The sequence below is a fragment of the Scomber japonicus genome, chromosome 22, assembly GCF_027409825.1.
Source record: "Scomber japonicus isolate fScoJap1 chromosome 22, fScoJap1.pri, whole genome shotgun sequence".
NCBI lineage: Eukaryota > Metazoa > Chordata > Actinopteri > Scombriformes > Scombridae > Scomber > Scomber japonicus.
Genome location: NC_070599.1, coordinates 2,939,390 through 3,074,528, shown reverse-complemented (window position 1 = coordinate 3,074,528; position 135,139 = coordinate 2,939,390). Strand labels below are relative to the sequence as shown.

The following is a 135,139-nucleotide window of genomic DNA, read 5'->3' as shown; positions in this document are numbered from 1 at the left end:
CCTCTATTGGAATCTTCTCCAGTTGTAAACTCTGCATTTTGTCATATTGCTGACGTCCATCGCTTCTGACACCATGTTGTGTTCTTACTACACCAGAGATGTGAGGTGCTTATTTACCAAACTTTACTGAAGAACTACCCACCAACCAATCACTGTCAGCCCTGTACATTTGGTGGAGTGATACTATTCTGTGGAGTGTTACGTTAACATGACAGTAAATTCTTGGGAAGACACCTGGGGAAAGGCCCTCTCTTCACCAACTAAGCACCAGCAGAGAGCGCCAGACACACAGCCAGTGTTTATGGAATGAAAGCATTGGAACAGTTACACAAAAAATGTCTTTTTATGATAATTATAAGTCATAAGTGAGGGACTTTTTTCTCTAGGCTTCTGTTTAGGTGTTTAAACATAGAGGCAGATGTAACCCTACCTAATAAAGGGGTGAAAAATGTTTATATGGAGCCCATTTCCATAATTTATTACAGATACGTGCATAATGCATTACACCATATGTCCAGTTCATTATTATAGTTGCTCTAAACCTCATTATGCTTTTGTGCTATGTGTTATTGAGGCGTTCATGTTGTGGATGGTGCATGGAATGACATAAAAACATAAATAACTACAATCTTAACTAGAAACTAAACTGGAGCTCAGGCCATACTCTAACTTTTGAATATATTTATGATAGTGCTTGGTAATATACGCCATATTGTTATTGGTCCCAACACTCTCTGGTGATTGTAAAGTGACAGCAGCTGGTTGACTTCCTGAAGTGTTCCTTGTGGCAGCAGAGCCAAAGTCCTGTTCGACCTGTAGGTTATGGAGGAGATGCAGGACATTCCCCATAAGAGATAAAAGTTGATAGAGCATCGCCCTTTCCACCAGCAGTAGCCTGTAAAAGTCTCCAGAATAAATCCCAGCACAGAGCCAAATGCTCTTGAATGTGCGCATTTCTGTTCAAATCAACACATGGTATGAAGTCTTCTTTAATTCTTTAACCTCTACCAGACCACCTATCTGCCCACCCAAGTAGACAATGACCTGTATTATTTCAAACCATTATCACCCTTTAACTCAGATGGAAAGCATCATGTTATTCATTACACTTAATAACTATTTATGCAATCATTTTCTTTATTATTATAGGTAATTTTTTAGTACTAGAAAATGTTGAGCCCTTTATTTACATAGAGCACAGTTTTAAGCATAGATTTATTTAATTACTTTTTTTTTCTTGATTGGAGTCATATAATCAGAAGATTGGCAGTTCGATTCCTGGCTCCTCCAGTCCACATGTCAATGTATCCTTGGGCAAGATACTTACGTAGATGCATCCTATTATACAACTATATATTCTCTTTGCTGATTGGAGTTTGAACCACCCCTTTTTTGCATATAAATTGCCAATTCTGCTGTTTTGATGAAGCTGATGCCTGCACCAAATAAGAAGACTATTGATCTGTGAGTGCACTTGTTCTGTTTGTATTGATTCTTACCACAACTGTACACGCGATACACTGTTCAAGATTTGGAGCTGTGCTTGCTCCTCCTTTTCACTATTACTTTTCATGCCAAACGTTCAGAATGTTCCCAGTTCGGCTGTTTACACCTTTTAAAAATGAAATTCTTACATTGGAATGTTGTTGGGTCTGCTTTGTTGTCCGTCATATAGTTCAGAAAATGTCTCACACAATTCATATTTCTGTACCTAGATCTACACTTGCACTTGTACATGCATAAAGTGTTACTATTATTGCACAGAGCAATACTGTTCCATTTATCTCATAACTCAGGTGAACTTGATCAATACTAAGGAAATTAGATGATGATGTAATCTTCAGGAGCACATATTGAGACTTAATATTTACAACTGGCACTATCATATCATTAAGAGCTCATAATACTTAGTATATTACCCTGCTGGAACACTGCACTCCCAGCAGGCTTGACTTGTGGTTTCTTGTATCTCCAAAAGTAAAAGGAGAATGGGAGGCAGAACCTTCAGCTATCAGGCTCTTGTGGAAGCATCTTCCAAATTCAGTCCAGGGGGCAGACATTTAAGAGTAGGCTTAAAACTTTCCTTTTTGATAAAGCTTATAGTTAGGGCCGGGCAGGCTTGTCTGGGGCCAGTCCCTAGTTATGTTTCTATAGGCTTAGACTGCAATGATGCAGTGAGGTTCTCTCTCCTCCTCCCCATACATGATGTTATTATTATTATGATTATTGTTACTGTACCTCTCTTTATTCCTGGTAAAGAAGAGTTTTTTTGTTGCCACTGTGCTGGCTCATGAGGCAATGTTGGGTCACTTTTAATTTAATTAAAGGGTTCTCAATGTGAAAAGTGCCTTGAGATAAATTTTGTTGTGATTTGGCACCATAACATTGAATTGAAAATTTAACCTGTTTCATTGTGCTTGAGGGTTTGTAGATAGACCAATAAACATGACCAGAATACTGAGCCATTTAGAAGCACAATTTTGTATGGTCATATTTTACTGGCAGACTAGCAGCAATCACAAAGTTGTGTGAAATATTGTATCACCTGGTCTTTGTTCACAGCAGAGCAAACCAAACCCAGGTGACTCTGAGAAGAACATTTTACTGTACAGTGTACAGTAATGCAAAACAAACAATATTCTATTATAACAATCTGTACTTATTAATGTTTAATATGTGAGAAAATAATAAAATACTAACAATTTAGAGAATAAAATGATAAGACAATGACAACAATGTTGATTAAAATGGTAAAGTACAGTATCTGTGTCACAGATGTGTAGGCTTAAACAGCCAAATAGGACGCAGTACACATATGAGTTTTAAGTCTAGCCTTGAAGGTTCACAAAAAAGGAGCTTCTCTATTGTAGGTGGGAAGACTTTTTACAAAAGTAAGGACCATGAAAGAAATATGCTCTGAAACCTGATGACTTTTTATGTTAATAACCATATTCAAGAGAAAACTGACTGTGTGCAGATGAGGGTGAGAATTTTCCAATTTGCTCACTGGCAGTGGAGATAGTGGTGTGAAGTGAACAAATGTCCTGGTTAGTGTGTGCATACTAGCAGCAGTTTTGTGAACAATGTAAAGGATTTTGACAGATGACTGGGGAAGGCTGGATATCAAGTCAAGGAAATGAATGAGTGAATTTAATTATGTGATTAAAAAAAAGATGGATTCTGGCTAAGCTGCAGAGGAGGTGAAAAACTCTTGGCAGTATGCTTTCAACAAATTAATATGTACTAAGTGTTGTCTGAATATGTAGAAAGGCAAAAATGTTCAGAATAGTCACATTTGAAGGTGGGACAAAAGCCTGCCATCATAAATAGGGAAAAGGTGTGATTAATTGTACAAATGGGGTAAATGGCATATATGTTTAGACAGCTTGAAGTTTCAAATCCTGGTCTTCAAACCCTTTCACATCCCTGGACACCTGGCCAATCACAAAGTCAAGTGGCCATGATTATCAGCAGATTATTAGCAGAGGTGAAGGTATTCAGATCCTGGTCTACAATTTAACAAGCACTTCCTGTGAAAGTGAAAGACAAATACATCTGATTGACAAGAGCAGTGACACTGTTAACACAGTAGTTGGTAAACACTTCAAGTAAAGGCGTGGACTGCCTCAAGGTGTAATTATCAGTCTTTACAGCTTGAGCACTTGGTGTGGAAGTTAGTATGCACATAGACTATTTCAGTGGGCTTTTCAGTGTAGCACACTTTAAATTGATTATCACATTTATCAATTATCCCAGTGTAGAACTTTTGCTCTCTAACACATTATAAATATACACCATCCACAAAAAGTGAGGTGGCTTATTTGAATACATATGGGAACTTCTTGGGTAACTTTTATAATATGACTTGCAATTAGACATAAAGAAATAATTAGAAATAAAGGACATGTAATTGGGCTTTTTGTATAGGCCTTCTTTAATCATTGTTTTTGCTACAGTGCTCATATTATATATTATATAATAGTTTGTTTTCCAATAAAATACATCTACAGTGCATCTAAAATTCATTCTTTAATACAGCATGAAACATCTATTCAACTAAATATCTGACTTTTGCTCTGTTCATGTATGATGGACTGTTGTGAAATGGTTTATCCTCCTTATTGTCCATCACATCTTCAATCTTCCCCTCCTCTGCATTCTCTGCTTTTCCCATCATCCTCAGTGGCAACAGAAGCCCACCGTATTGTTGAGTGGTGGTGTTTACCGCCTGACAACAGTGAGCTCCCCCCTTGTCTTTAGTCAGGAAGTAAAGGAGGGCATTGAGCCATGCGTTGAATGATGCCAAAGGTCTTGTGATCTTGTAGCACATGGAGACCATGGTCATGGTGTGACAGGGAACTCCCTTGGTTACTTTCAACAGGAGAAAGATAGTTCTGGTTACATGGAAGGGGAAGAAACACAGAGCAAAGAGGAGGGTAATGGTGACGATGGTCTTGATGGATTTTCGTCTGCGATTGGCATACGGGGAGTGAGCGCCAAGGAAAATGGAAATTCCTTCTTCTCTTCCCAGTGTCTTTGACAGCCCATTGCCTCCTCTTCTTCCTCGTCCAACTATTCTAGGGCCACTCCTTTCTTGTCTGTCCATGCCCTCATGTCCTCCCTCTTTTGGGCCTTGGCGGGACGAGGGTTGAGAATGCAGAGTCCTAAATATGGTCAGAACTACGTGGGAGTAACACCAAGCAATTATGGAAAAAGGCAAAAAGAAGCCTAACAAATGGAGGATGATGCCATAGGGCACATAATCAGAAAACTCTTTATCTATAGCATCATCCCAACAGTTCTGGTACTCCTCAACCATTCCTCCCCAGTTACCCTGGTTGGTATTACTGTTTATTGGTAATTGCTCATGGTTTGGGTTGTCAGCACCACTTGCATTGCTACCAATGCCTGCCAATCTTGTCACATGACCGGTTTGAGCAAACCGGAAGATAGGACAAGTCAAAGCAAACACTACAATCCAAACCAGGACACAAGTGCACTTAACAGCCTTCTTGGTCTCTAGTGTAATGACTTTCATTGGGTGACAGATACCAAGGTACCTGTGGACAGAAATGCAAGTGAGGAAGAAGATGGAGCAGTAGAGGTTAAAGTAGAAAAGAAAACGGACCAGGCGGCACATGAAGTCCCCAAAGACCCAGCGGTCACGCATGACATAACTGGCTACAAGGAATGGCAGTGACATGCCGTACATGAAGTCTGTGGAGGCTAGGTTGACCATGTAGATCAGCGAAGCATTCCAGCGCTTGGTTCGACGAAAGGAACGGTAGAGGACGACAGAGTTGAGGGAGATGCTAAAGATGAAGGTGAAAGAGTAACAGATGGGGAGAAAGATGTACTTGTAGGACTCGTCAATACTGCAAGACGGAGGTGGAGGGGTAGTGGAGGGATTGGAAGAAGGAGAGGAGGAGCTTAGGAAGTTATTGAGTATGGAGACACTCATGTTTTGAGAAACACCACTACTGGATGGCATTGTGAGGGATTCAGTGATTTTCATGTGAAGGAGAAGTTGAACAAGGCTGTGGACTGTATGTCTGGCATCCTGTCAGGCTTCCTCTTGGTCATCCTTGTAAAATGTTTTGTATCATCCTTTACAGTATACTCTAGATGACTTTAGATGGTCAGGTCCAGGCATGGGTGTTCACCTATAGATGAAGAGACAAATGGTCATTAAATCTGTTAAACTCTATCTTTGCAAGAGTTATCACGATATTTTACTGGCTCTATGCACAAAACAACTGTATCAGTGCAGGTTTGTACGTATCACTGATCATTGCCAGTCACACAGTTATTTGAATGGCTACTTAGATTGTAAGCACTAATTCCATCAGCGCAACAGCAGAGTGATGTCATACTTTGCTGCTGTGTGTTGCGTTCACTTTTTTTTTCTAATTCTACCTTTATTTTCCAAATTTGAAATTTGCTGAAACCTCCTTTCAGTGATTCTCAACACTCCTGGAAGATGTTTAACATTAAATATTGTAAAAATATGCAACCTGAAGTATTCTTTCTGCGATTCCTTTTTATTCACTTATTGCGCTTTGGCCAATCAAATATGTGTGTGCACATTACAGGTAACATGAAAAGTTCTACAGTTTGCTTGGCAATTGTCATTCCTGAAGGTAAAATAATTGCTGCAGTGATGACACTGCAGTTATAAGAGCCTTTCAATTAATTATAAATTACTGTGAATTGTTTTTGTGTCTAAAAGTCAAACGCCTTACTTTGTTGATCCACGATCTTTCATCTAGTGCCACCACCAGGTCAAAATTTACAGTTTTCCAGTGATATATCTCAACATCTACTGAACGGGTTGGTACAGTACACACACACACACACACACACACACACACACACACTCATACACACACACACACACACACACACACACTCATACTCACACTCATATACACACACACTTACTAGCAGTTGCCTGTTTTACACCAAAATGCCTTTGTGCAGATAAATGTGAGAAGATGACACCTGAAAACATCTTTTTGGTAGTTGGATAATGCTGGAAGTACAATTATTGTTGATCTTCATTTTTGACGAGAGGCTGCATTCATGTTGGTTACCACTAAACAGCCAAGCTGCAAAGTAAACAATCACTATATCTATAAAGTAGTATATATATCAACAATCAACACATTTCCTTTTCAACTGTCTATTAGATTAGGGAGGGATGTGAGGTCTCCACTGAGGTTAAGATTAACTTTAGGTTTATAACAACTTCTTCACAGATTTTGGCGTAACACCGGTTAAAACAAGGGAAAATATATATTTTCAGACAATACTTGCATACAATATTACATTTTTCTAAGGTAATGAGTATTCACATTTCCCTCTATCATCACCCATCCTTACCAAGATATAGAAATGATTACTTAGATTTTTGTTTTTAAGATATGACTGTGTTCATAACTTCACAATGTGATGATGCATGTAAAGCCTAACCTTTTCATGCATTGTGTTCACTATATTACAATTTACTCTATGTGTCATAGCCTATATAAACATTTTTCAGAAATCCCATTATCAATATATATTGACTTTGTTAACCAGTGGTGTGTCATCATGCATTATCTTATTTTAAAAAACTTTTCAGTAGTGCTGTGAGGACAATTGCTACAGAATGAGACAGCAGAGTTCTTTGGAGCCGCCTGAGGCTACAGGTACTCATACCTTCTGATTAACCATTTCATGCCTATATATGCATGTATTTAAATGAATGTACAAATAAACATAAACATATTGCTGCTTCACTTTCTTACCTACCTGCTAGCATTACCATGCTAATAAAATACCTAGCTATCTAACTATTTCATCCCACAGCAACAACATTAACAATTCTCATTTACATACAGCAGTTCAATCACACATATCCTAACATGTTCTTGGTTATGTGGATCTAATTTCAAAAAAACTATCTGATACAACTACACTCATGGATTATAATTTACTCAACAGCATAAAAAAAACTCTTTTGAAATATTTACTTTTCAGCTGAGCGCAGTGAAAACCATCGCCAGCAAAAGAGACTGAAGAAGTCATTGGAGTCACCTCAGGTTACAGGTACTCATACTTTCTGATTAGCCCAGATGATTCATCCCACAGTAACAACATTAACGATGATCATTTACATACACAATCTTATTCACAAATGGTCTGTCATTGGTTATGTGGATCTAATTTCAAACAACTATCTGATGAAACTACACAGATTATCATTTAGTCAACTACATAAAAGCCACATTTGAAATAATTACTTTTCAGCTGAACACAGTGAAGACAGTCAGCAGCAAATGAGACTGAAGAGATCATTGGAGACACCTGCAGCTACAGGTACTCATACTTTCTAATGAACCCTTTCAGACATTTGCCCGTAACCAACATGTGGCTCCTGGTTATGTATAACTAATACCAGACAACATTCTGACTTTTAAGGTCAACGACGAATGGCAGCTCAACAGACAAAACCAGAAAGAGGAACTTCAGAAGAGCATGGACAGTTCCACACCAAGTCACACATGGAAGTCAAAGTCAGATGGAACTGCCATTTGATACACCTTACATGGATATAGTCTGTATTTCCTGCACTGCTGTTATGTTCCCTTTGGAGACATATAATTTCATGTATTATATACATTCTATATAGAAATGTACATATCTTCTGTCAACAATCCCTAAACCTTTGTATGGCAAGTTCATTTTGGTTTCTTTTTTACTCTTTACCTTATATGTAGTCACATACATTTCTGTCCTTCACTTTATTTATGTGCCTCATCAGTGGGGGGCTTTAATCTATGCGCGTGTCCCTTGTTTTCAAGTAAACATGCAGCAGCGCCCAATTGTTCTAGTTCTTTGAATCTTTGAATGTTGACTAGGCCCTTTGCGCAATATGTTGACCTCCTGTTGTATGCTGCTGATTTTTAGTGCTTGTTTGCCTTCCTGTGCACAAGGGTATGCTGCTGATTCAGTCTCTTCTCACCCCATTAATTCAGCAATAAGTAACCACGCTTCCTGTAGGTGTCTTCGTGCGTCCATCTGTACATTGGTCTTACTCGCACTCTACTACTACTACTACTATTTCAGTGATGGTCTCACAATCCTCAAATTTAATCAAATTCTATGTCATATATACAGGAGCTGCACCAACATCTAAGCCAACATTTTCCAAATAAACAACATTCACTCAGGCGACACTTCATCATCAGCTGTACCCCTGCATATTAGGATCAGCACACAGGCAGGTGCAACTCTGTGTGTTTGTGCAAGTGTTAAGTGAGCCATTGGCAGGTTTTACCACCACTTCACTATGGAGTTCAAGTAAATAGGGGTAATATGTCAACTAGTAACATAAAATATTAGCATGTACAACACAAATAAGACAAAAGGTCCTATAACCTATAACCTACATTCTATAACCTAAACATGATCTTACAACCTGTTGGGGTGTCATTGATATGCTGAACATTAATTATTCTGTCTTACAACTCAAAACAAGCCTAGAGCATGACATTGTAGAACTGATTTCTGCTGTTAATAGTTTATGAAATAACCCACATTAATGTAGTAAACCATTAATACAAGGATTTGCATCATGTGATTTCCCTATTCCCAAAAGTGTTTTTGCAAAGTCTTTAACTACAAATCATATATACTTTTGAACAAATAATGATGAAATAATTTGCAGTAATTCACAGTACTGCATTACCTCAAAATTAAAACATTAAACAGAAGCAAATTCTGAATTGCTCACTGTGATATACTACTCAAATGAACTGATACATGATTAAAAAAAACCCAATGAGTTTAAAAGAGTAGGAAAAAGCAGACTTTAAATCACATGTATTCATTTTGCAAACCTGATGCAATGTTTTGCTTTTCTACTATTCCATTGGTTTCCACTCATTTTTGTACAATCTGTAAGTACATTAGTTGTTTCTTGAAACTTGCAGGATGTTTAGACTTGATGTTCACTGCAATTGATTACACGTCTTACCCAAGAAAATTATAATAAAAAATGTAGAGCATACACGATTTGTATTTATGGTGCTTAAACCAAATTAATGCAAATTCCTTTATGACAAGTTAACTACCGATTTTACATATAAACATCATATATTTCTGTTTAAGCGCATTCAGCTCTATCATTAAGTTAGTATAGCATATTTTGTAAGAGGCTTTGTTAAAGGTAGGTACCACGTTTTTCTTAGGTCAGTCAGTTTATCTTAAGAAAAGACAGGAAGGAGTGTTAAGTATATTAATTTCAATTTTATGGTTGATTAAAATGTTACTGCTGCTGAAATGCATTAATGTTGATTAAAATATTCTTTAAAATAAATAGTCTTTTAATTAGCCTGTCACTAAGACTGCATATTTTCTTTCCAAAACAAATAATAATAATATAATAATAAAAGAAAGGTCAAATCAAAGTTGCCTTCGGGGAGTGGCTACTAGCTTCTGAGAAAACCCAGCATAAACAAAGACCAGACTGATGTATCATCTCCTCATGAATTCATTTTCACTCTCATTTCACTCTCATTAAGAAATGTTAGTTATTAAAATAAATGATGAACTAATGTTTTAAAATTGACTTTTACTGCTTTGGCAAATGTTCCAGACCAAAAATAAAAGCTAAAAAGTCTGTATGTGTAAATGGAACTGCATCTAACCCATAAATACCTGCATCACTGTAATCTGCTGTTCGACAAAGAGCTTACCTGTGCCAGCGCCAATCTATGCTCCATATGGCTCCTGTTCTATCTGTCCCCCATTAGAATAATCACAAGAAAATGCAAAAACATCCAAAAGGCTTTGCCTGCAGACCAACTACATATGAGCAGCTTCAAAAACACAATTAAAAAAACTCAGTAAACATGAGTTGTAATCAGTGACAGTCTTGCTGACCTTGACTGTTTGACTACTTCAGCTTTCACCTTTTGCTGGTGCTTCTCTGAATAGTCCAAAGCAGTTTCTATGGTAATTCAGTCCCTCCCTCTGTCTCTCTGTGTGTCCAGTTCTTCTTCCCCATTTCACCTTTTTTTGTGTGTGCTAGTGTGTGTGTGCGTGTGTGTGTGCGTGTGTGAAACAGACAGAGAGGGAGAGAGAGAGAGAGAGAGAGAGAGAGAGAGAGAGAGAGAGAGAGAGAGAGAGAGAGAGAGAGAGAGAGAGAGAGAGAACTCAGACTGCCTCTTTGCTCACCTGTTGATCTGATCATGCAGCTAGATTAGTTTATTATTAATTGCACAAACACATTCATATACTTGTGTGGCAATTCATTGATTACATTTATTTCCTGTTAACTAACAACACTGATACACAGTATCCTCAGTGTTGTTTCTGGGAATTTGCAGACTTTAAAAACCTTCAACAATTCACATTGAACAATGACACAGGGCAATACATAACAACATCTTAGGCACCAAGCAGAAGCTAAATTCAGGTTAAAACAAATAAATGTATGAACCAGACAGGACTGGCAGCTCACTGAGTCTCTACTTGAGATAAATACCTGAAAACATGCTCTAGTATTAATGCTACATCTTAGTTAAATGTTTAATGTTTTATCATGGTAATGTGGTGGGGAATGCTCACCTTGTGTGTGAGCAGAATGTGGTGTGTATTGCTGGTGAACAACCTCAGGCTTGAATCCTCCTCTAACCAGTCCTCCATTCAGGACTAGATTATATAAGACACCTGTTTGCTTTGTTCTCCTGCTTGCTCCTATCATGTGTTCTGGTCAGAGGTATGCAGGCTTGCTAGAAAGAAGCTTCATTCTCAGATGGCTAACTTTGACTAATATTTTAGCTTCCAATAAAGTGATGGTTGTGTATGTGGACTATCTTAATGATATGTCTCCTTTGTAGGTCACAGCCTGCTGCTGTTTTTCCTGTCTTTCAGAGTAACCACTGTGAACGTTTTTTCTGTACATTGTGCAACTGATGTTCTTATTGTGTTTAATCTGGGTGAGGTCTCTCCACTGTTTGCTGTGACAGCACCCTGAGACACACCTCTGCATAATCTGCCCCCCCATCCACTAGCCTCAGTCCACTCAAATTTGAAATATCTGTAGCACATTTATACATAATGGTAAACTATTTTAATCATTTAAATAGTTTTATAATAAAGTAATATTTTACAACTTAACTTGAGATTTCAACAAAGGACGCTCAATTGTGTTTAAGCAGGTAAGAAATTATTTGTCTTGGAGTGAGGAGCTATTGAAGTACCACCATCAATTAGTAAGGTTATGGAAATAGCTGCATGATCAGAAATACTGATATTATGGATAGTGGAGTCAAATACTTTGTGTAATTGAGTTACTATAATAAGGAAACAAGTCAAAATTATTTATGGTAGGCAGAGTAATATGAGTTGTCTTTACTCCTTATTTATTCACCACATATGTATCAGACCATAATCTGACATGCACTGCTTGAGTAAGGATGAAGAACAACTGGATCTGATGGTTGTGGGTGATGATGAGTGGTCTTTCAGAAGGGTCCAAAACTATGTTGACATCACCACCCAGAAGTCAGAGCAGCATAATTTGGACAAAACAATTAAAGAAAGAATGAAAGGGGATCTTTTGGGTGTAGATATTGGTGTTATATTGTTTTAACCAATTCCTCTTATGTTCCATGATGTTGTTTCTGTGGTTCATACATCTGTACCATATGATTGACAGTATAGCCAGAACTGGGTTACACCATGTGCATTGATACAGCATAACATAAAACAAGTGACATGGTGAAGCAGCAACCTAGCCAAAAGAGATTGATTTTAAGTGTTCAGAATGAGTCACCACAACAGAAACTACAAAGAAAACAACTAAATACTTCATCAGGAAAAACAAAGACACACAGCTAGCCCTGAGCCCAAAGAGGAGGACAGTGTAAATGCAGCAATACTGTCTAAGCTCACAACCTTCAGATGGGAGAACAACGAGAAGTTGATGGAAGTGACAATATCAGTGGCAGTTCTAGACCAGTTTTAATGGAGGTGCCAGGTTGGGGCCAGCTTTTTTGTTAGAGGGGCACATACAACCTCAGTACAAAATCATCACAAGAAATCTGCCATTTTATTATTAATGCAAACTCTTTGTTCAGGGGGCCACAGGGGGGTCCAGACTCAGAGGTACGGGGACACTGGCCCCTGAGTGACATTAGCTATGACATCCCTGTAACAATCTGACACACACAGAGAGCCACATAAAACAGGGGAAGGAAGCCTTACTCGCCTGCTACACTACTTGCTGCAACATGACAAGAAACTTGAGGAAAAATGTGAAAAGTTAGAGAATTTCACAAGAGGGAACAACTTGCCAATTTATGGCGTTAGTTAAGGCTCAGAGTTGGGGGACATGGTGCAGTGGACTGAGACATTTCTGAGGGAGCTAATGGATATCCCATCTGATTTCTCTCTTCAGCTGGAGCAAGCCCATAGGTCCCTCTCCTAAGGTCGCTTATTGTGAGATTTGTCAACTATCAACATAAGCAACAGGTGTTGGCCAAAATATGCAGCAACATCCACATGGATCATGACTACTCACAAGCCCTACAAAAGGGCAAAAATACAAAAAATATGAGGACATTGAGGGAGCAAAATATTCAGTTCCAAACTCTATCCAGCTAAACTGAAGGCTCATCTAAGGGAAGGTATCAAAACATGCAATTCTGCATGGGGAGCAGCAGACTGCTTATTGCCACTGAGAATTAAAACTGGATAAAGAACTAAATTGAATAGGCTGGCAGACAGTCAGCCTGATTGATGACTTTCACTCTCATCCAAGGCGTGGAGGCTTTACAAGATGAAATATCAGTTGATAGAGAGTAGGTGAGTGACTGACATGTGGCATCCCTGAAGTATCTGTGGTGACGCCATCGGATTAGTTGTGGTCGCTTCAGTTCACTTTTGTGACAGAATGTATATTGTTGCCAACCAATCTGGGGAGAGGAGAAGATAAAAAAGGAAGCAAGGTTGAGGGAGTGGGAGGTTAATACATGCAAAGAACTGCAATCCATAACTGCCAACAACATCAGCATAAGCCCTTTGCTTTAGATAAAGGTGTTTCCTCAGAGCTAGACTTTAGCTGGCTTCATCAAGATCATTGTTCAGACGCGTCTCTTTTGGAGGGATGGTCAACAGTTTCAATGCATACAACTAAGAAAGAGGAAAAATAGGAAAAATGCAGAATATGTAAGGGTTGAAAATGTGTTCTTTTAATGTGAACGCGGAGCATAATCCAGTAAAAAAGGGGTGACATAAAATGCAAAACTCCATATTGCACACAACCTATGAAGATTGGGGTTTAAACATGTCTAATTCTCACTGCATAAATCTGTCAACAAACAAGGGATAGCAATGCTAATAAATAATGCTCTTACTGATGATCATATACACTGGGAAAAAGAGAAGGGACATATAGTGCTGCTAAAAAGTTTGTGAACCCTTCGGGGATGTTGGTGGGCCGCTTGGCATGAACTCCAGGTCCTTCCACAGTATTTCTATAGCATTAAAGTCAGGACTTTGACTTTGCCATTCAGAAACACTAACTTTCTTTTGCTCTAACTACTCTTTGATAGAGTGACTTGTATCTTTACAAGATACCTTGACATTGTCCTGAACAATTTACTGGTACAAATCAGAATTCATAGTCCCGTCAATGATTTTAAGCTGTCCTGGTTCAGAGGCAACAAAGAAGGCCCAAACCATGATACAACCACTATCATGTTTCACAGATGGCATGTGGTTCTTATGTTTGAATGCAGTGTTTGCTCATTGCCAAAGAAAACGCTTCTCATTCAAGTTGAAAAGTTTGATTATGGTCTCATCTGTCCACAGAACATTTTTCCAATTGCCTTCTGGCTTATCAACGTGGTCTTGAGCAAATCATAGACGGCAGCAATGTTCTTTTTGAAGAGTGTTTTGAAGTGCTTTTTTTCTTTGCAAGTCTGCCATGCACACTATTGATGTTCAGTGTTCTCCTGATGGTGGACTCATGAACATTGACTGTATCCACTGCAAGAAAGGCCTTTAGTTTCGTAGGTGTCACCATTGGGTCCCTTATGGCCTCCCAAATTATTACACGCCTGCTCTTGGTGTGATCTTTGTTGTTTGACCACTCATGGTATTGGATGTCTCCCATTTCTACACAATCTGCCGGATAGCCGATTGGTGGAGTCTGGACTCTTTAGAAATGGTTTTGGAATCCTTTCCAACCTGGTGAGTATCAGCAACTCTTTTTCTAAGGTCCTCCTTTGTTCACACCATGACACATTTCCACAAAGTCCTTGATAGTGAAGACCCATATTTCTCTTTAAATAAATCAGGGCTTCCCAGACTCACACTTAATCGCCATCACATTGATTGAATAACTCTATTTTCCTCTCCAAATGAACTGATAATCCTAGGGGTTCACATATTTTGCCACGTACAAATATGTAACATTGGATCATTTCCCTCAATAAATAAACATGTGTACGGTTTTTGTCCTATTTGTATGAAAGTATGTCTCTTTATCTAGTTTTAGGATTTGCATGGAAATCTGATCATATTATCTGGTTATATCTGGTTATATAGCTGGTAATATTTATGCAGAAATAGAGCAAATTCTAAAGGGTTCATAAACTTTCAAGCAGCACTGTATGTGCTGAATAAAGGAGAGTTGGAATTCACTATGATTACCTTGTTAAATGTACCCCTAAATAGCAAATGGGACTTCTATAGACACATTTTTGACATTATAGCCTCAGAAGCTGAAGGAATTTTAATATGTGGTGGGTATTTTAATATTACACTTAATGATAAAAACTTGACTCATCATCACCAAGTACCAGACAAACTATGACAAATAAGAACATAAATAGGGTTTTGCAGGAGCTGGGAATTTTTGCAGTATGAACGGACTTCTATCTGGCAGGCCAAGACTACACTTATTTCCATTAAATGGTTGCCAAATATATGATAACATGAGACCTAGTAGAGTAAGAGTAAGAGTACTCAATGTAGATTATCAAGTGTTTACATCTACTATGGCATGGGGGCTTGAAAAATACCTGCCAGATCCATCTTGGTCAATCTGTTTTTTTTAAAGTAGATACAAATACATGACATTAGAGAATAAGAATCAGCCCTCATTAGTCTAGATGCCTTAAATGTGTTCAATGCTAGCTGGAAATGTCCATATGAAGTTCTGTATACATTTGGACGTATTCATGAATTTCATAAAGATGATCCAGAATAAGCCATATTCCATGCTTAAAAGAGTATAATTATACAGGCCAGCTAAGGCCTCTCATATGTTGGTGCAACCCTTGTTATTGTGCTTGGTGGATAGGATCCCACTTCAAGCAGTTGGAGGGAAACTGAAAAATTGTGCAGTATACAGAAAATAGCAAAACTGTTATAGTGGTGTGCCTTTGATAGTGAATTTTCCCCCACTAGAGTGACAAAAGATTATATGTTTGGGAAAGGAAAGGTGTGAGGGGGCACTAAAGAGTAGCATTGCTAAACTAGCTAGCTACTGTTGTACTAGAATAACTTCTGGTAGTGTGCTGTGTATGAGCTAGCTGTGGCGAGCCAACTGTATGACTGACCAGTGTGCATATTCATGTTCCTATCAAGACAATAAATGGCAGCACAGAAATAGAAGCCATCCTCCTGTCCACCATTTATACACATAAATCAACACAATGCAGAGACAAGAGCTTGCTGAACAGTTACAGTGACTGTCCTCAGTTACACTGTCAATATTCCAAATACAACATAAACCACATATAACCTTTTTTTCACAGCAAATAATCAGCACTCATCCACTGGACCATAAATATAAAAACGTAATTTCATAGCTATCTGGCCAGTAGGTGTGAGTATATCTTCATCAGTCTTAAGTGTGTATGTGTGGGCCTAAATTAAGAAGCAGCAGCAATTATTTTGATAATTTTTTCCCCAAATGTAAACAGAAACATCTCACTCACATGCATACAAAGAGTGAAAGGTGTAACTGAGTTATAGGCATGTGACAATTTATTAATTCACTGATCAATACATGGTGCATCAACCTGCCATTGATCACACATTGTAAACAAAAGTGTCACCACCACCAAAAATCAAAACAGGACTGGAACCTGTAAGCACCCCCCAAAAACAAAATAGTGTGTATGTATATATATATATATATATATACACACACACACATAATCATATACTAGACAATTAATCATCATTAATGTTGTTTGCTGTTAAAAACATGCTTACATTAGTTTGCAATTATATGTAAACAAGGAACATAAAGGGTCCTCTTATACAATGCTTAATTCATCAATGACAACTCAATATAAGGCAGACGAAATGATCCTGCTGATTCTCCTCAAACAAACCTGGTTGGACAAATGCAGGTTTGTTTAATCACTCATTATCTTGGATTATCTCAACGCTGTGCTACTTTTTAAATAAAAAGGCAACATGAGTGGAAACACAATCAAACCATGATCAGAACTTGTATGACTAGCTGAGTGCTGGTAATATAGGTTTATTTGTATAGGCAAGGAGAGACTGTGGTTACTGTTAAGTATGAAAATTTCAATGCTGACTTTGTGAAGTATGAGAGAGACGTTTGATTATTGGACTTCAATGTCCAAACTACTTTTGGTGAGTGAGTGAGTGAGTCTGGAAAAATTCCCTCCTCTTGGTCCACAGCATTGGTACCATGTACATGCTGAATGTAAATACTTGAACAGGAATTGTTAGGCAACATAAAGGCAACTTAGTTAATTAACATCAGGTAAAATCGGGTAAAAACATTAAGGTTGGGTGGACAACAACAGTCCAAAACCTAAAGGCATAGTTTACCATCACATAATACAAAGAAACATAACAAAAAAAACATTAAATCCTCAAAATCAAGAAGTAGGAAATGGAGAAAGTCTTGCATTTCTGTATAAAAAGGACTTAAACAATTAATCAGTTAATTAAGTATAATTCTTCTGTTGATCAACTGATCATTTAATCGACTTAAACATTTCAGGTTCAATGTACATTACCACAGCATTAATTCCATCAGTCCAACAACAGAGTCATGTCCTACTCACCACTAGCTCTGAGTTTTATTTTTTATTAATTATTATTTATTGTCATTTCTCCTTTAAAGTTTTACTGATGGCTTGAACAGTATTTGTGTTAACAATAACAACTGAGAGCAGCAGAGAGGTGAGTTTGAGGTTACTATTGTTGTACTGATGGAATCAATGCTGTGGAAATTAACATCATGTTGAATTATCAAGATAGTAGGTAAACATAGAAAGGGTTGAGTTTACATTAACAGTCAACGCAAATACTTTAAGACCAGAAAACAGTAAAACATTAACCTGAAATATGCAACAAATATTAATAAAAAAATTAGTTGACAACTATTTCAGAATTTGTTGGTCACCAGCTGTGCAGGTAAACATAAACGCATTATCATATTGGCATATGGTTTTACAGATATGGTGTTTGGAAAATGAAAAATATCAAAAACTGTCCCATAACTGTCACAAAAGAAGTAAGAAATAAAAAGATGAATTAAATGCTATCCCTTTTGTATGACAAAACGTGAGAATGTCTTCAGTACACAAACACATTCATGCATGAATTCAACAATCAAATATTTTGGGACATCAGAGAACAGAACTACACTTAAGCAAAGCAGAAAACAATGATAGATTGTTCAGTTGGCAGAAGTAGCAGGTTCTTGATGGGAGTCCCTTTTATATTGCAGTTCAAAGCATTATTAAAGCATTACGACAAAGAAATGTGTTTTTTTTTCTATTTAAAGGTGCAGTGTTTCAGATTTAATGGCATCTAGTAGTGGGGTTGCAAACCTCTCCTTCTAACTGTAGGAGAAGCTACAGTGGCTATGAAAGGTCCTCTCTGGAGCCATTGTCTGATTAGTCTGTTTTAGGCTACTGCAGAAACATGGCAGGCTCCACTCTCCATGTAGATAGAAAGTTAAAACATATTTATGAATATTATATTCCATTTCTGCCAAGTCCATTCTGCTAGATGCCACTAAATTCTACACACTTTTAAACAGGCTGAATATGCCCTAGCTCCATGTTGAGATGTGTAATTATATTTGGTTTACTTTTTTCCCACCTGAAAAGTAAAAAAAGGCTTCTTTAAGCTATCTGTATATGATCTTAATATACCCACAGTAATTTCCTAAGAGCGTGGCCAATCTGGAAAGTTAAACCAAACTGGATGAAACCTTTAAATGAACATTCTGGTTTTTATAGGGAACTATGCTTGCTTACCAGCAAACTGTTATCAGTGTCATCACTATGCTTGCAGAACAGATCAATGGTTTGATTGGTCCAGGAACTACAAATTACACAAACAGGAACAAACAGCTGATATAGCTCTGTCAGTCATTCAAAGTGTATTTCTCAACAACTCAAACTGTACCTTCTTAAGCAGCAAGTGTTTGCAACACAGGATTTTCCCTTTGCTTCCAGTCTTTGTGCTAAACTAGATTTTACATGACCCAGTTCACTTCTGCTCTGGAAACAGTTTAGGATGAAACTGACAGTGGGTCACAAGTCAAAACTGAATGTTTCCAGAACGTCAGTGCGTTCCTTTAAGGCAGCTGTCCATGGCCTGCAGCCTGTGTGCTCCAGCACCACCTGCTGGACAAAGCACTCAATGACATTACACTGCTGCCATGTGTGTGTTTAAAAGCTGTCTAAAACTAAATTTCCCTTATAAACATACAACACAAACAACAGCATTAAAAATACTGTGCAACTGAATGTCCAAGTCCTTTCAGGAGTGACCCTCCTCCAGTGAGCCTGGCAGACTAGGAGCAGCATCCTAACTGAGATGTTTGTTGAAGCCACTTTGATGCTGTCTCACAACAACGGTAACAGACTTTAACAAAAGTTTGTGTGATGTAACCGATACTGAGCTGGTCAGCAGGTTCACAGTGATGTCAGATCCTGGACCTCCAGCAGCATGGCGTCCTGCTCTGTCCTCAGCTGGTCTCGGACCTGGAGGCGGCCCACCAACTCTGAGCTTAGGTCTGCAGAGGACAGAAGCAAAGAGGTCAGAGGGCATTCAGGTGATATCATGTATTATTTCCACCAGCAGCAACAGCAGCAGCTGACAGTGTTGAAGGTTTCAAAGAGCTGAGCTGCAGCATCATTCTCTGCAGATCTGCCACCATCTGGTTGTGAAGCACTATGTAACTATGTTTTGAAAGGTACTATACAAATAGAATGTACAATAACAATAACAATATTATTATTATTACTAAATGGTAAATGGTGATGGACTGTACTTCTACAGTCTTTCTGACCACTCAAAGCACTTTTACACTACATGTTACATTCACTCATTCACACACATTCATACACTGTTGGTGCAGCCATCAGAAGTCATTTAGAGTTGAGTATCTTGCCCAATAACACATCAGCATGTGGACTGAAGGAGCCGGGAATTGAGTCACCAATCTTTCAACGTGGACGACCGCTCTACCTCTTGAGCCACAGCTATCACTAAATTATTGCGGCACTACTTAGTTTCATGCTGGTAATGAGATGCGTGATTCAAATACTGGGTGTTTTTTAAAATCACTGATATGATATACATCAAAGCTGTGAAAAACTGGCTTCTGAAATAGTTGAGATGCAATTAGCTGATTGTTTGACAGAAAACACACTTCTCTGTTCTTAATGAAGCACAAAAATACAACATCCATTTGTAAAGTGATGTTCTGGGTTATGTTTCTCTCTCTAACAACATTTTTTGACCAGTACATTAATACGACAACAGCAAGTCATTAACTGAATTAATATTAATTCTGTGAGGCTGATATAACCTGAAGCTGACTACACTTGCCATTTAACCAGTGAAAGTTACAGTCAGCACTTGTGACTCTATCCATCCAGAATCAACATTTTTTATAGGAGATATATTAGTATTTTGGGAATGTAAGTGGAAACAGAAATACAAGCCTAAACTAGTAGCAGTGCAGTTACTTTGTGTGTGAGTACCTTGTATGGTTTGGCTGAGGGAGATACAAAGAGCATTTAGCTCCTTGATACTGAAGCTTTGTAAATCACTGTGCTCCAAATGTTTCCTCTGGACTGCAGGAGCAGAGCGAGCTGGAGCCTGGGGAGGGGAGGGAGAGGAGAGGAGAGAGAGGGAGCGAGGAGAAGATGATCAAATCTGTATTCATAGCTTAACAAGGTGACATAGAGTATTTGGGAGAAGGCATAACTAGAGTAGATTTTTCTCACCAGTGGTTTATGGTCAGTTCTCAGCCTGTCTCGCAGGTTTCTCAGAGTGTTCCTGAAGCCTCTGGATTTTGGCTTCTCTGGCTTGGCAGGAGGCTGAGGATTCTTATGAACCTGAACAGTTCCTCTCTTTAGCAGCAGTGATGGAAAATAAGAAGAGGGGGGTGAGTATGGAGGTCCTGAAGGGACTATAATTAAATTCATACATATGATGTTGTGAATAAATGCTGATATGAACACATGTAGAGAAAAAGACAGAAAAATGAAGGGGAATAGTGAAATGTTTCGGATTATTGGATTACTTAACAATTTTACAGTTGCATTTGACTGCATTTTTCTCTTATGATTATTTATTTCATGTAGCTCAGGTCTGTAAGGCAGATGTTTAGTGAGTTTAGTGTATTAAAGGCCCTGAAAATGTTTTCCCTATGAGCCATGGGGTCTGACTTGAGAACTATATTTTCTGCTGAAGGTAGAAATAGTTTTAGTTGTATCAACAGATTTCTGTATTTGGGTTTTTTGTCTTTGCACTTCTCACTACTCTGAAGTGAGCAAGGCTAACAGTCAGAGTTTAGCAACATTTGAATGAAAATGAGACAAAAGTTGTTGGGTTGTTTGCTTAGGCATAATTTGATTAAATGTGATCAAACCCATACAAGCTTGTTGAAGCAGACCTTGTGGTAAACTCTTAATCAGCAAGAATTTTGAATGTTTTCCGAACTTGACCTTGCTGTCAGTTTCCTGAATGCTTCAGAGGCTTGCTGACATTAAACTTTAAAACGTCTTTTGTAGATTTGTATTATGCAAATGATTGCATGTTCAACAGAACAGAACATAATAGAATAAAATAAAATAGAACAGAACATAATAGAATAAAATAGAACAGAACATAATAGAATAAAATAGAACAGAACATAATAGAATAAAATAGAACAGAACATAATAGAATAAAATAGAACAGAACATAATAGAATAAAATAGAACAGAACATAATAGAATAAAATAAAATAGAACAGAACATAATAGAATAAAATAAAATAGAACAGAACATAATAGAATAAAATAAAATAGAACAGAACATAATAGAATAAAATAGAACAGAACATAATAGAATAAAATAGAACAGAACATAATAGAATAAAATAGAATAGAACAGAACATAATAGAATAATAGAATAGAACAGAACATAATAGAATAGGTGTAGGTGATCGTACCAGGCAGGAAGGTGAAAAGTTAAAAAGCTCTCAAAAATGGTTTTATACACCAGTTCTAAAATCTGCTGACTGACTCCAAGGTTAGATAAAGAAATAAAGTCGCTGTGAGCATCTGTTGGGAATCTCATGCGCAGGGTCAAACCAACAATGAATTGATCTACTAATAGGTTTCAAAAAATATCAGAGGAGTGCCCTGGTGGTGTAGTGGTTAGAGTGCATGCCACATAATTGCAGCATCCCTGGTTCGGATCTGGCCAGGGACCTATGCTGTCCCCCCTCTCTCTCACTGTTTCCTGTTGACCTCTACGCCATCTACTGTATAAATTAAGGCAAAAAAACCCCAAAATAAATTACAAAAATGTCAATGAGCCACAACACTATACTGGCTGGGTGAAATGTTCCTCTGTTCATGAAACAGTGGTTACCTTAGTCTGAAATGGCTTCAAAGAGTAAAAACTGTGAAAAAAAGTTAGCACCCCTCAGCAGTGAGGCTTCAGGTAGCAGAGTGAGGTTCACCACTGTACTGGGCATGTGCAAAACCTTTTACACAGCTTTGCTATCTTGTTGTGCCTCATGACTTTGTACTACACTACACATTTCTCTAAGAACTTCAGTAAAATGTCAAGAGGTTGTATTATGGTCACTCTTGAGAGTTACCTGAGGGTTACCTTATTACCATTATCACTCTATAGAGCTGTTTCTGAACAAACTAGGCTAACCGCTGTTTTCATGGATAAAGGAACATATCAGTACAGAGATGTTACTGACAATGTTTTAATAGTCATACGATATAGTAGATATTAGTCTTTGGATACCCACAGTACTTGTGTAGATCAGTTCATTATTGGTTTGGATACAAACATGACATCTGTTGTCAATTAGAAAAGTATAGAACATTGCCTACCATTGTGTAATGTTAATATAATATTATTTATTGTGCCCTGCATTAGCACAGTTACACCATAGGAATAATTCAGTTTTAGCTATAAGCTAGTTAATGAAACTAGTATAAACTAGTGTATTGTGGTTAAGGGGTTATATTAGCAGCAGTTACCCGTGTGTTGTTGCTTTCCTTCTTGCTGATGTCTCCCTCCTTCTCCTCCTCTTCCTCACTTTCACTGTTGTTGATGAAGCAGAGCTGAAGATTCATCTGTGTCTGCAGTCTGGAGGTACACACAGTGTTAGTCTGGATAAACACAAATCGCACAGTCTTCATAGACTGGATTGACACTGGCTGGAGACCACTTGGATCATCTCTGAATGACATGTGACTTGAAAACAAAACTTAACATACATTGGGAACCTTGCTGCCAGTTTGTGCCAGTGGACGACCCCTGTATTGTTAACTAGGTTAATAAGTACTCTTTGTATTAAGAAACACCAGTGCATGAAGGATCTTTAGTCCAGTTTCAACCAGGTTCAGGTTATTCTAGAACAGACTGCTAGTGACACATGTTCAAACTTTGCTTACTTTCTCACCTGCACAACCAACCAATCATAGCTTGGAGTGAGTGTGAATATTGAAATGTTGCTTTCAGAAAGTAACTGTTATGAAAGGTCTTTCTCAATACAAAGAAGGCAAAGTTGCAGCTGTTTGTCTTAGCAGGTTTAACTGATGGGGCCAAACTCGTGCAGACAGGAGGATGTGGTGTGATCATTGTTGCTCAGGCTGGCTCTGGTTATTACACTTCAACACAACTACCTTACTGTAAATGATCTGAAGTTAAAGCTCCACTAAAGACAGTGACATGTAGTGAATTATCTTACTGAATCTGTAATGTAGCTATGATGAAAATACAAACTGTAGATTAATGAAACAAAATCTGATATAGACTGATCTAATCACCTTAACATGGCAGGCAGGCAGGACTGGTGTTGTGTCCAATAAAACATGAGGATGGAATTAAAATCTCTGCTATATTACTGCAGGTTGGTGCAAAATACAATCTGGCATACTTGACTATCCCAAGTCCTCAGAAGTCAGCTCCTGATGGATTCTCAGTCAAACAGGCAGTGCAAAGTAGAGCTTGACAGATACATCGGTCAGCTGATATTTTTATTTTGTAACTTTATGTAAGGAGCATTTTCTGTTAACTCAAATGATAAGCTTATATCTACATACATTGATACATACATACAGATGTTTTTGCTTGTTTTTTATTCATATTTATTTATAATTATTAAATTCTCAGTGAAATGTACTGTTTCAGTGAACTGATGTCATTTTTTACAGTAAAGTTTAATGTTAAACAGTAAAATATTACAGCCTCCATTAGTAACTACATTTGAGGGATCATTACAAAAAAGTGTGTGTTTATGTACATATTCTCTATATGTAACATATACACAATGACATGACACTTCCTTGACATTTGTACTGGACTAGGTGAAATGTGGACTTTGAATTGGAACAGGACTTGAGCTGTGACCGATGGCAACCCTAACTCTTACAAGTCCACAAGAACACAAATACATACATGAATGCAGACTGAGAAAGGCCCACCTGATGTCAGAGAGGTGTGAGAAGAGGCAAAAGCTGTTCAACCAACCTGACATGCACTTCTGATGACATACACTAGCACTTTTACACTCAGTCTCACCTGGAAGCTGCCCAGTGCAACCACAGTCTGATCTGTTTCTGTGGACTGATAACAACTATGATGGCAGGCTTTGAGCTTGACCATCTGGAACAACTATACACACCGTTGTCTTCAGATGTGTTCTTATCTACATAACCTGACCCCCAGCACACAACACGTACTGAATTATGTAAAAGCCCACCTACACAACAATGTGGTTCATCTTTTCATCAACGTAATCTGGTGAAAGAATCAGATCTGGTTGCATTGATTTATATCCAGTCTGCAGCTACACATATAAGGTATACAAGTTGCCTAATACTTGCCTGTAATGTGCTATGTGTTCTGGGAAAGTAAACTTCCTGGTCAGAGCAAAGCCCTTTCAGGCTGAACTACTTCACATTGTTTTCATTCCATTTAACAATTTCATATTGTGGACTTGAAAATAAACTTCAGCTTAAAAACGGTGTTTGCTTTTTGTGTCAAAATTAGATTTGTTTTTTTTCTCAGTTTCCTTCTCCCATTACACTGATGAAACGTCTAAAATCATGTTTGGGCGTGTTGGGCCGAGGATGAGTCACACCAAATACAAATGACATAAAGCACATGAGTAATAGCGGTTTTATAAGAAATAAGATGGCTGTGTGTGAATGTGTGTGTGTGTGTGTGTGTGTGTGTGTGTACGTACCGGGAGGTAAGTGCCAGCACATGGCTGTTGCAGGCATCATCTCCATCATCCCAGCTCTCTGCTCTCCTCCCTCTCTCATCCATCCAGCTCACTGGAGCTCTGCCTCGCTCCAGAGAAGCTCCACTCTGATGACCACAGCAGGCACAAGACAATGTGTCACTGTCTCATTCACTGAACCTACTGTTATGTGCATACTATGAAACTGTTACCAATTATGAACTGAACCTGTGGTTCAGTTCAATTCAGACAGGTGATGGATTGGTTTGATGAAGATGAAAATGATTTGATTCATATAATCTTCACATCTCAACCCAACTGAACACCTATGACAGATTTATGGTGTGCTCTCCACCACCATCAATGAGAGAGTATGTTTTAGAGGAATGCTGGTCATCCCTACAGTAAAGTTTGTGTTCCACACATTTGGAGAGTGTGGAACGAGGAGCACTGGTCTGGAGGCTCATGGTGGAACAAAAGCTTACTTACATCACTAAATGTTGGGTTTTACTGTCCTTTGCTACTCATCTGTAGGTCTGTGTGGTTTGACTGAGTCACATTGTAAGTGATCATTTGGTAATGAGTCATAAGTAGGTTTGGCCTGTAATTACAAAGGACTCAAGCTAAATTGATTTAACTCTTTAAGAAATACTTTATGGTGACAAATGCAACTGCTAAAGACAATATGTATCCAAAAAGGTTATATTTATGTTTGATTTCAAATAAACTAGCCAACATCACAGACTGTACACTGCAGAGATTTCATCCTTTCCTTTCGAGCACGAGAAGCAGCACATAAGACAGTGAGTGAGCTCTGCTAATTAAAAACGCAGTGATGTTATAATTGTTATGGAGTTGTATTAGTTTAGTTTTTTTTTCACCTGTTTTCTCTACACTGCTATAAAAGCATATTTTCAGTGGTGTAAAGTAACTAAATACATTTAAGTACTGTACATAAGTAACATTTTGATGTACTTTGTACTGTAGTACTTCCATGTGATGCTACTTTCTACATCTCAGAGGGAAATATTGTACTTTCTACTCCACTACATTTATTTCAGATGAAGATTTGACACAATGGATAATATAACAAGCTTTTAAAAAAGTTTCAATAAATGTTCAAATGATCCAATATTTCAGCAAAAATCAAAGATTAGAGAAAAAAGTCCAAAAACTGAAAACACATTTGTGTATCAGAACTTTGTTTTTTCTTCTTTCCACTCCCATGAATCATCTCAGCAGCCCTCACATTTATCTGCTGACCCTGTGGAAGGGCCCCACCCCTAGGTTGGGAACCACTGGACTAAACTAGCTAACTGTATATAAAGTAGTGTAAACTAGCTAACTGTATATAAAGTAGCGTAAACTAGCTAACTGTATATAAAGTAGTATAAACTAGCTAACTGTGTATAAAGTAGTGTAAACTAGCTAACTGTATATACAGTAGTGTAAACTAGCTAACTGTATATAAAGTAGTGTAAACTAGCTAACTGTGTATAAAGTAGTTTAAACTAGCTAACTGTATATAAAGTAGTGTAAACTAGCTAACTGTGTATAAAGTAGTATAAACTAGCTAACTGTATATAAAGTAGTGTAAACTAGCTAACTGTATATAAAGTAGTATAAACTAGCTAACTGTATATAAAGTAGTATAAACTAGCTAACTGTATATACAGTAGTATAAACTAGCTAACTGTATATAAAGTAGTATAAACTAGCTAACTGTATATGAAGTAGTGTAAACTAGCTAACTGTATATAAAGTAGTATAAACTAGCTAACTGTATATAAAGTAGTATAAACTAGCTCCACCTCCAGCAGCTACAACAGTAACATGCTGCTCTAACACTGATGCTTCACTACTAATAATCTAATGATGTCATTTTTCTTTTCTTTGCACATATATGATAATAATTAAATGTTACATTCATTACAGAGCTCTTAAAAATGCAACACAAGACTTGGTATTTAATGTGTGTTTCTTGTGTTACTGCAGCCTTATTATCTGACAGTGTTCCGTTCAGATTTTGATTACTGAGTGGATCATCTTACTGTCAATCCTCGCCTTCTTTTTCATTTTCCTTCACATTTACTGAGACTTTCAAATTAACCCTTTCACAGCCCAGGATTAAATATCTCACCTTTGCTCTCTTCTCCTTCTTTTCCTCTTCCTGTTTCTCCAGCTCAGCGATGCGCAAGCTCAGCGCCTCCCAGTGCATGATGGGAAGGCCGAGATTATCCTCGCCGTAGCCTTCCTGCCAGACCAGCGCTGCACCTTCAGAATCTTCATCCTCCTCTTCCTCATTGTCAGCATCCTCATCGCTCCTCGTCTCGTCCTCTGCCTCATTGCTCTCCTTCTCCTCCCCCTGCTCCCTCTGCCTCTCCTTCTCTCCCTCCATCTCTATCTGCGCTCACTCATTCTGTAGGGGTGGAAGCAGCAGGAAACAGGTTCTGTGTCAATCACTCAGACATTATTATCAATAACAACTGGACTGTGGTTGTAAATACATTATGATATGTGAATTTTAGTAACCTGTGATGGGGTTTACATTTAGCTTGTCATGTATTTTAAAGGCTGAATGTTGTATAATACATTAATAATAATACATATTATTTGAAGGCGCGGGTGATGTGGTGGATGGAGGGGTGATGTGATGGGAGGATGGGGTGATGTGGTGGATGGATGGGGTGATGTGGTGGATGGATGGGGTGATGTGGTGGATAGAGGGGGTGATGTGGTGGATAGAGGGGTGATGTGGTGGAGGAGGGGTGATGTGGTGGAGGAGGGGTGATGTGATGGATGGAGGGGTGATGTGATGGATGGAGGGGTGATGTGATGGATGGACGGGGTGATGTGGTGGATGGATGGGGTGGATGGACGGGGTGAGGTGGTGGATGGATGGGGTGATGTGATGGATGGATGTGGTGGATGGAAGGGTGATGTGGTGGGTGGATGGGGTGATGTGGTGTATGGAGGGGTGATGTAATGGATGGAGGGGTGATGTAATGGATGGAGGGGTGATGTAATGGATGGAGGGGTGATGTGGTGGATGGAGGGGGTGATGTGGTGGACGGATGGGGTGATGTGGTGGATGGAGGGGTGATGTGGTGGAGGAGGGGTGATGTGGTGGATGGATGGGGTGATGTGATGGATGGAGGGCTGATGTGATGGATGGAGGGGGTGATGTGGTGGATGGAGGGGTAATGTGGTGGAGGAGGGGTGATGTGGTGGACGGATGGGGTGATGTGGTGGACGGATGGGGTGATGTGGTGGACGGATGGGGTGATGTGATGGATGGAGGGGTGATGTGATGGATGGAGCGGTGATGTGATGGATGGAGGGGGTGATGTGGTGGATGGAGCGGTGATGTGATGGATGGAGGGGTGATGTGATGGATGGAGCGGTGATGTGATGGATGGAGGGGGTGATGTGGTGGATGGAGGGATGACAAGGCTGTGTACAAGAATAGCAGTGGACTGGAGAGAGAGGGACAGAGGGAGGGGTTGAGGCGACTGATATTACGTAGATGGGAATATGCAGACCAGGTGATGTTATTGATGTGTGATTGGAAAGATAATGTGCTGTTGAGGATGACACCCATCAGAGGAGTGGTCGATGGTGAGGAAGTAAGTGTCGGCTTTGGCAAGGGTTGATTTAGTGCCAATGAGGAGGACTTCAGTTTTATCACTGTTAAGTTTGAGAAAGTTGGCGGAGAACCAGGATTTGAGTTCACTGAGGTAATCAGTCCGTGAGGAAGGAAGGTGGGAGAATGGAATTGGGTTTGCTGGAAGTACCAAAAATACTGACATATAAACATAATATTGACTCCTTTAAGTCTAATCGGAAAATAAAGACTAGCTCTTAACAGCATTAAGATTTCAATGCTGGGTAATAAAACATGCAGAAAATAGACCTCACAGTATTTTTGGAACCTATCAAAATGTGTCTCCTCTGCTTTCTGATGTTCTTAATGGATCATTTTAATTAATTATTTGATCAGAGAGTTCCTGCCAGGGTTAGACATGAGAGGATGCTTGATTGATTTTGTGAATGAAAAACAAGACTCAATCGATTAGTTGTCAACTATTAAATGAATCGATTTTTTAGAATTGATTAACCATCTTGGATCATTTTTAAGAAGAAAAAGTAAAGAAAAATTTGATTCCACCTTCTTGAATGTGAATGTGGTTACTTCAGTCTTCCATGACAGTGAGCTGAATATCTTAGGGGGGGGGGGGGGGGGGGGGGGCGCATGTCTGTAAAACCTTGCTACGGCCCTGCTGATACAAAGGTAGTGGCGTGTTTTAGAAACTTTCAAACAAAGTATGTGGCGCAACAAACAAAAAGCATAAACAATGTATCACACCAAACTCTTAGTTACTCTTAAGTTTTCAAAATGAAACTCACCACTTTCTCCAGATACAAACAGCTCTCGTTGTCAGAGACGTAGTTGAGAGTTTTGCCACATAGCTCAGCTCTGTCCTCAGCTCCTCCTAGTTATCTTCCTCCTTCCCTTCCTTCCATCAGGAGTTTCCTTCTCTGTCTTCTGCTCACAAGTTTCACTTGAAATATTTCCACAGGAGCCGTTCAAGTATCTCAGTCACACTCCTTACGTTGTGTTTGAGCTGCTTTAGCTGTTTGGCTACAATAATGCCAGAAGTCCACTCATTCCTGCTCCAACAATCCGAACAAAAGATTCAACTTTAGGAATTTCACGCACATGAACAAGTCAGCAATTTTTAAATTTAACTAACGTCCTCTCGTAGCTTTCAAAATAAAACCCTAAACGTTGCTAGCTAAACGCCAACTAAATTCTTTATGTTTGCCCCGCACTAATAAATGTATTTAACGGAACCTTGTATTAACATGTAAATAATATTTACTTTAGTTGCATTTTCATGTGTACACAATAATGACTTTTACTGCTGCTAAAGTTAACACTTACAGAATGTTAATAAAAAATGAGAAACACTGATACACAGATATTTGAATCTGCACCTAAAACTCCAATCTTATTTATTTTATTTTTTTATGTGGATGTATCCAGTCTTTCTAAATAAAATGTTAAAATATCTTATTTCCGGTGTAACTCAACTGTGTGAACTTAACGCAGTTAGCAGACGAGGTGGAGGTGTCCGGTTTCACCCCTTCCTACTATTCTGTCCAAATTCAAACGCCTGGAAGAAACCAGTACACTGACTGTTAGGAAATGACAAGACAGCTCAGATGATTTTCATGTTGTTTAACAGATTAAACTGAGAACATTTAGAAAGTTATTATGATGTTTCTCCTCATTAAGAAGTCATTTGGCATGTGACCAACATGTTCAGACAGGTAAATGTAACCAAGAAGGAGAGGGGGAAAAACAACAGCAAAATGACCAGAATAAGTCCTGCATTCAGCACCTAAGTAAACTAACTATTGGCTGCAAAATGATGAAAATGAAGTAAAAGTCAGAAGTAAAAGCACTTATTGTGCATAATCGTCCAATTTAGAGTGTTATAGTTATCATACATATATACAGTGCCTATAATAAATACCCCCCCCCCCCCCCCCCCCGATATTTTCCCCTTTTATTGCTTTATTTTTTAAAGAAGAATTGACAAAAAAAACCCTCTTTAATGTCAAAGTGAAAATATTTTTTTTTTGTTTCCTGTTTATGTAGATTTATTTTGGGCTTTTCCCCCTTTATTCAGATAGTAACTGGCAGAGATACCAACAGGAAACAGGGAGAGAGAGCTGGTAGTCTCACAAATAGTGGAATGGAGATCACCTGAGTGCAGTGAATGTGTCATAAGTGATTGTAGTATAAAGACATCTGTGTCTGGAAGGTCCAGTCACTGTTTCATCTGTATTCCTGCTACAATTACACCATGAAGACAAAATAACACTCCAAGAAATGAAAAGAAAAGGTTATTGAAAAGTAGAAGTCAGAGGACGGATACAAAAAAAATTCCAAGTCACTGAACAAAGAGAAAGCCACTGTTGAAGAAAACGCATATTCAATCTTGACTAGAGTTCATCCAAGGGCATGTTGGAGACTCTAAGGTCAACTAGTAGAAGGTTATTTGGTCTGATGATACCAAAATGGAGCTTTTAGGCCATCAGACTAGACGCTATGTTTGGCAGACACCAAACATTACACATCACCACAAACACACAATCCCCACCGTGAAGCATGGTGGTGGCAGCATCATGTTGTGGGGAAGCTTCACAGCAGCAGACCCTGGAAGCCTTGTAAAGGTAGAGGGTAAAATGAATACAGTAAAATATAAAGAAATCCTGGAGGACAATCTGATTCAGTCTGCAAGAGAACTGTGGCATGGGAGAAGATTTATTTTCCAGAAAGACAATGACCTGAAGCATACAGTGAAAGCTACACAGAAATGGTTTAAAGAGTGGCCAAGTCAAAGCCCAGACCTCAATCCAATAGAGAATTTGTTGCTGGACTTGAAAAAGGCTGTTCGTGTCTGTTCTCGAGCAACCTGACAGTTTGAGCAGTTTTGCAAAGATAAAATTGCAGTGTCCACATGTGTAAGCCTGATTGAGACCTGTCCACACAGACTCAGTGCTGTGATTGCAGCTGAAGAAGAAATGCATGTATGGTCAGAGATGTGATGTAATCAAGTGAAGTCTGAGAACAACACCTTGAGCTAATGATGTCACAGCCCTTGATCATTACTGCCCCCTGATGATTTAATCGATGGCTTTTGTCTGAATGTAGACCCTTCTTCTGTTGTGACTCCTTGCAGTTAACATTGTCAACTGTCCACCTAAGAACCACTTCCCCCCACCAAGTTATCATTTGATCTTGCCTCAGTGTCACACTGTAAGGCCTGCTCTCCCTTCCTGCTTTTTGTTTCTTTGCTGATCACTGCCTTGGTCTTACTGTATAAAATGCCTCCATTTCATTTGCTCTGGGTCAGTCCACTGTCTCAGAGCCACTCTGTGTCAGAGTGCTCATTGATATCCTGGGGTATCAATAAACATCCAACACCACAGCAAACTTTGAATAAGGACTTGAGTGAATTTCTTCAACACAGCCAAAGGTGCATTTGCTAGATACTGACTTAAAGGGGGTGAATATTTAGCGCTGAGATCCAACAGGAGATCCAACAGGACCAGAACTGACACCTTGCTTGAGTCAGTGTTCAACCTTATGTCATTTAACACTCTAATAAGAGCTGTTTCTGTACTGTGGTTAGGTCGGAAGCTCAAGTTCAAGAAATTGCTGAGTTGATTAAAAACCACTTTCTCAATGATCTTGGCTATAAAAGGAAGATTTGAGATAGGTCTGTAGTTGATTAACATGGAAGCATCCAGCGTTCTCTTTTTTAAGAGTGGCTTAAAGAGTGGCAGCTACTTTTAGGGGTTTAGGAAACGTGCCTGATTGAAGTGAGCTATTTATTATTTATCTCAAATCTGTTTGGACAGAGTTCACAATAGTTTTAAAGAAATCTGATGGCATTGTGTCCAGACAGCATGTTGATGGTTTTAGATGCTGCACTGTTTCCTCTATGGTTTTTTGGTCAACTGTTTTAAATTCTGACATTGCAGTTGAGTTATTCCTGGGAGGTCTGAGGGACTGCATCATTTTATTGTTTTGTCGATTTGTGTTGATATTTAACCTTATGGACTGGATTTATTCACTGAAAAAGCTAATTCATTGCATTTTTCTGTGGAAAGGAGTTCTGGAGCTATCTGTTTAGGGGGGTTTGTAAGCTTATCAACCGTAGCAAACAGAGTACGAGTGTTGTTCTTATTAATAATTTCAGAAAAGTGTTGCTGTCTTGCTTTGAGTAACTCATATTTAAAATTACAAAGACTTTGTTTGTAGAGGTCAAGGTGAATTTGAAGTTTAGTTTTTCTCCACTTACGCTCTGCTTTCCTCCAGTTTTTAAAGCCTTTACCATCCTAGTGTTCCTCCATGGTGTTTTCTTTCTGCTCAAGGTTGTCTTAGTTTTAATAGGTGCAACAGCATCCATGACATTTGAGATTTTCCAGTTAAATTTATCCAGGAGTTCATCAACTGACTCTGCACTCACAGTTGGTGACATAGCTATAGCCTCCATAAACTTCCATCCATCCATCTTCTTGCCGCTTATCCGGGGTCGGGTCGCGGGGGCAGCAGCCTAAGCAGGGAAGCCCAGACTTCCCTCTCCCCAGCCACTTCGTCCAGCTCTTCCAGGGGGACCCCGAGGCGTTCCCAGGCCAGCCGAGAGACATAATCTCTCCAGCGTGTCCTGGGTCTTCCCCGGGGTCTCCTACCGGTGGGACGTGCCCTGAACACCTCACCAGGGAGGCATCCTGATTAGATGCCCGAATCACCTCATCTGGCTCCTCTCGACGTGGAGGAGCAGCGGGTCTACTCCGAGCTCCCTCCGGATAACTGAGCTTCTCACCCTATCTCTAAGGGAGAGCCCAGCCACCCTACGGAGGAAGCTCATTTCGGCCGCTTGTACCCGCGATCTTGTTCTTTCGGTCACTACCGAGGAACGAAGGAACGAAGATCGACTGGTAAATCGAGAGATTCGCCTTTCGGCTCAGCTCTCTCTTCACCACGACGGATCTGTGCAGAGTCCGCATTACTGCAGACGCCGCACCGATCCGCCTGTCGATCTCCCGTTCCATCCTTCCCTCACTCGTGAACAAGACCCCGAGGTACTTGAACTCCTCCACTTGAGGCAGAATCTCATCCCCGACCCGAAGAGTGCACTCCACCCTTTTCCGGTTGAGGACCATGGCCTCGGATTTGGAGGTGCTGATTTTCATCCCGGCCGCTTCACACTCGGCTGCGAACCGATCCAGTGAGAGTTGGAGGTCACGGTCTGATGAAGCCAACAGGACCACATCATCTGCAAAAAGCAGTGACCCAATCCTGAGGTCACCAAACCGGACCCCCTCTACACCCTGGCTGCGCCTAGAAATCCTGTCCATAAAAATTATGAACAGGATCGGTGACAAAGGGCAGCCCTGGCGGAGTCCAACTCTCACTGGAAACAAGTCCGACTTATTGCCGGAAATGCGGACCAAGCTCTGACACCGGTCATACAGGGAACGGACGGCCCTTATCAGGGAGTCCGATACCCCATACTCCCGGAGAACCCCCCACAGGATCCCCCGAGGGACACGGTCGAATGCCTTCTCCAAGTCCACAAAACACATGTGGACTGGTTGGGCAAACTCCCATGCACCCTCAAAGATCCTGCAGAGGGTGTAGAGCTGGTCCACTGTTCCACGGCCCGGACGAAAACCACACTGCTCCTCCTGAATCCGAGATTCGACTATCCGACGGACCCTCCTCTCCAGCACCCCCGAATAGACCTTACCAGGGAGGCTGAGGAGTGTGATTCCCCTGTAATTGGAACACACCCTCCGGTCCCCCTTCTTAAAAAGAGGGACCACCACCCCAGTCTGCCAATCCAGAGGCACTGCCCCCGATGTCCACGCGATGCTGCAGAGTCGTGTCAACCATGACAGCCCTACAGCATCCAGGGCCTTAAGGAACTCGGGGCGGATCTCATCCACCCCCGGGGCCCTGCCACCGAGGAGCTTTTTAACCACCTCGGCGACCTCCACCCCAGAGATAGGAGAGCCCACACCCAGGCCCCCAGGCCCTGCTTCCTTACCAGAAGGCGTGTTGGTGGGATTGAGGAGGTCTTCGAAGTATTCCTTCCACCGATCCACAACGTCCCGAGTCGAGGTCAGCAGCACACCGTCCCCACCGTACACAGTGTTTACGGTGCACTGCTTCCCCCTCCTGAGACGCCGGATGGTGGTCCAGAATCTCTTCGAAGCCGTCCGGAAGTCTTTTTCCATGGCCTCACCGAACTCCTCCCATGTCCGGGTTTTTGCCTCAGAGACCACCCTAGCTGCGCTCCGCTTGGTCTGCCGGTACCTGTCTGCTGCCTCCGGAGTCCTACAGGCCAAAAAGGCCCTATAGGACTCCTTCTTCAGCTTGACGGCATCCCTCACCGCCGGTGTCCACCAGCGGGTTCGGGGATTGCCGCCCCGACAGGCACCGACCACCTTGCAGCCACAGCTCCGGTCAGCCGCCTTGACAATGGAGGCACGGAACATGGCCCACTCGGACTCAATGTCCCCCGCCTCCCCCGGTACATGGTCGAAGCTCTCCCGGAGGTGTGAGTTGAAACTCTCTCTGACAGGAGACTCTGCCAGACGTTCCCAGCAGACCCTCACAATGCGCTTGGGCCTGCCAGGTCTGCCCGGCATCCTCCCCCACCATCGGAGCCAACTCACCACCAGGTGGTGATCAGTTGACAGCTCCGCCCCTCTCTTCACCCGAGTGTCCAAGACATGCGGCCGCAAGTCCGACGACACAACTACAAAGTCAATCATCGAACTGCGGCCGAGGGTGTCCTGGTGCCAAGTGCACATATGGACACCCTTATGCTTGAACATGGTGTTCGTTATGGACAATCCATGACGAGCACAGAAGTCCAATAACAGAACACCACTCGGGTTCAGATCAGGGGGGCCGTTCCTCCCAATCACACCCTTCCAGGTCTCACTGTCGCTACCAACATGGGCGTTGAAGTCCCCCAGCAGAACGAGGGAATCCCCAGGGGGAGTGTTTTCCAGCACCCCCTCCAAGGAGTCCAAAAAGGCTGGATACTCTGAAGTGCTGTTTGGACCATAGGCACAAACAACAGACAGGATCCGTCCCCCCACCCGAAGGCGGAGGGAGGCCACCCTCTCGTCTACCGGGGTAAACTCCAACATACAGGCACCAAGCCGGGGGGCAATAAGTATTGCCACCCCTGCCCGGCGCCTGACACCAGTGGCAACTCCAGAGTGGACGAGAGTCCAACCCCTCTCAAGGAGACTGGTTCCAGAGCCCTTGCTGTGCGTCGAGGTGAGGCCGACTATATCTAGCCGGAACTTCTCAACCTCACGCACTAGCTCAGGCTCCTTCCCCACCAGAGAAGTGACGTTCCACGTCCCTAGAGCTAGCTTCTGCAGCCGAGGATCGGACCGCCAAGGTCCCCGCCTTCGGCTGCTGCCCAGCTCACACTGCACCCGACCCCTTTGGCCCCTCTCACTGGCGGTGGGTCTGTGGGAGCGGGGTCCCATGTCCCTTTTTCGGGCTATGCCCGGCCGGGCCCCATGGGGGAAGGCCCGGCCACCAAGCGCTCGCCTCCGAGCCCCACCCCCAGGCCTGGCTCCAGGGGGGGCCCCGGTGACCCGCGTCCGGGCAAGGGACACGAAAATCCAATTATCTTGCTCGTCATCGGGGTTTTCTGAGCTACCTTTTGTCTGGCCCCTCCCCCCGGACCTGTTTGCCATGGGAGACCCTACCAGGGGCATAAAGCCCCCGACAACTGAGCTCCTGGGGTCATTGGGACACGCAAACCCCTCCACCACGGTAAGGTAGTAGCTCAGGGAGGGGCCTCCATAAACTTTGCACTGGTATTCTCATTTATGTACCTTCTCCTAACAGACACAGAGGTTAACTGAACATTTGGAATGATCTGTAAGTCAAAGAACACACAGAAATGATCAGAAAGAGCCAAGTCCTTAACATCAACAGAACAAATATCAACACCTTTAGAGATAACCAGATCCAGAGTGTGGCCTCGAGTGTGTGTGGGCCCTTTCACATGTTGCAAAAGGCCAAAAGTGTCAAGTAGAGCAGAGAGTTATTTGGCATTACTGTGCATGTTATTGTCTACATGAATGTTAAAATCCCGTTATGATAAAAAAAGTTGTAGTCAGTGCAGATAACTGACAGCAGTTCAGCAAACTCATCAATGGTCTATACATGATTAAAAAGATTTTAAGACTCACCTTTTAATAAAAAACATATTCAAAAGAGCTAAAATCACCTAATGTAATTTCCTTGCACTGAAATACAGATTTTAAGATGGCACCCGACACTTGTTCGACACTTGTTCATAAAACCAAATTTGTTGGTGCTGCCTTGTTGAGAATAGCACAACAGCTACATTCAGACAGCCGTGTTTCACTAAGAAGTAAAAAAAATCTAGATCATAGGTCATACTGATGTCATTAACTAACAGTGATTTGTTGACTAGTGATCTGATATTGAGTATAGAGAATTGGTAAGGGCTTTATGGTGTGCTTTCTATTGTTACATGGGACTGAGACACCCTGAGCCATCCTACCACTGGCCTCTATACCTTTGTCTCCAACTGTAGTCCATCTAAGCTTCTGATACATACCTTTGTTTAACATGGATGCCTCCTCTAATGTCATTGTCAGATTATCAGATTCATGATCGTCAGCCACAACAAGCACAGATGACCTTTAGACCTCCACAACAGAGTTCTGAAGATGGCCCACTAAAGAGGAATTCATAGGACTGAAGATGAGAATAAATGATTCAATGTTGAACCTAAATGTTTAGTCTATTGTGTAGTAAAACTTTCTTACTTACTTGGAGGTCCACTCTGCTTTTGATTTAAAAAATCAATAAATAAATCAACTAAAAAAGAAATTCTTCATGGTCTTATCGACTTGTTGATCATTTACTATCTGCTGTGTTATTCCTCCTTCCAGTCAGTACAGTCAAGATTCTCATCAGAAATGTGAAGATATCCTTCAAGAATTTGTCTAGCAAATTTAAAGTATAACATTTCATAATCCTTCAGTGTGAACTTTGACTTTAACTCAAGTGTCATCTTTACATAAGGGTAACACTAGAACAGTAGAACTCACATCCTGCCACTGACACCTGAAGCACTGTTAAATCCTTTAGACCAAATGTTTATGCAGTATTTGATAGAAACATGATACACATGTACAGTATAATTTTCATCAGTTATTCATAAAAACAACACTAGGTGGCAGCATGAAACTGTTACAAGTCTGTGACTGAACATTGTGTCCTGCCCAAACTACAAGATGTTACACTATATATGTCTTGATTTAAAACAATATATTTATTTGTTCCATGTTTATTTGGCTAACATATTAACCAGTCATATTCCATGATTTAGTTAAATTACTCAGGTGGTGTTTGTACCTCTAAACACAAAACACTGTTGATGAAAAAAATGCAAAACAGTTTTCAGATACAGACAATTCTTATAAACACATGTTCATGGTCAAATCATTTTTGCTTTTCAGTTTCATTCTAGTTTACTGTATTTTCAATGATCTCATTTCTTTGCGCTTTATGGAAGTAAGAATTACTGTGACATAAAGTGATTCTGAAGACTGTATCTACAGGAACTGTATTCAATAGATTTCTTTCTCTCAAAAAGTTTCCAAAAGAAGTCGACATTTCATACACTGACTCGTTTGTGAAAGTTGTTTTCTCCTCATTATTTGGATCATTTTGATGAAATGACCACCGCAGTCTGTTCTGAGTTCACAGCATCATTTGATTATGACATTATATACACAATGTGGTGATACTATAATCAACCTGATGAATTATCACATATTTTCTATGCTACACAAGATGTGACAATTTAGCATCAGCAGTCGTAAACATCAGTGTATGTGCTGTCCTGTTATGTCTCTGAGAAAGATTAACCTTCATTCATATGATTCAAATCTTGGGGGTGCTGATCATGCATGCAGAGACTCAATAAAAGCTCAAGGTGGACAGAAGCAGCAGGGTGTTTTTATTTCTGTTGCTATAGCTTAACCAAGTCAGCATTCATGATACACATAGACCTACTGGGAAGCTACAGAAGCCTTCAACACTTACAGTACTAGTGACTGGAACAAACAACGATGAGGCAGAGGACTGGAAACAAAGTCAAACTAACAGAAAAATACAAGAAAAATGATTTATGGCACTCATTTTTAGTTAATACTCAGAATAATATTGCTTTTAAAATACAACCTCTATACATCATCATTGCTGTTTTATCACGTTATATTTTCACTGCATTTAAATATCAAATATATTCTTTTACTGACGTATTTACGTTATTGCTAACATCAAACATACCTAACATTAGAGATATATTACTTAGTTTGATAATAGTTTTGTTCAAAAGTACAAATTTTACAGAAAATAACAGTCCGAGTTTGGTAAGGGGCACTGGGGACGGGTGGACTTCAGGACATGCACAAGGATTTGATAGGAGGGCAAAGGAAGGAGTAGGGCTTAAGCAGGGTCTTCCATTGGATGAGAGGAGCTGGAGGAGCTGTCACTCACACAGCCATTCACACATGCATTCCTCACTGCTATTTTAAACATTAGGTACAATAATTTATTCATATTTATGTTTTCTTTTGAAAGCTAGACTACACTACTCTAGTCCATAAACAAGATCTTCACATGCCAACACAGATGCTTCCCTGGGACTGCATCAGCCAATCACAGTGCTGATGCAGCTCTCTCCCAGTGTTCAATAAAAATGAAAATGGCAGAGGTTCACAGATGGGTACAGTGAATACACACACACACACACACACACACACACACACACGCACACACGCACACACACGTGGAAAGTTCCATTTAGCAAGTAAAAGTGTTTAATGTTTAAGTGTGAAATGTTTCCTAGAGAAGCCGTAAAGTCCTGACAGATTAACTTGAACACACTACAGGTCATGAGGTTTTGTTGTTATTACTTCTCAGTAAACCACACTCCTTAAGTCATTATTGTCAGTGTCAATCCTGATAACATTAAACAACACTGTGCAGCTACTGTATATTTTGGGGAGGGCTTGAGGCCAATTGAATTGCCCTGCATGTTAAAAAACAAATATCAGCCGGATATTCATTATTAAATGAACTCATAATGTGTGTCAGTGTCAGTTCAAATGTTTATTACATTTTAAAGGTTTATGAGGTCAACAGTGTGACATGTGTGATGTATGTGAGCTGCAGTTAGACATAATGACAAAACATCCAGAAAAGAGTTATGTAATGATGTATTTCTCTGACTGTCTTTTCATCTTTCCATCAGATCTCCACCTCTTCTTCTGCCTCCTCTGTCCCTCTCTCTCCCAGCCTCATCGCTCTACCTCTACCTCCATTTTCCTTCCATCCATCCATCCATCGTGTCCTGTTGGCTGGCAGGCCAGAGGCTGAGCCAGCGCTCTGTCACATTACCCTGCTGCTGAGTGAATTACTCTGCCTCCATTAGACTAACGAGAATGCAGGAGGACGGAGAGAGATGGGAGAGGGGGTAGGGACAGAGAGCAGGAGGGTGAGGGGAAGTGATGGGGGGGGAGTAATGCAACTGAGAGATGAATCAGAGAAGGAGACGAGGAAGATGATGAAGGGCAGAAAAGTTAGATGAGGTGGAAGGAGATGGGTAAGGGGCAGATAAAGGAGTGGTCTGACACAAAAGTGAGAGGAGGAAAGGAGAGGAGGGAGCAAAGGATGAAAGGAAGAGAGTAGGAAAGACAGGAGGGTGGGTGGAGGTTGATTAGAGATGAAGATGACAGCCAGAGTATAGAGGAAGATTAAAGAGGAGGAAGACGGAGAGGCGGAAAGCAGGGCAACAGGGAGGAGATGGAGGGAGTGGAACAGATGCAGGAGGACAAGGACAGAGGAGATGGAAGATGGGAGATGGTAGGAAACAAAGAGGAAAAATATCACTGACAGGACAGACAGAGCATACACACACACACACACACACACACACACACGTTAATGAAATACATTACAGCTGTACACGACACTGAGTGGAAGCACACACACACATCATTAAGTGCAGTTGTTCAGTAGACTAATGGCTCCCACACAGAGCCAGGACTGAGGTCATGAGTCCTTGATTCTTACATCTCAGTAAAGGTTTCGGAGTGAAAGACACACACACGCAGACACACAAACCTGCACAGACATGTAGACATGATATATTTAAAGGGTTACTTTGATTATGTTGTCATGAAAAATGAAGAGAAAGTTGATAGAATTCAACATATCCCTTCAATCAGAAGTTGGCAGAGATATTTTATGACATTGATGTTTTTACATTTACACTTCTTCCTCTGCTCACCGCCTGCATGCTGTTCTCTCTATCTGGGCTGAAATGGAAAAGCATGTGACAGATACAAACTGCAGACAGAGGCACACCTGAGGAGTGCCATAAACATACACATTGTTTCTGTTTCTATTTAACTGTCAAGCTGATTTAACATGAACTTCTGAAACATAATAAAAATGAGTGGGTGTGAACGTCACATACCATCTACAGTAGAAATGAAAGGATCTAATTTTTATCAGCAATCATGCCAAACCTACATGTAACATCAAGCTAGCATTAAGTGGTTTTCCAATACAGAAGAAAAGCTGAGGGAGTCTTTTTTTCACCACACAAAAACCCGGTTTATGGCTTTACCACATGAGAAATAAACAAGACAAAGTGAGGCAGATTATGATAAGTAACAGGAATAGTGGTCATAATAGTAGTTAATGAATAAGAACACGACTAAAAGGCTTCAACAGGAACGTGAGACACAATTAAACAGTACTGTTGAGTCAAAATAACAAACAAACAAAACAAAACCCTGATATGAAAAGAAGGAATCCTCAGAGAACAAAAAATTTGACGGTATGAGATTAACACAAAGACAAGTGAGTCAGCGGTAAACCAGCAGTGTCATGGGCCTGTTGAGATCTGAGTTCAACTGCGGGCTTCTAAGCCACACACACACACACACACGCACACGCACACGCACACACACACACACACACACACACACACACACACATACGAGGTAATGACACGTCTTTGACATTTCTAATATTCCTCCATATTGATGACAAGTTCCCTCTATAGCCCTTAATTTCCACAGAGACACACACGTCAGAAAGAACAAAAACACATAAATAAATAGTATAAATATATATAAATAATGATCATCAGTGCTTGTGTTTGTGTGTGTATAGAAAAACAAAACAAAACAAAACAAAAAAAAGGTTTGAAATGAAGTCAGAATTCATCAAGGGGCTATAGAGGGAAATGGCCATAGCTTGTTCTTTCTGCCTCCCCCCTCCCCGCCATTCTCTCATCTCTCAGCTGAGGCTCTCAGAGGTCAGTGCAGCGCTCCTGCTTGCTGTAATGGTCAAACTGGCTCTTCCAGTGCATCATGTAGGAGGACCAGCGGTGGAACTCCACCTTCCACTGACGCTCTGCCTCATCTATGTTGTCTGGTGAAGAGAAACACAGTGACACACAGAGTTTAACCAGCTTCACACTTAGACTGTCCTGTTACCAGTAACATTAATACAAACATTAACTAAGCTTGATGTAGTATGCAGTATTACAGTAAAAGTAGTGCAGTATTATGAGTGATGTAGTATGCAGTATTACAGTAAAAGTACTGCAGTATTATGAGTGATGTAGTATGCAGTATTACAGTAAAAGTAGTGCAGTATTATGAGTGATGTAGTATGCAGTATTACAGTAAAAGTAGTGCAGTATTATGAGTGATGTAGTATGCAGTATTACAGTAAAAGTACTGCAGTATTATGAGTGATGTAGTATGCAGTATTACAGTAAAAGTAGTGCAGTATTATGAGTGATGTAGTATGCAGTATTACAGTAAAAGTACTGCAGTATTATAGTGATGTAGTATGCAGTATTACAGTAAAAGTAGTGCAGTATTATGAGTGATGTAGTATGCAGTATTACAGTAAAAGTAGTGCAGTATTATGAGTGATGTAGTATGCAGTATTACAGTAAAAGTACTGCAGTATTATGAGTGATGTAGTATGCAGTATTACAGTAAAAGTACTGCAGTATTATGAGTGATGTAGTATGCAGTATTACAGTAAAAGTACTGCAGTATTATGAGTGATGTAGTATGCAGTATTACAGTAAAAGTACTGCAGTATTATAGTGATGTAGTATGCAGTATTACAGTAAAAGTACTGCAGTATTATGAGTGATGTAGTATGCAGTATTACAGTAAAAGTACTGCAGTATTATAGTGATGTAGTATGCAGTATTACAGTAAAAGTAGTGCAGTATTATGAGTGATGTAGTATGCAGTATTACAGTAAAAGTACTGCAGTATTATAGTGATGTAGTATGCAGTATTACAGTAAAAGTACTGCAGTATTATAGTGATGTAGTATGCAGTATTACAGTAAAAGTACTGCAGTATTATGAGTGATGTAGTATGCAGTATTACAGTAAAAGTACTGCAGTATTATAGTGATGTAGTATGCAGTATTACAGTAAAAGTAGTGCAGTATTATGAGTGATGTAGTATGCAGTATTACAGTAAAAGTACTGCAGTATTATAGTGATGTAGTATGCAGTATTACAGTAAAAGTACTGCAGTATTATGAGTGATGTAGTATGCAGTATTACAGTAAAAGTACTGCAGTATTATAGTGATGTAGTATGCAGTATTACAGTAAAAGTACTGCAGTATTATGAGTGATGTAGTATGCAATATTACAGTAAAAGTATTGCAGTATTAGAGTGATGTAGTATGCAATATTACAGTAAAAGTATTGCAGTATTATAGTGATGTAGTATGCAGTATTACAGTAAAAGTACTGCAGTATTATGAGTGATGTAGTATGCAATATTACAGTAAAAGTATTGCAGTATTAGAGTGATGTAGTATGCAGTATTACAGTAAAAGTACTGCAGTATTATGAGTGATGTAGTATGCAGTATTACAGTAAAAGTACTGCAGTATTATGAGTGATGTAGTATGCAGTATTACAGTAAAAGTAGTGCAGTATTATAAGAGATGTAGTATGCAGTATTACAGTAAAAGTATTGCAGTATTACAGTGATGTAGTATGCAGTATTACAGTAAAAGTACTGCAGTATTATAAGAGATGTAGTATGCAGTATTACAGTAAAAGTATTGCAGTATTACAGTGATGTAGTATGCAGTATTACAGTAAAAGTAGTAATATATTATTATATATGACATCATTAGATTATTAATAGTGAAGCATCAGTGTTAGAGCAGCATGTTCTGATACACAAATGTGTTTTCAGTTTTTGGACTTTTTCTCTAATAGAAGTTTAGGCCAATTAAAGCCAATTAAATTATGCTGAATTTACCATAAAATATCCTTTCAAATAGATATTTTGAAGGGATGAAAATATCCCTTCAAAATTATATTCATCAGATATTTAAACTCTATAATTGATATTAATTGGGCTGTACATTATAATTATAATTCTTTACTACTTTATCTGGCCCTTTTAGGGACTGGCCTTTATTGGACTGTGTCACGGCTATTGATTGAATAGCAGCTTTTATGAGGGAATTTACAGTAAGACCTTTTAGGGACACTTTCAGATCTATAATGTTGCATTGCCTCCTGATAACTGGAATGAAGATAATTAGTGAAGAATAGTTTCCAGTACATATGTGCTGTATAGGAGTGAGTAGAGTTGTACCAGTAATGTTGAGGAGTCGTGGCAGGAAGCGGTTCCAGAAAGCACACATCTGGTTCCTGAGACCCCTGTAGATCTTCAGTGGTTCAGTGTTGAGTCCAACATGTTTCTGCTCGCTGACAGTGAACAGAGGCCAGCGCCTCTTGTTTTCAGTCACAACCTCATGGTTCGTATTTGGATTTCTGACAAGGAGGAGGGAAGGGGGTTGGAAGAAGGAAGGTTATTATAATTTCCTATTTTTTTCTGAATGTTTGTGCATATATTTTCCTCTATAATAAAACTCAATTTTAGATGTTATTGTTCTTTTTTGGTGAGATGTCTTAACTCTTAATATGTCTTGCTATTTGTACAAATAAATAAACAATAAAAAAGCCAACTTAAACTGAAAAAGAAGACAATATAGTATAAAAACTTTGAATATGATCTCTACAATAATTTGCGCGTTTCAGTGTTCAAGGTTCAAGATTATCTTTATCGTCCCACTTGGGGAAATTTTTTTTTTGCAGCTATGGTTCACATTAAGACAGAAAACAAAAAGACAACGACAATGACACATCAATACAATAAAACACAGAACTAGGGCAGGGAAATGGAAATTCATACAAATGTGCCAGACTACAGATGTGCAAGTGTGCAGATGTGCAAGAGAAGTGCAAGCAATGTGTCATTAAGCATATCAATAGCACTCAGGATGATACATGGAATATTTTAGTCGTCCAGATAGGTGCCCTTAAAACAATGTCCTGAAGGCAATAGCTTAAAGTTGCAATAAACAACATTACTTGTCACAAACTTTCTCAAATTACAGCTAAACAGTAACTAAAATATGTATTTGAATATCAGCACAGCCTTGTATGACAATTTAATCTGATCTGAGTTATCAGTTCAGGGACCAATTTCTTTTGTGTAACCCAACTTTACTGAGTAAACAATGTGCACATTTGTCTTGGTCTGAGATGCTGGTGCTAGTACAACATCTAGAGAGACTGAATGTCATATTGAACTTTGAAACTCCCTCTGGACTGGCAGTCCAATGTGGCATTATCCCTCCTATGTACCTGCCTGTTAAAAATGAGCAAGAGCTTGCTTTGACTGCTTGCTGAAATCTTACTGGCCATTTTAACAAGACTTCCAAGTCTGTTCTTATCGGACAGCTTCAGGTTTTCAAATCAAGCATTAATACAAAAGGTTTAAACAAATTCAATGCTAAAACCTAGCTAAACACCCTGGACTGTGTTGGCAAAACAACCCACGTGTTTGCATATTTCACATTAGATAGCAGCCTGTGTTAATATAATGATATTAAACCTGAAAATGTTTATAGAGCAGATTTCTAGCTGATAAATCTGTTGGGCTGAAAGTAATAGAACATGTCAGAAATATCAACATATATTGAAGGACATTTCACGTTGTGTCACTTTAGAAGCTAAATGATCACTTGTCACTTTTAGGTCAGACAAGTAGGGTAGCCAAAAGTAGTTCAGTAGCCTGATCATGTATGTGTTGTAAAAACACTTATGAATAGTGTTTCTGTTCTTGACTGGAATGAACACAGTTCAGCATATATCTGGTGTTTTATTGCTGGCATCAGCTTTCTGCTGGAACTGCAGCAGGGTCATTACTCACTTTGTGAGACAGAAGACACTACTACTGTCAAGATACAATTAGATTAAAATGTTTTGTTTTAGCGACACTGAGCTAATCTCATTGGACTAACATTTGAAATTGAAAAGGATGAAAGAATTTATGCCTCAATATGCACAAAATACTTGGAAAAACTAGCTGTCTAATCTAAAAGATGAGATACCGTACACACTGGAAGAATTGCATATTCCATCATGATGCCAGCTGATTATCTGAGAGTCCAATGCTTTAAACAGAGGAAAAATCATCTGGACAACTTTACTTGTATTGCTGAGATAAGCTGTGGAAATGTTTGGATGGATAGAGATTTGCTCTTACAGTAACCAGACTCTGTATATTCTGATTTGGTCTGATCTGGAACTGCCATCAACTCTGTATTGAAACAAACTTATCAAGATGTGACTGGCCTCTCTGATGAAATCTTCACTCTTTGCTGATTATTATAGCTAATAAGTATATAGCATATTCATTCTTTGCAGTCTGTGATGTCTCACCCAGTCCGCGCAAAGTTGGCCCAGTATCTCATCATGCGTCGGCTCAGTTTCTCCTCATCTAAGGTGTAGTTCAGTCCCTTCTCCAGTGGTAGGCCAAAGACAAACTCGATCTCATAGCCGTGGATCACACCCATCCACTCTGGCCACACCAGGTTAGATGCTCGGTGGTCAAACAGGTAAAGGTACACCCCTTCTTGAGGAGCGGGTAGATGAGAGGGTGAGAAGTTATTTTTTGTCTACAGTAATGCTGTGAAATCACTAGGGTTGGGTATCATTAAAAAAACCCAACTGAGTACTTCATTCTATACGCAGTCCACATTTAGTGTACTGTCTTTTATCCAGTGTAACAGACGTGTAGTGTAGACACACTTTAAAGCATTTAGGTTAGCTCTGGGTGCAAAAAGTATGGATTGCAGGTATCGTTTGATGGGAGATGTCTTGATACTATTTGGTATCTATTTATTTCAGTTGATACCTTAAAGCCGATGCCCAGCCCTAGAAATCACAAAAACTTTTTTAATGGATAATGCACTGTTACTATCTGCAGTAGGTTACTTCCTGATCCTTTTCTTAACTGACTGAACATGTTTTAAACTATAATGTCTCATATGATTGTCCACACAATATAGTTATTCCAAATGGTTATTATATGTCTAGCAAAAATCTGTAATGAGTAAAGTCACAAAGAAAATTATTTTGACTGACTAGGGTTGTTATTGCACATTGTACAATTTAAAGTCAGCCTTTATAATGTGATATATAATAAATCACAGTTTAAATATAATTCCAACTTTCAGTAAGTATTAGGAGTGTCACAATTTTGGTTCTTAACTGAAAATCAATTGAAATAAGTGTTTGATTTCAAACTTCAAAATCAAAAGTAGGATTTGCAGTTCTACAATTTTTTTTTCACCCTCCACCGGAGTCAGAGATATTGGAAAAACAATAGAAGTCATCAGTGTAGCAACATTTTGCCTTCCCAATGTGTTGTGTAAACAATGAACATGTCATTGACAGGTAAACTACAGTTTGTAGGCTAAAACACTCACTAAAATTGGAAATAGATTCAAACTTCCCAGATCAATAACTCAGGAAAGAAACACTGTTAAAACACAAATGACGCCTCTTTCCTACAGTTGTAAGGTACAACAAGCTACAAGCTAATTTTCATTAAAACAAACTGTCCTCCAAGCTGGGCAAATAACATTGGCCTCTATGTACAGCTGGCTGCGAGATGAGTGTGCAGGGACTAAAAAGTATAGAAACACACCTGACATCACAGCAATATGGCAGTGGTGCACACGGTGAACATAAGCAGAGTTTCCTTTTAATCCATTTTAATGTATGTAGTTTGTGTTGTGAAATATGCTGCACCAACTCTGTAGTTGCCATTTCCATTTTCATTCAGTAGATTTGGTTGATTCAGTTGATTTGGTCCGGGGGGCAGACACCCTCTCTACGTTTATGAGTAGGCTTAAAACTTTCCTTTTTAATAAGGTTTATAGTTAGGGATTGTCCTGGACCAGCTCCTAGTTCATGCTGCTATATGCTTAGACTGCTAGGGGACTCCCATGATGCACTGAGCTCCTCTCTCCTCCTCCCTCTCTCTATCCATCTATATCCATATACATTTATGTGCTATAAATGCTTTCACTAACTTAAGCTTCTCCCCCGGAGTTCTCTTACAATGTGCCTCTCTCTCTTCTCCTTTCTCTCCCCTCACTTTATCCCCTCCTCCTCTCTCCCTCTCAACCCCAACCGGTGTAGGCAGATGGTCGCCTACTTAGAGCTTGGTTTTGCTTGAGGTTTCTTCCTGTTAAAAGCAAGTTTTTTCTTGCCACTGTCGCCAAGTGCTGCTCATTTGGGAATGTTGGGTCTCTTTAAATTAAATTAAAGAGTATGGTCTAGACCTGCTCTATGTGTAAAGTGCCTTGAGATTACTTTTGTTGTGATTTGGCGCTACATAAAAAAAGATTGATTGATTGATTGATTTGTGCTTTATAGAGGTCTTTGCCAGCACTAGTACTAGTAGGGCTCGGCAATAAATCAATATTATATCTATATCATGATATTTTACAGATATTGTCTTACATTTTGAATATAGTAATATTGTGATATGGAGTAAGTGTTGTCTTTTCCTGCTTTTATAGGCTGCATTACAGTGAAAATGTAATTTTCTGAGCTTAACACTGACTCATTATATGACCCAATGATTATTTATCAAGAATCTCATTGCGTAAATATTTTGTGAAAGCACCGTTAGTCATCCCGACAATACTGTCAAAATATCGATATTGAGGAATTTGGTCAAAAATATTGTGATATTTCATTCTCAGAATATCGCAAACCCTACGTACTAGCCCATCCCTTTTAATGTGTGCTAATCTGTTATATCAACTGTGGTAACTGACGCAGGTCCTCAGTAGTTGCTTGTGAGGTTCAGAGACTTGCCATACAAACATAAGATTGCTTACAAAACAAGACTTGAAAGTCTTAACAATTACATAATCACCAAAGTTGAAATCGAAACAACTTGCTACCTTACCTTAAAATCAAAGGTCAAATCGAATCAGTTTGGAAAATCGTGACACCCCTAGAATATATAACTTCCATCACAGTTCTTCTGTTCATTAGTGTAGTTCATGTCACCAGTACAAACATCTACAACCACTGGTTAAGGTCATCTATCTATCCTACACACTGTATCGTACCATACCATACACTACATTTTTATTATATTTGGAAACATAATAAAGCTGTCTGAAACATCAAGAGAATGGTCTAGACCATATTCTTTAATTAATTTAATTAATTAATGTATTGATTAATTTAGGCTTGACAAGACATTCTCATTTAACTGGTCCTAAGTCTGAAATTTGTCGCCAAAAGTAGCCTATGACAGATCACACGTTACCTTGTGAGTTTCCTCCGCTGTTCATCACCCCGGAGCCGGCTCCTCCCATGTTAGCTTTGAGGGCATTGTGCTGGGCGTAGGAGCGGGCAAAGTGGACCAGAGGGCAGATGACGTTGTGGTCGCCCACGATATCGTCCATGGCATCCCTGTTCTTCGCCCCGTTATTCTCATCCATCCAATCAGTGTACTGCAGCACCACTGCCTCTTGGCCAATATCATTGGCATGTGGTACACCCAGCTTTACACCTGGCAGGGTGATATTTAAAGCTTTTAGGTGCATATTTAATTGTTTTAGAGGCCTACCTGTAGCTGTGATGAACAAGTTGTGGTAAAGTTCAATGGTCATAACTGAATTTGAATTTGATTTCTGCATTATTCTCACTGGTTAGTCCCATTATCAGAATAGTTGCACAGAAGTGGTGACAATAATATTTCATGTAACACTAGCCACGTCTATATAAACTCTATTCATTATATACAATAGGTAACTGTACAGATTTCATGGATCATTCAACCATGCATCATTACTTGACAAATGTAATGTGAGGGTATTTGACAAATTCTACTTCAATCTAACTCAGATTTGAGCAGGATTTGGTATTCTTCCTGCCTCTGTACATTCTTGTCAGCCGAGTGAGCTTCACCTTCCAGGAAGTCCTCTCTGGAGATAAGGCTGTCGTTGTCCTTGCTGAAGCCTGGTGCGCCATACAGCAGGAAGTAGGAGCCCTCGTCCTGGTTGACCCCAAGGAGGATCTGAGTGTCTTTAAAGTTGCCTGAGTTGATCATGGCCTCAGGGGTGTCGGGCAGAACCTCCCCATCCACAACGGGGACAAATGAAAATCGGAAGAGGGCCGACCATGGCAGGACCTGCTCAGAACAGAATGACACCCCCGAGTTTATCTCAGTGACAGATACATACAGATATGTAAAATATAAAAATAAATGTCACTGAACCTACTTTGACTTAGTGCAAGAACAATGTTTTCCCTTTCATAATAAGCACAGTGTTTTTGTATGGTGCCTAAGCCAAATGAATCAAGCAGCAACTACCATGCTAACCAAGCTAGCACTTAGTGGCTAGCAGCTAGTGTTAGAGTCAGCTCCACCCTCTTTTTTTGCGATCAAATTTTTATTTTCATTTCCATTAAGTCCAACAGAAATATTTCAGGGCATACAATATTATTACAATGGATTCTCAAAGAAAGACAGTTGGCCCAAGACATAAGAATGTGTCATGGGAAAGAACACAGTGAAAGTACTGGTGATAATAATAACAACAATTAAAGTACTAAAAAATAAAAATAAAAATAAAAATAAAAATAAAAATAAAAATAAAATAAAATAAAATAAAATAAAATAAAATAAAATAAAAATAATAATAAATGCTAATAATAATAATAAAATAAATAAATAATAATAAATATAAGAGTAAAAATAAAATTATATACATAACCTACAAAAATACATACATCCACACAGGTCTGACAATACAGAAGGGACCTGACAACTAGAAGCACTAGATGAGAGGAGAGAGAGCCAGTGGGAAAATCACCTAACAGCATGATTTTTAAAGAGTCAGCGGTGCTACGCCAGGTGTTAAGGGTGCTTTCATTAGCACCGTTAATCTGAGCTGTTGAAAGCTCCATGTATATGACGTCCAAAAGAGAGAGAATACAAGACTGAGTAGTCAGAGAATGAGGCGGCTTCCAGCGAGTTGCAATCATTTTCTTGGCTGCTGTCAGTCCAGCAAAAATGACTCGCTTTTTGAGTTTAGAAATATTGAGGATTGACAGATTACTTAGAATCAACACACATATAGTTACAGGTACTGTATTATGTATCAAATCAGATAATTTGGATGCAACATTGCCCCAAAATTGTCTGACAGGGGGGCAGTCCCAGAACATGTGAATATGCCCTGGGTTTTCAATGAGCACAGATTACAACATGGCTCATTAATAATTTTCATGTGATGGAGTTTAACAGGGGTGAGGTATGTTCTGTGTAAGAAATTAAAGTGAATTTGCTGATGATCTGGATTACGAGATGCTTCATGAATGCTGGACCACATCGTGTCCCAATCAAAATCCTGAGCTAGGTCTGGGAAATCTCTCCTCCAGATCCTCTCTACAGGGAGTGAAATAAGGTCTGTTACCTGCAAAAAATGGTAGTTTGGATACCATACCCTTAGCTCTGTTTTGTTTAGTGAGTAAATCTCAGAGTGGGTGGGTAGGTAAAAGACACTGCCAGGGCACGCCATGTGCTCTAAGCGCTGACCTTAGCTGTAAATAAAAGAAAAAAATGGAACCTGGCAGATTGAATGCAAGCTCCACCCTCTTGTCCAAACATGGTCACTTGTGGCTCCAAAAAATCCAAGATGGTGATGGTCAAAATGCTTCGAAAAAGGCTTCACAGAAGTCCACAAACCAATAGATGACATCACAGTGGCTACATTCATTATTTTTTTTACAGTCTATGGAATTAATAGAAGAAAAACTTCTATACTGCTCTGGGTTCTGTACTGCTCTGGGGAGAACACGTTTTAATATCAAACAGCACAGTGAGAAAACAAAATATTTTGCTATTGTTGTTTAATGTTAGTTACCCTATGGTAGATAGAGAATTGTTGTGTAAGTGACATACTCAGTTTATGGAATTTTTCACTATTTTTGATATTATCCCATAATTGGTATTTGTGGGCACAGTGACATAATTAACCACTTAACACACGCCCCTGTTTTTTATGCTGTTAGCCTAAACGACATGCCCAAGTTGTGAGCAGCACAGATCCCACATAGTTTGAGACTCAGATATGTGTCTGGTATCATTGGAAAGGAAACACTCTCAGGATTCTTGTAAAAGTGTCTGTGTGATTCTGTGACTTACTGACAAAGAGTGGCAGAGGTTACAATGATGGGGTTGTTTACTCGCCCATAGGTTTGCCTTTACAATGACATGTGTACAGACATTCAGGGACCTCTCAGCAGGATATAGACACAACGAGGCCACAGCCACAGGTATTGGCTTCATGCAGTCCAAATTTGGAGTCAAAATACCAAAAGATGAATTTTTCAGAATTATTTTTCAACAGGTATGTCCATGCGTTTTCCTCAGGTCCTTTTTGGAGACTCCAAATGGACACTTGGTTACCAAAGCTGTATAACCGCAATCAAACACCTATAACTTCACATCCCCTTTGCCTACAATCAAAATCTTGGTCTCTAATGAAAGCTGACGCCATATTATTATTATTAATATTATTATTATTATTACATATAACCATATTTTTTTGTTTGGCCATATCTATCTATCTATCTATCTGTTTATTTTGGTATAATTCATATGTCAAGTCGAAGAAGAACCAACCGTGTACCAAAATGCTGAGTGTGTAATGATATATGGTTCAACTCTTTTACGCACCGGGCGCACGCCGGTTACGCTTGGAGTTTGTTTATGGACAGCCAAACTTAATAGCTTAGTGTCATACACCGTTGGAAACCTCTGCCTATTGGCTAAAAGGTTATCAACTTCATTTCACCGAATATTTCCATAGGCTAGAACAGCAGTCAATCAAAGCCATGTCGTCATTGTTGTCGGTCACATGTCCTCATTGGCTTTGGAGACATGTACTGCCTAATCCTAAACACCGATTGGCTTGTGTGTGGTGTCGTCAGAAGCAAAAGAGGCTCACGGTCGTAAACATCTAGTCACGTGTACTCTGAGATGGACGTGCAGGTCAGGAAATGACGTAAACGGACCGTATATGGTTTGTTATTTGTGTTATTACGTTACGTGTTGGACTAAATACATGTTGACATATTGAGGAAAGTATTTCGGTTTTATGGAAACGGATTTCATATTTCACAAGAATGGATACTTGGCGAGCTGTACAGAAAGTCCTGAGTCATAAGATGATCGTTGTGATTAAGGGAAGACTTTGAAGGTATGTAGGCATTATAGCTTTTCTTACTTAGCTCAGGGGCTAGCCGAGCTAATCGCTAATACTATTACGGCTGTGAGCAACCATATAAGTCGTGAGTAGTCTTGAATGAATCAGGACAATCTAAGCTTTCCAACGATGTACGGCATGAATATATATGTTTAAGGGTTGGTGTTTAAAACATCCAGAAGAACTTGTGGCTACCTCCTAACATCCGTCCCGTTCCGTAGACGGAACAGTGTGCGTTAAGAGGTTAACATAACATCGGTGTACCTGGGACTGCCTGTATTAACTAGATACAAAAAATTGTAGCTGATAACTTATTGATATGTGTAGCCTCATAGATATTATTTGAGTTGATTTTGGCTGCTAATAATTAGTCAGACTGAAGCAACATGGGTAAATGTGTCTTCTGCAAGTATATGGATGGGCAAACAATATAAAACAATTGACTATGGAAATGTAAAAGAAACTAAGCAAAAATTACAAATTTCCATATGAAATGGCCAATTGAACTTCTCTGAGTGTTCAGTGATGGAGTCGTTAATACCTGCCACTCCTGGTCGATAAGCTCCTGTGCAGTTTTACTGCGCAGACAGTCGATCAGCTCTGTGTCATTCCCCCCATTGCAGCCCACCAGTTTGCCCAGCAGCGTGGCTCGTCTTCGGGCCTCAGTAGGGCTGACTGAAGCCCAGGGGGAGTTGGGGACCCCGCTCTGAAGAATGGCCCTGGTGAAGGTAGGCCGACTGTCGGGAGACAAGAGGTGGAATCCTACTGAAGCACCACCAGCACTCTCTCCAAAGATAGTCACCTGTTAAAAGACAGAAAGTAGAGTAAACTTGTTTCCAAGTGTAGGAACAAAAGGACAGATGAATAAAAATGGTGAGAAACTAACCTGTTTGGGGTTTCCACCAAAGAAATGGATATTGTCTTGTACCCACTGCAGCGCCATCCTCTGGTCAAGTAAACCCATATTGCCAGGAGCCTCAGATGAGCCATGAAGAGCAAGGAAACCAAAGGCACCAATCCGGTAGTTCATGGAAACCACAATGACTGTCTCACTGTGAGCTAGGTAACGGCCATCATACACGTCCAGTGAAGAAGAACCACTGTAGAACCCTTGAAATGTTAGATATTACAGTATAGTATTAAGTCATTATAATCACATTCTTCCAAAACAGTCACAATAACCGCCAGCCCAGAGTGACTATCATTTAAGTATACACTGTTTGAAGGACACAGTTTGAGTTTAGTGTCTAATCAGTAGATTAGCCGGGATGATACAGGTTCCAATAAACAGCATAAAAAAATCATGTTGTCTGCATAAAATAAAACGTAGTGCTTGCACCACCTCTTATAATTCCTTTTATATTAAAGTCTCTGCTAATTGCTGTGGCCAATAATAGAGGTAGGTGATAAAATCCAAAGATTTCAATCTAAACAGGTACTGTGAGTCCATGCAATCCAATTCCTTCTCTGTATCGTAAAAACAATTTTATTGTCTATTTACAGGGAGACTTGGTAGTCTGCAAGCTAATCCACTAGCGTGTTCACTACTGACTGCCCACCATGTGAGCCAATTTGGTCATGTTACAGTGGACACATTCCAGTAGAAATTTATTCCTCAAAAATTTGTTTCAGTTGTATTTTTACCACATTTTCATTGTGCCAATTTTATTAGCTAATATACTATATATCTGATGAGACATTCTGAACAGAGTTGGTTTTGCTGGATTTCAGAGTTAAATTCAGTTAACAGGCCTGTGATACCTATGATACTAAGCCATGATACAGAAATTGGAAAGTAATATAATACTTAATAATAATAAATGTGGTTTATTTGAAGTGAGGTCAGCGGTTACAAGTGTTTAGTTTGTTTCTCTCATGGTTAACATTTTTAGATTTCAAATGTTTTATATTGTTACAATCTAAATGTATTAAAACTAAATCAATGAGAAAATAAAGGCAGAGAGTTGAACAGTTTTCATGATTATCATTTTTATTTATTTTCCAAAGACTTTTATGTTTTGTCCTTCTTCAGTGTACCTTATTTTACACAACAATAAGCTAGCAAGGCTATCTAAAATGTTCCTACTGACTGCCAATCACATAACCCTTGCCTTTGCCTGTCATACCGGTCTGCAATTTACAAAGAGTGGAGGAGTGGATGTTATACTAAACTAGCCATGCTAGTTTCTGTAATATATGCTTACAACCCTACCCAGGTTTTATTTCCTGAACAAGCTTTTATACGTTTGAAGTTTTGAATTTGGACGGATGATTACAGACCAAAAACATATTTTTCCCACCTTCAAAAGGTAGTTTGAACTTCAATTAAGATTGACAGCCTAACCTACAGTGTGAACTGGATATAGAAGAATGCTGAAAAGCAATATTAGTAAGACAATATCATCTGCTGTAATTTTGGTCAAGATAGTTGGAGGTACATGTCTACTACATAACATTACTGCTGACCATTTCCACACAATGTGATAGTGTTCATTTGTGTATTTTATCCTGCTTACTTTGATTATTGGCTGGCTTATTGAGCCATTGTATGTGTTCTGTTGTATGCTATCCACTGCTGACCCACTGGAAGAATGACACATCATGTCTAACTTTATATTTTGACTCATTCTGAAGAAGTCATGATCAAGTACCTCCACCGTATATCCACACCATGACAGTTAGATTGTGAGGTCTGGGTGAGGGGGGCACCCAGACATTGAGGTACAGGCAATCCTCGTTCATATCTCTGTTGGGATTCCACATCTCTATGCCAGGGAAGCCAGGGTATGTCGTGTCAACAAACTGGTAGCAGGCATTGGGGTAGGTGACGGCCGGAAACACCCCATTCCATTGACCTTTGGGCTCAGGATGACGGAAACGCCGCTTCCCTACTGGCGGCTCAGCGAAGGGGATTCCCAGAAAAGCAGTGACATAGCTCCGTTCTGGCACAGGCAGGCGCACACCACGAACCCGGCCTGCACGTGTCTGAACAATAAGGTCTGCCTCACTCTGGGAAGAGCAGTCAGGGATGAGAAAAGACAAGAGGAGGACTGGGGAGAGAAGGAGAAGGACAGAGGTCTGCATGATGGAAACAATGATCTGTGTGGCTGGAGCTGTGGTCGTGATTTTCTCTTCAATCAGGGAGGGTTGGGTCTGCTCTGCTTCCCCTCAGATCTACAGACAGAGAGAGAGAGAGACAGATAGAGAGAGAGTAATGTGATTACAGTAAAGGAGAGTGATAGAGAACAGATTGAATGAGGGAAGGATAAATCAGATGAGGAAAGGGATGAGAGGACAGAGGAAGAAGGAAATCTAGATGTGTCATCAACATAGATTCAAAGATTTGCTCAAACAGGCAGACAACTCAAATTTAATTCTTATTTTTAGTTTTACATGTGCAGTATTGCTCACACATAACATTTTTGCATTGACATTTTCTCATCATGTTGAGCTGCTTTGCTTTAACAAGGAATGTTTATTCATGACAAGTTTGTGCAGGTTATCAGTGGACAGAACAGTGAGCACAGAAGTATAGGTGGGCTGTGGTTTCCCAGAAAAGACTTATTAAATATTCAACAGAAAACCAAGACAACATCAGAGTCCTGCTGCTCTACAGCACAGATGAATATGTCAGTTCTACAACAGAATCAAACAGCTTGCACTGCTTCTGCTTGTGGTCAGGACTAGCTGCTCTTTGGTGGCTGTCAACATGCTTAATAGCACTTGGAATTGGGTTTTTATACCGATACAGATACTGATAAAATGTGATTAGAATCTGCTGATCTGATACCAATCACAAAGTAGTCACTGTTCTTAAATATCTGTATAGAGTCAACAGCTCTTGCATAAGTGGCTGTAAAAGCCATTGCACTGCCCAAGCTCAGGAGATGCTGAATCCTCCTTAGTCTCTACAGTTCCATTTGTAAGAAACAAATACTAGGTGAATTTCAACAAATTCTGCAAAGCAAATAGAAATGAATAAATGGAAATGTGTGCTTGTTTTCATCAGCTAGATCTGTGCTAAGCTGTAGAGTTAGTAACAAGGTTACATAACAGTACCCACATGTACCAACCTACCTATCTAAGACCTAGGACCTTAAGGGAACCACTCAGGTTCACTGTGTTGTAGTTAGCTTGTGGTAGCTTATAAATTGTGAGTTTGTTTGTGGAAAGGGTATGCACCACTAAAGCACATTATACACTGAAACAGTGGTTACTCATTATTTCCTATTATGGACTTGTGTGGATTTGCAGTTAGAATTAGTTTTAAGGCATTTATAATTTGAATTGAAATAGTGTTATTTCGTGATGCAGTTTACCAAATAGAATTGTGATTTAAAGGACCCCTAGAGTTTGAATCAAGTGGTTCCTTGTTAGGACACACATACGCACTGCCCAATAAAATAATAAACCACCTCTGGGTATTACAGCCTGACCAAGTGTCAAGACTTATATGTTGGCTGATATTAGCCCATTGCCTATAAGTTAGTGTTACAGTGAAACACTGTCAGCATTCTATAGTCTGTCCTAGGGCTGGACGATTAATTGAATTTTAATTGCGATATCGATTTTGGCCTCCCGTGATTATAAAAACGTAATCATCGACATAAAACGATTATTGTTCCGCCTGGTGCGGCGCACCAGTGACATAAATCCAACGCCCCTGTCTTTTCCAGCAAGTTCTGTGTCCCGCCCCTTATGTTAGACCCGCTGGAGGAACGGTGTGTCTCTGTGCAGATCTGGGAGATTTAAAATGACAGAAACGCCTTTGGTTGACAAGAAGAAAGGTAGGACTGGGACATCTTCAGTGACATCACACAGCTATCAGGACGCTGCGCTCTCACATGCGCTGCATTGATAGTCACACACACACACACACACAAGCGCCTGCAGTCACTCTCTAGTGCACGCTCTTGCTCGTTCGCTACAGACTCTCATTTTTGTGTCTCATTTGCGGGGTCAGGGAACCGCTATCAATATGCAGAGAGTTGGGATGTATGGATTACATAATAAATTAATTTCTGTGCGGTGAGATCACTTCTCAGCGTGAGAAATGACAGGTGTGGCGTGAGAGCATGTGAACTGCTTGACACAGTGCACCCCATCATGGTGTCACCATGGCAACACGACCAGCCAGGGGATTTTTGTTTTGGTAGGTTTTGGCTATTTATTTTTATTTATTGTTTTTACATATTGCTATTATTATTTCCAATTATCATGATATATATTTTTCTTGATTTTAATTTATTTCTGGTTGTGGTGTTCAAATATATTTCAAGTTGAGTTCTGGTGGTTCAATAAATGCTTATGTTTACACATCTATGAATAATCATGTTTTATAATCGCGATTTCAATATCGATCAAATTAATTGTGATTATGATTTTTGCCATAATCGTCCAGCCCTAGTCTGTCCTAATGTTTATATCAGTTAAAATTTAAAAACCGTGAGAAGTGAATTCAGACATTGTCTTCTAAACACATTAAATAGGTCATAAATGTATTTCTAAAAAAGGTGTAAAAAGCATTCCAACCATTTAGATTTGAATTGTGGAGCTAGGCTTCACAAACTGTGTTTCAACATTTCTGTGTTCAGGATTTAGTGGGTGGGTCTGAAAATCACCGCTGTGTTATGTAACGTGGCATTGATTAGCATAAACCCGCCCCTGCTGCTGTAGAGGTATAAATACATTCAGCACACACTACTACTACTATAGTCTACAGTTAGCCAGTTAGCTGAGTTAGCCGCCGAGCTAGCAGCTGAGTTAGCAGCAGAAAGCTCTCAGACGTAGCGTCCATGTTTCTGGTGGAGGTGGTGACTTTGATTGACAGGTGACACTTGGTAGGGGGCGCGGTTTCAGCGAACTCACCAGGCACTCCCACAGCGTTTGGTAGCAGAGAAAGAGGCTGAGTTTTACACAACTTTGAAGCCTAATTTCATATATTTGGCGATTTTTTTAATCATTCAAATTTGGCAGGGTGGTTAACAACACACTTTTCTGTGGTATGTCAAACTCAGAACACATATTTATTCTTACTTTACACAGACTTTAACTAAAATTGTCTGATATATCATTATCAGAGTTACTTTCAAATATCAATATTGGTATCTGCCTCAAAAATACTCTGGCAGTTGGGCTCTACTAAGTATAATTCACATGGCTGAAGTTTCCACTACGAAGGAGGGACAGCTATTTTCTTTCAGCATGCAGACATGTTTAAAGCCCCTTGCACAGGTGTGTGGTCATACGGGGCACTATAAAAAGGCATCAGAGTAAAATCCTAATAAATGCCAAATCGTTTGATGGATTAAAATGGCACTTGGCACATAACACATGTATCTCCTCAGAGTATGAAACTCAATAACTATAAGAGACTGTATGGACACTGTAGCTTGTGGGTGCTGTAGGAAGAATGGGGGAAGGGATATTTTTTATTTTGGTCTATAGGTGGGTGTAGTCAGAGGAACAGTGACTCTCATTGGGTGAGAGTCCAGAACGCTGTCTCAAATAAAATGTTTCCCTATCTCCAAAGAAAAGTTGAACCTGCTCCACTGGCTTTATTGTTGTTTCATATAGCATAAAATATACATTGTTGATTGGGTGGATGCCAGAGTAATCATTATATCTGGTGCTTTATCTCAGTTTCCAAAGCCCAAAGTGATGTCTTCATTTTTTTTTCAAACCACAATCCAAAAAAATATTCAATTTATCGTGTTAGTAAACAGAAAAGTATCAAATCCAAAGAATGGAGAATATTTGTATTTGATAAATGACTCAAACAAATAAACTGATTATAAGCATAGTTGGTGATTTTTGGAGGCCGTTGACTAGTGAGCAAATAAACCAGTTGTTTTGGCACAACCCTCTAGAGAAGGACAAATGATCATAGATCTCAGTCCATGGGCTTAACTCAGCTCAGGAAGAAACTGGAGCTCTCTGCTGTCCTTGCACCTAATAAAAAGTAATTAAAGAAACAGCAGTGGACTCCAGTTCCTGCCAGCACTCAACTCTGACCTGTTGAGTCTCACACTTTCATCTAATCATAAATTAGGTTTCTATAGGTCCTCTTTAATTACTCAAGAGGATACAATTCAAATAACCATAAGTCTGAACTTCAAACTGATACTCTTGGCAGATGCATATTCTTACTTAAAGGGACCCTACAACTGATTTAGAGTTGTGTTTCTATATAGTTAGAAGATTTACGAGAGACACATTTTTAAAAGAAGGGACCAATCGAAGTATCCTTAGAATGGGAGAATTGATTAGACTCTGGGAGCTGATGGAGGTGGAGGTCTGAAATGGCTCCAATTTATTATAGGGTCTTATCCCCATACATTTCCTCTTTGCTCAATGAAAATAATACATTAGATGTCACCTGCAGTTTGTTTGTGGTTTGTTCAATAATAGAATTGACACACAAAAATATACTGACCTTAAACGGACACACACAAACAGTTTGATGCTGAAGGGCATATCAGCTGGACAATGTTTGCTGTGTATCTACACTTGTGTTAATGTTGTATGACAGTTGTTTAGATAAGACAATATGATGGAGTGGCCAAGCCAAAACTTTTTATACAAGCATTTGGAAGTATTCTGTGGAACTCAGCGAACACAAGTCGAAAAAAGATCAGTCTCCTCTTTGGCTCCATTAACACTGTCCATGTTGAACAACATGTTGTAGTATTTAAAGTCCAATTACAATCACCAAAATAGATTCTCTATACAACTGAGACGGAGCATGTTCAAAAATAGTATCCACACACACACACACACACACACACACACACACACACAGTTGCCCCTTATCCTTTACTGCTCCTCCGAGCTAATCCTGTCACTATGACAACCATACATTGCAAAACATAAACAGCAGCCTGTAACTTGACAGGTGGGAGACAACTGTCTCCGGGCATTGTTGCACATTTATAAGCAAACACAAAATGGGGTACGACACAGTGTTTGTGAAGCTCATTGGCTCATTGCAGTAGGGTGGTGTGCAGAGGACACACTCAAACCCTGACTTTGGTGAAGCCCATTAAATATATAATACAATTTTACAGGTGATCATTCACAAGGGTCTGCACAGTCTGTCAGAGTGCAAACTAGAATTGATGTCTTTATGCCTCTTAATGAACATGTGAACACTGTCACCTAAGCAGACACACAGTGCAGTACTAACATAAAGATGTATAAATGTGAGTGGTTGAATTTACACAACTTTACACACCTATATAAGTTTCTGGTGTTCTGTCAACAAATGAGATGTAATATGATTCATATAGAGCTATCTGATTATGTTTTAGGAGTTCATAAGTTCACACCAGTTTGACATCATCTTTAGAGATATGATATGGGAACCTCAACACTTCAGAGAAACGTGAGAGGAACTGGCTCTGGAATAGACTTGTGAACAGTGTCTCACTACCAGGATCATATTTTGCATGGACATGCCTATTAATGAGATAAAATCTTCACTTCCATTTTCCAGTGTGTGCTTCAACTGGACAGGTATTCACCAGTACACAGGACACCAGCACTTCTCACAGGCTGTCAATACTCAATACTCTGCTACCTGTCTGTCTCTGTTATGTGTGTCTCAGTAACAGTGAAAATCATTTTCTCCATGGTGTCTCATACTTGGAATCAGTCATTCACCATATAAATAACAATACAATAACATCAAACAGTTGAACATACACAAGCATATAGTTTTTTGACTCATACTTCTATTTTACATTTTTGAATTCATTTTAAACAAGCGGTAATGGGCGATTTGATGCTCAAAAATGCTTGTGTGCCCGTGTGTACTTCTGTATTTTACACAGCACTTAAAATGCGCAGTGGACTACAAACACAACAGCGGGTTTCAGCAGTGAAAATCGAAAGAAGCAGCCGAGACGGAAAAATCAATGCTTCCAAAAATAGGCAGTTTCTTAAAAAAAGAAAGATGAGAAAGCAAGCACTAGTTGTTCGACTGAGCGAGAGCTGAATGAGACAACTGCTAATGCACTGGAGCACTGGAGCACGCCATCCACACTGACAAACCTGAAGAGTCAGCCAATGATGTAAGTGAAACTTATTTATTATTTATCTGACTAATAATCAATCTGCACACGTGTGTTTTGTGTTTATATGACCTATGTGCAGGCATGAGTAATGCCTGTGTGGGGGTGCACTGTCACCATGTACGTTTTCATTTGTTGAGTGCTCTGGCACCAGATTTTGTCAAGTAGGCTTGTCTATCACAATCTTGGCCTTGTTATTATGACTCCTATAGCATGGGAGTCTGTTTTCCTAGTAATCATTTTACTAGTTACTGTAACTAGCACTGCATTTTGCTGTTGCTGGATGTTTTAAAGCTGTGTGTTTTCACTTCTTTAATTTTGTCTGATTGTGACAGGCTTCGTCACAATCGTGCCGCTTGTGTAGTGGGAAGAATGATCTCTAAAGCTTACAATGCAGTGCGAGATATGTTAAGATTCAATAAAATTTAGAGACAAATTAACCTTATGTGCCAGATGGTTTGTTACACAGAACAATCTGAGATGTCATCTTTGGCAACTGGTTGGAACAGGGCACACACTTAAAAAAAACAATATTGGTGATTGGATAAACAAGCTCTCTATCAACATCTGTCACTGTCTTACCTTGTAAGGCAGCTGTATTGGTGATGATGAGATTGCGCAAGAATCCTTAGGACCCTCAACCACCACAAGTTTAAACACAAGGACATAACCTGAAGCCTGACAAGATGGATTCTTATGCAATCTTGTTAATTGAGCTGCCTTGCAAGGTAAGTGGCAAACAGAGAAGTCTTGGTTTTAGTTTGGTTTAAGTACTGACTTGTTCTAGATACTTCATAATGTAGCAGAAGATCATAAATGTATTGTGTAAACTATTCAGTGCTTTATAAATCAACATCAATATTTTAAAATATATTTTAAATAAATAAATAAAAATAAATATATTTTGTTTTGTTTGACAGGAAGCCAGTGTATAGGTCATCTACTTTCCTGGTCTTAGTGAGAACTTAAACAGCAGTATTCTGAATCAGCTGTAGGTGTCTGATCTTTTGAAAATGACATTAAAGCAGTTGAGTCTACTAAAAATAACAGCTTCCGCTACCTCCAAGGCGCGAGGGCCCATTCATCACTGCTGGCAGCTTTAATTATTATTGTTGCTGTGCTTCTTTGTGCGTCTTTCTGTCCCCACCCTCTTTTTCTTTCAACCCAACTGGACAAACCAGATTGCTGCCCCTCTATAACCCAGTTCTGCTTGACGTTTCTTCCCATTAAAAGGGGGAGTGTTTCCTTACCGCTTTCGTCAAGTCTTTACTCATGGGGGAATGTTGTGTCACAGTGTAAATGGACTGTACTTATATAGCACTTTTCTAGTCTCTTGACCACTCAAAGCACTTTAACACTACATGTTACATTCAGTCATTCACACACATTCATACAGTAATGACAGGAGCTACCACACAGGGTACCAACCTGGTCATCAGGAGGAAACTAACCATCACACACATTCATACACTGTTGGTGCAGCCATCAGAAGTCATTTAGAGTTGAGTATCTTGCCCAATAACACATCAGCATGTGGACTGAAGGAGCCGGCAATTGAACTGCCAATCTTCTGATTAGTGAACGACTACTTCCAGTAGCCACAGCTGCCTCAAGAGTATGGTCTAGACCTGCTCTTGGAGAATAGTGCCCTGAGATAACTTCTGTTGTGTTTTGGTGCAATACAAATAAAAGTGACTTGACATCACAGCAGGGGCGATTTTAGACCCTTTTTGTGGGTGCCCAAGCACCCCCCAAAATTTGATCTCAGCACAGCTAAAAATAAATAAATAATTATTGCATTTTTACCCCTAAAAAATATTTTATACAACTTTCTGTCTGTTAGAGATGGGACAAACACTTATGCTAAGTGTTTAATGTTTAATGGTTTGATGCACTTTGGATAGTCATTAATATTGTCTTTCTCTCAGGGTTCATTAACTATCTTAGAATCCTCTCTGTAGAAATCTGTGATTGTTTATTCTCAATCATTATTATCATACATTATAGTAGAGCACTCTACTATGTATTAATATTTCTTGTTGTAATTTACTTTATTCAGTGAATGATTAATTTAGGAGGGGGTTTGAACACTTGCAAGTCACTTGTATGTTAAATTCTCATTAGGAGCTGAGGAGCCTAAAGGTCTGATCCTAGAATGTTTATGTAGAGTTTATGGAATGCACTGAATTATGCTGAGAGCTGAACTTTAGTGGAAGACTTCATACAGTGTAACATGGAAGAGAGAAGGAAGGAGAGAGAATGCAGGAATGGCGGTAGGAACGATGTTTTTTTATGGGGGCGGGTGCATCGCAATTATTAATAGCAGAGACAGCTGCATGGCAGAAACAACAAGGAGGAGGGAGAAGAGAAGAGGGGGAGTGAGGCTGCAGGAAAGTAGGGTATAAGGATGCTGGAGAAGGAGAGGAGAGGGAAAGGTGGAATGGGTGATTACCAGAGGGCACCAAATATTAGGTGAAGGCCTAAAAGTGCAGTTCTCAAGGCCTTGGCAGACTTTAAGAAAAGTGCTTATCCGCTCATCTAACAGTGTGTCCAATAATTTTTGCTATTTGCCAAAAAAGATCTCAATTATTGTTTACATAACTACTTCCTTCACTTTTCATGTGAACGGCTGAGTACAGAACCACGTAGCCTTCCGAAAGCACAACAGCAGAACAGAATTTGTGAAGAGAGATCGGAGGCAGTAGGGGTCCCATCCCATCATATGACCAATTCAACAGAGTGACAACGAGTCAGCTAGACTGAAGCTAGATACTGATATTGATAAAGATAAGTTTAAAGAATCTGATAACGATATATCAGCTATGATACGTACTAAGCAGGGCATGGTACAGTTAAAAAATAAACATCATCTTGTGGACAAACTGCCTGACACCCTTTTTAAAAACCAGCAATAAAATCTTAAAATAAATTCTAAAACTGGCAGGTAACCTGTGAAGGGCAGCAAGCATTAGTGTGATGTGGATGACTATCTTAGAACATGTGAACAACCTGGTAGCAGCTTTTCATATTAGTTACAGTCTTTTGGAGGTTTCACCTATATACACTAGAATAAAATGCATCATAATAGTCAAGTCTGGAGGATATAAAAGCTTCTCTAGATCTGCAAATGAGAGGAATGTCCTAATCTTGGTTAAATGGACAAAGCAGGACTACACCACTTAAGTCACCTGAGCATCAAAAAACAACTGCGAACAGAAGACTGTCAAAATGATCCATCACTGTCTTAACCTTTCACCTCCTACAGCTTGTTAAGACCCTGGTTAATATTAACCAATTCAAATCACAGCAAATTGCTATTTCAATATTCAAATGATTAATAGTTCAACTTCCATGATGTATCTTCCTGAATGTTGATCATCAGCACTGCAGTCACAGATTCCTGCACTTTCACACTACTTCATGATGCTATTTTGACAGAGGAAAAGCACTAAACTGAAAACACTAATGATGTTGAGTACATGTACAATGAACTTCAAACCCCAGTACTTTCACTGAAAGCCTCAATCAGCTGCATTGACCATAACTGTCCAGTGTTCATTTTGTCAACAAAAAGTAAGACATCTTTTGTTGATGTTTCTTTTACAATGAAAATTAGACTAAAAATGAATAAAAATAACCTTCCAAAATTAGAATTATGGTGAAATGGTTGAAATTTTTCCATCAACAAATAAAAACTAAATAGACATATTAATACATATATTTTTCAATTAGCTACAGCATCTGTTCGTCATCAGTCTCCTCCAGCAGCCAATCTTATCTGTTGTTCAAAAGTTGATTTAGGTGTTTTGAGCTGTTGCTCTAATGTTAAGAGATCTTACATTCAGTGACATTCTGTGTGTCAGTAATGTCATCTGACAAAGAAACAGATTTATGGACTAAATACAGTATACACTCGTCTACACTTAAGAGAGAATGAGAAAAGAAAGAGTAGCAGCACAGCTACATTTATAAAAGGTAAGATAATGTAACATGATCAAGTATTGTGGATGTGGATTTAATGAAATGCGTATATTTTATGAATAATGCAGTGTCCCTATTTATTGTATCTACATTTCTAATGCCCACTAAAGAAATATCACTATGTTATCCCACGTTTGAGCTTCTCCTCCCAAAAAATCTGACAGTGAACAGGATTTTAGACTATGGGCCCCATTTTAATGATCTATAGCGCATGGAGCAAATCATGTGGCAAAAGTGCCTTTGGGGCGTGTCCAAATCCACTTTTACTATTTCAATGGTGGAAAAATGGTCACTGCGCCAGGCGCATGGTCTAAAAGAGTTTGACTTAAGTCCCCTCATTAATCATAGGCGTGTTTTGGGCGTAACACGCGGTAAACCAATCAGAGTGTCATCTCCCATTCCCTTTAATATCCATGAGCGCTGCAACTTTGGTGGATTGCTATTATAACGGCACATTTATCCAGCAATGCGTTTCAATAATAAAGTAAAGATGTGTGTGGTTATACTGCAGCAGCCTGGTGTCATCAGCTGATTTAATAAACAGTGAGCGGCTGTCAGTCCTACAGTATAAACAGCTGTGGATAACAGACTGTAAGAATCACCCACAATCAACTCAGCAGGATTTTAATTGTTGAAAGTATGTAAATCTGATCCATGTCACCTCTATAATATGTGTTAAATATTGTTCATAAACTCTTTTAATCATGTTAATCCTTCATACTGTTGTGTGATCCCCCCCCTCCTCCTCCAAAATAATATATAAATATTATGACTAACTAATATGACATGTATTTTTAATATGTTGATGTACATCATAATATGAATTCACATTGTAATCCTTTTATTTGTAATGTTTTGCATGTTTATGTGCTGCTGCATGCCTGTTTTTGTTTGGTCAGTAGCTCAATCGCTTCCCTCTGCCTCAAAATAGCAACGTGCCACCAATGAACCTGACCACACCTCATTTAGAGACCAACACACCCATAGGAGCACAGACTGGTGCAAGTGTATTTGCTATTTAGACAACTGTGTTGAGGTTAAACTAATAAAGACACATGCACCACGCCCGCCATCCACTGTGCACCGACCGCAAGTTGGGGCTCTATGTCTACATTAAGCTGCAAAGAAGAAACATTACTTCTGTTTTCCCAGCAGATTCCTGACATTTAGTTTACTGTGAGCAGAGTCCAACCATTTCAACAGTGAAGTGTGGAAAAGCTCTGTTTTTGCAGTTTTAGTCTGAAAATGAAGAGGAAAAAAATTAGCTGTGCTAATGCTAATGCTAATGGTAGGTGAGCAGAAACATTCCATTCAAACCATAGATGTATAAAGAGCACCACAGTTATGCTAACCTGTAACCATGGTAACTCAACAAAGATGGTGACTGTGGTGCCTAATGATCTTAAAAAGAAAAAAAGGCATTATGAAAACTCAACTTAAATATTTTTAGTTTCTCTTGACTAAAACTAACAAAAATCAAAAGACTAAAATGTGAGTAAAACTTTGATTACCTCTGATGGTGATCTGTGAGAACAGAGGAGGTAAAAGAGGAACAGGTGAATACAAAACAGACAAGAGGGGGCTGACAAGAGGAGGAGTTTTAGAGGGTGAGGAAATAAGAGAGGGGGGTACAGGGAGACATTCAGTAGAGGGGCCTGGGACTGGGTGGGGGGGAGACTGTGTCACTTCTCAAATTAGACTAAGGAATTTGTGTATGAAGTTCACAGGAGGATTGGTTTCAGTGGGGGCGGGGCATGTCATGTGTCTCTTAGGATAAAACATTGGACAGAGTATAGAAGCAGTCTATCTGTATATTAGTTACTGATTTACAAAACAAAAAAATATCCTGAAAAGACAAATTAATAGAAAACAGATCTTTGCTCAACCAGGTGAATCTTCATTATAGAGTCACTGAAGAACTGCATGTGGTTAAATAATAGCTATATATAGGAAGAAAGCTCACATAGAAGCTCACATAGAAAAGATAAAAGGAGCCCCAAGACAAAACTGCAATAACAGAACAGAAGAGGTTTTCTTTTCAAAAACACCTCAGTGATCAAACTGACAGTACAATGATGCTGCAACTGTCGAGCAGTTTGGATCATACTGGTCGTCATCATGCAGTGCAATCCTTTTCATAACACAGAACATTCCCTTGTGGTAGATTTAGATTTAGATGTTAAAAAATAACCAATGATTGTCTGGCCTTAAATAAATAAATGATCAATCTTGTCAGAAAAGATCACTGTTGCTATCTAAACATAGAAGTAGCAAAGTGTGTGATTGTAGTCCAAAGTTGCAGCTTACAGACAGCGCCATCTTTTCCATTTGTGCCAGGACCTTCCAGATAGGGAGTGCTGGGTGTTGCCTTTCACCCTCTGGAAACACACCCCACTACCTTGGACCCAAACAAATGCTGTCTTACTAGGAACACTGAGTGCTGCAGACTTGGACCAGCATTAGCTACTTAAGTTAAATTGTGTAGATATTGTAATCAAGTAACATTCAACTTAGAGAGACTCAGAGACAACAATCCATCTCAGTGTGAGTCTCAGAGCAGGAGAGAGCAGCAAGTGAGCCAACTGTCAATCACAGCTGTCAATCAACAGCCATACAGCAGACATCAAAGTCTTCAAATCTTAGTAATGGAGCAATCATTTACAAATGACCACCAGTATACGTATTAGAGGGCCTGAATTTTCAAGATTATACAATCAGTATTAGTGTCAAATATGTAAAAAAACAAAAAAAACAACACACACACACACACACACACACAACAAACCCGATGGAGGAGGTGGGGGTAATATTTTGAGAAAAAAGGGTTAGGGTTATGGGTTAGGGAATTTCTGAGATTAAAGTCGTAAATTTACGAGAAAAAAATAGTTTAGGATGATGTGGTGATTCTGGACTAAGATAACAAGTATCTACTTATTGTTAAACCCTACTGAGAAGTACTATTTGATCAGTTCTTCCACGGCAGGTATCATGCACGACAAGCCACGTCTCTGCAGTGTTGCAAAGTGAGGCTACATGATTTTTTGGCAAACACCTTTTTTTGAGTTTTTTTCTTGCAAATGTGCAACTTTATAATGCCAGAGAATATCTGAGTACATAAATGTACGGCTTTAATCTCAGAAATTCTGAGTTTTTTCTTAAAATATTACCCTGCCCCCTCCTCCAGGTGAGAATTTTTTTCTTTAAGTATATAGACCTAATACCCAGTTGTAAGAATGAGACCATAATGACTGAAACAATGATCGCCTTAGTATTTCAAGAAAAGTTGGGACTTCATGGTACTTTCACATTGCTATAGTAGCTGCAGCTCAGTATAGATGTTTACAGCCAAGATTCATCAGTTAATTTCCCCCTATTCAAAAAGCAGCAGATCATAATGCTGCAGTTAGTTGTAGGCTGCTGTTCCAGGGGAAGGGTTTAATGGCTACTGTTACAGAATGCAAATGCTTGTCTACTGTGTGCTTTACTGGATGCGGATTACAATACACCACCAATTTCTCCCTTTATTTCTCTCTCATTACCATGCAGAGTATTCATGTTTTTCTCAGTTCCATTTACAGAAATTGTACTAGGTCACAATACTGATCAATATTTGAATACACTGAGATAGAAAGCTCCAAACATACGATGATGAATTGAAATTCATGACATTCCCACCATTGAAGGAGCTGTTTTAACAGAGTGTAACACCCACAGAAGCCAGCATCACTGAAGCGTCTCAGCCTTGTGACAGTTTGACTGGCAGCAGGGGAATCACTGGAATTTTCCATTTTGCAGTTTGGCTGTCTAATGTTTCACACAACACCACGATTACAGGACATAACACACACACACACACACATACACACACACACACACACACACACACACACACACACACACACACACCAACAAAAGTACAGTAAGTCATTGCAGCACAACAGAACACCATGTGGAATTAGAGAGTGTTGAACGAGGCTGAGAATGGATTAGAATACAATAGAGCAGAATATGATAGCAAACAAAAACAAAGCAGCATCATCCAAGTACCACTCACTCTTCTCTACTTGATAAACACTCTCTAGTTACTCTATAGTGTATGAAATATATTCTGATCAATTGTTGTATTCGCCCAGTCCTAGTCACCACCACACCGGTCAGTTCTGTGAGACATTTCAACAATTAAAATCTCATTTTTTTTCAAGCAATTTTTCATGAAATTGAATCCCAGTTTTAATTGATTGTTTTGTTGTCTGAAAATGCAGGGTTGAATCATTATATTTATTTGACAGTTGAACAAGAATAATAATAGTCCTACACTACTTGCAATGCTATAATCAATCCACATTAAATACAGGTTTTCCTGTCCTCATGACTTTCAGTACTACATGCTTTAACTGAGTATTAACACATATAGTTTAATAATACGTTTCAGTGGATGTGATCATGTCACAGTTTATGCAACTTGTCTATTGTGTATTTTGCTTTTCTGACAGAATTTTTTTGGTGCAGATTCATAACTTGATTTGAGAATGAGACATTTGTGAACTCACACTAAATATACACTTTGTTTGTATGTGAAATGAACACAGTAATACATTTTGTACATGACACAGCACTGGACTAGGCAGTATACTGCTGGACTCAGTTTAGGTCTGTGGTGAACACTGTCAGACTGAAACTGGCCCTGAACTGAACCAAAACCGTGTGTCCATAAATGGCCCTAAACCCACTTCTGAAGGTTTCTGAGATAGAAGGCAACACAGTGCTGGACAGTGTGTGTGTGTGTGTGTGTGTGTGTGTGTGTGTGTGTGTGTGTGTGTGTGTGTGCGTGCGTGTGTGTGTGGTATAAAAATTGTTTGATTATAGTTCACATAGAACAAGTTACACAATGCGCTCCATATTATTTTTATTCATTATATTTTATATACATAGAAGCTCCAGAATGAGGGTTGCTTTCTGTAAAACCTCTAACTCCACCATCTTTCATCTGACTTCATTAGCAGACACAATGACAGCACTGACTGTCAGTGATCCAACCAGGGTCAGTGCTGTTAGACTGAAAAGGTGGGTAAAAAATAATGAAGTTACATTTAACACAGTACTACTACCACTCACTTGAATGGGGAAATGGTCTAAGTGTAAGTATAGTGTATATATGTACGTATATAATCACACACTGCCTATCTGTCCCTTTTCTCCTCTTAGTCCAAGTCTTTCCTCCTCTCCTCCCCAGGTCCCCCCTCCTCACCCATCCTCTGCTGTCCTCTCCTCTCTTCTCCAAGTCTGTCCTCTTCTTCCCTCCTTTCCTCTTCCCCTCTCCTCTTCTTTAAGTCTCTCCTCCACTTCCCTACTTTCCTCACCCCCTCTCCTCTCTTATCCAAGTCTCTCCTCATCCTCCCTCCTTTTCCTCTCCCCCTCTGATTTCTTCTCCAATTTTCTCCTCCTCTTCTCTTCTTTCCACTCGTCTTCTTGTAGCGTCACCTATAGGTGAAATTGTATCAAATGCTACAGACTTGTTCAGCATCTCTATCTGTAAACCTTACTGAATTTGCTTACCATGGAATATTACATTGAAGAGATATGGCAGTTAATAAGTAGTATGATGGTGTTTCATTAATGGCCACAAGGTGGGGATATTAGTGCCATACTTCAATATGTCGTGCACATTCTCATGGAGAACTTAAGTATTGAGTTGCATTGTATTAAAAACAACAGAAATGTAGAAATATCATATTACAATATTGCAGTAGTGCCATCTGTGAGTAGAACTGTATCAAATGTTACTCACTCATGCAATGTGACTGTATGTATGTGTATGCACAAGATTCCCAGATCTGTTTGCTATCCAATGTAGCATTGCAGAGTTATCACCCGTTAAAGGCATCAATCAACACCTTCAAAATTTTGGTAACCACTTACAAACAATAAGTGATACCCAAAGACAAACTCAGGTGTTTTCTTTCAGGATAATTTAAATTTGACGTGTACCAAGTTTGGTGAAGATTAGATGAAATATTAGCCACAATGAACCAAAACTGTGTTCACCAAAAAAATCCAAAATGATGGGACACATTTCTAGGCGCGAACTGGCCAGCTGTATATCAGTAACATCCACATCGTCCAAAGAACACACTGTGTAAATATTGTTTGTATATGAATTATTAGCCATAATATAAAATGCATAATAACTAACCATATGATGGCACAATTTGTACCAAGTTCTTATATGTTTTGGTGGTATCAATTTTAACACATTTCTCCCATAGACTTTCCATTAGACATTTTAATAATTTAAAAAAAAATCACTGAAGCATGTTACAGTAAAGAAAAATAATCGCACACATCTCCCTTGGAAGATTTACATTTTGATGTTGAAACAAAGCTGATGTGCAGCTTTCACACAATGACAACATGTATTAACAGAAACACAATGGCAAGAGCTGAATGAATAACAAATGCAGGAAATACATTTATTTTATTTGATCCATTATGGTAGATACATAACTTATATGACAATATTGTTGACTGTTAAAATAACCTGTACACAAATCACATCCAATTAAAGAGGGAGGCTTTGGCTGAAAATTAGAATTGTGCCTAACTGACTTCCTTATTTGTCTGCTTCACTGACTCCTGGGAGTATAAGTAAAACAGCTGTAGGAAGAAAGTGGAAGGTTATTCTACTTTATAATGCTACTCCACTACATATGCCAGAGATGTATTTTACATTTAACTCCATTATTAGTATGTGTATGTGTATACTACATCATGAGTTTCAGTGGGTGTATCATTAGAAACAGGCAATTGTATGCACTTGACAAACATTAAGTCATTTTTTGACAGTGGACAATGGACTTAGTCCACTGTTACACACAGTGAATGTTTCATTGCAATGCACAAACCATGATTCTATCATTTGACCTCAAATGATAGATTCAAATGATTCTTCAAGTTTAAATAAAGAATGAATGAAAAGTTTCATGTTTTCTGCTGTTTTGAGAGAGAAGTGTTTACAAGTTAATAGCTGTTGTACCAGTCAGAAACATCTCTGAAAGGTTCGTCCTAAACATGAAACTATAAGACATCATGCTTCACTCTTCTCTTCAGTTCATGGGTAAGTGATATACATGAACACATATTTCATACTCTATGAGCCCTTTTCACATTTTGCTTTGTTCTCTTCTTTCTCTTTTTATTTCTTAAGTCTTAACTGCAGTTTTGTCATCCATGTGTCACACTTTACTATTTTTAAATTCTCTGCATTAGACAAGAAGGAGAGCTGGGTTTGATCACTGCTTTTAGATTGGCCAAAGCGACTCAGATTTATCTGACTCATCCGAGACATTCAAGCCAGTCTCATCTTCCTTCTCAACATTGTCTTCCTTGTCTTCATTCTCCTTCACTTCATCATCTGAAGATAAGAAAAAGAAAGTCAGTAAGCAGAAAATGAAGAATAAACAAAGATAGTAAAAATAAAGAATCAGAATAAAAAAGAAGAGGGAGAAGTAATAAGTCTCCCAAAAACCTGTTCATCTCCAGGACCAAAAATTGAAAAATAATTCTATATGAGCATGTTAAACCATCTATTCTTGATCTACAGTAACACCTTGGTCCAAAAAGCATCATTTTCTGTTTAACAATATGGTATTATAACTTGACAATAAGCTAATAATGTATTATCACATGGTAGATGATGAGGTTGTACAAAATCAATGTTCAGTTCCTAATAGAAAACATAGTTTACATTTGTCACAAATGAAGGTTACACTAACAAGAGACAAAGATTTGCACGTTTTGGTTGGTTAATTTTGGAAATAACTAAAAAACATATTGTATTGTTGTAGTTTTTTTTTTCTTTTCTTGCTGTGCAGCTTTAACTCCATAGCAAGTTGTGAGAAGATACAAGAAGGTCTTACGTGAATTCATAAGAAGGAAGAACTTGAGATCTTCCTATGCGGCTGTTGGAGTGGACAGGAAGTGGACAGGAACACAGTGGCGTCCAGAGCTGTGATTGTAGAGCTTGCTACTGTATCACAAGCAAAGTATAAAGAACTCTTACAAGAGCAACCCAGAGGCCAAAAGCTGAAGATCTTTATCATTAAGTGTTCTGATGCTTTAAGCTATGACCCTGTACTGTTAGTCAGAGGTTGAGCATTTCAAAGAAAAAAAAGCTTCTCCCTATAATTAAGAGAGTAAAAGAGCAAAACATTTAGAGAGGGTGTGATGCACTGGGAGGACACAGGGATGAGACTGTTCACTCAATGCTGCTGTAAATACATATAATACATATAAATAATATATCAACAAATTATAAGGTTAACATTTACTAATGATTTGCAAATAGTTGTAAATCATTTATAGATGATTTGCAACATATTTGTGATATGTTAACATAGTATTAACTAATCATTTACAAAGGTATATTAATGTTCATGATTTGTTCATTGTAACGAAATGTCATATATGAATTACTAATGATGGTCATTGTAGGGCACTACAAAATTCTTAGTGTCAAATGAAAAACTGATATATTAAGAAAATGCTAATGAAAATCACAATTATCTGGAATTAGATGAAAAGCAGATTTTTCTCGATCGCTTACAGACTATAACTGAGTCTATTAATCAAACATGCCAAACCATGATGCCACCTTCCAAAGGACAAACCCATTTCTCAAAACTATTCCACTGTTTTCACTCGTGGCATTCAATATCATTAACATTACAGCTGGAACCCAATTAACACACAACTCCCCAGGTAGCATCACTAAGAGAGAAACTTGTTCAGACATTAATCAGAACCTAGGATAGATACTTTTTAAAAAAAAGATGTTTGTCTTCAGTAGGAAACAATGGGTTTGAGTCTGACACAGTCTGACATTGATGGGTTTGATCTTATTTGTGTGAGTCTTGTGCTGTTTTCCTCTAAGCTTGTCAAGCAAAGCAGTGTGACACAAAACCACAGTGTGGAACGAGTCCCCAGAGACCAAAAATGCAGAGTCAGAATCCACTTAGAGAAATGTTCCCTTACACAGAAATCCCTTAAACAAATACAGCATTTAAACATGAATAAAAGATGCAGCATTGATAACATTTTGGCAGTCGTTAGGGAATGTGCACCCAGTTGCCAAAAATGCATTTACTGTTATGACTTACAGGAGCAATAAATGAGGCTACAGTAAAGTGCAGCAGCAGCAGCAGCAGCAGCAGCAGGGAGGGAGGGAGGAGAGGAGAGGAGGATCACTTTGTTTTAAGCACACAAACACCGACTCCAACACCCACCCCCCTACTCTCTATCTCTCTTTCTCTCTCTCAGACACACAACACACACACACACACACACACACACACACACACACACACACACACACACATATATCATAAACTAATGCAGCCAACATGCAGCATCCCTGAAATCACTGGCTGTTATGCAATATGCAACACAGGAGAGTGCCCAGAAGATCTGATCTGCCATCGCACGCACACACACACACACACACACACACACACACACACACACACACACACACACACACACACACACTACGGGATGAAACACAGAATATGCAACCTGAGAGAACACTGCCTCTGTACTGACATAAAAGCAATCACAACATGACTGACCAAATGCCTCTGCTTGGAAATAATGACATTATCAAGCAACATTGGCACTGGTTGAAATATTATGCATTATAATAATGGGCATGTAATAATGGAAAATAAAGCACTGGTTAATAATGCTGAGTAAAGGTGATACATTTATTAAGAATTATGGAACACTGGTTGATATATAATAGAAAGGCCTCAGTATGCTGTGGTTAAAACATTTAACCACCAATACCATGCAGATGTAATACTGTGTGTGTGTGTGTGTGTGTGTGTGTGTGTGTGTGTGTGTGTGTGTGTGTCAGAGAGAGAGAGAGAGAGAGAGAGAGTGAAGTGGGGAGAAAGAGAGACAGACATGGAGACAGAACGTATGTAAGGAAAGAAGACACCAACAACATACAGCAGCCACATGCGTCTGCCATAGAGGCGCGTCACACATTGATTTCCCGGAACTGTCTCCTCCAGCCATAAAACCAACCGTGTTCATCAATTTCACAATGTCCCACAATTACATTAATGAAGTGAGCCTGTTAAACTAGACGTCCACTTAGTGTTCCTACACCCTTGTGGGCAGCATAAGGCGGAGTGTTACTACATTTCTACAAAGACAAATTATTCCTCGCGTGATATATGTATGCCGAAATGACACACCACTCTTGTAGATTCAGAGTTGATATCCAGATCGATTCCATTAATTATATATATTTACTGATTAACAATCGAACCTTAAATTGGAAGTATATCCAATTGAGTTTTGCATAAGCACCAAGCATACGGTGATGAGGCTCCAGTAATAAAAGCCCAGTCTGACCTGCTGTCGGTTCCGTTGAGCCGGAGAAATGGTTCGTAACCATGGCTACCGATGATGAAGCAAAGATTAAAGGGTATCACATCAGTCATGTACAGTGCTATAATGACAGTGTGTAGTGTTAGTGAACATTGTTCATTATTGCAGGAGACACATAGGTTTGCAGCTCTCGCGGTGTAAAGGCTGAAGGACACGTAACGTTACAGACCGAATGAGGAAAATGATTCCACAATGACTGTACCGTATAATAACTGTCATTTCAGCTGTCAGACGGGTTATCGAGTAACACTGGCTGGTCAGCACCATGCAGTTTTCTCTTACCTGGCTACTCCTGCGGAGCAAACCGAAGCCGACGACTTGCGAGCAGATTTCTTCTTCTCTTTGCTCTGGCTTAGACAGAAAACAACGTTTTGGGGCGAATGGAAATGTTTCCCGACGGAGAGGTGTCTCCGGTCGGCTGTCAAAGACGAAATGTCGGTAATGCCTCCTCCCAGCAGCAGCGCGCTGACTGCACATTCACACAGCCGGGCCGTACAGCACTGACGGTAGGGGGAGACTGCTGCTAATAAATACTGCTTGTAAACATTGAACATAAAGCTCTTCTCGCGAGAACATACATCTGTGTTGATCCTATCAAACAGTATGGAAATGCTCATGGTGCCAAATTTGCCAAAGCCAAGTGTTTGTCAACCAGTGCTTATAATTCATCAACTGTGACAAAAAGAAGAATACAATGAAAAAAAAATGTTGCCTTGTATCACTATCAGTGTAGTTGTTTTTAGTTAAGATTACAATAGGCCTACTGATTATGCTACTGGCTACAAACACTGGTGGGAATATTACAGCTCTAAGTAAAGGTTCAAACACAAGATTAAGACAGACTGGTAAATTAAAAAAGAGCAAACATGCTATATTAGTATCACAATTATCATCCTATATTACTACAACATACATGAAGCTCAATGTCTGGCTGCATTTCACAGTTGACAGATCACTAACCATCTGAGTACAGGTCAGTGTTGATTCAAATAATCCATTTGTAAGGTTTTTGTTTCTCCTCCTGATATCACACCTCTACACATAATAGCCACTTTTTATTCTTGTTGTTTTGGCCTTTCAGTTTTTTAAGGGAGGTGGTATCACATGAAAAACTAACATGGGTGAGATTCTGCATAGGCATCACTACTTTGCACCTCTTGCTAAATCCAGCTGTAAGAAATGCACTGACACCTTTAAACTCTAGCTGTATCACTGTTTTTTAAACTTATGACATGTATTTTCACTGACTTTGGATCTACACGAGAATCCAATCAAAATCCAATCAAAAGTCAAAAGTGTGGCTACTGATTTGTGGGCAGCTCTCATCCATACTGAACAGACCCTTGAGTTACAACAAAAGGGTGGAATCATTACGCTCTTGTTAATTAGAGTGTCCATAAGCAAACACAATAGCCCTCTTGAGCCTCCGTGGCTTAAAGGGCTACTCCAGAAATTTGATATAGAACTACTATGAAGTCAGGAGGCTCACAAATGACAGATCGAAGCAACAGAGGTCCTGATATCCTGACTCTAATGGGTCAAGCTCCAAAAACACTGGATCCTACATTTTCCATAATGCAACTATATTGTATTTTTTGTGAGAACCTTGCTTGTCATGTCTTTCAAACTCCACACCCACTGTATACTTCTGTAATTAATGTGTAGTCTCTCAAGCTGAGAGAAAACATTATAGCAGCAAATAACAATTATTTGTATTACCAAATAATTACTAAGCATGTCTGGTAATGAACTTGAACGGCCAAAAACATTTTTTCCTTACTGTTTTTTTCCTCAAGTTAAAAAGGCAGTGGCCAAAGCCATTGCAAAAGCAAAGCATAACTGGTTGTGTTTTTGTAATCTGTAACTTTACATCATTTTAAAAAATGTCTCTCTCCTCTTTACCCATGGGTTCTGTCTGTGTCCCACCTGCATCAGTAGTGTTGGCATTCTGGAGGAGTGTGGTGTGTGTGTGTTTACCTCAAACAACTCTTTACCATGGCTTTAATGAAATGATGCAAAGGGAAAGACTATCAATTCTAGCTAGGTTATATTTTTGGCATTGTTCCCAGCAATTTATAAGAATGTAGTTGGCTGTCCTTCTCCTGAACACACACACACACACACACACACACACACACACACACACACACACACACACACAGGGTCATGATCCCTACCTTCACCAAGCCGTAAAGGGACAACTGTTTGCTTTTATTGGCACTGGAGACAACAGCTGTTCACACAAGCTTATACAAAAGAAGCCATGCTGTATCTCTGTAGCAGTCCTAAAATAACAACAACAAATAATGACTCCTGACATTGCCAAATCACAATTACATACATCACACAATAAAAGCATCAAATAATGAATTTCCACTTAAAATAATAAAAAAGGAAAGAAGGAAGGACAGAGGAAAGAAGGAAGGAAAAGAAGGAAGGAGGGAGAAAGGAAAAGAGGAAGGGAGCAAGGAAGGAAAGAAGGACAGAGTAAAGAAGGGAGGAAGGAAAGGAAGGAAGGAAGGAAGGAAGGGAGGAAGGAAAGGAGGAAAAGTCAAAACAGATGGGGTCATTTTGACCCAGGAGGACGACACAAAGGTTAAAATAAGTTGCGTTTTTATGCACCATTCCATTAAAGATATATATTGTAGATGTCTAGATGTGATTTCCTCAAAACCTTGCCAGACAGATTTGGTGTCTTTGTAACCTTTGGAATGTCCAATAAAATTTAAAATAGAGTTCTGTGCATTTGACTGAAGCTGGTTAACTGCACAGCATAAGTTTGTAAAGACGGGGTTAAAAAGCCCATCCTTAATGTTAAAACTAGAGATAAATGAATTGTAATATTGAATATGACAGACACATTAGTAAATGGAATGACAACAATGAAAATGTAAAAGTCATTTAAAATCAGTTCCACTGTTTCAATGTAGACATCAATTTCCAATTAATTTAAAAACAGAAAAGGGAAATTAAATGATTAAGACATGCTGGGCATGGAATGGCTAATGGGATGCAAGAGATCAGCAGAAGCTGGAGACTCTCTGGGGTAAGTACTGGGCAGATGAGGGCTGAAATGATACTCAAACCAAACAGCAATTACAACAGTTGGTGGCCAGTATGGAGTACAATAATAGTAAAATACCACTAAGTGACAAGAAGCAGCAATGATGTCACACCTTGCTACATCTATCTTTTTACAGTCTATGATTCATACCCAACATGGAGGTAAATTAGAGACAGGAATAGAGGACAAAGGGGCAGAAATCACCATGACAGCTTTGGTGTTGAATCTGCAGATTAAATCATTTATATATTTGGGGGGTAATAAAACTGCAGCTATTCCTGGACCCTCTCAGGAGAATCATTGACATGGTGGCGGGCCAGCACAATGTACACATCAATGATAGTAAAGAGATGGAGCAGATAGAGAGTGATCTTCAGGTTTATCCTTTGGCTTGTTCATTGTAATTTCTATAATGCTGCAGGTGCAATCACAATTATCTTAGGTTACCCATAGGTTACCCATAGGTTAGTCACAATGCTCACAGTTTTTCCTCTGCAATAACAAAAGTCTACTCTGAAACAACTGTGTATGCTGTAAGGAGTCATGATGCAGCAGCACTTTGTTTTTGTTAACAGTAGGAAACTAACGAACCACAACACCATTAGAAAATATAAATAAACTGTGCTTTGCTACATTCAGCACCACTACTCCAACACTGACAATAAGGAATACTTAGCATCACTTTGAATTATTGGATAATCAACCAATCAACTGTCTAATTGTCTGATTGCTTGTGTCTCTTGCCCCGTTGGACTTCTTTCTAGCAGTATCGTACCAATATTTAAAGAAGCATTCATTGATTGTTGGCCACTTCGGGAAATCCAAATAAGATAAAAATGTAGCATTATAAGCATGTTAAACATTGTAGCAAATAATCACCTCTTTCCACAACCAGCAGACATAAAGCAACATTCTGAGATTGAAAACCAAAACAACATGCTGAAAGACACTGTAAAGGACAAATGCAGAATTGGTGATCATTTTCACCTTTCACATTATCATCTGACCCATTGTTAATATAAATAAATAAATAGTTCAGCTTTAAAGAAGAAATAGGATTCAACCTTCTAATATTCTTCAGCTAGTTTGATGAATGTTTGACAGAGAAGTTTGCCAACAAAAACAGCAAATATAAAACAGTTCTTTGGGTATTAATAGAAAGGTGGTGATCAGGAAATGAAAACAGTTTGTGTATCCAGCATAAACTTAAAATAAAGATTCATATGTGTGCTTGAAGGAGTCTAGCTATTCTCCTCCTGCCTTTGGTTAACAAGGTTGGTATATTGCAGCATTTTCTAAAAAGGAGAGGGGGAGAGGATAGTATAGGGAAGGTGAAGAGTAACGGAAAGTGTAAATGAGTGGAGGAGGAGAGAGATGGCATGGAGGAGAGGAGGCACTGCAGTACAGAAAGATTTTAATCAACTTAAGTGCTTTGAAGCTGACCTGTCCCACCTCACTCCTTTCCTCAGGGTACATTAAAACACACACACACACACACACACACACACACACACACACACACACACACACATACATACACACACACGCACACACACACACACACATACACATACACATACACACACACACACACACACACACACACACACACACACACACACACAAACACGTTTACTTAGATCACTTTTGGGGACATTACATAAACTTACACTCATTTCCTGGAGACTTACATACTGATTTTTTTCCTATCATGAGGCCACAAGATCATTAAATTGGGAGCATGAAAGCACAATTTTCAAAGCAGTCTGCCCATGAGGAGCCCAAAATGTGAGCCACAACATCCTGTGGCACCTTAAGAAGTGGCCAATGGTGGTGAAAGCTTTGTCACTTTTTACTTTCCATTGTGCATTTTAATAACATTTCAGCAGATTAGAAAAGGAGACATTTACATCAAGCATATTCTTACATTTCCATGAAAATCAAAAGAAAATAAGCGATACAATTGAAAGCACAATTAAAACATTCAGCAAGTTAGGTGACATGACAGCACATGGTTGTCAGTTATCATCTAGGAAGTCCATCCATCCATCCATCCCTAGTTTTACAGGTGCCCAGTTACAGTCTGTGATTGCCATGGATGTGAAACACCACAAACACCTCATACTATAATAGCCTGCAACATTTACTTTGCTTTCATTTGCAGAAATGTTCTTTAAACCCCTAAAATACAATCTGATATGAAGCACCCAAAAATATTACATAGTTTTTTATTGTTCTGGCACCTGAGCGCGTAGCGTTGCACACATCACCAGACAGCTAAACATTTTTTAACTTGACTGAAGTGGCTAGGTATCTTCAATGATGAGTAGGCAAGACGTGCTGTCAAGATGAACTCCGTTTTATTGAAGGTACAGCGTTTTTATGACGAGTTGTTTTAATCATGTGAAACTGTAAATAAACCAACACAAAAATAGCAATGAAATAATGTAAATACATCTTATGAACTACAACAAAATATGAGCAGAAATAATTTTTATAAACACAGATTAATCATTCTACTCACACACAAAGCTGCTCCAAGCTCTGCACAATCAGATGAGACCGAGTAAAAAAGGAGAAAGTTTCAACCCATGCGGTCCTCTAGTTATTACTTACTTCCTACCACTGATCATGTGACCTGGTTAATCATGTGACCTGAACAACCAATAAAAATGCAAACATCTAAAACACTGAGAAAAGAGCTGCATTCCTCTTAATGACCCATAGGAGGTGCTATAACATTTTACATAATAAAACACATAGAACATCACACTCCCCGCCTGGTATTGAACACAATACCACTATAAAAGACAAACACTTAGGGAGTTAAGTAAAAGTCTATGTCATCCTAGGGAGACATTAGCACCACCACCTCTGTGATGGGGCGAAGGAAGGTCTTAGAAGTCTCTCCTCTGACAACCTTGAGCTCCACTTTCCTGACCTTCCCGTCGCTCGAAGGGAAGGTTTTTGTGACCAGCGCCATGGGCCACTGGTTCCTCTCCACTTGGGTATCACGAAGAAGCACTATGTCTCCTTCCTTGATCTTTTGCTCGGCTGTCCTTCCTCTGAGCTTATTACACGTCACACACTTGTACAGAAGTCTCGCAACGCATCTCCTGACACCAACCATCCAAATGCCATCAGCGTGTATCGCTCCCTCTGTAAATATCCGGCCTTGGTGCTTAACTCTCTCGTGATAGTAGTTGATGAGTAGACCACCAACATGGCTGCGACCGGGGACAATGAGAGGATGCATTTCTTCTGCCTTGAGAGTCGAGTGACGAAGTCGGCCTCCAGTTCTCAAGAGTCCATCGCTATCGAGCATAGGATCCAACTTCCTCAATGGACTGCTCTTCGGGATGTCCATCCCTTGCTTCAGACAAGACATCTCAGTCTGATATGCTTCACTCTGTATACATCTGATGAGGACCTGTCTTGCTTTGAGCAGATTGTCAGATGTGTGGACTTTTGAACATTGATGCCAACCTTTACATTCTGTTTTCCCTCTTGTACTCTTGGCTCTCATGGTCTCCGCAATGTGGATCAGAGTGGCTATGGCCCTGATGAGAGATTGCCAGGTTGAGAACCTTTCAAATCGCTGAGAGCCCAGGTTTGTGTCGGTGCAGGCCGTGAGGTGAGAACGCACTTCTGCATCCGAGTCTGCGTTCACATGGTCGTAAGATGTCTCCACAGGTGTATCTTCTTTCATGGGTAGCAGCAAGAACTTGGGCCCAGTGAGCCAGCTGGTGGTTGAGAGAAATTCTGCAGGTACTGACCTAGTCGCTACATCTGCTGGATTCTGACTGGTGGGTACGTAGTGCCACTGTTCAGGGCTTGAGAACTTCCTGATGCGCTCTACCCTATTACTGACATACACATAAAATCTGCGGGTAGTGTTGTGGATATAACCCAGCACGACTTTGCTGTCAGTGTAAAACTTCATGTCCTCAATCTTGACATCCAATTCTCTTGACACCAGCTCTGCAATCTCAACAGCGAGGACCGCAGCTCCCAGCTCAAGACGTGGGACCGTATGGACTGTCAAAGGAGCTAATTTAGCCTTCCCAATCACAAATCCTACGTGGTCTGTGCCGTTGCTATCCAACACCTTCAAGTAGGCCACTGCAGCGATAGCTTTTACGGACGCATCCGAGAAGATGTGCAGCTCAACACGCTGGGCGTTGGAGATGGATGCACTAGTGTAACAACGTGGAGTCTCAAAGTGTTCAAGAGCTTGTAATGAATCTCTCCAAGCGATCCACTCTCCTTCCTGCTCTGCTGGGAGAGGCTCATCCCAGTCGATGGTGTCTTGGGTTAGTTCTCTCAGTAGAAACTTTCCTTGAATGGAGATCGGTGCTACTAGGCCGAGCGGATCGAATAAACTGTTTACAGTAGCAAGCACACCTCTCCTTGTGAAAGGCCTTTCGGTGCTGGAGACCCGGAAGGTGAATGTGTCTTTGCACAGGTCCCAGTTCAGTCCTAAGCTACACTGCATTGGAAGAGACTCACTATCAGGATCGAGTTCCTTCAAGTTCCTGGCGTACTCTGAGGCCGGAAATGCTTGCATGACTGCAGGACAGTTGGATGCAATCTTGTGGAGGCGTAGGTTAGACATACCCAGCATACCTCGTGCCGCTTTGAGTAAGCTGACAGCTTCATTTTCTGATGGCAGAGATGTGAGGCCATCGTCTACATAGAACTCTCTATGTATGAACTCCTTTGCTGCAGAACCGAACACCGGTTCACCGTACAGCGCAGCTCTTCTGAGGCCATAGGTCGCCACCGCTGGAGAGGGGCTGTTGCCGAATACGTGAACCCGCATCCGGTATTCGACAACCTCATCTGTAGGGTCATTGTTCTTGAACCACATGAACCGAAGAAAGTTCCTGTGATCTTCCCTCACGAGAAAACTGTGGAACATCTGTTCGATGTCAGTGGTGACAGCGATCTGTTCACGTCGAAAACGCATCAGAACCCCCAATAATCTATTGGTCAGGTCTGGCCCGGTCAACAGCACATCATTTAGAGACACCCCGAGATGTTTGGCGCTGGAGTCAAACACGACTCTGATGTCACCAGGCTTGCGCGGGTGGTACACTCCAAATGTAGGGAGGTACCAGGACTCTTCTCCCTCCACTAATGGTGGAGCCAGTTCTGCATGATTCTGCTCGAAGATCCGTTGCATGAAGGTGACAAACTGTTGCTTCATCTCTGTTTTCCTATCAAGAGTGCGGCAGAGAGATTTAAAGCGACTCAGAGCTTGCTCCCTGTTGTTCGGTAGACGTACTCTTGAAGGGCGGAATGGGAGTGGGGCTACCCAGTTGTTTCCTTCGTCAATGAACATCTCTTTGTCCATTAGCTCGATGAACTGTTTGTCTTCAATAGAGGGGGCAATCTCGTTGTCCTCCTCTGTGCGCTGGAAGATCTTACTTCCCAAAGAGTCACCTTCAGTGCGTTGGACTGTCATAAGAGAAAGTGGTGAGCCTTTGAGACTATGAGGACTGTGAGTCTTCTGACTGTTCACAGTTGGCTTCTCCTTAAGAGTGAGATGGTTCGGACAGGGTGTGAAGTGAGAATGACGTCCATTCTCAAGAATGTGAGTATGGAACACGTTAGCATCTTTGGGTTTGTGAGCTGTGCCTAAACAGGCTTCCCCGATGATGACCCAACCGAGGTCCAAGCGTTGGGCGTATGGTGCGCTGTTAGGTCCGTTGCGGTGTTCTCTCACCTTGTGGACCTGCAGAACATCACGACCAAGGAGAAGGAGGATCTGAGCCTCTGGATCAAGGGGAGGAATATGCTCAGCAACAGAGTTGAGGTGAGTGTGATACTTGGCGATTTCAGGAGTAGGAATCTCTGACCTATCCTCCGGGATGTAGTTACACTCTATGAGAGTTGGGAGATTTATGCTGAAGCTTCCATCCAAAGTTTTTGCAATGAAGTTTGTGGCTCTCCTCCCAGACATCTCAGTAAGACCAGCACATGTCCTAAGAGTATAGAGTGACTCTGTGCCCTCCAGTCCAAAGAGGTCAAAGAACTCTGATCGAGCAAGCGATCTGTTGCTCTGATCATCAAGAATGGTGTAAAGTTTCACTGACCTGTCTGGTTGACCCTTAGGATGAACTGTGATAAGGCTAATTTTTGAACAGGAGCGTGGGGCATTACCCTCTCCGCAAACCTCCGTGCACTTTGAGTTCACAGTAGGAGACTGATCACCCTTCTCCTCCCCGCCGTTCTCTGACTCAGGGGTCTGGCTAAGCCACGGAGCTGGTCCAGGATGAAGAGCTGCTACATGCTTGTCGCTGCTGCACTCTTTGCACTGTACTGCGATTTTGCAATCTTTGGCATAATGTTTGCTTGAAGAACAACATCTAAAACATATGCCAGCTTCTTTGAGGTAAGCCTTGCGTTCTTCGATTGCTTTGGTTCTAAAGCCTCTACAGTGTTTAAGGGGGTGAGGCTTTTTATGAATAGGACATTGCCTACTAACATCTGGCCTAGCACTACGGGTCCCTGTGTCGTCGGGGTCAAGCATAGAAGAGACCTCTGTCTTGTGTGAGGAGACGAAGCCCCTTGAGCTACTCATCTTTTTTACTGTATTGTTCGGCTTCATTATTGTGTCTGCTGAAGAGAACAGAGAGAAACTTGGGTCGTTCCGGATGTAGGCCTCTCTACAGACAAACTCGACAAAGTAGGCGAATGGTGGGAAATGTACCTGGTATTTTGCTTTGTAATTACTCCCATGAGAGATCCATTTTTCCTGGAGATTGAATGGCAGTTTCTCTACTATGGGTATCAGGCCTCTCGCAGTATCCAGGCAAGCCAGTCCAGGTAGGTTCCCCTCTCGCTGTGCTGATGCTAACTCTTGAAGCAGGTCGCCGAGCTCTCTGAGCTTTTGAGGATCCTTATTGGTGACCTTGGGAAATTTCTCCAGTCTGTCAAAGAGAGCTTTCTCTATCATCTCTGGAGATCCATAACACTCATTAAGACGAGACCACACCATTCTCAGACCTTGAGCTGGGTTGCTGATGTGTACTGCTCTGATCCTCTTCACATGTGCTGAAGACTGTGGACCCAGCCACTTGGAAAGCAGGTCGAGCTCTTCACTTGGGGTAAGTTCTGTTCCTTCAATGGAGTTTAGGAAGCTCGACCTCCATGCCCAATAGCTTTCAGGCCGATCATCGAATCTGGTGAGACTGGAGCTGAGCAGTTCCCGACGGACGAGGAATCTGGCAATATCACCAAAGCCTGTACGGTCAGCAAAGGGAGTGTGAGGAGCTTGGTTGATGAGAGTGGGTGTGAATGGTTGTTGTGGCCCCGTGGGGTAGAAGCTATGGGGGTTAGCATCAGGATCTGGCTTCAATAGGTGAGTAGTTGGAATACGTGGTCTAACATCCGCAGGACCATCGAAGAGGTTTGGAGTGGCACTGCTCAAGATGGCGGGATTATATCGTTGAGGTTGACTCTGTGGTGGTTCAGTGAGTGGAGGCTTAGAGTCTTCCTGTGAGTGATGCTCAACGTAATCGTTGGTCCTTTCTTGAGGGGATTGAGGAGGAAGGAGGAAGATGTTGGAAGCTCTGGAGCTTCTGGAGCCTTTCTCTATATCTGCTGCTGTAGACTCGAGAGCTTCGGCTTCTGCTTCCGCAGCTGCAATCCTTTTGTCTAGCTTTAATGTGGCGAGAGCAGCCTCCATTTTAGCCTTTTCTACCAGCAGTTCATTTTCTTTCTGAACAAAAGTTGCACAGGCACGCGCAGCTAAGACCTTAGCCCTCGCCTTAGCAGCAGCTAAGCCAGCAGATGAACTTTTTGAGCTTGAGCTGGATCTGCTAGAAACTGACTTGGCAGCAGCACCCTCTTTTGCTGATGAGCCTGCCTGCTGTCCTTCTGTAGGCGACGTGGCATCCATCTTAAAACTTATAGGGAGATCAGGCTAGCACTGCTGAAGCCGCTAATGAGTTGTACTTCTCTTTTCACTAGCGTATTGTTGTGTAGAACCCGCTGAATAGCTGTGTTTTCACTGTTCTGGCACCTGAGCGCGTAGCGTTGCACACATCACCAGACAGCTAAACATTTTTTAACTCGACTGAAGTGGCTAGGTATCTTCAATGATGAGTAGGCAAGACGTGCTGTCAAGATGAACTCCGTTTTATTGAAGGTACAGCGTTTTTATGACGAGTTGTTTTAATCATGTGAAACTGTAAATAAACCAACACAAAAATAGCAATGAAATAATGTAAATACATCTTATGAACTACAACAAAATATGAGCAGAAATCATTTTTATAAACACAGATTAATCATTCTACTCACACACAAAGCTGCTCCAAGCTCTGCACAATCAGATGAGACCGAGTAAAAAAGGAGAAAGTTTCAACCCATGCGGTCCTCTAGTTATTACTTACTTCCTACCACTGATCATGTGACCTGGTTAATCATGTGACCTGAACAACCAATAAAAATGCAAACATCTAAAACACTGAGAAAAGAGCTGCATTCCTCTTAATGACCCATAGGAGGTGCTATAACATTTTACATAATAAAACACATAGAACATCACATTTATTTTGTGCACAAAATATCAGATCAATCTTGATCAAACAATAAACAATCTTGTTGGTATCATTTTTTTTTAAACAGCATCTTTCAGGACTTCAGGGATCCAGTAGTCTAGTAATTTGGACATCTTTGACTTGATCTCTTCTGTAGTAATACTTATCACTGTAAATGCATTGCTGGCACACATAGTCTGAAATCTGGGAAGGTGCCAGCAAAAAGTGTGCACCAGTCGGCATTAAAATGCATCATATATAATTAAAAGTGCACAATTCTGACCATTTCTGGTTTGTAGCCCAGTGGCTACACAAATGCACCCAGCAACATTACCTTAGCTGCTCTTCTCTGATTAAGGGTGTGTTAAAACTGGAGCCAACAGGAGGAAGATTTGATATTGTGAACACACACACAGATTTTTAGTCTGAAATATGTCCCCAAATGTAGCCTATGACAGACCTAGACACACACACACACACACACACACACACACACACACACACACACACACACACACACACACGCATATACATACACACATGAATTTGTGAATTTGCAGCCGGCTCCTGCTCTTCTGTCGAATTAATCTCATTCTGTCTTCCTTTTCTCCTTTATTCACATCCCTCTCCTCCTCTCCTCCTCTCTTCCTGTCTTCATCTCTCTCTCTCTCTCTCTGTCTCTCTCTCTCTCTTTTTCTTTCTCTCTCTCTCTGTCTCTCTCTCTCTCTCTCTCTCTCTCTGTCTCTCTCTCTCTCTCTCTCTCTCTCTCTCTCTCTCTCTCTCTCTCTCTCTCTCTCTCTCTCTCTCTCTCTCGCTCTCTCCATTACAGTGTCTGTCTCAGCATAATGGCAAACAGCTCTCAGTGAATTAAGAAGGAGTCATTGCAGCACCACTGGCTGTATATTACATAATCAATATAGTCTGCCCTAAAAGTGCACACTGTTCACTGTCATCCACAGAACAATCCATCCATCTGCTTAATGGATCTATCTATCTATCTATCTATCTATCTATCTATCTATCTATCTATCTATCTATCTATCTATCTATCTATCTATCTCATACCGTAATCGCTTAGGTTTCTGTAGCTCATAGTTTAAAAAAAAGTCTTTTGTACACAACATATTAGATCGATCTTGATCAAACAATATATTATCAGTTGTTGGTATAAGATATCAGTATTTCTGTATAACTGTTTTGGTCTTGTTTTCTTTGCCCTAAGAAATCAATACAAACACAGAAGCTGTGATAGCAGTCGACTCTAACTGTTAACTCTAAGAAATATGTAATTTCTTACGTTATTACTGACTAACAACATCAACAGCATTTTTCTGTTGCTTTTTTATGGATGTGGGGAGATGTGGTCCTATTCTTTATCCTACCTACAAAGCTCTGATTTCCCCTTTGATCAGATAAAATAGCAACCAGACAAACAAGCATATATAACAAATATGACCTATTGTAACAGGACAGGCTGTGACAGGCAAGAAGGTTCTGAGTTTGAATCCATTATTATTTTTATTATTATTATTATTATTATTATTATTATTATTATTATTATTATTATTATCATTATCATTATTAGTAGTAGTAGTAGTAGTAGTAGTAGTAGTAGTAGTAGTAGTATGTGTCATCATCATTTATACCTATACAAACAGCAGTTAAATGACTAAAGCACAAATATTTTTTTATAGATATAACCTCTTAATGTTGCTCTCAGAGTGCACCAGAATGATGCATTTGACTTAAAAACTTTCTAACAGGGGGGCATGCCCCCAGACCTAGGGTTGGACTGAAGTCCCACCACCATAGTCTCTCAAAATTCAGTGGGAAAAACTGGATCACTGGATTTGTAATATCAAAGTTGTTGGAATTATTGTACATAAAGTTATCTCATATTTACTCCTTTCTATAATTATTACCATTTATGGTCATAGTATGCAAGCTTGCTGTGTTAAAGTTGGTTTTCAGGAAGCCTTCGAAGTGAGAGTGTGACCGGCTTGTGACCCTGCTGAGCTCCCGACGAAGAATAGGAACCGAATCGAAAGGCAGAGGCAGCTGAAACTAGACAGGCTAGTTTCAGCTACCATTTCTAAGGGAAAAAGGAACCAGCGATATGAAGGGCTGTCTGACGAGCAAGAAGCTGATATATTTTTATGCATAGATGTTAAGTTTCGATTACGTTGCTGCTGTTTGACCCCCACCCTTTAGAGCAGCAACGACAATGTAACTAGGGACGTCCTCTAAATGAAATAAATACAGAGGTTATCGGCAGATATGCTCAGAACGGAATTGAGATGTGTACTGAGCATATCTCTCCGTGTCTCCTTGCAAGTAAAAACTCTAACGCTGTGTGTCTTGTCTCCCTGTGTCTGATATTTTAATGTTTTAGGTTGCCTAAACCTGACATTTAACTTGGTCCTTCGAGCCGGATGCCAACACACCTAAAGGATTCCAGCAGGCGTGGACGAATTCCAGAAAAGACTGTGGCCACAGCAGGGCTCCGTAGTGTGAGTTCTTAAGATCCTTTTCCAGGACTGGTTTTCGACTCACCTGCTGGAATCCAAAGGTTGACGGTAGTCCGAGAGGGAAGAAAGACAACAGTGGTGAGTTAGAGTTTGTTTAAAACAAGCGATTGACTGAGGGTCATTGCGCGTTGTTTTGAAACCCTGAGAATACTAGTCACTATCAGGTACCGAGGGACGACGGAGTCCGACAATATCCGTGTAAAGTGAAATAGGCCTAGTGGACAACGGTGTCCTGTAAGACTCAGTGAAACGTACGTGAGTGAATGAGAGTGTGAGTGGAAATGAAATACCATTAGGTATCTTCATTTCATACTAAAATAGTAGGATTGTAAACAGCAAACCTCTTGTGGATGCAAAGGCAAGAATTCTCCACTCGAAAGAGTTGAAGTGAGAATTACCACAACAGGAAATTTTCTTGCTGTCCTACTGACGAAAAAAAACAGTTTTTAGAACACCCTAGGTGTTGAATAACTGGACCAAATTTCCTAAAATGGGGAAAAGAAGCGAGTAAACTAAAAAATTAAAGTAAAGAATATACTCCAAAGATTGGAAATATGTTGAAACCCAGGATCCTGGTAAAATTAAGAACGTACGGATAGAGATACTAAGAGAAGCAACTAAAAGGTACTAAAATATAATAAATATAAAAACTTGGGGAGACGTCCCTAGAACATAGAAAATAGAGAAGTATAACCCTTGTACAAAGAAATGAGTATACATAAGGAAGGAGAATAATATAATAATGAAATAAACTAGTTGGAAATTGTTAAGACTCAGTAATGATAGATATGTATATTGTATATATATATATATATATATATATATAATTTTTAAGAAATAAGCCTGTCAAGAAAAGTACAAATAGGAAGCTACCATGAAAAAGTAAGAATGAAGGAAGTGTAAAGTAGAGTAAGGGCAAAGTAGACGTATATACAAAGATGCCCGAAGAAAAGCTGTGTTGTTGGTGTTGCAGTAAAAACGGACATGTGGCTCGACGCTGTCCAGAGAAAGACAAGAAATGTTCTGAACGGAAGACATTAGGATGCTGGCGTTGTGGTACAGAAGGACACTTAGCTAGAAAATGTCCATTGAAGAAACACACAGTTGATGAAGATGTTGCTCAGTTCTGTGCTGATATGGAACGTCTTAGACGCTCCTATTATCTGAATGGTGAAAAGGTGCAGATTTGGATGACTGTTTTGGGGGCCAGATTGGCACTATGTGAGAGGAACATGGAGTCGAGGAAATGCTAGAGGAGAAGCAGGAAGGGGAGATTACAGACAGAACAGGAATCCTTTCTGTTGTTGGAGTTGCGGCAAGGAAGGCCACATTGCAAGAGATTGTCCAGAAAGAAAGCCTAATTCAGCGTGACTAGGCCAAGAATGGCAGGCAAAGTGTTTTCAGGAGAGTGAACAAGATAAGACAAATGGAGACCTTTTAAATTTACAAGATATACTCTCAATGGATGATATGAAACCTGAAGTAAGATTATTGGTAAATAGAAAACCCGTTGTGTTTTTGTGTGATACAGGAGCTTGCAGGACAACCTGCAGGGAAGAAGTGCCACAGGCTAAATTTAATGGCAATGTTGTAGTAGTGAGATCTGCGAGTGGGAAGTTAACTGAAGTTGAAGAATCTGAGCCAGTGTGGCTAAGAGATCCAGATGGCTCGTCTTGCCGTCTAACCATTCTGATGTTTTCAGAATGTCCAGTTAACCTCCTTGGGAGAGATGGTTTGTTGTTATTAGGATTGGCATTGGTGCCTACGCCAGAAGGGCGGATTGTAGTTAAAAGAAAAGCAGAACTACAGATGGGAGACTTTTTTGTTCTCCAAGGGATAGGACTACCACACTATTTCTATTCCCTTGATGTTCCTAATAAACCACCCCATAAGACCGCAGATGCACTCTTAACTGAAGGAAGAAATGCCATAGTAAAACCACAAGACCAAATGAGTAAAGATGATTTGCATAACACCCTTTGGTACAAAACAACTCCAGGCCCAGATAAAGAGTATGAAGCTAAATTAGCTCAAATGACTCCTACAAAAGTCACAGTCACATATGTGTATGGAGATGGCAAAAGTACAGCAGTAGCAGCTGTATCTTTAAGAACTTATGAGAAGAGCATGCATAAGTCCTGGTATCTACCCCATATATCCTTGTATAAAGACCAAAGTAAAGAATGGAAGGACTTGGGGAAAATAGTCCAGCAAGGGGAAAATGTCACTGATTGGATAGCCACGTCAGTAAACACGTGGGCAAGTGCATCAACAGGCCTGTTTAAGAAGGCGCTGTTTTGGCAAATACAAGTGCAAGAAGGAATACATTTGCATGTGTTCCCCTCTAACAAACAGTGACAAGTAATGTTAACAGAAGCAGAGGAAGATTCGTTAAAGAATATTCCTGAAGAACTATGGTCTAAAGGACCAACTGATGTTGGACTGGTGAAAGGAGCCTTGCCTGTCCAAATTAGACCTAAGACAGAATACAGACCCTGTGTGAGACAATATCCACTGAAACAAGATGCACTTGAAGGAATCAAACCAGTAATTGAAGATTTGATTTCAGCAGGTGTGATAATTAAATGTAACGATTCACCTTGCAATACACCTATATTTCCAGTTAAAAAGCAAGCATCATCTGTAGGATGGCGCATGGTGCAAGACTTGCAAACTGTAAATAATGCTGTAATTCAAAGAGCTCCATGTGTTCCAGATCTTTATACACTGCTAAACTCTTTAAGACCAGATGCTAAAGTATTTACTGTAGTGGATATTAGTAATGCATTTTTCTCTGTGCCTGTAGATAAGGATAGTCAATTTTGGTTTGCTTTTACCTTTGGAGGCCAGAGATACACATATACCAGGTTGCCTCAAGGTTATTGTGAAAGTCCAACTATTTACTCTCAAGTAATGAGTGCATGTATGACAAAATTTCAACCCCCAGGGGGAAGTCAAATTTTAATATATGTAGATGACGTGCAATTAGTCTCTCCTGATTTAGAAACATGTAAAAAAGACACTTTATCCTTGCTAGAGCATTTAGCCGAAGAAGTCCATAAAGTGAGCAAAAATAAACTCCAAATGTGTAAGATGCAAGTAAAATACTTAGGACATAATCTGAGTGCGGGAGGAAGAACAATAGTGGAAGACAGAAAAACTGCAATTCTCCAAGCTCCAAAACCTTTAACAAAAAAGCAGATGATGTCATTTCTGGGGTTGACAAATTAGTGCAGAAATTGGGTGCCAAACTATGCTGAAATAATGGATAAATAAATTGATGTATGAAGAAGACCTTAAAATGACATTTCAGCTAAAATGGACTGAAGAAGCTGAAAAAGCTTTCTGTGAAATAAAGCAAGTGTTAGTGTCCAGTACAGCACTAGCATTACCAGACTATAACAAACCATTTGTTCAGATGGTTGACTGTAAAGGTCACTTTATGACCTCTGTCTTAGCGCAACAACATGGAGATAAGATGAAACCTATAGTTTATTTTTCATCTAAACTAGATAGTGTAGCCTGCGCATTACCTCATTGCGTTAGAGCTGTTATTGCAGCCTCTATGGCTGTGAACAACAACTGAAACAAGTGCAATAGTATTGTTTCATCCTTTGATTTTGAAAGTGCCACATGCAGTCTCGGCACTGTTGTTACAAACAAATATCACATTCTTGTCACCTGCAAGACACTTGTCTTGTATGTCTACCCTGAAGTATGATTGTCAAGAATTAGCAGAGCAAATGGCAAAAAGCAGCACTGATTTAAAAGAACAACCATTAGAAACAGGGGAAGTTTTGTTTGTAGATAGTTCCTCTAAAAAAAAGACGAGGCAAAACTCAGGATACAGTAGTGACTCAAAATACAGTGTTAAAAGCAGAACAGCTACCCTCTCACTATTCAGCACAAGCAGCTGAACTTATAGCTCTAACTGAAGCATGTAAATGAATGAAGGATGCATTCCTACAGTACTATGTATGACCAGAAAATAAACCTGTCCTACCAAAAATCTTTATAAATGGGCAGCAATATTGAGCCATGGTGTAACAACACATGTCTCAACAGGAGGGATAATTGTAGGACAGATACATCAATACTATACCACTTATGGATTCAATTCTTATTCAAAAAATTTTTGTAGAGCATGTTTGACCTGTGCTAAACATAATCCACAAGGAAATCTGAGACCGTGTAGAGGATGTTTTCCTACACCTCAGTACCCGTTTCAAATTATCCACATGGACTTTATAGAATTAGACCAAAGTGAAGGAAAAAAAGTATTGTCTAGTCATAATAGATGCATTTTGAAAGTGGATTGAAATCTGTCCAACAAAACATCCAGATGCTTTAACAGTAGCAAAGGAATTGTGTAATGATATTATTCCCAGGTATGGAATTCCTGCAAAGATATATTGTGATAATGGAACCCATTTTGTTAACCAAGTGATTAAAAAGATTGGTATAATGTTTCACCTAGATTTAAAGAACCATTGTGCATATCATCCTCAAAGTGCAGGATTAATGGAAAGAATGAATGGGAAAATTAAAAACAGATTAAAAGAAATGTATGGAGGAAACAGGAAGATCGTGGACACAATGTTTAGACCTGGTAAAGTTATATATAAAAAAAGATCATTTCGACTGAGGACTCCGACAGGGGAGGTGAGCCAAAGACTGATAATGGGGTGGATCTGGACGTTTAGAGTCCAGGTACACCTGAAAATCAGTGAAGATCTTAAAAGCCACCGAACCTAGTAGAGGAGGTCTCTCAGCGAAAATGACTCTAAGACTGACTGTGTCTTACATTGATGCTATCGGTGTTCCACGCGGTGTACCTAGCGAATACAAATTGGCTGATCAAGTTGCAGCAGGATTTGAGTCCACCCTCTGTTGGTGGTGTACCCTAAATAAAAACGCAGACAGGATTAACTACATCCATTACAATGTTCAAAAACTGGGAAATTGGACCCTGTTGCACGGACAACAGGCAGCTACTTCCCTTATGGCTTTTCAGAATAGAATAGCATTAGATATGCTGTTGACAGAAAAAGGTGGTGTATGTGCAATGTTTGGGGAAAAGTGTTGTACTTTTATCCCCAACAATACGGCTGCTGATGGCAGTCTGACCAAGGCCATTGAGGGCCTACGGGCACTGAATGGTAAAATGAAAGACCATTCCGGTGTTGACACCACCTTGTGGGATTCATGGATGGATGCCTTTGGGAAGTATAGAGCTCTGGTATCTTCTGTCCTAGTCTCAATTGCAGTTTTTGCAGCGATCTTAACCTTGTGTGGATGTTGTTGCATCCCTTGTCTGCGTTCCCTAATTAATAGATTGATTACCACTGCAATTACACCCGTGGAGACTTGATTTGCTCAAATGTATCCTTTGCTTGGACATGATGATAATGATGATGATGATGATGATCCTGAGGATAATCTACCTGATCTGTTTCCAATTCCGTCTGATGTTGATCCTGATTGGTAAACAGTAAAAAGAAAACAAATAACTCTGAGTGTAAACCTATTTGTCCTCATAAAAATGATCTTACAACTGAAAATCTTTTGAAGTGGTTGATATAAGTGATATGAGAAGATGAGCAAATATGTGATAAACAGGAGGGAAATGTTGGAATTATTGTACATAAAGTTATCTCATATTTACTCCTTTCTATAATTATTACCATTTATGGTCATAGTATGCAAGCTTGCTGTGTTAAAGTTGGTTTTCAGGAAGCCTTCGAAGTGAGAGTGTGACCGGCTTGTGACCCTGCTGAGCTCCCGACGAAGAATAGGAACCGAATCGAAAGGCAGAGGCAGCTGAAACTAGACAGGCTAGTTTCAGCTACCATTTCTAAGGGAAAAAGGAACCAGCGATATGAAGGGCTGTCTGACGAGCAAGAAGCTGATATATTTTTATGCATAGATGTTAAGTTTCGATTACGTTGCTGCTGTTTGACCCCCACCCTTTAGAGCAGCAACGACAATGTAACTAGGGACGTCCTCTAAATGAAATAAATACAGAGGTTATCGGCAGATATGCTCAGAACGGAATTGAGATGTGTACTGAGCATATCTCTCCGTGTCTCCTTGCAAGTAAAAACTCTAACGCTGTGTGTCTTGTCTCCCTGTGTCTGATATTTTAATGTTTTAGGTTGCCTAAACCTGACAAAAGTAGTGTTTTGTTCTATTTGTGTGACATAGGATTCTTGCAATTTACTCTCCTTGCAAGCTCTCATCACTTCCTGGATGCTCTTTTTAAGCTGTTGAAGAGGAGGTGCATGGAAGGATTTCCAAGTGGGCTATGTACTGAAGTCTTAAATGAAACTGAATATCTGCTACAATGCTTTAATGGAAGAGGGTAGCGTTTTAGAGGATTTAAGCAGTGAACAATAAAAGAACAAATCATAGGCCAAACATAAACAAACCATAGATCATTGCGAAGTCCCCAAAACCAAGGTTAATTTTTTGGGTTGAGCATAGCTCAGCGGGTAGAGCGCCCGCCCCATGTGTTGAGGCTATAGTCCTCGTTGCAGGCCACCCTGGTTTGAATCCCGAGACGAGCGGGACGCTTATCCTGCGTTTCATTCACTTTAAAAAAAAGAGTGACTGACATTTCTACATGCTTTATAGAAAAAATATGCCATTCCAATTGTCACACAGCAATGACCAAAATTGTAGATCAGATCTATCCTTCATCTAAATCAACATGATCATGACGTTCATCCATAGTCTTAGACAGGTCCAGTAATCTAGATATCTGTTCTGTGAATCATTTTCATGGCAAAGTTAAGGAGGTCTAATAAAGACAGCAAGTCGCGTTTAGTAATAGACACTGTGTCTAACACACCCTTCATGGCTTCATTCGAATGCGGACCAGTTTTTTGAGGGCAAAGATGCTAGCATGAGGTTGTTGTCCAGTGTGACGCTGGGGTTTTCTCTGCAGAGAAAGGCACACCCAGTTGCTCAAAAGTGATCTATGGCACTAACGCATCAATCTGGTTTGGACTGAAGATAATATACCGCTAAGAAAACTAAAGAGCGCAAAACAATTGGCAACTTGCAGTTATTCAACAGAATCCAACAAAATGCTTCTTAAAGGGTATAGAATTTGCAGGGGCTACTACAACAGCTTACACAATTTGACACCAAAAAAGGTGCCACTGTGATGGATGAAGCAATGTAGCACACACTACACAGGAGAGGGCCTGATTGATCGAGCACTGACCTAAAAGATGCTAAAAAAGCTCTGCAAAGCTGTACAGTAATTGATCATTCATACACACTGTGTTCAATAGACAGATGCTTGCAGACACTGACACATATATCAACATTAAAAACCAATAACATGAGTAAAGGTAATAGCTGAACATTAATTCATTTTAGAGATATTTGATCCATTTCCTCTCCTTCCACTGCTTGTGTGCCAGCTCAATTAAAAAAACACTGCTTAAGATAAGTCTCAGTGTTCTGATAGAAGAGCTGGAGCTGAGAGAGAAATAGTCCATTTTATAATTGTAACTTGTAACTTTTAGAAACATGCTGTCCACACTTCTTACTACACAAGAGCATTAGTTGTGTCTTGATATCACACGACGGTCGAGACTGAACTGCTTTTAAAGGTAATGAGAACATTTCATTTTATTGACCATGAATGATGTTCCCACTGTAAATATACCACCCAATTAACAGCTGTATTGTGCTTTTCTGGCCACAAAAGGAATGGACAGTTGCCAAGGGGGCTCCAAGTAATGTCTCATGACAAAACCATGACATTAAAAACTGTGTAAAGTGAATTCAGACTTTTTCGTCTAAACACATTAAACAGGTCATAAATGTATTTCTAAAAAAGCAGTAAAAGTGTAAAAAGCATTTCAACCAATTAGATTTGAATTGTGGAGCTAGGCTTCACAAACTGTGTTTCAAGATTTCTGTGTTCAGGATTTAGTGGGCGGGTCTGAAAAGCACCGCTGCATTAGCATAAACCCGCCCCTGCTGCTGTAGAGGTATAAATACATTCAGTGCACACTACTACTACTACAGTCTACAGTTAGCCAGTTAGCTGAGTTAGCCGAGCTAGCCACCGAGTTATCAGCCAAATTAGCCACCGAGCTAACAGCCGAGTTAGTCGCAGAAAGCTCTCAGACGTAGTGTCCATGTTTCGGGTAGAGGTGGTGACTTTGATTGACAGGTGACACTTGGTAGGGGGCGGGGTTTCAGCAAACTCGGAGGGTACTCCCACAGCATTTGGGAGCAGAGAAATAGATTTATAGATTAAATAGTTTTACAGTTTTACTTTGAAGCCTAATTTCATATATTTGGCGATTTTTTAATCATTCAAATGTGGTAGTGTGGTTAATAACACACTTTTCTGTGGTATGTCAAACTCAGAACACGTATTTATTATTACTTTACACTGACTTTAAAGCATTTTTTCTCAACTAAAGGTGGGACTAAAGGCCAAATTTGTTCATGGCGCTGTTCTCTGTGGATGCCATGAAACTGTCTATTAGCATCTGTATTCCCTCGAAAGATAAAATCTTATCATTTTGATCTGCTTACCTTTACTAATTTGCAACATGATTATTTACTCCAGTTATTTTCAACATGTTTAAGTTATCTGAGCAAACACTATAGTAATGACCTGTGCTTGAGACATTGCAAGAACAATTATGTGTGAAAGGTGATGCTGCTGCCATCTGTCATCAGCATGTAAGCAGAGCTTGCAAATCGCTTTTTCGAAGAGCGCCGGTGGAGTTGCCTAGGTGAGGGTGTTAAAAGAGCCAAAACACTGGATAACCCCTGGTTACATCATTGATGATATCTGGGAGTCAATACAAATAAACAGGCCAATAGAATAGATGGATCACAGCATTGACGGCGTATAAAAAATAGACTGCTATAGAGCATTTTTTATGCAGTGTGCTAGTGTACAGATGAGAGCCATAGAGACAGAGTGTTTAGGAAAAGGTCCATATCCAGCAGTGAAACAGCTTTCTCAAGCTAATCTCTAATGGTGTTGAGCAGGCTGTGTGCTGCTGATCCAGACCTATTATCTAATTGCTACTGCAGCAACACTGACTGGGCAGAACACATTAATTTCTCCCCTCCTCCTCCTTCCTCCCATATCTGCTGTGTAATTTATTTTTTCTCTGTCCCTGACTCTCTGCTTACTAAGACGCTCTCTGCACATGCTATATTATGCACATCACCAGACTTGGTCATACATTAAGATGATTCTTCACATCTTCATTTTCTTATTTTTTTCTAATATTATTGTAATAAAAATGGATCTGCCCTCGAGATCCATAACCTGTTCCACTTTCTTCCTTCTGGCCCTGTATTGAAAGTTATTGACACAGTCAAATATCCATCTATTTTATGTATCAAGTTATTTTTTTTATCTGCAGAAACAAACACAATATAATACAGTCCATACAACAGCACCTTGTCATTGCATTTACCTCACAAATGGAGACTTTGATGTTAATATGGAAAATTAGCTGATAATGTTTAATAATGTTGATAATAATATCTACAGATGAAGGCAATCTCTGTGTCTGTGGCTAATTGATTTGTTTACATTGTTTCAAATAAGCAATTTGAAGACCTGAAGAACTGAATAATAACCACAGGAAAACAGCAAAAGATACAAAATAAATGAACACTCTAAATAGATCACATTTTTTTCATCCTTTCAGTCACACAGACATTTTTAGCAACCATTCAAAACACCAGAGAGAAATGCACTTTTTTTCTACTCTACCATTCAAAGAGTTTTAGAACCTCTTTATTGTAGTTCTCCAGCCATGTGGACAGGCAGCATCTGTGGCCTGGCTGCAAGCTCACTGAGTGCAGTCTAAGCATCTTTGTAATAAAATACAATGGAAACTTGCTTATAGCACTGTGCAAGGCTGTGAGTAAAAAGTGGCATTTACTTTAATTACTTTTACATATATTGCTTTTCTGAAGACACATTTTACTCTTGAGTATATTTCATCATACAGTACGTACTGTTTACTGTATTTCTACAACAATCACAATATCTGTCTGCTGTGACTGCTGTCATTTACATGTGACACCATCACCATTTTAACAAACATCATTTATGGATTGCGTAACTCATCAAGTTTTGTTTCTGATCATACCATATTAAAATGAAACTGAGGCAATGGCTGTATGGAAGATGGGAAACAGTCAAAAATCCGAAACATGTGTGCTGCATCATTTGATGAATAGTAATGTATATATATTGCATAAATAATTAGTGTAATAAGATTGACTGAAACATGTAAATCACATTCATGCTTCCTATAACATTTAGAAAAAAGATCCACAACCTCAAATCTCACAGCAGACAGACATGGTTTTTGGCTGTACTTTGCTTTATACTATTAGGTGTGGGGATGCTCATATTTAAATTGAATTCAGGTTTAGGTACAATCTAGCTATACATCTTTGATAATTATGTCAACTTCTCTCTAGACTTTAAGCTCTGTCTCAGATTTTATTAATACATTAACAGTATTTTTCTCTATTTATTTGCTTTATCTAATATTTTTTCTTTCCTCTACATTGTGTCCTTTTGGATGAAAAATGTATTTATTGTGATGTTCCTCTCATGTTATTATGTTTCACTGCACAAATGTATGTAGTGCTTGTGATCACATGTAGAAACAAGTTCAAATAAACATTTTATGTGTAAGCAGTACATCAAGACTAAAAGTACATTTATTCTATCTTAAGATTTGACTCTATTAAAAGTCTATTTACATGTCACAGTTTTCAATAGTGTGTATCCAGTAGATTAAAAGTAACATACACAATAATACGGTGGCCAAAAAGTACAAAACAACATTACAAAGTGTGAAAAAATTTACATGTGTAGTGAAGTTTTATTTTGCTTTTTTATCTTTTTATTTAACCCTGCCAAAGAAAACATACATGATACAACAAAACAAATGTATTTCTTATATACTGTTGGGGCAGTTGACAACAGTTATGTTTAACACAGAAACTTTGCTTCTCTGGGATAAACTTGTGGGGTTTTGTTGTGTGATTTAGTTAATTTAATGGTTTCATTTGCATTGCAGTTGGTTCATTGGTGAGTTAAATTCTGCAACCAGGTGGTGAAAACGAAGCGAGTTGTGAAAGCGTTGAGAAAAAGAAATTCCTGTTCAGTCTTGTACATAGCTAGTTTATTTCATAGACGTATACGTATGGCTATGAAAGACGTATATATATACGTATATAGTCTATGGTTTAGAGAGAGAGAGATCAGACTCTCACAGAATACTGACATCAGTTTCATGTTTTAAACTCACAGTGGAGTGTGTGCATGTGTAGGTGCATACATAGCCATATTAACTAATACACTGCAAGTAGTGAGGGTATGTTTGCATAGCTCTAGCTAAACCACCATGTTTTATGGCTTTATTATGATTTTATTGATATATTTCAAAACTTGGGTTGGAGAGATACAAAAATTTCAGCTCAGTAACATTTATATTCATATAAAGTGCTTCCAGGGTAACGGTGATAGTGCAAAATCATATATCTTGAATAAAAGTAATCCTTAATTCAGTAGTTAGTAAGTATTCCAGGTAGTAAGCCATTTTCTAAGGTGTCCTATTGCCAAAATCACCCATCTCCAGTGTGTATATTATGTTGGGTCCTGCATTGGTTGTGAGGTGGTGTACATACTGGACAGGTTTCCTGAAAGCACTATTAAAATCTGTGGGGAAATGTTGCCACAACATTTTTTCTACAGCAGCAACTAATAAAATGAACTGAATTGCTGAGTCACATCAGCATTTAAAGACACCAAGATTTTAGAAGGAGGAAAAACAGCAGCACTGGCTCCCACTCTATGGGTTGAAAGGTATTCATCAAAGCTTGATGTGATCTATTATTCTTGTGATCATAGCCAGCTGTTATAAAACATTGTGTAAACATGTGTGTACCTCACTGCTGCACATTGCATTCTTTTAAATGAACAATTGATCAAATGCCCGGCTAAATGAATGCAGATTAAATGGAAAAAAAAAACAAACAAACAAAAAATGCAAAAAACAAAAACTGATTAATGTACCTTTAAGTATCTATTTGGAAATACTATTTAGAATATAATTGATGTTTTTCTGCCATGTTTTCAGTGTGGCTTTTCATTTATGTTTTTGTCATAGTGAAATGTCACTGTAAGGAAAATCATCATTAGCTGTTGTCAGATAGTCATTACTTCCACTTCCTCTTACTGCCATGAAAATAAATAAATCAATGAAACACTGATGTAAACACTTAAAGGCAGCATTATAAATACATTGGTAAAGCAGATAAAAGATTCAATAGGTGGAAGTAAAGTAAACAGATTGACAAAAGTTTGTCCATAAGGACACAGAGTCAAGACTCAGTTTCTCGTTCACTGCTCAAGCATCCCAGGATGTCCTTATGTGAGGCCTGCTGATCGTCATCTGTGCACAGACATGAAAGACAGAAGCGAAGTGAGAATCAATACATGAATCAAAGAAAGAAAAAAATACATATGATAAATGGTTGAACCAATGAATTAAACACTATCCATTACCCTTGCTTTGTTCAAATGACATTTTGATACCAAAGTTATTAATGATAGAATAGAAACACCAAGCTTGTGTTTTTCTATGGATGTACACTGACCGGCCGGTTGGGGGAGAGGTCCCTTTGTTGTAGGGCTGGGCTGGCAGACTGTAGATGTCCAGCATTAGAAACATAGAGAGTAGCAGTACTTAGAGTATTGTGTCTTTGTTGTGGATCTGATGGTAAATTGTCAATCTCCAGTCCATTTATAATCGCTGATGGTCTTGACAGTCTGTCCTCAGTATCCGAAGACGGTCGAGTTTGCTGGTAGCCCACTGGTTGTCTGTAAATACTTGAGTCCTCTCTGTGGACGTCTGACTCGTCATGTGAGTAAGAGGGGTTGTTGCAGTCCCCTACAAATAGCAGAACAGTAAAGGGTTATTAGAGATAAGTACATTTTTATTATATAGTCTATATCATAAATCACATGCGTGTGGGGGGAGAACAATGCTCGTGTGGCCATTACACATGTATAAAATAAAATAAGAAATGGTTCTTAAAGCCACCTAAAGATGTACCACTCAATAGTTTTATTTTAACAATGGAGCATATGATACTGGTGATGATGGTGTCAAATAGATGATTGCATAGTGATGGTTTTCCACCAACCCTGTCAGCTCTATAGCTTGTATTTAAACCTATTTTATGACCAAATAAATAAATAATTCAGCTTTAAATTTTCTTTTTTTTCACATTAAGTGGCATATTCATAAGCCATTTAGCTACCAGCTAAGAAGTGACATCAAGTCATATTGATGATACAGATTTATAGTACTGCCCTGATAATCTGAGACTTCACTATACCACTATGTTGTTATCGTTGTCCTAACACTGTTTGTTGTTGCAGTTCCCTCCACTACTACAACCTCCTGTCTGTGAGATTCCATTTTAATGTATTTATTAGCAGGCTTTAGTTGGATGCAGTGTTCCTCCTGAGTTTCCCAGATATTCCAGACATGTATGGAATCAGAATGTGCAAGTTAAAAACCTAAAACAGACTGTAGGCTTCAGAAAAAAAAGTGTGTGAAAAATGTGTGTGTGTGTGTGTGTGTGTGTGTGTGTGTGTGTGTGTGTGTGTGTGGTAAATACTATACATTACCAGCATTGTTAATGTAAGAGTTTGATCTGGACCACTCAAATTCCTCATTCAGCCACTCGTTCACCAGCTGCGTTTTAATGTCCCTTTTCCTGCAGACACAGATGTCATTACAGAAAATATGTGGAAAAAATGCTATGGTCTCAAAGGGCTAAATTAATTGTAGCTCCAAACATTGTAAAACCCTGTTGAACTCATGCTATGATGAAAAATATTTTATTATGAGCTCTCCAGGATTAAAGCCTCATTCACCACCTCAACTACCACAACTACCTTTTTATTACTTAATTTTCACCATATTCATATAACTTATATTTCATTTTGTTTATTAGGTGTTTATTATTTGTAAACAGGTGTGGACAAAACTGCAATTGTATTGTACTGAAAACACTTTTTTAGGCACTTTTGATTATATTTAATGCTTATCACAATAAATGGAACAGAACTAAAACAAAGGGTCTGAGGCAGGATGACTTAGCACAGCTTACCTCTTTTGCCTTTGTTTGTTCCTTATTAAGAATGCAGTCAAGACTCCCACTACCATTAACAGAGCGGCAAGAGTCATAGTTAACCCCACATAAAAAGGAGTCTTCTGTATGGGGAGGCTACAGTCATCACTTAAGTACCACGTTGCATCTATGTTGCGACATCTGAAACGGGAGGAGGAAAAAAGTTATACAGATAAGTTATAACAGAGACTGTCAGGTAGCAAAATATACTTTTTGAGACAATGGCACTGCCAACTCACTTGCAAAGAACTCCAGCGACCTTGTACACTAGACAGATTCCACTGTTGTAGCATCTTTTATGTTGTGAGTGTTTACGTTGACATGGAGTCACACATATTATCTTGTCATCAACACGCAGAGGTTGGTAGTATTGAGAAACATCTAGATCTCCAACAAAGCTTTCACAGACAGCTGGTGCATGTAAGGAGAAGTGAGAGAAACAAATATTTTAATAAGCATGTTCTCAAGTCAAGGGAGAAGGAGGTCTTCACACTATAATGAAGTACTAAAAACAGTTAATGGCTATTGCTATAAATATGCCGGTGGGAATACAAGTATCAAAATAAGGTAGTGTTGTAGAATGCTTTTGAGATTAAACACACTGTGATTTTGTTATCGTGCCAAATAGTACCCCTAAATCCCTATAGTGTGTTTTAGCACAATCCCCACTGAAATATTTAAATGGTAAATGCAATAGCATGTACAAAAATTAGTGCTGATCAAAGACACACACACACACACACACACACACACGGAGCAGAATGGCCACAGCAGACAGGATGAATCTCTACATTCTACATTGTGTGTAACTGCCATGCAACGTCCGGGAAATGTGTGCAGTGATACTAACCTTCCAAATCAACTTCTGTTGTATTCACTGTGGGTGAACCTGTTACGCTGAACTTAGGACATTCTGAAAGGCCAGAGGATTATATATGAATGATTGTTTTGCAACTGTGCAGTATAATTTTTTTGTACAGTATGATTATTTTCTGTCTTACCTTCTGTGCAGTTAGTAAGGGCATTGACTGCCTCCTCAATTGCTCCAACATCTTCTCCATATAATTGGTCAGCACTAGCATTATTCGGAATCTCCAGAATCACATCATGTGTGACACTTACACTAAAGCAGACAGAATTTCATACAAGATGTCAGTATAGTGAGGGGTGCTTGAAAAAGTATAAAGGGTTGGTGAGATTATATGAATGCTTCTTTTGTTTCACGGTTTTCCATAATCTCATTTGTGTAATCTCAAATTCTTTCTTCACAATAGAGCTATGCACTTTTTGGACTGCAGAAAGCAATTTTCCCCAGTGCGATTTAAATAGCAGAGACTGAAACTTCCAACTGAAATTGAAACTAGATATTAAACCAATAAAGGGGTTAACATTTTCTTTTACAATACCTACAAGTTAGAGTCACATTAAAATAATAGTGTATAGTATATTGTTAACATTTCTTACTGCTGTATTTTATGCAGCAAAAATGTCATACGGGAATTAGTAGTAGAACTAGATTTTGTTGCTGAATGTGATGATGCACACCTGTATCTTATGTCATACTTAAGCCAAAAATATTTTGGTTCTACACCAGACATCAATTAGTGAAAAGCATGCACTGTACTAATGCCACTTTATAAAATAACAGGACTGTAAAATTTAAAATGAGATTGATTTTGTTTTTAGTTATCATAATGTCACTCGATTGGTAAGAGTAGATTGTAATATCACCTCTGGCACCAAAGATTGTAAAAAGCAGACAACTGTTTTCATATTTAAAAGGTACAGCAATCTAGAATGAAACAGCCTAATAGAGAAAAAAATGTGCCCTATGCCAAATTAGTGACATTATCATTTACATGTTCAATCACTCTTCTAAAAGTCAGGGTACACGTGGAATGTTACCTTCTGGGTATTATGGATCTATTTTTTACACAGTTATGCTGTCCACTGCAGTGTTACCAAACTACTTGTGATTTCTAAATTTTTATTTTTACTTTAACTTTGTTTAATTTTATTTTCACTTTAACGTTGCATCTTTAAAGTGTTCCTCTTCACTTATTACCCTTGTTTTCTTTGTGTGATACTGTAGATAGCCATGGCTTCACCCCTTAATCTTGTCTGAAATAAAGACAGAACAATTAATGACCATTTTTATTTCTGATCTCTTACTCAATGTACTGATGGAAAGGTGTTTCTTCACTTTACCTCTTCCAGAGTGGTATTTGAGAATCTGACCAAAGGGCCTCCACGACTAAGAGGAAAGAACAAGAGAGAAACTGTGTTAAGAAAAACTTAATTTACAGCACTGTTATATTAAGTATATGTGCAAACACAACCAAATTATAGTTGTGTCAATAGAGATTAGTTAAATGATTTTTATTTATTTGTTTCCAAACATTCAAAGTACATTACCTGACACTAATCACCACCACTTCTTCAAAGTTGATCTTATTTGCCCGGTAATATGTCTTCATCTGGAAAACAACAACAACAAAAAAAACACAATGGGCCAAATTCACAAAAGATCCCATGGCTTTTTCAGCCACTAATCCAGTGCAAAAAAAAAAGAATCATCATTTCACAAAGTGTCGTGTTGCACCAGTGCAAATTACATGTATGTAAATTAGGTAACGTTCATATGTTCAGCACAAAATTGGCCCGTTTCTGTGCAAATAAGCCTTGCTGCAAAAACCGTCTACCTATACCACCTATTTGTGTATTTAATCCAAAAAAAAAATCCACCTCAATTTGATAATCTGGTCACTTTATAATTTAACCCTAACCCTAACACTAACCCACACAGCTTGTACATGTATTATTAAATATGCCTGGACTGCAAAGTGCTCTTTCCTGTCTGATTATCATATACGAATCTCATTTGCGATTGGGTTATATTGCTTTAAACAAGCATGCTGAAAATACACGTATCTCACCTGGTTGCTGAAGTCTTCAACAAATGCTTTGTATTCAGGTGATGTTTTGTTGTCATAGTTTTCATTGTATTCCTTGTTGATCACCAAATTGACCACTACCGATCTGATGACTGCACCTATAAAGAAAAATGCTTAGTTGACTAATGGTTAAAGACAAGGCAACATATTAAAGGTGTCAGTTAGAAACTTTAAATTGGACTAAAAACTGACATTGTGAGCAATCTGATTTACCTGGCTCAAGGTCAGGTTTAACAAATTCGCAAAAATCTCCAATAAGGCCAATAGGACAAATACAGTTGGACCCGTTGGGAGTTCCTCCATTTTGGCAAAACACTGGAGTTGTTGGATTGGTAGACGGTTTAGTTGAGGTTGTGGACTGTGTCTGAGTGGAAGGTTCAGTTGATGGTGTGATTGGTGACACAGTTGGTGATATGGTAGATGGCTCATCTGTTGGCAGTGAAGCTGTACTATCAGTTTGGTCTGTTATGGTTGTGACATCAATGGACTTAGTTGTTGAATATTCATCTGTCGTACCAGTGTGATCAGTTGATGCTGTGTTGTTGGTGGGCCCACTTATGACCTCAGTTGTCCCAGACTGTTCAGTTGTGAAGGTGCCATCAGTTTGTTGAGTTGTTAACGTTGCAGCAGTAGTGATGCTTTTATCTGTGGTTACAGAGGCTTCAGTGGTCCCAGACTCTCCAGTTGTGAAAGTGCCATCAGTTTGTTGAGATGTAGAAATTGCATCAGTAATGATGTTTTCATCTGTTGTCAGAGAGGCCACAGTGGAGTCAGTCATTTCAATTGCTTCAGTTGTTGCGATGTCGTCAGTGGAAGAAGTTGCATCAGTATATTCAGTTGAGTATGTGGTTCCAGGTTGGTCAGAAGTTACCATGGGACTAGTTGGTTCATATGTTGACGTTGAAGATGTACTATCACTTTGGTCTGTTATGGATGTGACATCAATGGACTTAGTTGTTGAATATTCATCTGTCGTACCAGTGTGAACAGTTGATGCTGTGTTGTCGGTTGGCCCACTTATGACCTCAGTTGTCCCAGACTGTTCAGTTGTGAAGTTGCCATCAGTTTGTTGAGTTGTTAACGTTGCAGCAGTAGTGATGCTTTTATCTGTGGTTACAGAGGCTTCAGTGGTCCCAGACTCTCCAGTTGTGAAAGTGCCATCAGTTTGTTGAGATGTAAAAATTGCATCAGTAATGATGTTTTCATCTGTTGTCAGAGAGGCCACAGTGGAGTCAGTCGTTTCAATTGCTTCAGTTGTTGTGATGTCGTCAGTGGAAGAAGTTGCATCAGTATATTCAGTTGAGTATGTGGTTCCAGGTTGGTCAGAAGTTACCATGGGACGAGTTGGTTCATCTGTTGACGTTGAAGATGTACTATCACTTTGGTCTGTTATGGATGTGACATCAATGGACTTAGTTGTTGAATATTCATCTGTCGTACCAGTGTGAACAGTTGATGCTGTGTTGTCGGTTGGCCCACTTATGACCTCAGTTGTCCCAGACTGTTCAGTTGTGAAGTTGCCATCAGTTTGTTGAGTTGTTAACGTTGCAGCAGTAGTGATGCTTTTATCTGTGGTTACAGAGGCTTCAGTGGTCCCAGACTCTCCAGTTGTGAAAGTGCCATCAGTTTGTTGAGATGTAAAAATTGCATCAGTAATGATGTTTTCATCTGTTGTCAGAGAAGCCACAGTGGAGTCAGTCGTTTCAATTGCTTCAGTTGTTGTGATGTCGTCAGTGGAAGAAGTTGCATCAGTATATTCAGTTGAGTATGTGGTTCCAGGTTGGTCAGAAGTTACCATGGGACGAGTTGGTTCATCTGTTGACGTTGAAGATGTACTATCACTTTGGTCTGTTATGGATGTGACATCAATGGACTTAGTTGTTGAATATTCATCTGTCGTACCAGTGTGAACAGTTGATGCTGTGTTGTCGGTTGGCCCACTTATGACCTCAGTTGTCCCAGACTGTTCAGTTGTGAAGTTGCCATCAGTTTGTTGAGTTGTTAACGTTGCAGCAGTAGTGATGCTTTTATCTGTGGTTACAGAGGCTTCAGTGGTCCCAGACTCTCCAGTTGTGAAAGTGCCATCAGTTTGTTGAGATGTAAAAATTGCATCAGTAATGATGTTTTCATCTGTTGTCAGAGAGGCCACAGTGGAGTCAGTCGTTTCAATTGCTTCAGTTGTTGTGATGTTGTCAGTGGAAGAAGTTGCATCAGTATATTCAGTTGAGTATGTGGTTCCAGGTTGGTCAGAAGTTACCATGGGACGAGTTGGTTCATCTGTTGACGTCGAAGATGTACTATCACTTTGGTCTGTTATGGATGTGACATCAATGGACTTAGTTGTTGAATATTCATCTGTCGTAACAGTGTGATCAGTTGATGCTGTGTTGTCGGTTGGCCCACTTATGACCTCAGTTGTCTCAGACTGTTCAGTTGTGAAGGTGCCATCAGTTTGTTCAGATGTTGACGTTGCAGCAGAAGTGATGATTTCACCTGTTGTTAGAAAAGACTCAGTGGTGCCAGACTGTTCAGTGCCATCAGTTTGTTCAGATGTTGACACTGCAGCGGTAGTGACGATGCTGTCTGTGGTTTGAAAGGCCTCAGTGGTAGCTGACTCTTCAGTTGTGGAGGCGCCATCAGTTTGTTCAGACGTTGACATGGCAGGAGTAGTCACGATGCCGTCTGTGGTTTGAGACAAGTCAGTGGTTACAGACTCTTCAGTTGTAGAGGCGCCATCAGTTTGTTCAGATGTTGACATGGCAGGAGTAGTCACAATGCCATCTGTGGTTTGAGACAACTCAGTGGTAGCAGACTCTTCAGTTGTGGAGGCGCCATCAGTTTGTTCAGATGTTGACATGGTAGGAGTAGTCACAATGCCATCTGTGGTTTGAGACAACTCAGTGGTAGCAGACTCTTCAGTTGTGGAGCCGCCATCAGTTTGTTCAGATGTTGACATTGAAGTGGAACTCACGATGCCGTCTGTGGTTTGAGAGGCCTCAGTGGTAGCAGACTCTTCAGTTGTGGAGGCGCCATCAGTTTGTTCAGATGTTGACATGGCAGGAGTAGTCACGATGCCATCTGTGGTTTGAGACAAATCAGTGGCAGCAGACTCTTCAGTTGTTGAGGCGCCATCAGTTTGTTCAGATGTTGACATGGCAGGAGTAGTCACGATGCCATCTGTGGTTTGAGAGGCCTCAGGGGTAGCAGACTCTTCAGTTGTGGAGGCGCCATCAGTTTGTTCAGATGTTGACATGGAAGGAGTAGTCACGATGCCATCTGTGGTTTGAGAGGCCTCAGTGGTAGCAGACTCTTCAGTTGTGGAGGCGCCATCAGTTTGTTCAGATGTTGACATGGCAGGAGTAGTCACGATGCCATCTGTGGTTTGAGAGGACTCAGTGGAACCAGACTCTTCAGTTGTGGAGGGGCCATCAGTTTGTTCAGATGTTGACATGGCAGGAGTAGTCACGATGCTTTCTGTGGTTTGAGACAACTCAGTGGTAGCAGACTCTTCAGTTGTGGAGGGGCCATCAGTTTGTTCAGATGTTGACATGGCAGGAGTAGTCACAATGCCATCTGTGGTTTGAGAAAACTCAGTGGTAGCAGACTCTTCAGTTGTGGAGGCGCCATCAGTTTGTTCAGATGTTGACATGGCAGGAGTAGTCACGATGCTTTCTGTGGTTTGAGACAACTCAGTGGTAGCAGAATCTTCAGTTGTGGAGGCGCCATCAGTTTGTTCAGATGTTGACATGGCAGGAGTAGTCACGATACCGTCTGTGGTTTGAGACAACTCAGTGGTAGCAGAATCTTCAGTTGTGGAGGTGCCAGTTTGTTCAGATGTTGACATGGCAGGAGTAGTCACGATGCCACCTGTGGTTTCAGACAACTCAGTGGTAGCAGACTCTTCAGTTGTGGAGGCGCCAGTTTGTTCAGATGTTGACATGGCAGGAGTAGTCACGATGCCATCTGTGGTTTGAGACAACTCAGTGGTACCAGACTCTTCAGTTGTGGAGGTGCCATCAGTTTGTTCAGATGTTGACATGGCAGGAGTAGTTACAATACCATCTGTGGTTCGAGAGGCCTCAGTGGTACCAGACTCTTCAGTTGTGGAGGCGCCATCAGTTTGTTCAGATGTTGACATGGCAGGAGTAGTCACGATGCCATCTGTGGTTTGAGAGGCCTCAGTGGTAGCAGACTCTTCAGTTGTGGAGGCGCCATCAGTTTGTTCAGATGTTGACATGGCAGGAGTAGTCACGATGCCATCTGTGGTTTGAGACAAATCAGTGGTAGCAGACTCTTCAGTTGTGGCAGACTCTTCAGTTGTGGAGGCGCCATCAGTTTGTTCAGATGTTGACATGGCAGGAGAAGTCACAATGCCATCTGTGGTTTGAGAGGCCTCAGTGGTAGCAGACTCCTCAGTTGTGGATGCGCCATCAGTTTGTTCAGATGTTGACATGGCAGGAGTAGTTACAATTCCATCTGTGGTTTGAGAGACCTCAGTGGTAGCAGACTCTTCAGTTGTGGAGGCGCCATCAGTTTGTTCAGATGTTGACATGGCAGGAGTAGTCACGATGCCATCTGTGGTTTGAGAGGCCTCAGTGGTAGCAGACTCTTCAGTTGTGGAGGGGCCATCAGTTTGTTCAGATGTTGACATGGCAGGAGTAGTCATGATGCTTTCTGTGGTTTGAGACAACTCAGTGGTAGCAGACTCTTCAGTTGTGGAGGGGCCATCAGTTTGTTCAGATGTTGACATGGCAGGAGTAGTCACGATGCCCTCTGTGGTTTGAGAAAACTCAGTGGTAGCAGACTCTTCAGTTGTGGAGGCGCCATCAGTTTGTTCAGATGTTGACATGGCAGGAGTAGTCACGATACTTTCTGTGGTTTGAGACAACTCAGTGGTAGCAAACTCTTCAGTTGTGGAGGCGCCATCAGTTTGTTCAGATGTTGACATGGCAGGAGTAGTCACAATGCCATCTGTGGTTTGAGAGGCATCAGTGGTAGCAGACTCTTCAGTTGTGGAGGCGCCATCAGTTTGTTCAGATGTTGACATGGCAGGAGTAGTCACGATACCGCCTGTGGTTTGAGACGACTCAGTGGTAGCAGACTCTTCAGTTGTGGAGGGGCCATCAGTTTGTTCAGATGTTGACATAGCAGGAGTTGTCACAATGCCATCTGTGGTTTGAGAGGCCTCAGTGGTAGCAGACTCTTCAGTTGTGGAGGCGCCATCAGTTTGTTCAGATGTTGACATGGCAGGAGTAGTCACGATGCCATCTGTGGTTTGAGAGGCCTCAGTGGTAGCAGACTCTTCAGTTGTGGAGGTGCCATCAGTTTGTTCAGATGTTGACATGGCAGGAGTAGTCACAATGCCCTCTGTGGTTTGAGACAAATCAGTGGTAGCAGACTCTTCAGTTGTTGAGGCGCCATCAGTTTGTTCAGATGTTGACATGGCAGGAGTAGTCACGATGCCATCTGTGGTTTGAGAGGCCTCAGGGGTAGCAGACTCTTCAGTTGTGGAGGCACCATCAGTTTGTTCAGATGTTGACATGGAAGGAGTAGTCACGATGCCATCTGTGGTTTGAGAGGCCTCAGTGGTAGCAGACTCTTCAGTTGTGGAGGCAACATTAGTTTGTTCAGATGTTGACATGGCAGGAGTAGTCACGATGCCATCTGTGGTTTGAGAAAACTCAGTGGTAGCAGACTCTTCAGTTGTGGCAGACTCTTCAGTTGTGGAGGCACCATCAGTTTGTTCAGATGTTGACATGGCAGGAGTAGTTACGATGCCATCTGTGGTTTGAGAGGCCTCAGTGGTAGCAGACTCTTCAGTTGTGGAGGCGCCATCAGTTTGTTCAGATGTTGACATGGCAGGAGTAGTCACGATGCCATCTGTGGTTTGAGACAAATCAGTGGTAGCAGACTCTTCAGTTGTGGAGGGGCCATCAGTTTGTTCAGATGTTGACATGGCAGGAGTAGTCACGATGCCATCTGTGGTTTGAGAGGCCTCAGGGGTAGCAGACTCTTCAGTTGTGGAGGCACCATCAGTTTGTTCAGATGTTGACATGGAAGGAGTAGTCACGATGCCATCTGTGGTTTGAGAGGCCTCAGTGGTAGCAGACTCTTCAGTTGTGGAGGCGACATCAGTTTGTTCAGATGTTGACATGGCAGGAGTAGTCACGATGCCATCTGTGGTTTGAGAAAACTCAGTGGTAGCAGACTCTTCAGTTGTGGCAGACTCTTCAGTTGTGGAGGCACCATCAGTTTGTTCAGATGTTGACATGGCAGGAGTAGTTACGATGCCATCTGTGGTTTGAGAGGCCTCAGTGGTAGCAGACTCTTCAGTTGTGGAGGCGCCATCAGTTTGTTCAGATGTTGACATGGCAGGAGTAGTCACGATGCCATCTGTGGTTTGAGAGGCCTCAGTGGTAGCAGACTCTTCAGTTGTGGAGGGGCCATCAGTTTGTTCAGATGTTGACATGGCAGGAGTAGTCACGATGCTTTCTGTGGTTTGAGACAACTCAGTGGTAGCAGACTCTTCAGTTGTGGAGGGGCCATCAGTTTGTTCAGATGTTGACATGGCAGGAGTAGTCACGATGCCCTCTGTGGTTTGAGAAAACTCAGTGGTAGCAGACTCTTCAGTTGTGGAGGCGCCATCAGTTTGTTCAGATGTTGACATGGCAGGAGTAGTCACGATACCGTCTGTGGTTTGAGACAACTCAGTGGTAGCAGACTCTTCAGTTGTGGAGGCGCCAGTTTGTTCAGATGTTGACATGGCAGGAGTAGTCACGATGCCATCTGTGGTTTGAGACAACTCAGTGGTAGCAGACTCTTCAGTTGTGGAGGGGCCATCAGTTTGTTCAGATGTTGACATGGCAGGAGTAGTTACAATACCATCTGTGGTTCGAGAGGCCTCAGTGGTAGCAGACTCTTCAGTTGTGGAGGGGCCATCAGTTTGTTCAGATGTTGACATGGCAGGAGTAGTCATGATGCTTTCTGTGGTTTGAGACAACTCAGTGGTAGCAGACTCTTCAGTTGTGGAGGTGCCATCAGTTTGTTCAGATGTTGACATGGCAGGAGTAGTCACGATGCCATCTGTGGTTTGAGACAATTCAGTGGTAGCAGACTCTTCAGTTGTGGAGGCACCATCAGTTTGTTCAGATGTTGACATGGCAGGAGAAGTCACAATGCCATCTGTGGCTTGAGAGGCCTCAGTGGTAGCAGACTCTTCAGTTGTGGAGGCGCCATCAGTTTGTTCAGATGTTGACATGGCAGGAGTAGTCACGATGCTTTCTGTGGTTTGAGACAACTCGGTGGTAGCAGACTCTTCAGTTGTGGAGGGGCCATCAGTTTGTTCAGATGTTGACATGGCAGGAGTAGTCACGATGCCCTCTGTGGTTTGAGACAAATCAGTGGTAGCAGACTCTTCAGTTGTTGAGGCGACATCAGTTTGTTCAGATGTTGACATGTCAGGAGTAGTCACGATGCCCTCTGTGGTTTGAGACAACTCAGTGGTAGCAGACTCTTCAGTTGTGGAGGCGCCATCAGTTTGTTCAGATGTTGACATGGCAGGAGTTGTCACAATACCATCTGTGGTTTGAGAGGCCTCAGTGGTAGCAGACTCTTCAGTTGTGGAGGCGCCATCAGTTTGTTCAGATGTTGACATGGCAGGAGTAGTCACGATGCTTTCTGTGGTTTGAGACAATTCAGTGGTAGCAGACTCTTCAGTTGTGGAGGGGCCATCAGTTTGTTCAGATGTTGACATGGCAGGAGTAGTCATGATGCCCTCTGTGGTTTGAGACAAATCAGTGGTAGCAGACTCTTCAGTTGTTGAGGCGCCATCAGTTTGTTCAGATGTTGACATGGCAGGAGTAGTCACAATGCCTTCTGTGGTTTGAGACAACTCAGTGGTAGCAGACTCTTCAGTTGTGGAGGCGCCATCAGTTTGTTCAGATGTTGACATGGCAGGAGTAGTTACGATACCATCTGTGGTTTGAGAGGCCTCAGTGGTAGCAGACTCTTCAGTTGTGGATGCACCATCAGTTTGTTCAGATGTTGACATGGCAGGAGTAGTCACGATGCCATCTGTGGATTGAGACAATTCAGTGGTAGCAGACTCTTCAGTTGTGGAGGCGCCATCAGTTTGTTCAGATGTTGACATGGCAGGAGAAGTCACAATGCCATCTGTGGTTTGAGAGGCCTCAGTGGTAGCAAACTCTTCAGTTGTGGAGGCGCCATCAGTTTGTTCAGATGTTGACATGGCAGGAGTAGTCACAATGCCATCTGTGGTTTGAGAGGCCTCAGTGGTAGCAGACTCTTCAGTTGTGGAGGCGCCATCAGTTTGTTCAGATGTTGACATGGCAGGAGTTGTCACAATGCCATCTGTGGTTTGAGAGGCCTCAGTGGTAGCAGACTCTTCAGTTGTGGAGGCGCCATCAGTTTGTTCAGATGTTGACATGGCAGGAGTAGTCACGATGCCATCTGTGGTTTGAGAGGCCTCAGTGGTAACAGACTCTTCAGTTGTGGAGGTGCCATCAGTTTGTTCAGATGTTGACATGGCAGGAGTAGTTACGATACCATCTGTGGTTTGAGAGGCCTCAGTGGTAGCAGACTCTTCAGTTGTGTATGCACCATCAGTTTGTTCAGATGTTGACATGGCAGTAGTAGTCACGATGCCTTCTGTGGTTTGAGACAACTCAGTGGTAGCAGACTCTTCAGTTGTGGAGGCGCTATCAGTTTGTTCAGATGTTGACATGGCAGGAGTAGTCACGATACCGTCTGTGGTTTGAGACAACTCAGTGGTAGCAGACTCTTCAGTTGTGGAGGCGCCATGAGTTTGTTCAGATGTTGACATGGCAGGAGTAATCACCATGCCATCTGTGGTTTGAGACAACTCAGTGGTAGCAGACTCTTCAGTTGTGGAGGCGCCATCAGTTTGTTCAAATGTTGACATGGCAGGAGTAGTCACGATGCCATCTGTGGTTTGAGACAAATCAGTGGTAGCAGACTCTTCAGTTGTGGAGGAGCCATCAGTTTGTTCAGATGTTGACATAGCAGGAGTAGTCACGATGCCATCTGTGGTTTGAGAGGCCTCAGTGGTAACAGACTCTTCAGTTGTGGAGGTGCCATCAGTTTGTTCAGATGTTGACATGGCAGGAGTAGTTACGATACCATCTGTGGTTTGAGAGGCCTCAGTGGTAGCAGACTCTTCAGTTGTGGATGCACCATCAGTTTGTTCAGATGTTGACATGGCAGGAGTAGTCACGATGCCATCTGTGGTTTGAGAGGCCTCAGTGGTAGCAGACTCTTCAGTTGTTGAGGCGCCATCAGTTTGTTCAGATGTTGACATGGCAGGAGTAGTCACGATGCTTTCTGTGGTTTGAGAGGCCTCAGTGGTAGCAGACTCTTCAGTTGTGGAGGCGATATCAGTTTGTTCAGATGTTGACATGGCAGGAGTAGTCACGATGCCATCTGTGGTTTGAGACAACTCAGTGGTAGCAGACTCTTCAGTTGTGGAGGCGCCATCAGTTTGTTCAGATGTTGACATGGCAGGAGTTGTCACAATGCCATCTGTGGTTTGAGAGGCCTCAGTGGTAGCAGACTCTTCAGTTGTGGAGGCGCCATCAGTTTGTTCAGATGTTGACATGGCAGGAGTAGTCACGATACCATCTGTGGTTTGAGAGGCCTCAGTGGTAACAGACTCTTCAGTTGTGGAGGTGCCATCAGTTTGTTCAGATGTTGACATGGCAGGAGTAGTCACGATGCCATCTGTGGTTTGAGAGGCCTCAGTGGTAGCAGACTCTTCAGTTGTGGAGGCGCCATCAGTTTGTTCAGATGTTGACATGGCAGGAGTTGTCACAATGCCATCTGTGGTTTGAGAGGCCTCAGTGGTAGCAGACTCTTCAGTTGTGGAGGCGCCATCAGTTTGTTCAGATGTTGACATGGCAGGAGTAGTCACGATGCTTTCTGTGGTTTGAGACAACTCAGTGGTAGCAGACTCTTCAGTTGTGGAGGGGCCATCAGTTTGTTCAGATGTTGACATGGCAGGAGTAGTCACGATGCCCTCTGTGGTTTGAGACAAATCAGTGGTAGCAGACTCTTCAGTTGTTGAGGCGCCATCAGTTTGTTCAGATGTTGACATGGCAGGAGTAGTCACGATACCGTCTGTGGTTTGAGACAACTCAGTGGTAGCAGACTCTTCAGTTGTGGAGGCGCCATCAGTTTGTTCAGATGTTGACATGGCAGGAGTAGTCACAATGCCATCTGTGGTTTGAGAGGCCTCAGTGGTAGCAGACTCTTCAGTTGTTGAGGCGCCATCAGTTTGTTCAGATGTTGACATGGCAGGAGTAGTCACGATGCTTTCTGTGGTTTGAGAGGCCTCAGGGGTAGCAGACTCTTCAGTTGTGGAGGCGATATCAGTTTGTTCAGATGTTGACATGGCAGGAGTAGTCACAATGATTTCTGTGGTTTGAGACAACTCAGTGGTAGCAGACTCTTCAGTTGTGGAGGGGCCATCAGTTTGTTCAGATGTTGACATGGCAGGAGTTGTCACAATGCCATCTGTGGTTTGAGAGGCCTCAGTGGTAGCAGACTCTTCAGTTGTGGAGGCGCCATCAGTTTGTTCAGATGTTGACATGGCAGGAGTAGTCACGATGCCATCTGTGGTTTGAGACAAATCAGTGGTAGCAGACTCTTCAGTTGTGGAGGCGCCATCAGTTTGTTCAGATGTTGACATGGCAGGAGTAGTCACGATGCCATCTGTGGTTTGAGACAAATCAGTGGTAGCAGACTCTTCAGTTGTGGAGGCGCCATCAGTTTGTTCAGATGTTGACATGGCAGGAGTAGTCACGATGCCATCTGTGGTTTGAGACAACTCAGTGGTAGCAGACTCTTCAGTTGTGGAGGCACCATCAGTTTGAACAGATGTTGACATGGCAGGAGTAGTCACGATGCCATCTGTGGTTTGAGACAAATCAGTGGTAGCAGACTCTTCAGTTGTGGAGGCGCCATCAGTTTGTTCAGATGTTGACATGGCAGGAGTAGTCACGATGCTTTCTGTGGTTTGAGACAACTCAGTGGTAGCAGACTCTTCAGTTGTGGAGGCGCCATCAGTTTGTTCAGATGTTGACATGGCAGGAGTTGTCACAATGCCATCTGTGGTTTGAGAGGCCTCAGTGGTAGCAGACTCTTCTGTTGTGGAGGCGCCATCAGTTTGTTCAGATGTTGACATGGCAGGAGTAGTCACGATGCTTCCTGTGGTTTGAGACAACTCAGTGGTAGCAGACTCTTCAGTTGTGGAGGGGCCATCAGTTTGTTCAGATGTTGACATGGCAGGAGTAGTCACGATGCCATCTGTGGTTTGAGAGGCCTCAGTGGTAGCAGAATCTTCAGTTGTTGAGGCGCCATCAGTTTGTTCAGATGTTGACATGGCAGGAGTAGTCATGATGCCGTCTGTGGTTTGAGACAACTCAGTGGTAGCAGACTCTTCAGTTGTGGAGGCACCATCAGTTTGTTCAGATGTTGACATGGCAGGAGTAGTCACGATGCCATCTGTGGTTTGAGAGGCCTCAGTGGTAGCAGACTCTTCAGTTGTGGAGGGGCCATCAGTTTGTTCAGATGTTGACATGGCAGGAGTTGTCACAATGCCATCTGTGGTTTGAGAGGCCTCAGTGGTAGCAGACTCTTCAGTTGTGGAGGCGCCATCAGTTTGTTCAGATGTTGACATGGCAGGAGTAGTCACGATGCCATCTGTGGTTTGAGACAAATCAGTGGTAGCAGACTCTTCAGTTGTGGAGGCGCCATCAGTTTGTTCAGATGTTGACATGGCAGGAGTAGTCACGATGCCATCTGTGGTTTGAGACAAATCAGTGGTAGCAGACTCTTCAGTTGTGGAGGCGCCATCAGTTTGTTCAGATGTTGACATGGCAGGAGTAGTCACGATGCCATCTGTGGTTTGAGACAACTCAGTGGTAGCAGACTCTTCAGTTGTGGAGGCACCATCAGTTTGAACAGATGTTGACATGGCAGGAGTAGTCACGATGCCATCTGTGGTTTGAGACAAATCAGTGGTAGCAGACTCTTCAGTTGTGGAGGCGCCATCAGTTTGTTCAGATGTTGACATGGCAGGAGTAGTCACGATGCTTTCTGTGGTTTGAGACAACTCAGTGGTAGCAGACTCTTCAGTTGTGGAGGCGCCATCAGTTTGTTCAGATGTTGACATGGCAGGAGTTGTCACAATGCCATCTGTGGTTTGAGAGGCCTCAGTGGTAGCAGACTCTTCTGTTGTGGAGGCGCCATCAGTTTGTTCAGATGTTGACATGGCAGGAGTAGTCACGATGCTTCCTGTGGTTTGAGACAACTCAGTGGTAGCAGACTCTTCAGTTGTGGAGGGGCCATCAGTTTGTTCAGATGTTGACATGGCAGGAGTAGTCACGATGCCATCTGTGGTTTGAGAGGCCTCAGTGGTAGCAGAATCTTCAGTTGTTGAGGCGCCATCAGTTTGTTCAGATGTTGACATGGCAGGAGTAGTCATGATGCCGTCTGTGGTTTGAGACAACTCAGTGGTAGCAGACTCTTCAGTTGTGGAGGCACCATCAGTTTGTTCAGATGTTGACATGGCAGGAGTAGTCACGATGCCATCTGTGGTTTGAGACAAATCAGTGGTAGCAGACTCTTCAGTTGTGGAGGCGCCATCAGTTTGTTCAGATGTTGACATGGCAGGAGTAGTCACGATGCCATCTGTGGTTTGAGACAAATCAGTGGTAGCAGACTCTTCAGTTGTGGAGGCACCATCAGTTTGAACAGATGTTGACATGGCAGGAGTAGTCACGATGCCATCTGTGGTTTGAGACAAATCAGTGGTAGCAGACTCTTCAGTTGTGGAGGCGCCATCAGTTTGTTCAGATGTTGACATGGCAGGAGTAGTCACGATGCCATCTGTGGTTTGAGAGGCCTCAGTAGTAGCAGACTCTTCAGTTGTGGAGGTGCCATCAGTCTGTTCAGATGTTGACAGGGCAGGAGTAGTCACGATGCCATCTGTGGTTTGAGAGGCCTCAGTAGTAGCAGAATCTTCAGTTGTGGAGGTGCCATCAGTCTGTTCAGATGTTGACATGGCAGGAGTAGTTACGATACCATCTGTGGTTTGAGAGGCCTCAGTGGTAGCAGACTCTTCAGTTGTGGAGGCGCCATCAGTTTGTTCAGATGTTGACATGGCAGGAGTAGTCACGATGCCATCTGTGGTTTGATACAAATCAGTGGTAGCAGACTCTTCAGTTGTGGAGGCGCCATCAGTTTGTTCAGATGTTGACATGGCAGGAGTAGTCACAATGCCATCTGTGGTTTGAGACAAATCAGTGGTAGCAGACTCTTCAGTTGTTGAGGCGCCATCAGTTTGTTCAGATGTTGACATGGCAGGAGTAGTCACGATACCGTCTGTGGTTTGAGACAACTCAGTGGTAGCAGACTCTTCAGTTGTGGAGGGGCCATCAGTTTGTTCAGATGTTGACATGGCAGGAGTAGTCATGATGCTGTCTGTGGTTTGAGAGGCCTCAGTGGTAGCAGACTCTTCAGTTGTGGAGGTGCCATCAGTTTGTTCAGATGTTGACATGGCAGGAGTAGTCATGATGCCGTCTGTGGTTTGAGACAACTCAGTGGTAGCAGACTCTTCAGTTGTGGAGGCGCCATCAGTTTGTTCAGATGTTGACATGGCAGGAGTAGTCACGATGCCATCTGTGGTTTGAGACAACTCAGTGGTAGCAGACTCTTCAGTTGTGGAGGCACCATCAGTTTGAACAGATGTTGACATGGCAGGAGTAGTCACGATACCGTCTGTGGTTTGAGACATCTCAGTGGTAGCAGACTCTTCAGTTGTGGAGGCGCCAGTTTGTTCAGATGTTGACATGGCAGGAGTAGTCACAATGCCATCTGTGGTTTGAGACAACTCAGTGGTAGCAGACTCTTCAGTTGTTGAGGCGCCATCAGTTTGTTCAGATGTTGACATGGCTGGAGTAGTCACGATACCGTCTGTGGTTTGAGACAACTCAGTGGTAGCAGACTCTTCAGTTGTGGAGGGGCCATCAGTTTGTTCAGATGTTGACATGGCAGGAGTAGTCATGATGCTGTCTGTGGTTTGAGAGGCCTCAGTGGTAGCAGACTCTTCAGTTGTGGAGGCGCCATCAGTTTGTTCAGATGTTGACATGGCAGGAGTAGTCACGATGCCATCTGTGGTTTGAGACAACTCAGTGGTAGCAGACTCTTCAGTTGTGGAGGCACCATCAGTTTGAACAGATGTTGACATGGCAGGAGTAGTCACGATGCCATCTGTGGTTTGAGACAAATCAGTGGTAGCAGACTCTTCAGTTGTGGAGGCGCCATCAGTTTGTTCAGATGTTGACATGGCAGGAGTAGTCACGATGCCATCTGTGGTTTGAGAGGCCTCAGTAGTAGCAGACTCTTCAGTTGTGGAGGTGCCATCAGTCTGTTCAGATGTTGACATGGCAGGAGTAGTTACGATACCATCTGTGGTTTGAGAGGCCTCAGTGGTAGCAGACTCTTCAGTTGTGGAGGCGCCATCAGTTTGTTCAGATGTTGACATGGCAGGAGTAGTCACGATGCCATCTGTGGTTTGAGAGGCCTCAGTGGTAGCAGACTCTTCAGTTGTTGAGGCGCCATCAGTTTGTTCAGATGTTGACATGGCAGGAGTAGTCACGATGCTTTCTGTGGTTTGAGAGGCCTCAGGGGTAGCAGACTCTTCAGTTGTGGAGGCGATATCAGTTTGTTCAGATGTTGACATGGCAGGAGTAGTCACAATGATTTCTGTGGTTTGAGACAACTCAGTGGTAGCAGACTCTTCAGTTGTGGAGGGGCCATCAGTTTGTTCAGATGTTGACATGGCAGGAGTGGTCACGATACCGTCTGTGGTTTGAGACAACTCAGTGGTAGCAGACTCTTCAGTTGTGGAGGCGCCAGTTTGTTCAGATGTTGACATGGCAGGAGTAGTCACAATGCCATCTGTGGTTTGAGACAACTCAGTGGTAGCAGACTCTTCAGTTGTTGAGGCGCCATCAGTTTGTTCAGATGTTGACATGGCAGGAGTAGTCACGATGCCATCTGTGGTTTGAGAGGCCTCAGTGGTAGCAGACTCTTCAGTTGTTGAGGCGCCATCAGTTTGTTCAGATGTTGACATGGCAGGAGTAGTCACGATGCTTTCTGTGGTTTGAGAGGCCTCAGTGGTAGCAGACTCTTCAGTTGTGGAGGCGATATCAGTTTGTTCAGATGTTGACATGGCAGGAGTAGTCACAATACTTTCTGTGGTTTGAGACAACTCAGTGGTAGCAGACTCTTCAGTTGTGGAGGGGCCATCAGTTTGTTCAGATGTTGACATGGCAGGAGTTGTCACAATGCCATCTGTGGTTTGAGAGGCCTCAGTGGTAGCAGACTCTTCAGTTGTGGAGGCGCCATCAGTTTGTTCAGATGTTGACATGGCAGGAGTAGTCACGATGCTTTCTGTGGTTTGAGACAACTCAGTGGTAGCAGACTCTTCAGTTGTGGAGGCGCCATCAGTTTGTTCAGATGTTGACATGGCAGGAGTTGTCACAATGCCATCTGTGGTTTGAGAGGCCTCAGTGGTAGCAGACTCTTCTGTTGTGGAGGCGCCATCAGTTTGTTCAGATGTTGACATGGCAGGAGTAGTCACGATGCTTTCTGTGGTTTGAGACAACTCAGTGGTAGCAGACTCTTCAGTTGTGGAGGGGCCATCAGTTTGTTCAGATGTTGACATGGCAGGAGTAGTCACGATGCCCTCTGTGGTTTGAGACAAATCAGTGGTAGCAGAATCTTCAGTTGTTGAGGCGCCATCAGTTTGTTCAGATGTTGACATGGCAGGAGTAGTCATGATGCCGTCTGTGGTTTGAGACAACTCAGTGGTAGCAGACTCTTCAGTTGTGGAGGCACCATCAGTTTGAACAGATGTTGACATGGCAGGAGTAGTCACGATGCCATCTGTGGTTTGAGACAAATCAGTGGTAGCAGACTCTTCAGTTGTGGAGGCGCCATCAGTTTGTTCAGATGTTGACATGGCAGGAGTAGTCACGATGCCATCTGTGGTTTGAGACAACTCAGTGGTAGCAGACTCTTCAGTTGTGGAGGCACCATCAGTTTGAACAGATGTTGACATGGCAGGAGAAGTCACGATGCCATCTGTGGTTTGAGACAAATCAGTGGTAGCAGACTCTTCAGTTGTGGAGGCGCCATCAGTTTGTTCAGATGTTGACATGGCAGGAGTAGTCACGATGCCATCTGTGGTTTGAGAGGCCTCAGTAGTAGCAGACTTTTCAGTTGTGGAGGTGCCATCAGTCTGTTCAGATGTTGACAGGGCAGGAGTAGTCACGATGCCATCTGTGGTTTGAGAGGCCTCAGTAGTAGCAGAATCTTCAGTTGTGGAGGTGCCATCAGTCTGTTCAGATGTTGACATGGCAGGAGTAGTTACGATACCATCTGTGGTTTGATACAAATCAGTGGTAGCAGACTCTTCAGTTGTGGAGGGGCCATCAGTTTGTTCAGATGTTGACATGGCAGGAGTAGTTACGATGCCATCTGTGGTTTGAGAGGCCTCAGTGGTAGCAGACTCTTCAGTTGTGGAGGGGCCATCAGTTTGTTCAGATGTTGACATGGCAGGAGTAGTTACGATGCCATCTGTGGTTTGAGAGGCCTCAGTGGTAGCAGACTCCTCAGTTGTGGAGGGGCCATCAGTTTGTTCAGATGTTGACATGGCAGGAGTAGTCATGATGCTGTCTGTGGTTTGAGAGGCCTCAGTGGTAGCAGACTCTTCAGTTGTGGAGGTGCCATCAGTTTGTTCAGATGTTGACATGGCAGGAGTAGTCATGATGCCGTCTGTGGTTTGAGACAACTCAGTGGTAGCAGACTCTTCAGTTGTGGAGGCGCCATCAGTTTGTTCAGATGTTGACATGGCAGGAGTAGTCACGATGCCATCTGTGGTTTGAGACAACTCAGTGGTAACAGACTCTTCAGTTGTGGAGGCACCATCAGTTTGAACAGATGTTGACATGGCAGGAGTAGTCACGATGCCATCTGTGGTTTGAGACAAATCAGTGGTAGCAGACTCTTCTGTTGTGGAGGCGTCATCAGTTTGTTCAGATGTTGACATGACAGGAGTAGTCACGATGCCATCTGTGGTTTGAGAGGCCTCAGTAGTAGCAGAATCTTCAGTTGTGGAGGTGCCATCAGTCTGTTCAGATGTTGACAGGGCAGGAGTAGTCACGATGCCATCTGTGGTTTGAGAGGCCTCAGTAGTAGCAGACTCTTCAGTTGTGGAGGTGCCATCAGTCTGTTCAGATGTTGACATGGCAGGAGTAGTTACGATACCATCTGTGGTTTGAGAGGCCTCAGTGGTAGCAGACTCTTCAGTTGTGGAGGCGCCATCAGTTTGTTCAGATGTTGACATGGCAGGAGTAGTCACGATGCCATCTGTGGTTTGATACAAATCAGTGGTAGCAGACTCTTCAGTTGTTGAGGCCCCATCAGTTTGTTCAGATGTTGACATGGCAGGAGTAGTTACGATGCCATCTGTGGTTTGAGAGGCCTCAGTGGTAGCAGACTCTTCAGTTGTGGAGGGGCCATCAGTTTGTTCAGATGTTGACATGGCAGGAGTAGTCACGATACCGTCTGTGGTTTGAGACAACTCAGTGGTAGCAGACTCTTCAGTTGTGGAGACGCCAGTTTGTTCAGATGTTGACATGGCAGGAGTAGTCACAATGCCATCTGTGGTTTGAGACAACTCAGTGGTAGCAGACTCTTCAGTTGTTGAGGCGCCATCAGTTTGTTCAGATGTTGACATGGCAGGAGTAGTCACGATACCGTCTGTGGTTTGAGACAACTCAGTGGTAGCAGACTCTTCAGTTGTGGAGGGGCCATCAGTTTGTTCAGATGTTGACATGGCAGGAGTAGTCACGATGCCGTCTGTGGTTTGAGACAACTCAGTGGTAGCAGACTCTTCAGTTGTGGAGGCGCCATCAGTTTGTTCAGATGTTGACATGGCAGGAGTAGTCATGATGCTGTCTGTGGTTTGAGAGGCCTCAGTGGTAGCAGACTCTTCAGTTGTGGAGGTGCCATCAGTTTGTTCAGATGTTGACATGGCAGGAGTAGTCACGATGCCGTCTGTGGTTTGAGACAACTCAGTGGTAGCAGACTCTTCAGTTGTGGAGGCGCCATCAGTTTGTTCAGATGTTGACATGGCAGGAGTAGTCACGATGCCATCTGTGGTTTGAGACAACTCAGTGGTAGCAGACTCTTCAGTTGTGGAGGCGCCATCAGTTTGTTCAGATGTTGACATGACAGGAGTAGTCACGATGCCATCTGTGGTTTGAGAGGCCTCAGTAGTAGCAGAATCTTCAGTTGTGGAGGTGCCATCAGTCTGTTCAGATGTTGACAGGGCAGGAGTAGTCACGATGCCATCTGTGGTTTGAGAGGCCTCAGTAGTAGCAGACTCTTCAGTTGTGGAGGTGCCATCAGTCTGTTCAGATGTTGACATGGCAGGAGTAGTTACGATACCATCTGTGGTTTGAGAGGCCTCAGTGGTAGCAGACTCTTCAGTTGTGGAGGCGCCATCAGTTTGTTCAGATGTTGACATGGCAGGAGTAGTCACGATGCCATCTGTGGTTTGATACAAATCAGTGGTAGCAGACTCTTCAGTTGTTGAGGCCCCATCAGTTTGTTCAGATGTTGACATGGCAGGAGTAGTTACGATGCCATCTGTGGTTTGAGAGGCCTCAGTGGTAGCAGACTCTTCAGTTGTGGAGGGGCCATCAGTTTGTTCAGATGTTGACATGGCAGGAGTAGTCACGATACCGTCTGTGGTTTGAGACAACTCAGTGGTAGCAGACTCTTCAGTTGTGGAGACGCCAGTTTGTTCAGATGTTGACATGGCAGGAGTAGTCACAATGCCATCTGTGGTTTGAGACAACTCAGTGGTAGCAGACTCTTCAGTTGTTGAGGCGCCATCAGTTTGTTCAGATGTTGACATGGCAGGAGTAGTCACGATACCGTCTGTGGTTTGAGACAACTCAGTGGTAGCAGACTCTTCAGTTGTGGAGGGGCCATCAGTTTGTTCAGATGTTGACATGGCAGGAGTAGTCACGATGCCGTCTGTGGTTTGAGACAACTCAGTGGTAGCAGACTCTTCAGTTGTGGAGGCGCCATCAGTTTGTTCAGATGTTGACATGGCAGGAGTAGTCATGATGCTGTCTGTGGTTTGAGAGGCCTCAGTGGTAGCAGACTCTTCAGTTGTGGAGGTGCCATCAGTTTGTTCAGATGTTGACATGGCAGGAGTAGTCACGATGCCGTCTGTGGTTTGAGACAACTCAGTGGTAGCAGACTCTTCAGTTGTGGAGGCGCCATCAGTTTGTTCAGATGTTGACATGGCAGGAGTAGTCACGATGCCATCTGTGGTTTGAGACAACTCAGTGGTAGCAGACTCTTCAGTTGTGGAGGCACCATCAGTTTGAACAGATGTTGACATGGCAGGAGTAGTCACGATGCCATCTGTGGTTTGAGACAAATCAGTGGTAGCAGACTCTTCAGTTGTGGAGGCACCATCAGTTTGTTCAGATGTTGACATGGCAGGAGTAGTCACGATGCCATCTGTGGTTTGAGAGGCCTCAGTAGTAGCAGAATCTTCAGTTGTGGAGGTGCCATCAGTCTGTTCAGATGTTGACAGGGCAGGAGTAGTCACGATGCCATCTGTGGTTTGAGAGGCCTCAGTAGTAGCAGACTCTTCAGTTGTGGAGGTGCCATCAGTCTGTTCAGATGTTGACATGGCAGGAGTAGTTACGATACCATCTGTGGTTTGAGAGGCATCAGTGGTAGCAGACTCTTCAGTTGTGGAGGCGCCATCAGTTTGTTCAGATGTTGACATGGCAGGAGTAGTCACGATGCCATCTGTGGTTTGATACCAATCAGTGGTAGCAGACTCTTCAGTTGTGGAGGCCCCATCAGTTTGTTCAGATGTTGACATGGCAGGAGTAGTTACGATGCCATCTGTGGTTTGAGAGGCCTCAGTGGTAGCAGACTCTTCAGTTGTGGAGGGGCCATCAGTTTGTTCAGATGTTGACATGGCAGGAGTAGTCACGATACCGTCTGTGGTTTGAGACAACTCAGTGGTAGCAGACTCTTCAGTTGTGGAGGCGCCAGTTTGTTCAGATGTTGACATGGCAGGAGTAGTCACAATGCCATCTGTGGTTTGAGACAACTCAGTGGTAGCAGACTCTTCAGTTGTTGAGGCGGATTCAGTTTGTTCAGATGTTGACATGGCAGGAGTAGTCACGATACCGTCTGTGGTTTGAGACAACTCAGTGGTAGCAGACTCTTCAGTTGTGGAGGGGCCATCAGTTTGTTCAGATGTTGACATGGCAGGAGTAGTCATGATGCTGTCTGTGGTTTGAGAGGCCTCAGTGGTAGCAGACTCTTCAGTTGTGGAGGTGCCATCAGTTTGTTCAGATGTTGACATGGTAGGAGTAGTCATGATGCCGTCTGTGGTTTGAGACAACTCAGTGGTAGCAGACTCTTCAGTTGTGGAGGCGCCATCAGTTTGTTCAGATGTTGACATGGCAGGAGTAGTCACGATGCCATCTGTGGTTTGAGACAACTCAGTGGTAGCAGACTCTTCAGTTGTGGAGGCACCATCAGTTTGAACAGATGTTGACATGGCAGGAGTAGTCACGATGCCATCTGTGGTTTGAGACAAATCAGTGGTAGCAGACTCTTCAGTTGTGGAGACGCCATCAGTTTGTTCAGATGTTGACATGGCAGGAGTAGTCACGATGCCATCTGTGGTTTGAGAGGCCTCAGTAGTAGCAGAATCTTCAGTTGTGGAGGTGCCATCAGTCTGTTCAGATGTTGACAGGGCAGGAGTAGTCACGATGCCATCTGTGGTTTGAGAGGCCTCAGTAGTAGCAGACTCTTCAGTTGTGGAGGTGCCATCAGTCTGTTCAGATGTTGACATGGCAGGAGTAGTTACGATACCATCTGTGGTTTGAGAGGCCTCAGTGGTAGCAGACTCTTCAGTTGTGGAGGCGCCATCAGTTTGTTCAGATGTTGACATGGCAGGAGTAGTCACGATGCCATCTGTGGTTTGATACAAATCAGTGGTAGCAGACTCTTCAGTTGTGGAGGCCCCATCAGTTTGTTCAGATGTTGACATGGCAGGAGTAGTTACGATGCCATCTGTGGTTTGAGAGGCCTCAGTGGTAGCAGACTCTTCAGTTGTGGAGGGGCCATCAGTTTGTTCAGATGTTGACATGGCAGGAGTAGTCACGATACCGTCTGTGGTTTGAGACAACTCAGTGGTAGCAGACTCTTCAGTTGTGGAGACGCCAGTTTGTTCAGATGTTGACATGGCAGGAGTAGTCACAATGCCATCTGTGGTTTGAGACAACTCAGTGGTAGCAGACTCTTCAGTTGTTGAGGCGCCATCAGTTTGTTCAGATGTTGACATGGCAGGAGTAGTCACGATACCGTCTGTGGTTTGAGACAACTCAGTGGTAGCAGACTCTTCAGTTGTGGAGGGGCCATCAGTTTGTTCAGATGTTGACATGGCAGGAGTAGTCATGATGCTGTCTGTGGTTTGAGAGGCCTCAGTGGTAGCAGACTCTTCAGTTGTGGAGGTGCCATCAGTTTGTTCAGATGTTGACATGGCAGGAGTAGTCACGATGCCGTCTGTGGTTTGAGACAACTCAGTGGTAGCAGACTCTTCAGTTGTGGAGGCGCCATCAGTTTGTTCAAATGTTGACATGGCAGGAGTAGTCACGATGCCATCTGTGGTTTGAGACAACTCAGTGGTAGCAGACTCTTCAGTTGTGGAGGCACCATCAGTTTGAACAGATGTTGACATGGCAGGAGTAGTCACGATGCCATCTGTGGTTTGAGACAAATCAGTGGTAGCAGACTCTTCAGTTGTGGAGGCACCATCAGTTTGTTCAGATGTTGACATGGCAGGAGTAGTCACGATGCCATCTGTGGTTTGAGAGGCCTCAGTAGTAGCAGAATCTTCAGTTGTGGAGGTGCCATCAGTCTGTACAGATGTTGACAGGGCAGGAGTAGTCACGATGCCATCTGTGGTTTGAGAGGCCTCAGTAGTAGCAGACTCTTCAGTTGTGGAGGTGCCATCAGTCTGTTCAGATGTTGACATGGCAGGAGTAGTTACGATACCATCTGTGGTTTGAGAGGCCTCAGTGGTAGCAGACTCTTCAGTTGTGGAGGTGCCATCAGTTTGTTCAGATGTTGACATGGCAGGAGTAGTCATGATGCCGTCTGTGGTTTGAGACAACGCAGTGGTAGCAGACTCTTCAGTTGTGGAGGCGCCATCAGTTTGTTCAGATGTTGACATGGCAGGAGAAGTCACAATGCCATCTGTGGTTTGAGAGGCCTCAGTGGTAGCAGACTCTTCAGTTGTGGAGGCGCCATCAGTTTGTTCAGATGTTGACATGGCAGGAGTAGTCACGATGCCATCTGTGGTTTGATACAAATCAGTGGTAGCAGACTCTTCAGTTGTGGAGGCCCCATCAGTTTGTTCAGATGTTGACATGGCAGGAGTAGTTACGATGCCATCTGTGGTTTGAGAGGCCTCAGTGGTAGCAGACTCTTCAGTTGTGGAGGTGCCAGTTTGTTCAGATGTTGACATGGCAGGAGTAGTCACGATGCTTTCTGTGGTTTGAGACAACTCAGTGCTAGCAGACTCTTCAGTTGTGGAGGCGCCAGTTTGTTCAGATGTTGACATGGCAGGAGTAGTCACAATGCCATCTGTGGTTTGAGACAACTCAGTGGTAGCAGACTCTTCAGTTGTGGAGGTGCCATCAGTTTGTTCAGATGTTGACATGGCAGGAGTAGTTACGATACCATCTGTGGTTTGAGAGGCCTCAGTGGTAGCAGACTCTTCAGCTGTGGAGGCGCCATCAGTTTGTTCAGATGTTGACATGGCAGGAGAAGTCACGATGCCATCTGTGGTTTGAGACAAATCAGTGGTAGCAGACTCTTCAGTTGTGGAGGTGCCATCAGTTTGTTCAGATGTTGACATGGCAGGAGTAGTCACAATGCCATCTGTGGTTTGAGACAAATCAGTGGTAGCAGACTCTTCAGTTGTGGAGGGGCCATCAGTTTGTTCAGATGTTGACATGGCGGGAGTAGTCACAATACCGTCTGTGGTTTGAGACAACTCAGTGGTAGCAGAATCTTCAGTTGTGGAGGCGCCAGTTTGTTCAGATGTTGACATGGCAGGAGTAGTCACGATGCCATCTGTGGTTTGAGAGGCCTCAGCTGTAGCAGACTCTTCAGTTGTGGGGGCGCCATCAGTTTGTTCAGATGTTGACATGGCAGGAGTAGTCACGATGCCATCTGTGGTTTGATACAAATCAGTGGTAGCAGACTCTTCAGTTGTGGAGGCGCCATCAGTTTGTTCAGATGTTGACATGGCAGGAGTAGTCACGATGCCATCTGTGGTTTGAGACAACTCAGTGGTAGCAGACTCTTCAGTTGTGGAGGCACCATCAGTTTGAACAGATGTTGACATGGCAGGAGTAGTCACGATGCCATCTGTGGTTTGAGACAAATCAGTGGTAGCAGACTCTTCAGTTGTGGAGGCGCCATCAGTTTGTTCAGATGTTGACATGGCAGGAGTAGTCACGATGCCATCTGTGGTTTGAGAGGCCTCAGTAGTAGCAGACTCTTCAGTTGTGGAGATGCCATCAGTCTGTTCAGATGTTGACAGGGCAGGAGTAGTTACGATACCATCTGTGGTTTGAGAGGCCTCAGTGGTAGTAGACTCTTCAGTTGTGGAGGCGCCATCAGTTTGTTCAGATGTTGACATGGCAGGAGTAGTCACGATGTCATCTGTGGTTTGATACAAATCAGTGGTAGCAGACTCTTCAGTTGTGGAGGCGCCATCAGTTTGTTCAGATGTTGACATGGCAGGAGTAGTTACGATGCCATCTGTGGTTTGAGAGGCCTCAGCGGTAGCAGACTCTTCAGTTGTGGAGGCGCCATCAGTTTGTTCAGATGTTGACATGGCAGGAGTAGTCACGATGCTTTCTGTGGTTTGATACAAATCAGTGGTAGCAGACTCTTCAGTTGTGGAGGCGCCATCAGTTTGTTCAGATGTTGACATGGCAGGAGTAGTCACGATGCCATCTGTGGTTTGAGAGGCCTCAGTAGTAGCAGACTCTTCAGTTGTGGAGGTGCCATCAGTCTGTTCAGATGTTGACAGGGCAGGAGTAGTTACGATACCATCTGTGGTTTGAGAGGCCTCAGTGGTAGCAGACTCTTCAGTTGTGGAGGCGCCATCAGTTTGTTCAGATGTTGACATGGCAGGAGTAGTTACGATGCCATCTGTGGTTTGAGAGGCCTCAGTGGTAGCAGACTCTTCAGTTGTGGAGGCGCCATCAGTTTGTTCAGATGTTGACATGGCAGGAGTAGTCAGAATGCCATCTGTGGTTTGAGACAACTCAGTGGTAGCAGACTCTTCAGTTGTTGAGGCGCCATCAGTTTGTTCAGATGTTGACATGGCAGGAGTAGTCACGATACCGTCTGTGGTTTGAGACAACTCAGTGGTAGCAGACTCTTGAGTTGTGGAGGGGCCATCAGTTTGTTCAGATGTTGACATGGCAGGAGTAGTCATGATGCTGTCTGTGGTTTGAGAGGCCTCAGTGGTAGCAGACTCTTCAGTTGTGGTGGTTCCATCAGTTTGTTCAGATGTTGACATGGCAGGAGTAGTCATGATGCTGTCTGTGGTTTCAGACAACTCAGTGGTAGCAGACTCTTCAGTTGTGGAGGCGCCATCAGTTTGTTCAGATGTTGACATGGCAGGAGTAGTCACGATGCCATCTGTGGTTTGAGACAACTCAGTGGTAGCAGACTCTTCAGTTGTGGAGACACCATCAGTTTGAACAGATGTTGACATGGCAGGAGTAGTCACGATGCCATCTGTGGTTTGAGACAAATCAGTGGTAGCAGACTCTTCAGTTGTGGAGGCGCCATCAGTTTGTTCAGATGTTGACATGGCAGGAGTAGTCACGATGCCATCTGTGGTTTGAGACAAATCAGTGGTAGCAGACTCTTCAGTTGTTGAGGTGACATCAGTTTGTTCAGATGTTGACATGGCAGGAGTGGTCACGATGCCTTCTGTGGTTTGAGACAACTCAGTGGTAGCAGACTCTTCAGTTGTGGAGGCGCCATCAGTTTGTTCAGATGTTGACATGGCAGGAGTAGTCACAATGCCATCTGTGGTTTGAGACAACTCAGTGGAAGCAGAATCTTCAGTTGTGGAGGCGCCATCAGTTTGTTCAGATGTTGACATGGCAGGAGTAGTCACGATGCCATCTGTGGTTTGAGACAAATCAGTGGTAGCAGACTTTTCAGTTGTGGAGGAGCCATCAGTTTGTTCAGATGTTGACATGGCAGGAGTAGTTACGATACCATCTGTGGTTTGAGAGGCCTCAGTGGTAGCAGACTCTTCAGTTGTGGAGGCGCCATCAGTTTGTTCAGATGTTGACATGGTAGGAGTAGTCACGATGCCATCTGTGGTTTGAGACAACTCAGTGGTAGCAGACTCTTCAGTTGTGGAGGCGCCATCAGTTTGTTCAGATGTTGACATGGCAGGAGTTGTTACAATGCCATCTGTGGTTTGAGAGGCCTCAGTGGTAGCAGACTCTTCAGTTGTGGAGGGGCCATCAGTTTGTTCAGATGTTGACATGGCAGGAGTAGTCACGATGCCCTCTGTGGTTTGAGACAAATCAGTGGTAGCAGACTCTTCAGTTGTTGAGGCGCCATCAGTTTGTTCAGATGTTGACATGGCAGGAGTAGTTACGATGCCTTCTGTGGTTTGAGACAACTCGGTGGTAGCAGACTCTTCAGTTGTGGAGGTGCCATCAGTTTGTTCAGATGTTGACATGGCAGGAGTAGTCACAATACCGTCTGTGGTTTGAGACAACTCAGTGGTAGCAGACTCTTCAGTTGTGGAGGCGCCATCAGTTTGTTCAGATGTTGACATGGCAGGAGTAGTCACGATGTCATCTGTGGTTTGAGACAAATCAGTGGTAGCAGATTCTTCAGTTGTGGAGGAGCCATCAGTTTGTTCAGATGTTGACATGGCAGGAGTAGTTACGATACCATCTGTGGTTTGAGAGGCCTCAGTGGTAGAAGACTCTTCAGTTGTTGAGGCGCCATCAGTTTGTTCAGATGTTGACATGGCAGGAGTAGTCACGATGCCATCTGTGGTTTGAGAGGCCTCAGTGGTAGCAGACTCTTCAGTTGTGGAGGCGCCATCAGTTTGTTCAGATGTTGACATGGCAGTAGTAGTCACGATGCTTTCTGTTGTTTGAGACAACTCAGTGGTAGCAGACTCTTCAGTTGTGGAGGGGCCATCAGTTTGTTCAGATGTTGACATGGCAGGAGTAGTCACGATGCCCTCTGTGGTTTGAGACAAATCAGTGGTAGCAGACTCTTCAGTTGTTGAGACGCCATCAGTTTGTTCAGATGTTGACATGGCAGGAGTAGTCACGATGCTTTCTGTGGTTTGAGACAACTCAGTGGTAGCAGACTCTTCAGTTGTGGAGGCGCCATCAGTTTGTTCAGATGTTGACATGGCAGGAGTTGTTACAATGCCATCTGTGGTTTGAGAGGCCTCAGTGGTAGCAGACTCTTCAGTTGTGGAGGGGCCATCAGTTTGT

The 135,139-nt window shown here is 41.3% G+C and overlaps 3 protein-coding genes across 3 annotated transcripts; all 3 read right to left on the bottom strand.

The window, feature by feature from the left end:
• Positions 1–4,048: 4,048 nt before the first annotated feature.
• Positions 4,049–5,491, bottom strand: si:dkey-6n21.13 (P2Y purinoceptor 4). The gene has a single exon (XM_053343476.1). It carries the CDS (start codon positions 5,489–5,491, stop codon positions 4,049–4,051), a length of 1,443 nt encoding a protein of 480 aa, XP_053199451.1.
• Positions 5,492–19,478: 13,987 nt separating this feature from the next.
• si:dkey-6n21.12 (schwannomin-interacting protein 1) lies at positions 19,479–27,680 on the bottom strand. The gene is made up of 6 exons (XM_053343913.1): positions 27,415–27,680; positions 25,278–25,402; positions 23,065–23,173; positions 20,799–20,924; positions 20,553–20,670; positions 19,479–19,579 (listed from the first exon to the last, which is right to left on the bottom strand). Exons 1-6 carry the CDS (start codon positions 27,670–27,672, stop codon positions 19,479–19,481), a joined length of 837 nt encoding a protein of 278 aa, XP_053199888.1. The 5' UTR covers positions 27,673–27,680.
• A 12,575-nt stretch (positions 27,681–40,255) lies between these two features.
• Positions 40,256–77,581, bottom strand: ache (acetylcholinesterase). The gene is made up of 10 exons (XM_053343484.1): positions 77,387–77,581; positions 56,252–56,774; positions 54,487–54,710; positions 54,142–54,402; positions 50,296–50,518; positions 49,652–49,897; positions 46,738–46,927; positions 44,603–44,781; positions 41,895–42,378; positions 40,256–41,862 (listed from the first exon to the last, which is right to left on the bottom strand). The coding sequence occupies exons 2-9, from the start codon at positions 56,682–56,684 to the stop codon at positions 42,257–42,259; spliced, it is 1,878 nt and encodes a 625-aa protein (XP_053199459.1). The 5' UTR covers positions 56,685–56,774; positions 77,387–77,581; the 3' UTR covers positions 40,256–41,862; positions 41,895–42,256.
• Between the last annotated feature and the right edge of the window lie 57,558 nt (positions 77,582–135,139).

Coding starts and splice junctions, on each gene's coding strand:
- si:dkey-6n21.13 (XM_053343476.1), bottom strand. CDS start 5,491: ATGCCATCCAGTAGTGGTGTTTCTCAAAACATGAGTGTCTCCATACTC.
- si:dkey-6n21.12 (XM_053343913.1), bottom strand. CDS start 27,672: ATGGAGGGAGAGAAGGAGAGGCAGAGGGAGCAGGGGGAGGAGAAGGAG. Junction 20,925..23,064: donor AGGAAAGCAACAACACACGG/GTAACTGCTGCT, acceptor CTGCTGCTAAAG/AGAGGAACTGTTCAGGTTCA. Junction 20,671..20,798: donor GAACTGACCATAAACCACTG/GTGAGAAAAATC, acceptor TCCCCTCCCCAG/GCTCCAGCTCGCTCTGCTCC.
- ache (XM_053343484.1), bottom strand. CDS start 56,684: ATGCAGACCTCTGTCCTTCTCCTTCTCTCCCCAGTCCTCCTCTTGTCT. Junction 54,403..54,486: donor TTGGTGGAAACCCCAAACAG/GTTAGTTTCTCA, acceptor GTCTTTTAACAG/GTGACTATCTTTGGAGAGAG. Junction 46,928..49,651: donor CAGCGGAGGAAACTCACAAG/GTAACGTGTGAT, acceptor CTCCTCAAGAAG/GGGTGTACCTTTACCTGTTT.